General features: G+C 43.8%; 1 protein-coding gene and 2 long non-coding RNA genes across 4 annotated transcripts; all 3 read left to right on the top strand.

Annotated features, from left to right (window-relative positions):
* The first annotated feature begins 384 nt into the window (after positions 1 to 384).
* LOC112059514 (uncharacterized) lies at positions 385 to 5,300 on the top strand. Its single transcript, XR_002888833.3, has 3 exons — positions 385 to 881; positions 1,193 to 1,305; positions 1,423 to 5,300. It is a non-coding gene; the product is annotated as an uncharacterized LOC112059514 (long non-coding RNA).
* Positions 5,301 to 5,453: 153 nt separating this feature from the next.
* Positions 5,454 to 27,437, top strand: LOC135981801 (uncharacterized). Its single transcript, XR_010598960.1, has 3 exons — positions 5,454 to 5,912; positions 14,471 to 14,740; positions 25,670 to 27,437. It is a non-coding gene; the product is annotated as an uncharacterized LOC135981801 (long non-coding RNA).
* A 19,066-nt stretch (positions 27,438 to 46,503) lies between these two features.
* On the top strand, positions 46,504 to 85,017 carry RAD21 (RAD21 cohesin complex component). 2 transcript variants are annotated; one of them, XM_005287281.5, is made up of 14 exons: positions 46,504 to 47,091; positions 58,503 to 58,673; positions 69,530 to 69,659; positions 70,931 to 71,030; positions 71,710 to 71,816; positions 72,969 to 73,172; positions 73,862 to 73,987; positions 74,172 to 74,294; positions 75,197 to 75,420; positions 76,157 to 76,316; positions 76,788 to 76,939; positions 78,144 to 78,293; positions 79,918 to 80,001; positions 83,182 to 85,017. In XM_005287281.5, the coding sequence occupies exons 2-14, from the start codon at positions 58,530 to 58,532 to the stop codon at positions 83,371 to 83,373; spliced, it is 1,896 nt and encodes a 631-aa protein (XP_005287338.1). In that variant the 5' UTR covers positions 46,504 to 47,091; positions 58,503 to 58,529; the 3' UTR covers positions 83,374 to 85,017. The 2 variants fall into 2 exon arrangements, with proteins under 2 accessions (XP_005287338.1, XP_042699917.1); XM_042843983.2 differs by having other exon boundaries at positions 46,954 to 47,661.
* The last annotated feature ends 28,751 nt before the right edge of the window (positions 85,018 to 113,768 follow it).

Genomic DNA, 113,768 nt, shown 5'->3' with positions numbered 1-113,768 from the left:
GACTCCGTCCATACACAAAAATCTCTAGCGGGAGTGAAGCGGTGCTTTAAGCCGGAGCTAGCAGGCGTGGGTGGAAGCCAACGTGCTGCCCGCACCGCAGAAACTAAAGCAGCGGGGATGCAACAAGTCCCCAGCTGCTAAGCTAGTCGCTGTGTGCGGCTCCCAGGTTGGTTCACAGCGGGGGCGCTCGCACTCCAGCTAGGCTAGCTCCGGGGGCGCGCTCAGTGTTGCAGTGAAGCTAAGCCTTAGCTGCCCGAAAGTCTCTGGGTCCACCGGGGGTATCACGCCGCGAGTCTCCCCATCGGCAGGCTGCCCGCTGTGCCCGCAGTTACGCACTATGCAGTGTGCTCTGCTATTCGTGCCCCATACACAACGTGCCCACCACACAGGGGCCCCTCCGTCCTGCCGAGCAGCGCCCCGTCACACAGGGCATGTGCGTTACACGGAGCCTGCCCCCGCCCCCAGCCTCACATGCTGCAGCGCCCCGGCCCCCAGCCACACAGCGCTGCCTGGAGCTGCCCAGTTCCCTGCCACGGGCGCTCCCTCCCTGCGGGCTCTCACCAGCTCCGCGCGGAGCCAGGCCCTGGCCCTAGGGACGCCCGCGCCCCGGCGGCCCCTGCCGGCTGCGGGGCTACCAGCCCCGCGCTTCCCGCCTACTCCCCCTGCTGCCTTTGTTCCCCCCAGCCCTGGAGTTGGGACCGTGCAGGCTCCCACGTGCGGCCGGGGAACATCCCCACCACGAGCCATCTCCCCCTTCCACACCACGGAGACGCCGGCCTGGGGCTGAGGGTGTGGAAGGGCATCTCCCCTCCCGCAGCCCCTGAAGGAGACACTCGTTCGGGGGGCTCAGGCTGCTGGCATAACTCGAAGGGGCGGAGACGGTACGTGTCTCCCTGCAGCGCTCCCAGCTACCCCCCTTCCCTGCGAGAGGGCGCTGCATTCACCCCTGACTTACCATTCACCCCCGCTGGATGAATGGAGGGACACCCTCCCTCCCCCGCCGGGCGAGACTTAGAACAAGCAAGTGAAGCGGGGATGCCCCTTGAAAACTCAGCAGCCATGTGGCTGCGAAAGTTTTAAGATGTGAAGCTTGAATCCACAGGCTTCTGCTCCGAGATTTCCCTTGCGGGAAATAACGGGACAGGGCGACCGTTTTACACTGAAATCCTTCTCTTGCCTCTTCACAACGCAGGTTCACTAGGCCTGACACCGCAGTTGTGCAGATTGTAGTGCACTGAATCTCCTGCTAAACTCTTTCTCCGCCGTAGCTGAGATCAGTATAATCTAACCCCGCTCGATTCATAGGTATGTTTATAAAAGTATTGCTTTAAACGTTCTAATTGAATGAAGCAAGCCCTTTCTCACTGAAGCCAAGTGTTTTTGCTGTTCAGTAAAGACAAGCACTGTCTTTTTCTTTCCTAGAGCAAGCCGTGTATGGAATGAAAGAGAACAGAATATTGGAGAAATGGAACATATCTGGTTTGGTTTAATAACGACGGGGGGAGGGGGAAGCAGGAGAAAAAAGCCTGAAGCTTCATTCATAACATAAAGACAAAAATCATTCCCAGTTGTTTTGCCTGATCTTGAGCCGTGCTGCTGCTGGATATAAATGAGGAAACTTTCATTTGTGTAGGTTTTTAAAGGTCTGGAAAATCAGATAGAAAACTGGATTAGAACGTGTGCTGGTAGTCAGAACATGCAGTGTCTAAATTAAACATCAGCAATGTCCTGTCAAGAATGGGAGCATTCAAGGGCAGAAGATAAGAAAATTTTCAATAGTTTTTGTAATGCAGTTCATATGTAGTGATAACAGATGTGAAGGGCAGTAGCCCAGTGGTATCAGAATGTAATGATTAAATTGCAATATATTTCTTATTGAATAGGAAAAGCATCAGAGACAATAAATGTTGCAAATGCAGCAACAACAGTTTCATGTGAAGAATGTGAATATTCATGGTCTGAAGATTGGAAAAATACTGCAGTATAATGTTACACCGTTTATATTTTCATCTTGAATGTCCAATAGATTCAGAGCTCAGATGCATCATGGTACAAGAATGAAATTGCTACTGTGCTATATAGGGTGGTTTTTCTTTGTGTTTATTGTATCTATAAAGCATGACTGACAATAACTGTACAAGCTCTACCAACAGCAGAAATGCACGATGGAGATATTCTGCACTTCAACTGGCAATGTTGGACCACTGCAAACTAGTTACCTCTGCATCCCAATAGCAAATAAGGGCTTGATACTGTCCTCAAATGCATGCAGATATGTACAGGATCACAGTGTAGTCTGTAAGATAGGTACACGTGAGTGCTGAAAATTCTCTGGAACAATTTTAATATACATTGGACTTTGCAGAATAAAGAACTTGTTGGAGAGAAGAGATGCCAAATTCAGCCCATCAGCATTAGGGGTTGTGACTCTAATGCCACAGCTGAATTTGGTCAGAAGTTTTTAGCAGTGAAAGTACTGTTGTATTTATTGTATTCAAAAATACTTTCCAATTCAGCAATTTTTTAAAGAATACTTAATAGTTAGAGCAGGCAACTGGGCACCAAACATTCCTGGGCTCTATGCCCAGCTCTTGCAGGGACTTGTTGAGCAATTACTTAACTTGTTTGTGGCTCAGTTTTATTTTTAGAAAACAGGATAAGAATATTAAGTACTTCATAGGGATAGTGGAAGGTTTATTTCACTGCAGCATTGCCTAGTGGAGAGGACACTGGACCAAGACATCTTGGTTCTAATCTCACTTCTGCTGCTGATTTATTGTGTGACCTTGGGCAAGTCACATCATCTCTCTGTTTCCTCTCTCATCCTTTCATAGATTCCAAGAGTAGAAGAGGCCATTGGGATCATCTAGTCTGATCTCCTGTGAAACACAGGCCACAGAACTCTACATAATTCTTTTTGAATTAGAGCATTTTTACCAAAAAATATCCAATCTTGGTTTAAAAATTGCCAGTGATGGAGAATCCATCACGACCCTTTGTCTGCCTAGTCTATGTTGATTGTGAACTCTCCAGAACTGGACTATCTCTCATGATATATTTGTGCAGAGCCCCAGTCTCAATCCGTACCTCTAGGTGCCACTATGACATAAATAATAATAGTAAGGTACTTTGGGATCCTTGGATGGAAGATGCTACCAATGGGCCTGATTCAGTCACCATTACTCCATGAATAGTCCCACTGGTATAAGTCCAAAGCCATATAAAAACAGAAAGTATTCTTGCCCAAACATGGCTTTGTGCAGAAATTCATTTCTAAATGTAGCTTAAGCTACTAGAAACAGAACACCCCACAGTCTGTATATTTTTCTCTCAGTAATAGAGTTAACGTGCTTGTGGAATGGACAATAAAATGTTTGTCTTTATATTCTCTAACCTTGTTGCTAAGAGCTATATACTAGTAACAAACTGTTCACAGAAACTTTAACATTTTTTTCTTAGCTAAAACCACGGGGGGGGGGAGGGAGAGGGAGGGGCGAAATCTGCTGACATAGATAAAGAATTTGAAAAAGCTCCTCTGGTGTGTGCCATTTCAGTCTGCCAGTTTATAGCCTGGGAACATTATCACAGCTTCATTTCCACAACAAAAGGGCGCCATTCTTTTCTTAAAGGTTTGACAGTTCATCTTGTCCTTGGTGTTTTGCATCATAAATGCACTTCTATTGTCAGCCTTTCTATTAGCACTCATCTATCTAGGGGTGCCAAAGAAAAGGACAACTGTATGACAGGTTACTGTAGTTTCTTGTGTGCACTATCATCTGCAGACTTCAGTGGTTAAAAATGAAAGTAGCATTTGTGCATATGGTACATTTTAAAAATTGGATGAACTTTTCACATTTGAATGTTAGAAATTCACATTATTTGTGCTCCACATAAATTCTGATTATTGTTTATATTCTGAGTAGTGCCTAGAGGTCTCAGTCAGGATTGGGACCTAACTGTGCTTGGCACTGTGCAAAGGTGAATAAAAGTCAGTCCCTACATCACAGAGTTTACAGCCTAAACAGAGAAGACAGAGGGTGTCTTTTGTCCACAGGTGGAAGGGAAATGGATGTGATATACAAGCAGAATGATTAGGGTGATGGGCTGGCAACATGTCCAGTACCACTTTATTTAGCTCCCTCCCACCTTTTTTTGTTGTTGTAATTATATATAGAAGTAATTATATGTAGAAAGGTACTGATTGTCTGTCTATGGTACATATCTTTACAATACATAAGTAGAATGTGGTGTGTTAGAAATATGTTGAATGTGAGATTGTTGCAATAAAACTGGTTTAATGAAGAACTGGAGATCTCACAGCATTGCGTTTTTCAATTCTAGTTTGCCAAATAAAACCCAGAACATGGTTCACAATGAACAAAAGTTGTTACTATGTATTGACTGTTTGGTGTCTTATGGGAAATGAGTTTGGCAGTCTTAATTCTGAGTTCTAATGGACAAGTGTCTACATCACAGAAACTATCAACACAATTGGTACCCTGGTGGGCATGCTTAGCAGAGAGGCAAAGGACCGAAACTGCATTGTCTTCTGACCATTAGAGGCGTAGTTCCAGTTTAAGGATGAGATTATAGGCAAGACAATGTGGGGAAATTAGCACTATCATTGACTGTGCTGTGCATGTTCTGAGGGTAAGAGAAGGCTTCATTTTCCAAGGCTGTCAGTACTAGTACTAATTCACACAACCTTTAAAAATGGCTTTGTCTTCCTGAAAAAGTAGTAGCAGTTTAGCTAAACTGGATTAGAAAGAGATATAGTTAAATCAGTGCAACCCACTTGTGTAGACACTCTTATTTCAAGACTGATGTCCATGACAAAGAAATTGAGACAACAGAGAGTTTGTAGGTGAGTAAATGCCTCAGCATTTGATATTTGCAAAAATCATTTATTGTGAGAATGTCATTAACATTATTGCTATAAGATAAAACAAAGGAAGATTCTGCCAAACACTACATAGAAAGAACAAAGATAATACTTGTAATACTTTATTTTAGAAAAAAATATACTGGCCATATATTCTTATTACATTATTTTCAAGCTTTCAAATGGCTTCTGCAGGTGAGTGTTTCCAACACAGTCCATGTAGAGAATGGAACAAAACTAAACTTGACTTTTCCTCCTTTTTGCCACACACCTATATTGGGTCAGATAAGAGGATACCTACCAGAAGGGACCAAGAACAACTGCAGCAATATGATTTCTCCAGGGAGAATAGAGGGAAATCAGTGTTGAGCCATAGAGAAACAGATTCAGTGCAGCTATGCCTCCTCTTTCCCCTATAGGCAGGCTCCATGGAACTGAGCAAAGTCACAGCCTGGCCCTGCTCATGGAAACGGCTTGTGCAGACTGACTGGAGCCATTGCTCTGCTCGGGGGGGGGGGGGGGGGGGGGGGGGGGGGGGGGGGGGCTTTTTCGCTCCTTTGTCTAGCTTCTTTGCTCAGACCCGGCTCGGTGTAGGGTGCTCTGCCCAGGTATGCAAGACCTAAAGTGGCCACATAGCTGAGCATATGAGTCATACCTGTGACTCAGAACTTGCCCAGACATGTCCTGTGCCTACCTGCAGTTCTCCCTGCCTTCTCTCCTCCCCTGGATTAAGGGGAACCAATCAGAGTTACTGGCGGGAAACTGCCCGAGTTTGCCTTTAAAACCAGACATTTTCTGATCAGACCCCCGGAGAAGGTCCTTGCTTTGCCACCTGGTCTGATCAGCTAGGGGTCTTTGGGGGGCCCTCTCCCCGCTCTCGTTTGTTTTTGAGCGTACCCCCGTTTTTAAACTCCCCTCCCACGAACAATGAATTTGTGCCTGGAGATCTTCTGATTATTGTAAGCGAATCGAGCCCTCTCTGCATCCTCTGATGCTGAAACTGCTGTTGCTGCTGCTGCTTTGGGGATTGGTAAGGAAAAACCTCTTGCACACCCCCCTTGTTCTACCTGCTGGCTTTCTTTCCCCAGCAGGCAAACCTAAGCTAACCCCTTGAAGCTGTATCCTGGGCAGGGCCGGCTCCAGGCACCAGCCCACCAAGCTTGTGCTTGGGGCGGCACCTGGAGGGGGGCGGCGCGGTGCTCCGGCTCCGGCCACCGGGGAGAGCGGAGCCCCGGCCGGACTCTCTGCCCTCCACCCGACGCTCCGGCCGCCGGGGAGAGCAGAGCCCCGGCCGGGCACTCTGCCCTTCCCCCGGCGCTCTGGCTGCCGGGGAGAGCGGAGCCCAGGCTGGGCACTCTGCCCTCTCCCCGGCGCTCTGGCCGCCGGGGAGAGCGGAGCCCCGGCCGGGCACTCCACCCTCCCCGCAGCGCTCTGGCCGCTTGGGAGAGCGGAGCCCTGGCCGGGCTCTCCGCCCTCCTCCCGGGGCTCCGGCCGCCAGCGGAGCCGCGGCGGGCTCGCCGCCCTCCCCCCAGCGCTCCGGCCGGTCGGGGAGAGCGGCCCGCGGCCGGGCTCGGCCCCCTCCCCGCCACGCTGGAGGGGATGGGGGGCGGGGCGGCAGGACTCTTTTTTGCCTGGGGCGGCAAAAAAGCCAGAGCCGGTCCTGATCCTGGGCACACACCACTCTGCCCTCTGAAACTACCCCTAGTATAAGGTGCACCCATTAGGTTAAATTTAGCCTTTAGTCTAGATAAATTGTAATTTCATTTTGCAGAGCTGTGGTTAAGTTAGGTTTAGAAAATTGCTTGCATTGTACTCTGTAAGTTAGGCTTAAAGAATTGTTGCATTGTGTTTTGTTACTTGTTAATTTGTGTAGTCTTGGTTAAGTTAAATCATAGATAAGATTTTGCTGTGTTCTGTATAATTGTCTCTCTGCTGTTTAAACTTGGAGCCTGTCTGCTCTCTGTCTCTCTCTCTCTCTCTCTCTTAATCCCTTCCCCCACGTGCTGACCCTGCTCCTACTGCTACCAAACCTCAATTGTATTACTGAAGTCTAGCATAAAACCCCATTGGTTACCCCTTTTCTGTCTAACACACCTCACATTTTACATTTACACCACTGTGACACATTTTTACCTAAAGTTGTTGGTTATTTAACACATTTTACCCATAACTGTTAGTTGGTTATATACAGCTGTGACACACCCTTTACATAGAAACTGTTAGCTACCTGTTACATTTATACTTCAGTGTTAATTGGTTACCAACTGTATTGTACCCCACTGTAGTGTACCCCACTATTGAAAGCCCCTGTCCTGTTTACTAAAAGAAACCCCTCCCCAATTGTCTACCTTAACAAACCCCATACCCCTCACTATTGAATTTTCCCTGTTTTTGCATTTTCTTAATAAAGTTTATTTTACACCCCACCAGTGCAGTAGTTGTCCCCCAAGATCCCCTACCTGCTGGCAGGGTCAGATGGAAGAAGAAGGAGAATGTGAAGTCAAAGTTGACACCAAGGCTGCAAGACAGGGAAGGTAGTGTGGTTGTCAACTCAGAAACAGAAAGTAGGAAGTGGCGAGGGATTATGAAGAAAGATGAGAAGCTCTGTTCCAGAGAGATAGAGTTTGAGATGGCAGGGAAAATGTTGGAGAGACAGAGATGCAAGATAAGACAGGGGAAAGAGATTGTGGGTAGCTGAAATTGTATGAGAGGATGAGATAGCCTAAAAAGAGACAATAAAGGGTTGAAAGATGGAGGACTCAGGACAAAAACCTGAGGGATACCAACAGTTGGGGGCGGGGGGGAGAAGATCCACCAAAGGAGATGTTGAAAGAAACAGTTTGCAAGGTAGAAGCAAAAGCACACAGAATCACAGAAGTTTAGCATGGAGAAGATGCAGATTTGGAGAGAGATATTAGTGGTGTGGAAAGCAGCAGACAGATGAGGGAGAAAATAGGGAAGTATCTCTTTGACTTAGGTAGGAGAAGAGCATTAGAGACTTTAGTGAGGGCTGTTTCAGCAGAGACTAAAGGTCAGAAGGCAGATTGTAAAGGAAGTCTAGTCAGTGGGAGCAGAAAATGATTGTTTGAAAATCCAGTTGGGTTGTGGGAAAGATTTTAATGATGGAAAGCATAACAGGATGTTTACAGGCAAACAGAAAGGAGCCAGAGGACAGAGATGTAGAGGTTGGAAGAGGGATGAACAGCAAGTGAGAGGCAATAGGATTGTGAGGACAGATTGAGGGGCTGGAAATAGATAGTAATGGAGAAACCTCCGACCAAAAGATCAGGGTGAAAAAGGAGAGAGTAGAAGTAATTGAGGGGACAGAGCAAAGGAGTTGGGAAGGATTTAAGCACCAGCTGGATAGTGTTAGCTTGTGTAAATCTGTGTAGCTCCCAAGGACTTCAAGGGAACTCCATCATTTTACTAGCTGAGGATCTGGCCCCCCCAAAAAATCTGTTGCCTACAAGTGCAAGATACAGAAGGCTCAGTAGAAGCAGCATCATATATTAAACTGCTACAACACTTGACCTTGCTTCCAGAAAGAGAGGTAACAAATTAACATACATGGAAGGTTGCCACACACTGAAGTGTGCAATAGAACTAAGTGAAATATAATAAAATCTGTCTATGCTATGGGACAATCTGGCCATTAATACTGAAGTGAAAATATTTTGGGGGAATCATTTGGATTAATTAATGAGTTTACACTCGATGTGAGCTGCAGAGCACAAGTCTGTAGCAGATCCTACTTCTGTTCTTCCTTCCCCCCTCAGGAGAAAGTGCGGGGACCTGAGGCTGGATTAGCAGCTACAAGCTGCTCTTGTTCTGCTCCATGACATTGGGGAGGTTCCTGTACCTCCAGAGAGATCCCCTGTGCCCAACCAAATTACTTGGGCTGGGTTGGTGAGAGGACTTGGAGATAAATGATTAACTGGAGAAATCAGTAATTTGAGAAAAAAACTGTTTTTTTTCACACCTTAACAGTGAAGTGGTAATCATGTAGGGAATATTAGGGATGTGTATACCACTCCCACTGATGTCCACAAGAAGTAAACTCATGGACTGAGCACCTGTCTTGCCTATCTGGCAGTTGGACAGTGTAGAGACAAGGAAATTCAGTCTGACGATATGCTCATAAATTCTCTGGAGACAATTCTAAAGATATTATATTTTGTTTAGTAAAATCTCCCTGAAAGAGTGACCAAAAAGAAGGATAGTAATTTGAAAAAAAAATCAGGTTTCAGAGTGGTAGCCGTGTTAGTCTGTATCAGCAAAAAGAACGAGGAGTACTTGTGGCACCTTAGAGACTAACAAATTTATTTGAGCATAAGCTTTTGTGAGCTAAAGCCCACTTCATCAGATGCATGCAGTGGAAAATACAGTAGGAAAATCTATCTATCTATCTATCTATCTATCTATCTATCTACATACATACAGAGAACATGAAAAAATGGGTGTTGCCATACCAACTCTAATGAGACTAATTGATTAAGGTGGGCTATCATCAGCAGGAGAAAAAAAACTTTTGTAGTGATAATCAGGATGGCCCATTTCAAACAATTGACAGGGTGTGAGTAACAGTAGGGGGAAGATTAACATGGGGCGGGGGTGGGGGAAACAGTTTGTGGAAACAAAAGACCAACTATCTATGTCTGACTTAGCATGATTAGGAAAGTGCATTTTATAGAACAAAAAAGGCTTTTATTAGCTAATGTCCATAAACTGGTCTGTGATGGGTAGACAGCCTGTGAAATTCTCATAAGTAAAATCAAGATACAGGTGATATGAAGTTTGATCAAAAATTCAATCAGAAAGATTTCCAGAGGAAAATGTTCTCTTTTATGCTTATCTGTCACAGAGACAAATATAGTAAGTGATCTCATCATTTCCTCACTGTGGTAACCCACTTTGACACTGACAGCACTTCTGTCTTAGTTCTGAAATCTTCACTATGAGAAGTTGAAGGAAACATAACAAAGCTGAGAAAATCTGACGGGTGAGATTAGGAGAGAAATGCTTGAGAATTTAAAGCATATGTGACTGAGAAAGATAAAGAGACAAGTCATCCTTAGGTGGATCAAAGACATACAGAAAATAACTTGGGTTAAACGCAGCTACGCCCAAACCTCTCAGTGTGTTGCCAGAACTCAGAGACCAGCCATTTGAGCTGGAAGAGCACTTAGGGCACCAAAAGAAATCCAAGATAAATCCAAGCCAGATTCTAGTGACTGAAAGTCATTATCGGCTCTTAGTTATTTTGCAGAAAATAAGTTAGCGATCTCATTCCAGGTTCTAATGGGCAAGTGCCTGCATTACAAAACCATCACCATATTCAACAATCTTATGAACTGCATAGGAAGTCTCAGCAGAGAGGTAAAGAAGTGAATAGGTATGAAAGTGAACTCCCCTCTGGCCCTACTGGCAAGTCCTGCTCCAATATATCATTCATCATTGTGCCTTGTTGCTCCAAAACTGTAGCCAAGATGTAGCGCTGTCACTTATCTTGAATAGCTCTTCAGGAGTACAGGATGTTGGTAGGGGAGGGCACTGCATCAGGCAGCGTTCAAATGTTTACCTAGGCTCTCCACATTCATATTTGGGGTCATTCTTCCACTTCCATTTGATCATATTGTCACCAGCCTTTGCCACCCCATCTCTCACTTAATTTAGAGTACACTAGTGTTTTTGTCCGAGGTCAGTGCCTGGAGGAAGCTTTTCTGAAGGAACCAGATTCTCCAAGATCATTAGCATTTCCTACTATTTTGCTACTCTGTAGCCTTCTACAGTTGTATTTTGGGGTAAGGAATTTCCAGAAGAAAAGCACTTTCTGGAATTCAGCATCTTGGATGGTGGAATGTGTCCACACAGTGGGTGTCTTGGATCATGCACCTGTTTTTGTCTATTTTTATTAATTTTTACTGAAAGCATCTTGCTACTGATGGTGGTGCAATCCCTATGTAGCCGATTGGGCCATGGGTGGTCAGACTTAGTGGTTGAAACAAGAGTTCATTCTACCAGGTTGAGCCGGGTCCAGTGGGGGCAGGATCCAGGAGCGAGCCACAGGTTGGTAACAAAGGGACAGAAGTAAAATGCCAGAATCAGAGGATAAACCAAAGATGTAGGCTGGAGGCGGAGCAAAGGATCAATATAAAAGAGGAAAGCCAAATGCCAGAGTCAGAGGGTAAATCAGAGTCATAAGCCAGGGAGGCGGAGCCAATGACTGAAGCCAGAAGTCAGAAGCTGGAGAGGAACAGGAGCTGGAGTCAGAACAGGTGGAGCAGGAGCAGGTTCAGAAACAAGGCCAGAGCAGGATGGGAACCAGGCAGGAGCAGGGATTGGAAGCAGGCTGGAGCAAGGGCTGGAAGCAGGAGCAGGGCAAATGCAGCTGCAGGCATGGTATGCATTGAGCAGCCACTGATCTGCTGTGCATGCCAGGCTTATAAGCAGGTCTGCTAAATCAGCAGCCAATCAGATGTTGTGGCTACTCTGTCAGTTCCAAGGCTGTGCAGCAGGGCCCACTTGGTTGCCTAGAAGTGACGTTAGTCAGGGAGCAGGCCAGCAGCTAGTCCTAGCTGGTCTGTCCCCTGACAGCACTCTCTCCTTTTGGGGTCACTTTCCAGGAGCCGTTGGGCCTGCTTTCTTGTGTTAGGTCTGGTGGAAGGCATGCCAGGGAGGTCTGAGGCATGGACATGTTCCAAAGGTTCCCATGACAGCTGCTCCGGGCCATATCCATCCCAGTCAATCTGATATTAGAGTCTTCCCCAGACTTGGTGAGAGTCCAGAATCTGCTGGATCACATATTCCTCTTGGCCCTGCACGGTTACAACAGAGGAGGAATGTGGTGTGGGAAGCGGGTCTCGACAAAAAGTTTCAAGAGGGAGATGTGGAACACAGGGTGCATCTTAAGGGATTCTGGCAGCTGCAATCGAAAAGTTACCAGGTTAAGTTGTTCCGTGATTGCAAATGGTCCTAAATACTTGTGGTCCAGCTTCATGGATGGATAGGTGGATTGCAGGTTTTGGGTGGACAGCCAAATCTTATCCCCTACCATGAGGTTGGTGATTCACTGACAATGTTGGTTGATGTGATACTTGTATACTTTCTTAGCCTCTTCTGACTGGAGTCTGAATTCTTGAGGTACTTGGTGAATATGCATGGTGAGGTCAACAACAGTGGGCACTGGCGAATCGAGGCGCATTTCGGGGTTATACTTAGGATGGAGCCCATAATTTGCAAAGAAAGGAGTCTGATGGGTCACTGTTTGTGTGGACTTGTAGGCAAATTCGACATGGGGAATGACTGTCGGCCAATCGTCCTGGTGGTAATTTAGGAAGCTGCATAGATATTGCTCCAGGTCTTGATTGACTTGCTCTGCCTGGCTGTTGGTATCAATGTGGTAAGCCGTTGAGCTACAAGGTTCAATGTCCAGGAGGTGCAGAAATTCCTGCCAAAAGCGGGAAACAAACTGGGATCCCTGGTTAGATACTATCCTAGTGTTCAACTCATGTAGGTGAAAGATGTTGCTTTCAAGCAGATGGGCCATTTTCTATGGGGAGGCTGTGACAGTATAAAATGTGCCATGTTAGTCACAAGATCAACTACCAGTAGAATTGTGATGTACACTTGGGAAGGTGGTGGTTCCATGATGAAGTCCATCCACACAGTGGCACAAGGCTGAGGTGAAGTGGGCAAGGGCTGAAGAAGACCAAGTGACTTTGGATGCTGGATTTGGTCTGGGCACAGAGGTCACAGGACCGGACATGTGTTGCTACTGAAACATGGAGGTCCAGCCACCAAAATTCCTTGATGCAGGGCCTGGGTCTTGAATTGCCCAAAGTGGCCCACCAGAGGAACATCATAGCAGATTCATAGGACTTGCAGCTTGGGAGGGCCATTGGATACATGGATGTGCTCCTTATGATACAGAATTCCATCACAAAGGGCGAAGGTCCAGGCATTCTGGGTGCTGGCATTGTCTAAGGCTTCATGGATCAGGATTGCAAAGGGATCGTTGGGCAGTAGGGAATGTAGGGAAGGTAGCAGGTCATAGACAGTGGTACCCAAAATAAAATTTGATGGTTAGAGGATCATGGATGGAGCCTCTTGGTTCAGTTTACAATACTCCCCACTCTACAATACTCCCACGGCAGTAGATCCCCATGATGTCGAATCATATAAAGAAGAGAGACCAACGGGCCTGTTGCTGATGTAGGTGCCAGGCTATTTTCAGGAATCCAGGTTCTTTTAGTTAGTGAGGACATGTATCATAGAATCATAGAAAATTAGAGTTGGAAGAGACCTCAGGAGGTCATCTAATCCAACCCCCTGCTCAAAACTGGACGAACCCCAACTAAATCATCCCAGCCAGGGCTTTGTCAAGCCGGGCCTTAAAAACCTCTAAAGATGGAGATTCCATCACCTCCCTTGGTAACCCATTCCAGTGCTTCACCACCCTCGTAGTGAAATAGTGCTTCCTAATATCCAACCTAGACCTCCCCCACTGCAACTTGAGACCATTGCTCCTTGTTCTGTCATCTGCGACAACTGAGAACAGCCGAGTTCCATCCTCTTTGGAACCCCCCTTCAGGTAGATGAAGACTGTTATCAAATCCCCCCTCATCTTCTCTTCTGCAGACTAAATAACCCCAGTTCCCTCAGCCTCTCCTCGTAAGTCACGTGCCCCAGACCCCTGATCATTTTCGTAACCCTCCACTGGACTTTCTCCAATTTGTCCACATCCTTTCTGTAGTGGGGAGCCCAAAACTGGACGCAATACTCCAGATGTCGCCTCACCAGTGCCGAATAGAGGGGAATAATCGCTTCTCTCGATTTGCTGGCAGTGCTCCTATTCAGACTTCTTTATTGGGGCTGAGGCTTGATATTTCCTGACCGTGAAGCTGGTCTGACTTTTGCAGTGCATCTCAAGGTGAAGTGTCTGCTGCCCCCACAGAATGGACAGTGTTCTGAAGTTCAGCATCAGTGCTTCTCAGTCTCACAAGGTGTGGACAGGCCTGATTGATATGCATGGGTTCCAGAGCCTGGAGTGAGGTGTGCAATTGAAGGGTTTGAGGTTGGGGCATCGTCAGGCTCGAAGAGCTGAGCCACGGTCATGGTGCCACTTGGTAAGATTGTTGATACAGACCAGGTCATCAAGATGGAATGACAGTTTGACTCACACCAGTTCATCTTTTATATCATTCAGCCCAAATTGAAACTGGTGATGCAGCATGGCCTCATGCCACTGAGTGAAGGTGGAGAGATGATGGAATTTGGCTTGATTGCTTGCTTGTTTGTTTGAAAAGTGTGAGTTGGGAGTGCTTTGTTCCAGGTGGGCCTTGAGTGGGCCTGACTGGTATATAAGGGCAGTCAGCAGCGAACCAGCTGAGCGGCGAACAACAGAAGCTAACAGAGGGAGTTTGCCTGGGAATTCGTCTGGGGAGAGCTCACTGAGGCTTTCATTTGCAGGTTTCTCTGAGTAGTTACTGCAACAGCTGAGGAAGCTCTTAAGAGGAAGGTGATACGGAAGGTGAGCAATTAGCTGTTGTAACCTGCACAGGTTGTGCCATGTTTGTCTTTCTTCCACAGGACAGAAGCGACTTTGTCTGTACAAAGTGCAAGCTGGTCTCCATATTGGAAGAGAAGGTTTGAGGTCTGGAGAAACGAGTATCGACTCTGCGTTGCATAAGGGAAAATGAAGATTTCCTGGAGAGACGTCAGGAGATGCTTCTACGGCCACAATGTTCTGAAGATTCAGAGCAGGCGCATCAGGGACAGAAGGATGGTGAAGAAGTTTGGCAGCATGTGACCTCCAGAAGGAGAAAGAGGAGCGTCCATGCACCAGCAATGGAGATACAGGTGAGCAATCGTTTCCATGTTCTCTCTATAGGTACTAATGCGGGGAGTGGACTAGATGTCCCATCTGAGGGAAGGGAGCAGAAGGAGACTCCACCGATTGAAAGGCAAAAGATGCACTGTCCTAGGGATGAGGGTTCCACAACCACCACTCCCAAGAGGAGGAGGAGGGTGGGGGTGGTCGGGGACTCCCTCCTCAGGGGGACTGAGTCATCTATCTGCCGCCCCGACCGGGAAAACCGAGAGGTCTGCTGCTTGCCAGGAGCTAGGATACACGATGTGACGGAGAGACTGCCGAGACTCATCAAGCCCTCGGATCGCTACCCCTTCCTGCTTCTCCACGTGCGAACCAATGATACTGCCAAGAATGACCTTGAGCGGATCACTGCAGACTACGTGGCTCTGGGAAGAAGGATAAAGGAGTTTGAGGTGCAAGTGATGTTCTCAATCATCCTCCCTGTGCAAGGAAAAGGCCTGGGTAGAGACCGTCGAATTGTGGAAGTCAACGAATGGCTATGGAGGTGGTGTCGGAGAGAAAGCTTTGGATTCTTCAACCATGGGATGGTGTTCCAAGAAGGAGGAGTGCTAGGCAGAGACAGGCTCCACCTAACGAAGAGAGGGAAGAACATCTTCGCAAGCAGGCTGGCTAACCTAGTGAGGAGGGCTTTAAACTAGGTTCACTGTGGGAAGGAGACCAAAGCCCTGAGGTAAGTGTGGAAATGGGATCCTGAGAGGAAGCATGAGCAGGAGAGCGTAAGAGGGGAGGATTCCTGTCTCATACTGAGAAAGCAGGACGATCGATGAGTTATCTTAAGTGCCTATACACAAATGCAAGAAGCCTGGGAAACAAGCAGGGAGAACTGGAAGTCCTGGCACAGTCGGGGAACTATGATGCGATTGGAATAACAGAGACTTGGTGGGATAACTCACATGACTGGAGTACTGTCATGGATGGATATAAACTGTTCAGGAAAGACAGGCAGGGCAGAAAAGGTGGGGGAATTGCGTTGTATGTAAGAGAGGAGTATGACTGCTCAGAGCTCTGGTATGAAACTGCAGAGAAACCTGAGAGTCTCTGGATAAAGTTGAGAAGTGTGAGCAACAAGGGTGATGTCGTGGTTGGAGTCTGCTATAGACCACCAGACCAGGGGGATGAGGTGGACGAGGCTTTCTTCCGGCAACTAACAGAAGTTGCTAGATCGCAGGCCCTGGTTCTCATGGGAGACTTTAACCACCCTGATATCTGCTGGGAGAGCAATACAGCGGTGCACAGACAATCCAGGAAGTTTTTGGAAAGTGTAGGGGACAATTTCCTGGTTGAAGTGCTGGACGAACCAACTAGGGGCAGAGCTTTTCTTGACCTGCTGCTCACAAACAGGGAAGAATTAGTAGGGGAAGCGAAAGTGGATGGAAACCTGGGAGGCAGTGACCATGAGATGGTCGAGTTCAGGATCCTAACACAAGGAAGAAAGGAGAGCAGCAGAATATGGACCCTGGACTTCAGAAAAGCAGACTTTGACTCCCTCAGGGAACAGATGGGCAGGATCCCCTGGGAGAATAACATGAAGGGCAAAGGGGTCCAGGAGAGCTGGCTGTATTTTAAAGAATCCTTATTGCGGTTGCAGGAACAAACTATCCCGATGTGTAGAAAGAATAGTAAATATGGCAGGCGACCAGCTTGGGTTAACAGTGAAATCCTTGCTGACCTTAAACGCAAAAAAGAAGCTTACAAGAAGTGGAAGATTGGACAAATGACCAGGGAGGAGTATAAAAATATCGCTCAGGCATGCAAGGGTGAAATCAGGAAGGCCAAATCGCACTTGGAGTTGCAGCTAGCAAGAGATGTTAAGAGTAACAAGAAGGGTTTCTTCAGGTATGTTAGCAACAAGAAGAAAGTCAAGGAAAGTGTGGGCCCCTTACTGAATGAGGGAGGCCTAGTGACAGAGGATGTGGAAAAAGCTAATGTACTCAATGCTTTTTTTGCCTCTGTCTTCACAAACAAGGTCAGCTCCCAGACTGCTGGACTGGGCAACACAGTATGGAGAGAAGGTGACCAGCCCTCTGTGGAGAAAGAAGTGGTTCGGGACTATTTAGAAAAACTGGATGAGCACAAATCCATGGGGTTGGATGCGCTGCATCCGAGGGTGCTAAAGGAGTTGGCGGATGTGATTGCGGAGCCATTGGCCATCATCTTTGAAAACTCATGGCGATCGGGGGAGGTCCCGGATGACTGGGAAAAGGCTAATGTAGTGCCCATCTTTAAAAAAGGGAAGAAGGAGGATCTGGGGAACTACAGGCCAGTCAGCCTCACCTCAGTCCCTGGAAAAATCATGGAGCAGATCCTCAAGGAATCAATTATGAAACACTTAGAGGAGAGGAAAGTGATCAGGAACAGTCAGCATGGATTCACCAAGGGGAAGTCGTACCTGACTAACCTAATTGCCTTCTATGAGGAGATAACTGGCTCTGTGGATGAGGGGAAAGCAGTGGATGTGTTATTCCTTGACTTTAGCAAAGCTTTTGATACAGTCTCCCACAGTATTTTGCCACCAAGTTAAAGAAGTATGGGCTGGATGAGTGGATAGAAAGGTGGATAGAAAGCTGGCTAGATCATTGGGCTCAACGGGTAGTGATCAATGGCTCCATGTCTAGTTGGCAGCTGGTTTCAAGCGGAGTTCCCCAAGGGTCGGTCCTGGGGCCAGTTTTGTTTAATATCTTTATTAATGATCTGGAGGATCATAGAATCATAGAATCATAGATTATAGGACTGGAAGGGACCTCGAGAGGTCATCGAGTCCAGTCCCCTGCCCGCATGGCAGGACCAAATACTGTCTAGACCATCCCTGATAGACATTTATCTAACCTACTTTTAAATATCTCCAGAGACGGAGATTCCACAACCTCCCTAGGCAATTTATTCCAGTGTTTAACCACCCTGACAGTTAGGAACTTTTTCCTAATGTCCAACCTAGACCTCCCTTGCTGCAGTTTAAACCCATTGTTTCTGGTTCTATCCTTAGAGGCTAAGGTGAACAAGTTCTCTCCCTCCTCCTCATGACACCCTTTTAGATACCTGTAAACTGCTATCATGTCCCCTCTCAGTCTTCTCTTCTCCAAACTAAACAAACCCAGTTCTTTCAGCCTTCCTTCATAGGTCATGTTCTCAAGACCTTTAATCATTCTTGTTGCTCTTCTTTGGACCCTTTCCAATTTCTCCACATCTTTTTTAAAATGCGGCGCCCAGAACTGGACACAATACTCCAGCTGAGGCCTAACCAGAGCAGAGTAGAGCGGAAGAATGACTTCTCGTGTCTTGCTCACAACACACCTGTTAATGCATCCCAGAATCATGTTTGCTTTTTTTGCAACAGCATCACACTGTTGACTCATATTTAGCTTGTGGTCCACTATAACCCCTAGATCCCTTTCTGCCGTACTCCTTCCTAGACAGTCTTTTCCCATTCTGTATGTGTGAAATTGATTTTTCCTTCCTAAGTGGAGCACTTTGCATTTGTCTTTGTTAAACTTCATCCTGTTTAACTCAGACCATTTCTCCAATTTGTCCAGATCATTTTGAATTATGACCCTGTCCTCCAAAGTAGTTGCAATCCCTCCCAGTTTGGTATCATCCGCAAACTTAATAAGCGTACTTTCTATGCCAATATCTAAGTCGTTGATGAAGATATTGAACAGAGCCGGTCCCAAAACAGACCCCTGCGGAACCCCACTCGTTACGCCTTTCCAGCAGGATTGGGAACCATTAATAACAACTCTCTGAGTACGGTTATCCAGCCAGTTATGCACCCACCTTATAGTAGCCCCATCTAATTTGTATTTGCCTAGTTTATCGATAAGAATATCATGCGAGACCGTATCAAATGCCTTACTAAAGTCTAGTATACCACATCCACCGCTTCACCCTTATCCACAAGGCTCGTTATTCTATCAAAGAAAGCTATCAGATTGGTTTGACATGATTTGTTCTTCACAAATCCATGCTGGCTGTTCCCTATCACCTTACCACCTTCCAAGCGTTTGCAGATGATTTCCTTAATTACTTGCTCCATTATCTTCCCTGGCACAGAAGTTAAACTAACTGGTCTGTAGTTACCTGGGTTGTTTTTATTTCCCTTTTTATAGATGGGCACTATATTTGCCCTTTTCCAGTCTTCTGGAATCTCTCCCGTCTCCCATGACTTTCCAAAGATAATAGCTAGAGGCTCAGATACCTCCTCTATTAGCTCCTTGAGTATTCTAGGATGCATTTCATCAGGCCCGGGTGACTTGCAGGCATCTAACTTTTCTAAGTGATTTTTAACTTGTTCTTTTTTTATTTTATCCGCTAAACCTACCCCCTTCCCATTAGCATTCACTATGTTAGGCATTGCTTCAGACTTCTCGGTGAAGACCGAAACAAAGAAGTCATTAAGCATCTCTGCCATTTCCAAGTTTCCTGTTACTGTTTCTCCCTCTTCACTAAGCAGTGGGCCTACCCTGTCTTTGGTCTTCCTCTTGCTTCTAATGTATTGATAAAAAGTCTTCTTGTTTCCTTTTATTCCCGTAGCTAGTTTGAGCTCATTTTGGGCCTTTGCCTTTCTAATCTTGCCCCTGCATTCCTGTGTTGTTTGCCTATATTCCTCCTTTGTAATCTGTCCTAGTTTCCATTTTTTATATGACTCCTTTTTATTTTTTAGATCGTGCAAGATCTCATGGTTAAGCCAAGGTGGTCTTTTGCCACATTTTCTATCTTTCCTAACCAGCGGAATAGCTTGCTTTTGGGCCCTTAATAGTGTCCCTTTGAAAAACTGCCAACTCTCCTCAGTTGTTTTTCCCCTTAGTCTTGATTCCCATGGGACCTTACCTATCAGCTCCCTGAGCTTCCCAAAATCTGCCTTCCTGAAATCCATTGTCTCTATTTTGCTGTTCTCCCTTCTACCCTTCGTTAGAATTGCAAACTCTATGATTTCATGATCACTTTCACCCAGGCTGCCTTCTACTTTCACATTCTCAACGAGTTCCTCCCTATTTGTTAAAATCAAGTCTAGAACAGCTTCCCCCCTAGTAGCTTTTTCAACCTTCTGAAATAAAAAGATGGTGTGGACTGCACTCTCAGCAAGTTTGCAGATGACACTAAACTGGGAGGCGTGGTAGATACGCTGGAGGGTAGGGATCAGATACAGAGGGACCTAGACAAATTAGAGGATTGGGCCAAAAAAAACCTGATGAGGTTCAACAAGGACAAGTGCAGAGTCCTGCACTTAGGACGGAAGAATCCCATGCACTGCTACAGACTAGGGACAGAATGGCTAGGTAGCAGTTCTGCAGAAAAGGACCTAGGGGTCACAGTGGACGAGAAGCTGGATATGAGTCAACAGTGTGCTCTTGTTGCCAAGAAGGCTAACGGCATTTTGGGCTGTATAAGTAGGGGCATTGCCAGCAGATCGAGGAACGTGATCATTCCCCTTTATTCGACATTGGTGAGGCCTCATTTGGAGTACTGTGTCCAGTTTTGGGCCCCACACTACAAGAAGGATGTGGAAATATTGGAAAGAGTCCAGTGGAGGACAACAAAAATGATTAGGGGTCTGGAGCACATGATTTATGAGGAGAGGCTGAGGGATTGGGATTGTTTAGTCTCCAGAAGAGAAGAATGAGGGGGGATTTGATAGCTGCTTTCAACTACCTGAAGGGAGGTTCCAAAGAGGATGGAGCTCAGCTGTTCTCAGTGGTCGCAGATGACAGAACAAGGAGCAATGGTCTCAAGTTGCAGTGGGGGAGGTCTGGGTTGGATATTAGGAAACACTATTTCACTAGGAGGGTGGTGAAGCACTGGAATGCGTTACCTAGGGAGGTGGTGGAATCTCCTTCCTTGGAGGTTTTTAAGACCTAGCTTGACAAAGCCCTGGTTGGGATGATTTAGTTGGGAATTGGTCCTGCTTTGAGCAGGGGGTTGGACTAGATGACCTCCTGAGGTCCCTTCCAACCCTGATATTCTATGAATGTATTGGGCAGCTGATTGATGTCCTTGCTGTAGCGTTTGCAGCACGGCTCCAGCTGTTTAGGTACAGTGGAGGTTCATCAAAGATAACCAATGTGGCCTGAATTAACTGCTCCAACTGGCCCAGGAGGAAGCTGGACAGTTCCAAGTGTGGGGAGGCTCAGGCCAAGGCCTCCACACTGAGCAGACTAATAATGAGCCCTACTCAGGCCTAGTCTAGGGGGAACTATTGGGGACATAGCAAGAAGAGGAGCCAGCACTGGTTGAGGAAACCTTGGAACTGACCTCAGTAACCATTAAACTTGTCTGGACCTTTGTTCTTCTACGGCCCATTTGAATTCAATAGTCCTTCCTGATGGGCAAGAGATGATACGTCTTGTGGTGAACAAGTATTTCACATTTGATAATGCTTCTCCCCTTACTGTGGGGGATTTGCAGTCTGAGGGCAAGACTACACTAAAAAATTAAGTTGACTTACATTATGTCAACGTACAGCCACTGCAGTAATTAAATTGGTTTTGCACGTCCACACTAGCTCCTTCTGTCGGTAGTGTGGGTCCTCACCCGAAGCACTTGGGTCCTCACCCAAAGCACTTGCACCAATTTTACTATCAATGTAGAACATTTTGGGGCACTGACAGCCCAAGTCCTGCCACCCAGGACTGACAGCTGGAGCCCCGCTGCCCTTGGCTTCGGCTGTCAGTATTGGGTGGTGGGGCTCTGGCTGTCAGCCTTGGGCAGCGGGTCTCCAACTGTCAGCTGCCAGGGGCTGACAGCTGGAACAGTCCGATGTATGCAACAGTGTCTAAACTGACACTGCATCGAACTAACTACATCAACCTAAGTGCCGCACCTTTCGCAGAGGTGGAGTTATTAAGTCGGTGCAGTGGGCGACTTAGGGCTCGTCTACACTACAGTTTTGTCAACAAAAGTCAGGTTTGATCGACAAAACAGTGAAGGTGTATACACTGCAATCCTCCTCCCTCCAATTTCACTCTCCTGCTACGCCAACAAAATAAAAACACCTCAACAAAAGGGATAGAGCTTTTTGTGACAAAGTCAGATAAACACAGTGTCAGTGTAGACACTGTGCTTGTTTCTATTGCCATAACTTTCCTCCAGCAGGTGACCCACAATGCGGAATAGTGTGTTAATGTACACCAACATTTCATGGGAATCCTCCAGAGAGATCTCTATGAAACTTTCCTGGAGGTATTCACCAATCCTCTGCGGAAAGTTTCCTTGGCAGAGCTGCTTTGTTTCTTCCCCCACTATAGGAAACTTTGCCATGTTAATCAGCAATCACTGTGCAGGGACCAACACGGCACACAGACGAGAAGCATCCTTGTTTACCCTCAGGAGTGAGGTATCGGTTTCAGTTACTCCCGCCTGTGGAAAATGGTGGCAGAATTTACAATAGTGTCTCTTGTTGCTTGCAGTGATCCCCTTAAAAAAACATCCAGACTCTTGGCCCCATCTTGAACCTTTCCCTCCATCCCCCAGGCCAAACTCACCCTGTTTAGGGCACTCCCCAAGCTGTGTGCTTACAAAAGGACAGTGAGAAAGAGGTGTATTTAACTATTATGATTCAATGCTGTGAGTGCACTTACAATACTGCTTCTGTTTATTGTATATTGTGCTTCTGCAGATGTGCTCTTGAGAGCACTAGGTAGGGAGGGCGGAGTTACTACAGAGAATTATTTCCCAGTTTTCTGTCTGGTAGGTTTCACGCATCACTCAGGGTCTAACTCCTCACCATACTTGGGGTCAGGAAGAAATCTTCCCCAGGTTAGATTGGCAGAGACCCTGGCCAGGGGGGTTCGCCTTCCACTGCAATGTGGTGCACAGGTCACTTGCTGGTTTGAACTAGAGTAAATGGTGAATTCTCTGTAAATTGAAGTTTTTACATCTAGATTTGAGGACTTCACTAAACCAGCCAGAGGTCATGGGCCTATTGCAGGAGTGGGTGGGTGAGGTTCTGTGGCTTGTAGTATAGAGGAGGTCAGTCTAGATGATCATGATGGGCCCTTCTGGAATTAAAGTCTATGAGTCTATGAGATTGCTATGGGACAGCACAGTTTCCCTCCATCCTCCAGACCTTGCTTTGCCCCCCCCCCCCGACACACGCTTTTCATACTCCATTATCTCTTTCACTGCCCCCTCCCCACCCTGACTTTCCAGGATATAATATAATCACACATAATGTTCTAGATGCTGACACAACATTGCACAAACACACCCTCCATAACACTGGTCTACAATTTTTGAGAAGTCATCTGCTTCAGAGATAAAATGTGCTATATATTATGTATTTTGATGTGCTGAATTCAAATATGACAATTAAAACAACTGATTGGCTACTGTTTCTAAGATATTTAAGTTTTTACATTTTATGTCTATGTATATTGTGTAGATAGTAGAGTTTTAATCATAAATTGTAAACCTAGGTCTTTTCATGTGTTTATAGTTTCTTTACATGATGATAATATTTCACCTGTCCTGTTTATGTAACACTTTAAAAATCAGCAAAAGGGTTATTAAATAAAATGTATTATGAAACAAAAGGCAAAAAACTACTATGTACATAGTTTAGTCCTATTCAGTGTCTACACGGCGCTTCTTGGCTTGTCTTTTGTATTCATTAAATGGAGCATCTCTTGTCACTATCCAGCAATAGTCTGCAAGCATTGATGGGCTCCATTTGCCCTGATAGCATTTCTCCATTGTTGCAATGTCCTGGTGAAATCGCTCGCCGTGCTTGTCGCTCACTGCTCCGCAGTTCGGTGGAAAAAAATCTAGATGAGAGTGCAAAAAATGTATCTTTAGTGACATGTTGCAACCAAGGCTTTTGTATGCCTTGAGGAGGTTTTCCACCAACAACCTATAGTTGTCTGCCTTGTTGTTTCCGAGAAAAATTATTGCCACAAACTGGAAGGCTTTCCATGCCGTCTTTTCCTTGCCACGCAGTGCATGGTCAAATGCATCATCTCGAAGAAGTTCACGAATCTGAGGACCAACAAAGACACATTCCTTTATCTTAGCTTCACTTAACCTTGGAAATTTTCCACGGAGGTACTTGAAAGCTGCTTGTGTTTTGTCAATGGCCTTGACAAAGTTCTTCATCAGACCCCGCTTGATGTGTAAGGGTGGTAACAAAATCTTCCTTGATTCAACAAGTGGTGGATGCTGAACACTTTTCCTCCCAGGCTCCAATGACTGTCGGAGTGGCCAATCTTTCTTGATGTAGTGGGAATCTCTTGCACGACTATCCCATTCGCAGAGAAAACAGCAGTATTTTGTGTATCCAGTCTGCAGACCAAGCAAGAGAGCAACAACCTTCAAATCGCCACAAAGCTGCCACTGATGTTGGTCATAGTTTATGCACCTCAAAAGTTGTTTCATGTTGTCATAGGTTTCCTTCATATGGACTGCATGACCAACTGGAATTGATGGCAAAACATTGCCATTATGCAGTAAAACAGCTTTAAGACTCGTCTTCGATGAATCAATGAACAGTCATTCAGTTCACCTTGTGTTATGAGGTGTGGTTCAGAGGAGGAAGATGGGAGAAAATGTGGGTCCTGTGACATTGATGGTTCAGGACTAGAAGTTTCATCCTCTTCCTCTTCCTCGTCTGACTCAAGTGAGAATGATTCTGGTGCATCAGGAACCGGCAGTCCTTCTCCGTGGGGTACTGGGCGTATAGCTGATGGAATGTTTGGATAATACACAGTCCACTTTTTCTTCTTTGACACACCTTTCCCAACTGGAGGCACCATGCAGAAGTAACAATTGCTGGTATGATCTGTTGGCTCTCTCCAAATCATTGGCACTGCAAAAGGCAGAGATTTCCTTTTCCTGTTCAACCACTGGTGAAGATTTGTTGCACAAGTGTTGCAGCACATATGTGGGGCCCACCTCTTGTCCTGATCTCCAATTTTGCAGCCAAAATAAAGGTGATAGGCTTTCTTAACCATAGTGGTTATACTGCGCTTCTGTGATGCAAAAGTCACTTCACCACAAACATAGCAGAAGTTAGCTGCACTGTTCACACAAGTACGAGGCATCTCTGCTCACTTTGGCTAAACAGAAATGTGTCCCTTTGCAAAATCAAACACTGACAAATAAGAGAGCACGATACTGTATGATTTCTAGAGCTGATCTAGGGCAATTTGTTCAGCAGAGTGATGTAAGCTTCGTTATGATTGCATCATCCATGACTTCTAGGAATAACATGATGCAATTCATATCATGTATGATGCAATACCAGCTTCAGATTGCATCATTCATTGTTTTGCCTAAAAAGCAAGTACTGTCCAAACCCAGTCATAGATTTATTCATAGATCCAGTCAAAGATGTATTTTAGTCATTTCTGGTTTAAATTGAGATCCCTTCCCTTTATAACTCACTTATCCTCCGCCATTCCCAAGTCAAGGGTCGTATATACTGACCCAATAGCATATCTTGAAAACTAGAGCCAATCAACAATGTTAAGCATCATTTTCGTTCTCAGTGACCCAGAATTAGTAAAGTTTGACTACATTTATTTCAGAAGCATTTTGGCTGTAGAGCAGTGTAATTTTTCTGAAATGATGCTCCTGCTCAGATGCATCACAGAGAATGGCTGCACTGTTTTCTGAGTACCTCTATGTTTGCTGATTCAGAGAACAGCACTAACAAAGTTCCCAGGGAGATGGGTGATCCCTCAGCAGCAGAGAGTCTGCTGTGGCGAAGTCAGGCTTCTGGAATGCTGAAGCAGTCACTCTCCGCTGCTCTGATGCCACAGAGCCCCCTACTGACAAAAAGAGAAGTTTTAGAAAATTCCTTTCCATAAGCTAAGTATGTGCAAGGATTCAGATCATCTCTAATACTAAACTCTAACATTATCATAGTCTCTAATATTAAATAGTTGTCATTATATTTCATGCTACAGGGCTTCTTCCATAACTTCTTCCATCACTAGATGGTTAAATCATTCGTCTTCCCCCAGATGCAAGTCTGGCAAGTATAAGGGCAAAACAGCACCATCCTGGCCTGTTGTCCAGGAGTATGCTGGAGAGCAGGGAAGAGAGAAAGAAGAGTGGTCCATGATCCCAGTGGAATGTGATCAATCAGCATGAAGGTTTGGCCATTACACACATGCTGCCATCAGCAGCAGGCATTGTGGAGGACACTACACAGCACACTGTCCCTGAGCAACTTCTCCCTCATCAGCATCTTGTCCGGTGCAGTAAGAATGGCTCTCAGAATCTCTGCTCGGGCTGTGTTTTTCCCTCAAATTTCAAAGTTTTTCCTCTGATTTCTAGAAGAATATATTGAACAGTGAAATCCTGCAGTCTTAGGTATGGGCTTGATGAGCTAACGGTTCTTTTTCCACCTCTAAATTCTATGATAAACAGGTAAATAAATATCAAAAGCACATTTTTTTGAAAGAGAAGATCTCTTCCCCATTATTCTTGCTCACGCTGAGAGATAAGCCATTATGTATATTTAAAATAGGCTGCTGATTCAGGAAGGGTTGTTGTTGCACTCTGATGAGTGAACTGTGAGCATGAGCTGCAGGAAAAGAACAGGGTTTCTGAGAAGAGCATTTTTCACAGCTGTTACGCTTTCTATAATAGGCATGAAATCTACTCTTTGAAAAGCACATCTCCTTTGTGAAATAGTTACTGGCTTTGAAAAAGACATTTCAGTCCTACTTTATACATTGTAAAGAAGCACAAGCAGGACACAAGCCCATTTCTACAAATCCTTTGCCAGTCACCTTTAAAAGCCTGTCATTTACTGTAAGATGATTGTGTTGGCTTTTCTTTTATCTGACTCTCCTCTGTCTCACATACTCACAATGTTCTGCCTCTGTTGCCCCTGGAGGCACCACAGTTATATAACAGTACAAGTGGATGACAAAACTTATCCACAAAGTGACACATCTCCCCAGCACAAACACTCACAGGCAGGCTGAAAGAAAGTGCAAAAGAGATCCGTTTGTGTATTGCTTTGTTTTCTCCAACCAGTTCTTGTATTGATCATTTACCAGAAAAGACATATGAGCACAGGTGAGCTATTTCTTTTTGTGTTTTTTTTTTCATGTGTCTCATCTAGAATATTTATAATGGTTTTCTTCACTGTCTGATATTTCTCATTTATCTTAATTTCCTCTCTTATTGCAAAAGATTTTTAAGACTATCTCATTAAAAAACATAAAATTCAGGATCCCTGTCAAAACAAAACTAACATTTCAATCCAGTTGTGTCAGAGATATGTCACTTTGGGGAAAAGTTTTGTCATCCACTTGTACTGTTATATAACTGTGGAATCATAAAACCATAGGGTTAGAAGGGACTTTGCAAGGGTCATCTAGTCTAACCCCCTGCCGAAATGCAGGATTCGTTGTGTCTGACTATCTTTATCTGTTTGGGCGATTGTTTGTCTAATGTTTCTAGCTGTCATGGTTCCAGTGGGGAAAAAATTGAAAACATGATCGCTAATGGTTCACCGTTCACTAAATCTATCAATCGTAATTTCTCAGATTGCCTGAATAAACTTTTATCTGAGCATCTGATGTGTTGTTATTTGTAAGTTCCTTAGGACAAGGACTCTTCTATGTCTGGTACAGCACTAAGTACAGTGTTAATGCTTAATATATGATAATTAAAACATAACAAAGTAAAAAAAATTGCCTGAGATCTCAATTTTTAAGTTTTATCTAGGATTTTTTTTTCATCAGAACAAACCAGATGTTGAACATTATAGCCACAGTCTAAACCCTGTGAAAAATAATACAAGTCAATTTCTGCTCTTAGGTATGAATGCACTAATTCTACTAAAGGGAATGGAGGTTGGCTGCATGTTTCCAAGGAGAGAATTTGTCTTTAATATTGGAAATGACTAAAGATTTTTTAAAGTGGTAATTTGTTATAATTCATTTATTTTCTAGTGTCTTGGTATTGTTAAACTGTTAAAGTGCTTAAACTTCCTCGGCCTTGGACGGGGAAATTTGGCATATCTGCAAGTGCAACCCTTTTGCCAGCAGCCAATTGCAGAAAAAAAGGCTGTGTTAAAGCTGTGTAGGGGCCCTTTTTCTAAAATAAACAAAACTATGGCTTGAGCAGCCCTCCCCCTCAGAGCCATACCTCCTGGTCACCTGGGTTGTTTTTCCCTTCACTCAAGCACTCAGAGTCCTCTAAGAACATGGAACCATAAACATCTTTTTATTGGGGGAAAAAGGAAACACAACCAAAAGAACCCTGAAAACTCAATATATGCATTTACATACTGTACAAGAAAGTGAGCAACCCAAATCAATGCATCAGGAATTTGGTCAGGCCCACAGTTCCAAAATAGTAATTATCTGCCTTATTGAGGTCCAGAACTCTTAATCTCACCACAAACCCCACAACCTAAAACCCCACTTATGATTCCAGTTAGACCCAGTGGTAGTCAAGGGACAGCTCTCTTCCACCAGCCTGCTCCAATGCTGAGAGAACTACTTTGCCAGCTCACAACCCAGTATGCAACTACCTGGTCCAGTTCTGTGACACCAGCTCTACTTCCACTAAGCTTGTGGTCATCTCAGCACTGCTGCCATCTGTTGAGTTGCTGAATAGTCAGAAATGCGCCACTGATGATCTGGTCTGATCTCACTGCGAATTCAGCTCTGCTGTACCGCTGGGCTGGTCCAGTCCAGTCCTGCAGATTCAATCCACACAAGGCACAGAATCTCCAGGTGGGGAACCCAAAGCATACAGAAAGGGTCCTTATACCCTGCTTTGAGCAGGGGGTTGGACTAGATGACCTCTTGAGGTCCCTTCCAACCCTGATATTCTATGATTCTATGATTCTACCCTGGACTAGAGCTCCTAGTCTCTAGAACAGAAGCCTTTCTCCTTCATCCCCTGTTGAGCTTGGATTTCATTACCAAACCAAGTTGACTACCCATAAACTCAGGCCGACCTATTTACTCCAACGCATGTCCTGACCAAATCCTTTGGCCTTTCATGAAGACAGTAATAATTATCTATTGCCTTGTATACAATCAAAACAAATTCCAACTAAAGAAACCAGACTCAATACATTGAAATGTGTAAGTAACATTATAATTCATATAAATGAAGCTGACTAGAGCTGGCTTTCCCCCTTCTGTCCCATAGAGGGAGTAGAGTTCTATCCCTCTAAGGGAGAGTCTACACTGCAGTCAGAGGTGTGATTGAGGTAGTGAAGACATTCCTGTACTAACTTTACTCTAGCTAGCACGGTGGCATGGGCTAGGAACTTGCCGCTGCAACTTCATTTCTATTTTCAGCTGCACTAACTAGATTAAAGCTAATGTATATATGCCTACTCAAACTGCAATCACACCTCTGGTTGCGGCGTAGATATTCCATAAATCTTCTGGTTCTGTGGCTTACATATTGTTTCACACATAAATGACATCTCAGGCCTCCCTGAGTCACTACAGAAGTTATCCCCATCTTCAATTTCCCCATCTACTGTGATTTTGACACTTTTCTCCTATTTCTCTGTAACTTTTTCAATGTTAGAGAGATAATTGCGTAGGTGCACTTAACAGCTGGGAGATCTGGCAGTTGTTTCAAGAGCAAATCTAAAGCAGGGTGTGGTGGTCAGCAGCTGGGAGTTGGGGGGTTGGATTGCATGACATAGGGCTCATTGGCAAGTTCCGCGCCAGATGGATTTCTCCCTTTTTTCCCCTGACAGCAATGTGAATGTTTAGATTTTTAACCATGATTTGGGTGGGGCTTCAGTGACAGCAATATTTCCCTGAAAGTCACATTACAATCCATCTGGCAAATATTAAACATGTTTTTTTTAAATAATCTAAATAGTAACAAACTATTTATTGTACTCTTGTGAATAATGTGCTTATTCACACCTGTGCAGAGAGCCTGCACAAAGCCTATGCACCACTTAAGACTCATATAAACTCTCAAAATATGACTGCGGGTACAGATGAATTTCACCCTTAAAGTATAGGTGGGGCGGGTAGCACTGCCTATTAGTTGCCTGACACTTCCCATTAAAAGGCCCTGCTTTCAGTTCCTTGTAACTTTGCCAAGCTTTACCCCTTGACCTGACATTTTCCAGGCTGGGCGTCTGCTTCAGGCTGATTCTTATAACTTCAGCCAAAAAATTTCAGCTGTTTTTGAGAATGAAGCTAAGGGAAAATACACTGTTTAGTACATATTAAAAAATTCTGCTGACCTTTTCCTTGAGAAGTTCTAGCACCCCCATAGTTTGTAGTAGGTATTTCAAATTTGACCCAAGGTGGCCTTTGTGTCAGGGATGTGATTTTTGCCATCCCCATGAAAATCTGCCCAAATGTGACAGTTATAAGCCTTTTAAAAAATCACAGCTTGCATATACTTGGTAAACATATATTAGCACTTCAAAGCTAAATTCCTCAGGAACAGGCCTGGCTTTAGAAAGTGCGAGGCCCAATTTGAATAGTTTCGACGAGGTCCCGGCAGGGATGACTCACCCAGCGGCGCTCCAGGTCTTCGCTCCAGGTCTTCTGCGGCACTGAAGGACTCGCCGCCAAAGTGCCGCCGAAGACCCGGAGCTAGTGAAGGACCCCCCGCCGAAGTGCCGCCAAAGACCAGGAGCACCGTCAGGTGTGTAAAAATTAAAAAGGCACCTAAGTTAGGCGCTCTTCTTTAGGGCGTGGGGCCCTCTTAGGCACCCGATTTGGGGGAATCGGGGGAATCAGCCTAAAGCTGGCCCTGCTCAGGAATTCCTCAGGAATTGCACTGGTCATGCCCCAGACTGGGGTTAAGCAGGACTTTTCTGGCAGTTGCATCTCTGGACTGCTGCAAGCTGAGCCAGTGGTAAGCACCGGAAATGAGAGCGGGAGGCCTGTCTCTCTTGTGCTCTCTATGCCCCCTCTCCCCCTGCTAGGCCCTGGCAGCATGCAAGAGGAAGCTGCTTGATTTGTACACAGAGGCAACATGAGCTGGACCTGTCTGGAGCAGGAGGGGGGGAATTGATTGAGACAATTAGCCTGGGGTGGGGACACTGGGACTACACACTGGCAAGGAAGGAAGGAAACTGAGAATGGGATCTGGGGTGAGGTGGAGACTGAGACTGGCTGGGCAAGGAGATGGAGGTGGAGACTGGAACTCAGAGGTGAGGGAGACTGGAATTGGCAGGGTAAGGAGACTAGGAGCCAGGGCAAATGTGGGGGGTGGAAATGAGAACCAGTGTTGTGCTAGAGACTGAAATAGGGCGAGGATCCAGGAGAAAGACTGGTCATGGAGACTGGGAATATTCAATCTTTTGTTTTATCCACATTGAACATGTGTGTCCCTAGGCCTTATTTACTGGGTCTGAATAGTGTGCAATAAGCAAGGCATGGGATCACACACTGAACAACAAGGAGAAAACAAAATGTTGAAGAGCTGAGCAGCTCACTAAGTGAGCACCATCCATTCTTTGCCCTGAAAGACGCAGGGTCCTGTAGGAAAATAAATAGAATGAGATTCCAGATTTGAAGACTGTAGCATAAGGCATACGCACAAGGGGGTCTGAGTTAATGATTCGTAGGCAACCTTAATTCTCACATTTCCTAACTTTTGAGCACTTGACTTTGCAACCTTAATGATGTTCCTTTAATGTAGTTTTTTTGTGTGCGCTATATTATGTAACAAAATGCAGTACTTCAGTTAGTGTCCCTTTTGGGATATGCCAAAAGAGGAACTTGTCATGAGAGATGATGGAAGAAATAAAATACTTTGCAGTTAAATAGCTCATTCCAATCAAGAAGCTCAAAGAGCTTTAGTTTAGACTTACAATATCCCTGTGAGCTAGGGCTTTAGCATCAATTTTACAGGTGAGGAAACTGAGGCATCAAGAGAGCATGGGCCTGAACTTGAACCACTGATGGGAATGCGAGTTTTGCCCTTTACTTCAATGGGAGCAGAATCTGCCCTAAAAGAAGTGACTCTCTCATGATTAAATAAGTCTGTGGCAGATCCAGGAATAACACCCAGGTCCTGTGACTTTCAGCCACCTGTCTTAAATGCAAAACCAACTTTATTAGATATTTAGGGCCAAATTCACCTGTGATATAATGGGGTTGAATGAGCATCCTAGCAGAAAATTTGACCTTAGGAGCCTAATCCTGACACCTAGATGCTGACATGATATGTTCTTTAAATACAGGGGGGTTGGTTTTTTGGTTTTTTACATCTTGCATCATGTGGCATAACGGATTCTTAAGCTTCACGTACAGTTCCGTTCCAGATAACTTCTCCTCTTTGGTATGCCTTGCCCAACTTATCAAAATCAAATGGAGTACCTATACCCCTTAGAGGTAAGCAGTGTCTATCTTGCCACATATACATCAGGCCAAGAATTGTGTTTGCTGAGCCTAAATTAAAGCCTAGTTTGGCTGGCTATTTGACACTGTGCACAAAAACTAAACAGAACTAAATAATCTGAACTTGTTTAAAATGCTGTTTTACAGTGTTCAGCACACTGAGCCCCAGTGTAGATGGGGCATTTGTATCATCAACACACAATCTTGAATCCGCAGAAAGAAGGAGAGAGGAACTGTCTCATATCCTCAGCCCTAATACCTAAAGGAACATTCCACTAGGGATATTTGTAAGGTAATTCCACTAGACACCATTAGAATACTCCAGTTGATTTCTTTTGGTTTCTACTGGAGGACCAATAGCCGAATGAATCAGTAACCTCTAATGGACTTATTGTTCTGTCCCAAAAAGAGATGAAAAGGGGAACTGGGGTATGACAGGGTGTGCATACCTCCCACTGGGCAAGTTAGGGTTAACTCCACATTATGGGCGGCAGAAGTCCTGCCCCTCAGACCGTGCTGGGCATGCTCCAACTGCTACCACAGTATAAAAGGGAGCATCCCCGCTCATTCTAGGCTGATTGCTGAGGACAAAGGACGGTTGGTGGAGGCTGCAGGCCAGGAGCTGCTACAGCTGCAGACTGCAGGAGCCCGAGGACCCGGAGGCCAGACTTGTGACCTGCTATCCTCAGTGAGTGGCCAGGAGCCAGAGTTCTAGGGAGTAAACTCCTCCACGGAGCCCGGAGATCCTGAGGGCATAGTGACTGCTACCTCAGGAACCACGTTAGGAAGTGGCTCAGGGAGGCAGGGGGAGTGGTATCTACCACCTGAGCAAGGTCAGCATGTTGCGGTAGGATTCCCCACTGACGGGGTGACGACCACCCCATCGCCGACAGGGCCCTGGCCTGGGACCCGGTGGAGAGGGAGGGTCTGGGTCCACCACTGTGGCTGCCACCCAGCCCTAGGGGGCAGCCTGCTTCCCTGACTCCAGCCACTAGGCCACCCTGCGCTGACCCCAAGGGCCGTTATATTGACTCCAGCCACCAGGCCACACAGCACTGACCCCAAGGACAGTTATATTGGCACCTCCCATTAGGCCACACAACCCTGACACTAAGGACAGTCATATTGACTCTGGCCTGTAGGCCGTGCTGTTTTCAGCTGAAGGACAGTCTGATAGACTGTAACGCTGGTGGGATCGCGCCCTGCCCCAAAGGAGGACAGGGTGTGCATACCCCGTGACAGGGGGTCATAGAGAATCACAAGCCAAATATGAGTCGACAGTGCAAAACTGTTGCAAAAAAAGCTAACATCATTCTGGCATACACTAGCAGAAGTGTTGTAAGCAAGACACGAGAAGTAATTCTTCTACTCTACTCCGTGCTGATTAGGCCTCAACTGAAGTATTGTGTCCAGTTCTGGGAACCACATTTCAGGAAAGATGTGGACAAATTGGAGAAAGTCCAGAAAAGAGCAACAAAAATGATTAAAGGGCTAGAAAACATGACCTTTAAAGGAAGATTGAAAAAATTAGGTTTGTTTAGTCTGGAGAAGACTGAGAGGGGACATGATAACAGTTTTCAAGTACATAAAACATTGTGACAAGGAGGGAGAAAAATAGTTCTTGTTAACCTCTGAAGATATGAGAAGAAGCAATGGGCTTAAAATTACAGCCAGGGCGATTTAGGTTGGGCATTAGGAAAAATTTCCTAACTGTCAGGGTGGTTAAGCACAGGAATAAATTGGCCAGGCAGGTTGTGGAATCTCCATCATTGAAGATTTTTAAGAGCAGGCTAGACAAACACCTGTCAGGAATGGTCTATATAATACTTAGTCCTGCCATGAGAGCAGGGAACTGAATTAGAAGATCTCTCAAGGTCCCTTCCAGTACTACAGTTCTATGAAGTTTCACCTTATATGTACGTACCTGAATCTCCATCATTGAAGATTTTTAAGAGCAGGTTAGACAAACACCTGTCAGGAATGGTCTATATAATACTTAGTCCTGCCATGAGAGCAGGGAACTGAATTAGAAGATCTCTCAAGGTCCCTTCCAGTACTACAGTTCTATGAAGTTTCACCTTATATGTACGTACCTGAAAATTTCAAGCATGTATATAAAGATGACCAGATGGAACTGTTACAATGGTACTAGCAACACACATTTAAAAAGACATTGTAAAAAAAGATATTACACAGTCAAATTATTCCCTTAAAGACAAACTTAGAGTTCAAAAGCAGAGACTCCAGGAGATTTAAAAAATATATAAATAAACTTATCTGGTAAGTGCTGTTTCTAATTTTTTGTTAAACATAATTGCCACCTCCCTTTTTCCCCTCCCCAGCTGACATTTGGCAAGAAGCCCTCTGAAGAAGTCAAATACTCAAAAATCATATATATCTTTACCGGCACATCTCTTAAGGTTTTTTTTAATCTGTTTAAGATTTATCTGCTACATTTTAACTATGAAAATCTAGAGCTGATTCTAGGGGTAACAACAACACTTTAGTTAAGGGGAGTGAGTAGCAGTAAAAAGTGAAACTTTTCTCTTCTTCCAAAACATATGCTAAAGTTTTGGGTTGTAGGGTTCTTAGATTTGAAATTGCTCTTTGTAACTTTTTTACTATATCTATTATCATAACCATGTGTGAAAGCTTTTCCAGCAAATTAAAACTGATTACAATATTCTGATTGCAATAGTCTCAGAGAGCCAAGAACTCTTTTATCTTTTGCATCATCTCAATAGAAAGTGAGCTTGAAAGGCCTTCAGTAGTGAGATAGATGGGTTTGCAGCACCGTAGTCAAAGAAGGGAAACCTATAAAGTGAAAACAATTCATTTAACCGCATCCTATATTATTGCGCATTGTAAATTAATGTCCTGTGCTATTTTTATGCTGCTGGTTCTAATCAGACCAAAAAAGTGTATTCTGTAAAAAAAAAAACTTGTTCCTGTTCTCTGTTTCATGCATTTTATAAAATTGGCTCTTCATTCATTTCAGGAGACTCACTCAGGATATGCACAGAGCCCTACTGAAATCAACGGGTGAAGGGGAGGGAGATCCTTCCACATGGAACTAAGTTTATAGGATTGGGACTTTTGTTAAAATGTAACTTAAGGAGAGGGGAAGAAGATGCATGGATGACATGGATAAAAAAAGAAGAGTGGCATACCTGAAAGAATGAGATGCTGCTCTGGTTGGAATAATAGTAGTTGATCTATTGTTTCAAACACACACACACACACAAAAATCCAACAATATACAGTCAGTAGAAACTTATGACATGACCAGAATGAAACATGGGAGGGTCATTGGATTTGCTAGCCCTGATTCAGGCAAGCAGCACTACTCAGGAAAGCATTTAAGAGTGTGCTTCCATGCTTTTCTGAACACTGATGGACTTAAACTCATGGACTTTAAGATCAGAAGGGACCATCATGATCTAGTCTGACCTGCACATTGCAGGCCACAGAACTTCACCCACCCACTCCTGTAATAGACCCCTAACCTCTGGCTGCGTTACTGAAGTCCTCAAATCCTGGTTTAAAGAGAATTCATCATTTACACTAGTTTAAACCAGTCTGTATTGTTACTCCAAAAAATGAGTTTTGCGGCACTGCTGCACTAACCTGCCTATCACCCTCTTAATCTGTTCTTCTGGAGGTAAAAGTTCCCAGGGATGCTAAGGAAACACTCAAAGGACACGGCTATAACCTTCTGATAAAGTAATTGACACAGGCAGTGATCTTTCCAAAACAAAGTGTCTTTTTAACACCGTGTATCCTAAAAATCTTAAACAAGGCACTATAATCCCTTATTGCAAGTTAAAAGAGCACTTGAACTACAATAGCATATAGTTCAAATGATACTAAGCAAAGCAATTTGTTTGCAACAAATTGCTGATAATAGATCTTAAGTTGCTTTAAAGTTCACATACATAAAATACAATTAAAACACACACAGACATTTCAAGCATACACATATTAAATACTATAAAAACTATCCTAAACTATACTTATACTAAACTATAATTATAGAACATTAAGCTTACTCTATAAATCTGTTGCTACTTTCTTTTAAAAATAAAATCACTGGCACTGCTGTTTGGCTCTTGGTCAGTTAGTTCTGTTCCGCTCCAGCTTTCTTTTCTCTCTGCGCAGCAGTTTCTCTTTGGCGTCTCTTGCTGGCTTTCCGGCTCTTCCCGCACAGCTCTTGCCTTTTCAGATGCAGCCTTCGGACTCCAAAAATGTTTCCAGCATCTGGCCTTTTATGCTACCTTGTATCCCTGTCTTTAAATAGCTTCCTGTTCTTGGCTATAGTTATCTCACTCGCATGTGCTCAGTCTTGACCATTAACTTAGAATTCTGATTGACAGTTCTGACCTTTAAAACAAGTTGTAACCAGTATGAGTGGGTTCTGACCAGTTAGAGGCTTAACCGACTGACCTCTCTGCTACCCCTCCCTTTACTGCAAATGCTCAGTAGTACTATTCTATTGGCTGTCAGGTCTTTGCCTGGGCATGTTTTTGCACATGCTCAATAGTTGCCAATCTTGTACATGCTCACTGAGGTCCTTTACTTCAGAGTTGCGATTCTGTAGAGCCACACCCACATCTACTTGACTCTTTTCCAGGGCACCTTTTTTTTTTTTTTTTAGAAATCCCAAGTTCTTACTGAGCATGCTCCGCAGCATCCATCTCAGAGTGGAGTGATTTTTGCTTATTCAGAATAGAGATCAGAGATACGAAGATGAGACTGGAGAGTTTTCTCTGGCAATATTATCTCTAGATATTATAAGTGGCTGTTGGGGGTGAGGGGAGTTGCGGAGTTGCTTTGTGCCTGGTGGTTGGGATTGCAGCAGATTTGCATTGTGGGAAGGAGTACCGTTTTTTTTGCATTTCAAAGATGGTAACCTTACTCCACTTCCTAATCCTCCTCAAACCCTCAGACTCTGACCACCCAATTTTGACTTTTGGCCTGTATCCGGACTCCAACTTTAATACCAGCTTGTCTTGTCTTTGGACTCTGACCACACAGCTTTGACCTCTGGCCTGCACCTGGACTCTGATTCTGGTTTGGCTAGGGACTCTGATCTTGGTTTGACCCTGGCATGTCCCCAGATCTCAATTCCAGCACCACCCTTGATCCAGGCCCAACCCTATGCCTAGACTGCAACCTATGCTCCAACCACTAGGCCTGATTATCGGAGGCAGCATGTAATTATCTAAACTAGAATTTGGCTAGTACCCTGGGGCTAACACCCTTGTACTCTTATTATGAAAAGTGACATCATTATCGCAGGTGATCAGGGCCTTTATTTTTTGTTGCCATTGCAAGAGAAACTTTACTGCCTCAGAGCAGCACTTTGAGACTTCAGACAGTAGCATCTGTCAGAATTAGGAGAGAAAAATTATTATGAGAAAATGAGGATGGATACAATACAAAACACAGATGGTTTAAGTCATTTTAATGAACTCATTGCCCGTACCATGTTTCTCATGAGTTCTCTGAATTTTGGATTGGAAGTTTTGACAAGGACTACAGTGGGGGCAGGATTTCACCTGAGATTTGTGCAGTGACTGGGTCATGTTAATACCTTTGACTCTCCAGGCCCATTGGTCCATCTAAATTAACACAATTTAGAAATGTAAACTACTTAATTTTTGACATGCCAGTTCCATTCTAAATTGTCCTCTCTGATAATTAATAAACAAGATGTTTCTCACCTACACACATAGCAGATACTAAATGCAAATATGTGGTTGAGACTATAGTGAGCCTTGACGTGCTGATGAAAAGGCTGCATACCTCTGAGCCACTCAAGGAAGAGCTCTTGGAAGATACTCTGATTGTTAGGCTAGGTCTACACTACCCGCCTGAATCGGCGGGTAGAAATCGATCTCTCGGGGATCGAATTATCGCGTCTCATTGGGACGCGACAATCGATCCCTGAATCGACGCTCTTACTCCACCAGCGGAGGTGGGAGTAAGCGCCGTCGACTGGGAGCCGCGGAGGTCGATTTTGCCGCCGTCCTCACAGCAGGGTAAGTCGGCTCCGATACGTCGAATTCAGCTATGCAATTCGCGTAGCTGAATTTGCGTATCTTAAATTGACCCCCCCCGTAGTGAAGACCTGCCCTCAGTCACAATTGCTCTGCTGGTATCCCCTTGCTCTTGGAGGAAAGCAAATTGCAAAACCTCCATGCAAGGTGCAACTTTATTCCACATCCTTGCACTGGCCCCTATGGGTAGAGTGCGGGCTCTGCCTAACCAGGTACAAAAATGTGTTGTTTTCTTTTTACTTAATTGTGATTCCTAATCATATAAATGCCTTAATTGTGTGGATATTTTTAATACTTTCAGAGAAATGTATGATGAGATACAGTTAGAACCAAGCACTGTAAATGATGCATTGTAGCTTGAGAATAAGCTAACATTAAACTGTACTATTAAAGACAGACGCTTTTTATAAACAACAGCATTGCACCTCTTTCTGATTCCCTGTATGGAAAATACCATCACTCTAATAATATATTTTAGCATGGAACTATTCCCAAGACAAATATAACACCAGTACTTTATATATCAGCAGACTGGCAAGGCTCTGATGTATATAATAAAGTATTGTACCATCACTTTTATGATATATACTTTAGTACAACACTGTTCCCAACTAAAATACATTAAGGCAATAGTACTTTGAGTATACTGTACATCAGAAAGACTTGCTAGGATAAAACATAACACAAAGAATGGGCCTTTCCCACAGAATTAGTCAAGTCACAATTGGTACAATATATATATTTAAACATAGTGAAAATAGAATGTTTTGGAGAGAAAGGGAGCTTCTGATCTTAGATAACCATAGCCTCTCAACCCTTGATAATTATAATGTGGGGAGAGAGGGGATGTTCTGAAGGAGTGGGGTCTTCCTCTCCAGTGACTCATGTGTGCAGTTTAGCTGGTAGCTACGTTGTCCATAGTTTGCAGCCATAGATTCTTTACATGTTTCTGTGCAAATCAAAGCAGCTTAGACTGGAGGAAGATGGTGCAAGGAACAGTGGATCCACAGACAACCTGTATCTCAAATTTGAGTGTCCAGTGGGGAAACGTGATTACCTCAAAAACATTTATTCAAAGTGAACAGAGCTCTCAAAAAACAGCTGTCCCCCTCTCAAGAAAAAGTTGTTTAGCTGATGTAAGCTAATTTCCTCTTAAAAATTCTGGATGCACTGACTGGCTGGTGCATTTGACCAGAGGCTAGAAATGAAAATAGGCCTCAGTTTCCTTTTAAATGTCACTGAATTGGTCCTATTCCCCATATGTTGGTGAAGAGCATAAAATCAACTACCAGCTCTCTTCCTGGAGTACAGAATGGAATGCAATTAACTGAGCAGAGCCAGATGAGAAATTCAGCGAAGTACTGGGAGCAGCATTCAAATCATACGGTATGTTTCTTTTGCTGTGCAATGGCAGTTACAAGCCAACTGAGTCAGGAGGTCAATTTACATGTCGAGCATCAGGTCACTTCTACAGATCATTGTCCAAGTTGAGTGAAATAGAAAAGCTACACAAGCAACATGAGTGGTGAAAAATTAAATTAGATTTTAAAAATCCTTTGCTTTAATGCTTTAGGGCGGGGGGGGGGGGGGGTAAACTATGGCCCGGGGACCGCATCCGGCCCTTCAGACGTTTTAATCCGGCCCTCGACCTCCAGCCAGGGAGTGGGGTCGGGGGTTTGCCCCGCTCTGCGCATGCCGTGGCTCTGCACGGCTCCCGGAAGCAGCGGCATGTCCCCTGTCCGGTTCCTACATGTAGGGGCAGTCAGGGGGCTCCGCACGCTGCCCCTGCCCCAAGCGTCGCTCCCGCAGCTCCCATTGGCTGGGAACTGAGGCCAATGGGAGCTGCAGGGACAGCACCTGCGGACGGGCAGCACGCAAAGCCTCCTGGCCGTGCCTCCGTGTAGGAGCCAGATGGGGGACGTGCTGCTGCTTCCAGGAGCTTGCATCCCTCACCTCCCTCCCGTGCCCCAACCCCCTACCCCAGCCCCAGCCCTGATCCCCCTCCTGCCCTCCGAACCCCTCAGTCCCAGCCTGGAACACCCTCCTGCACCCCAACCTCTCATACCCAGCCCCACCCCAGAGCCTGCACTCCCAGCCAGAGCCCTCACCCACCCTGCACCCCAACCCTATGCCCCAGCCTGGAGCCCCTTCCCGCACCTGAACTCCTCATTTCTGGCCCCAACCCAGAGCCCTCATCCCCAGATGGAGCCCTCACCCCCTCCCGCACCCCAACCCCCAGTTTTGTGAGCATTCATAGCCCACCATACAATTTCCATACCCAGATGTAGCCCTCCGGCCAGAAAGTTTGCCCACCCCTGCTTTGCGGTATTTATGGCAACTGAAGAAAATTTGTATTAAAAATAAATCTTTTGAACATGGAAATGGCCCTTTGAAACACTCATACAATAATTTACTCTTTGGTTAAAAATGAAGACAGTTCATTGATATTCTTTAAAAATGGTTGTTTAGTGGTTGGAGCTGGAGCTTTATGCATAAGGAAACAGAACATATTGTGCTGAGCTTCTGTCTAGGAAATCTTTTTGTTTGTTGTATTACAGTTTCAGTAATCTTTAGAAGAGCTTCCCACAATTATGTGGAAGCTTAAATGATTGGCTTGATCATTGTATACCGTCATGATGTTTTAAAATCTCAATAACAGTTTAAACCAAACATGTTTACATCATGTGATTAAGCTCAGCTTCAGGCCATGCAAAGAGGCCATCTTAATTAACTGTGATGGGAGAGAAACAGTCTCATGAGATGACGATCAATCAGAAATCTCTTGGACAAACTATGTAACATTAAATTAGACTGAAATCTTCTACCGTGATGGACAAGATCAAGTTGGAGAACAAGCTTACAGAGTGAATTGATCTTGATTAGGCTGACCAGATGTCCTGATTTTATAGGGACAGTCCCGATTTTGGGGTCTTTTTCTTATATAGACTCCTATTACCCCTCACCTCCTGTCCCGATGTTTCACATTTGCTGTCTGGTCACCCTAATCTTGATAGTCATGTGCAAACAGTGGACAACAGAGTAAAGATGAAGAAATTATCATTCAGATCATTTAGATTTAAATTAGGCTACATTTAGATTGCAAGCTCTTTGGGGCTTAGGTTGTATGTCTGTACTTCTGTGAAATGCTTTGGCATACTTTGGTAGCTCAATAATAATAATAATAAATGTAGGAGGATCAGACACTAAAACGCTGAAAGAATTGCAAAAGTCTGGCTAGGCATCAAGAAAGGATCAAAACTACTCCTTAATGGCCTCATGATTCTAATTGGTCAATAGGTCTTATGGACAAGCTAATTTCAAGTATTTTAGATCTGATTTGCAAGAAAGGATTCAGGATCTGACTTGCAAGAAAGGATCCCTTCTGTAATAAGAAGTGCTAAACTACTAATATCAGAATTCAGCCCGAGTACCAGAATACCAAGAATACCCAAATTAGGTGAGACAAAGAGTACAATGATTTTTAAGTCCATGGGTGAGAAAAAGTCCATGGGTGAATGATATTCAGGAGATATGAAAGAAAAAGTCCATGGGTGAATGATATTTAGGAGATATGAAAGAATGTTTTAGAAATGCATCATACTCCTCCCTAAAGTTAAGCTTTGCTACTATTCAAGAATAATGTGGACTGTGACAGGTAGGTAAACAGCTGGCATACTACCCAGTAGTGGGGAGAAAATAATTGTTGGCCAAAGACCGTGGGACAAACCCTTCCTTTTATTAAAAGAGGCGTGTTATATTTAATATCCTATTGAGAGCAAAAGGACTTCTGATTAAAATGCATGGAACTCAATATATGTACCGCTGAAATAACAAGTCAGTCTTGCTGAGACTAAAAATCTGTGGTTCCAGAGAGTTTAAGTATTTCCAACCTGGTGCTTCAACCACTAAGTCACTGTATTGAGAAAAAAAGAAAGGGGTTAATAGTATTACAACAGGCATTTTCTGATAGAAGGCATCCTGGGAGCATTACTTTACCCAGCAAAGTTCCATGTGGGGCATAAGGAGAATCAGTGTTTGTTTTGGATAAAGATTCTAATGAGACACTATTATGGAAAATGAATACTGAATACTGCAAAATTGAGTCAGAGGAAGTGGAGTCAGGAGACTAGACTACATATTTTTACAGTATTTGTTTGATATGCTATCATTTGCTAAGATTATATTATCGTCTGATATGATAGATTTGCTCAATTACAGTAATATTGTTTAAACCCTTGGAGGGAAAGCAGAGTTTCATGGTATTTCAGTGTTCCAGCTTGTTTATGTGCTGATAGTCTATTAAATAAATGTACAATATTGTTTTATAAGAAAGTTTTCATTATGCTTATATATTTAAGGTCTCTTTGGGACAAGGATGATTTACGGCACTTTCTTTTATAGTTGATCCAATATGTTGTTTGACTTTGTGTAGCCATGGTTTCACAGACTCGCTGATGCCTCATAGAGGAGACTGAAAAACATTCTATTGAGAAAAAATTGTTTCCTGGTTTTCTGTATTTCATTTCTTCCCTCTAAAAAAAATTAGAGTCATTAGTATAAAAATAGAGTATTTGTTTACTAATCATCTACTCCTGCTGCTTATTTTCCACCTGCAGTCATAATGCTTTCTGTGAGATAATACATTTGGTTGCTAGGGAAATGCTTGCTGTTTTCAAACTTCCAAAACATGTGGTTCCGAAACCAAATTGCTTCAAGCAAGGAAAAAGGTCTGGGATGTGCAGGTGCCATGTCCAGCCATGGGCGGAAGTGGTTAATGAACATTGTTGAGGAAAGGGAGAAGAAATATCGGTAGTGCTCCAGAGGGCAGGAGTGAGCTGTGACGCTTGGAGGGAAGACCTGACAGCTGGGCCTTCAACAGGGAAGCAGGCTTTAAAAGGGGATGTTTGATTTATGGTATAGAGCCCTTTTTCCAGACTAATGAAACCTATTTGTAGAGTCCGTAGCAAAATAGCCTGAAGGCAAGGGAAGTGATTTTGCTGCCTCGTAATAACAGGACTGTTTGTTTTGCTTCCCTAGAAAGCCGAGAGCTGTGTCTGAAGGATTTATGTCTGAGATCAAGCAACTTATCAGGCCTCCAGCATGGTTGTTGGCCCCTAATAGCTCAATCTGGAGGGGAGTAGCTTGAATCTGAATTCAAATGACAAACATCATGACTGTGCGTTTGCTAGCCTAGATGAATGTTCTCTTTGCTTTACTTGTTCAGGGGGAATCTGTAATAACGACAGTTTACCTCTTGCCAAAGACAATGTCCTGATCTAATATACCTATGGTAGAAAGTAGATTAGACCCTGCTGGCACTCATGGGCACTAGTCCTTTTTCACACCCGGATTCAAATTGTGCATTGTGGAGAAAAGCAATGGTAGTCTCTTGAGTTCTGCCAACAAATGCTGCCTGTTTGAGACAACTATTCATGGACTTCTCTAGGCTCTGCTTTTCCTTGGTGGGGCGAAGATGCTAGCCTGGGATCTGGGGTCTACTCAGTTGCTCCTTAATAGGGTTCTGAGATGGTAACAGCAATAGGAACACTGAAATCTGATCTACATACAGATTTTGAACAAGAGTAGTTATGTCAGTTAGGTACTGATATACCAGTAAAACCTCTAGTGTGACAGTGTTATATTGATTCACATATAGGAATAAGCTTTACCCATATAAGCCCCTTTATAGCAATATAATTGTGTACACATACCATTTTAAGTATACCAGTACAATTAAAGTGGTACAACTTTGTGTTTGGCAAGGTCTTAGTTAACAGAGTAATTAAACTCGCAGCTTGCATGTATTGAATCAGAACTGTTTAATACTAAACAAGAGATGTTAATGATCCCAAGTGTCCAACTGCTCAGTCAGGGGCAGTACACATCACCACCCCACATGCAGTACATCAGCAGACCCGCCAGCCATTCTGCTACCTGTCATTCATCACCTGACTTGTTCAGGAAATGTCCCACCAGTTTGATTCATTTGGCCAGCAAGCAGATACACCTCAGTGTTCCCAACTCTCACAAATCTTGTGATATTTGGTGTTTCCCTTAAGACCCTCAGCTTCTGAACTCATAGGATTGCATAGGAATCTTAGCTTTCATTTTTAAAAAGTAAGTTCCTTGTCTTTGTGATTGCAGAAAAAAGCTTGAAGATGTGTCCCCAGTGTAAGCTAAAGGCTCAGAAACCAAAGGACAAATAGACTCATAGACTTAAGGTCAGAAGGGACCATCGTGATCATTTAGCCTGACCTCCTGCACGTTGCAGGCCACAAAACCTCACTCACCCACTCCTGAAATAGACCCCTAACCTCTGGCTGAGTTACTGAAGTCCTCAAATCATGGTTTAAAGACGTCAAGTTACAGAGAATTCACCATTTACACTAGCTTAAACTAGTTTAAACCTGCATTCTGCATCGGAAGGTGAAAAATCCCCAGCGTCTCTGCCAATCGGACACGGGGGGAAATTCCTTCCCAATCCCAAACATGGTTCTCAGTTAGACACTGAGTATGTGGGCAAGACCCACCACGCAGATACCTGGGAAAGAATTCTCTGTAGTAACTTAGAGCCCTCCCCATCTAGTGTCCCGTCTCCAGCCTTTGGGGATTTTTGCTACTGACAGTTGCTGACTAGGTACATTCACCTCCATAAACTTATCAAGCTCAGTCTTGAAGCCAGTTAAGTTTTTTGCCCCCACTGCTCCCTTTGGAAGGCTGTTCCGGAACGTTACTCCTCCGATGGTTAGAAATCTTCACCTAATTTTGAGCCTAAACTTGTTTATATCCATTTGTTCTTGTGTCCACATTGGTGCTTAACTTAAATAACTCCTCTCCCTCCTTGGTATTTATCTCTCCGATATATTTATAGAGAGTAATCATTTCTCCCCTGAGCCTTCTTTTGGTTAGGCTAAACAAGCCAAGCTCTTTGAGTCTCCTTTCGTAAGGTAGGTTTTCCATGCCTCGGATCATCCTAGTAGCCCTTCTCTGCACCAGTGTCAGTTTGAATTCATCTTCCTTAAAAATGGGAGACCAGAATTGCACACAGTATTCCAGATGAGGTCTCATCAGTGCCTTGTATAATGGTATTAATACTTCCCTATCTCTCCTGGAAATACCTCGCCTGATGCATCCTAGGACTGCATTAGCATTTTTCAAGGCTGCATTACATTGACAGCTCATAATCATCCTGTGATCAACCAATGCACCCAGGTTTTTCTCTTCCTCTGTCACTTCCAACTGATAACTAAAAAGACCCCAAAATGAATTATTATGTTTAAATGTAATGATCTTGGGAACAAGACTCATGACTTTTCAATGCTTCAGCAGAGTTGCCAGCTCTTGCGAATTAAGTATGAGTTACAGATTTTGGCACCCACAGAAGGCACTCCTCCATTCCTGCGATTTTCGGGGCTTGGGGCAGAGAGCTCTGTTCATTTTCCAGATCCATTTTATAGACCTCATACAGAAGGCAATATGGGGTGAGGTGGGAAAGTAGGAGGTGAGAGAGTCAAGATGATAATAGGTAGGGCCCTACCAAATTCATGGCCATGAAAAACAGATCACAGACTGTTAAAACTGGTCTCCCCCATGAAATCTGGTCTTTTGTGTACTTTTACCCTATACTATAGGGTACTATGGGGTAAAAGTATACAAAAGTACATAGCATTTCTCAAACTGGGGGTCTTGACCCAAAAGGGGGTTGCAAGTCTATTGTAGGGGGGTTGCAGTAGTCCCATTCCTTACTTCTGCACTGCCTTCAGAACTGGGTGGCCTGAGAGCAGCGCTGCTGGCTAGGCACGCAGCACTGAAGGCAGCGCTGCCAGCAGCAGCAGCACAGAAGTAAAGTTAGCAATACGGCGCCATCCCTTCAATAGCCTTGTAACTCCCCTCTTGAGTTGGGACCCCCAGTCTGAGAAATGCTGACTTAAGTGCTATACATGTGCATATTTTGCTGTTTTTAAATACATATTCCTGCTTTGTTACAACACTGTGAAATTTAATATTTAAATATTTGAAACCATGAAATTCAAGATTTTTAAAATGCTATGACTGTGACATTTACCAAAAATGGACCATGGATTTGGTAGGGCCATAGGAAATGGATGGCATTTCCCCTGTTGTGGGGAGGCGGAGAGAGCAAGGAGAGGGTAAGTGGACTGTCCATCTGAGAAACTAGGGAGAGGCATGTATTTGTGTGTGCACTAAAGGCTGAAATTATCAGGTGGGCAGAGGAGGGGGTGTACAAAGTCAAGAGACTAAAAACATGATTTGATGCGGGGCTTTTTAATCTCATGATTTTGCCGCCAATCTCACGGGGGGGGGGGGGGGAGAGGGGGCTGTCATCCGACTCAGTATTTCACAAGCCTGATGCCAGGGGCTGTAACTATACAGCTCCCTAGCCACAGACCTGCTGCTATGTACCCCAGCAACTGCGCTAGCCACTCCTGCCCTAGAGGGGGCGCTACCACCACCCTCTTCCTTTCCGGGCGAGCCGCTTCAACCACACCGGCTCAGCGACCACGCGCAAGTCCTTTTCCTTGGCTCGTTCTCCACGCTCCGGGCCCTAGCCCCGCCCCCTTTCGTTGGGCCTTGTGAATCTCAGCGGTTACGCATGCGCCTTTTCAGCACCTTTCGACGCTCCGCCCTTTTCTTCGTTCGGCTACCGGAAGGCAGGGACTGGGGCGCATGCGCATTTGGTATCTTCTTGCACTCCCGGAGCCCTGATCGTCATAGTGGCTGCAGTTCCGCGCATGCGTGTTGGTCCCTGTGCCGGGAGGGGGGCATTTTAACAGTAAACATCCTGCCGATTTGAACGGCGGGTTTGGGCGGCAGGAAGGGCTGCGGCCGCCATCTTGTTTGTTTGAGTGGCTCGGATCGGGGAGGAGGCGGAGCGGTGTAGTTCCCGAGCCCGGCCCCGTCAGCCGCTGCATTGGCCTCCCCTGCCGCCACGCAAGACTCGGGGTAAGGAGCCGGCCTCGCTGCGCCCGCCCCGGCGGAGCAGGCAGCGCGTCCCGCGGGGGGATCTGCAGCCGTCCGACGGGCGGGGGCGGCCGGGCTCAGCGCTGCGCTTCCTCCGGGACGCGGAGAGGCCTAGTCCTCGCCGCCCCATGCTGCGGCTGGGCAGCCCTGGCCCGCTGCTCCTGGGCACCCTCCAACCGAGTCCGGGAGGCGGAGAGACGTGGGGGTCGCGGGGCTTGAATGTGTCTTCTGGGGCCGCTTCCCCAGAGGCGCGCGGGGTGCTGCGGCCAGTGCCTGCGGGAGCCGGGAGGGCTGCTCTGTAGTCCGCTGTCCCCAGGAGCTTGCCCCGCTGCCGGGCGGAGACGCGCGAGGCCCGTGAGGGAGCCCTGGGCAGGCAGCGCGGAACAGTTCGACGTGAGCCAGCTGTGGGGGCTGCTGCAAAACTTCTCCGTAAGCGAAGGTGACGTGCCCCAAAGTCCCCCCTTTCTAGCCCCTCGGGTGCGGCCCTGAGCTGCTGGAGGTGAGGGGTTGCTGCCGGCATCGGAGCCGTGTCCAGTCCGGGACACCGGACAGGTGATTGGGGCAGGGGGAAAGGGGGGTCAGTGCGTGTCTGAATGCCGTGCGCTTTGAAATATAAAGCGATCCGAGGCACTCAGTAAAAATGTTTGCTTCCCTCTGTACGGGTCAACTAGTTTATATTCGTATAGACTATTATGTGGGACACTATTTTGCGAGCCTTTTGCTGAAACAGTGTAATCTCTGGGATTGGGTTTATGGGGGGTTGCTTTTGGGGTTGTGGGAAGTGAAGGTTTAGAAGGGGGGACCTGAAAGGGAAAAGTTTGAGAACCCACTTACACTAGAAAATATATTTTTGGGGGTTCGGATCAGTCCTATATTAGTAGAGATGGATAATCTAGGGCTTTTCTACTTGCAATAGTTCATGCAATAACTAGTGATTAGTTTTAAGTGGTGTATCAAAGGGATATCTGTGTTACATTTGCTAGATTTTTGGGGTTAAAAGGAGGTTTGGGGACAATAGGATTGCCTATATTTCCCTCTACATGCTTATAATATTTGTAGTTCTGTACTGTGATGACTGTAATCTAATCCTGTCTTCATGGTTTCATCTGGTCTCCTGCAGAAATCAGGAAGGAACACACGCACTCCTGATGTACAACTGTATTCTGGAGGTGGTGGGGGGGTTGGGTTCACCTTCCTCTGAAGCATCCCGCCACTACCAGTTGGGGTGGACTGGTGCTCGGAAGTGGTACAGAGAATCTTGCTCACATGCTTATAGTCTAGTCTCTAGCTGATCACTAGATTTGGTGTTTGGAAGGAATTTTCCCCAAGATCAGATTGGCAGGGACCATGGGATTTTTTTCACTTTCCTCTGCAGCATGAGAGGAAGCATGGATTGTGTGCTAGGATGTATCTCAACTAAGCGATTCTCTGCCATCACAGAGATCTTGGGATCCCTGTTGTTCTCAACTAATGGTGCACAACAGTTTAGCCTCCTGAGGACTAAAATCTTCTTTTTTAACTGAAGTCATTGGACTCAACATAGGGGTATACGGGTGAAACTTAATGATTTGTGATGTGCAGGAGGTCAGAATCTATGATTTTATGGTTCGTTCTGGCTTTTCTGAAATCTGCCCCAGAATCACCCTGCCTGCCAAAGTTCAGCTATAAGAGTCACATTTTCCTTATTTTTTTTTTTGGTTGCTGTGTCATTTAAAGTAAGCTACCTTGTTTGTTGAATTTGAATACGTTTTGGGCAAGAATATTGCAAAATTCCTACAGTAGTTTCTTTGGCCAGGATTCAGCAAACACACATGCTCTCTTTTACAAATGTGGTCTTCTTGACCTGTGTTTGTAGGATTGGGGCCTTAGTTTACTTTCTAAAGACTCATTGTAAGCATGTGGCATGCTGTGAATTTGTAAATAGTAATTAAAACAAAATGAACCCAGTATATTGACAATCAGAGAAAGTGAGTATGGTGGGAAAATTGGCAGATAAGTTATTTAAGTTAGTCAAGTATACAGAAGATTGTGAGGAACTTTAGGGACCTAACCAAGCTAGATAAATGGACAGATACTGTGGTAGACTAAGGCCAGGTCTACACTACCCCCCTAATTCGAACTAAGGTACGCAACTTCAGCTACGTGAATAACGTAGCTGAAGTTCGAAGTACCTTAGTTCGAACTTACCTTGGTCCACACTCGGCAGGCAGGCTCCCCCGTCAACTCCGCGGTACTCCTCTCGCCGAGCTGGAGTACCGCAGTCGACGGCGAGCACTTCCGGGTTCGACTTATCACGTCCAGACTAGACGCGATAAGTCGAACCCAGAAGTTCGATCGCTCGCCGCCGAACTACCGGGTAAGTGTAGCCAAGGCCTAAGTACTTTGCTTTTACCAACACTGAAATGTCCATTGATGGGGGGGAAATTTGAACTAGCCTGATAAATAACTTGACTCTGGAAAGAGGCCTGGGCCTTATTGTGGGAGTGAAGACCTACTCAGTGTGCATCTGTGGTCAAAAAAGCAAAGAAGACATTAAGATGCACAAGTAACAGGATGGAGAATAATATTAAAACTATGCTATTATGTAAATCAATTGAATACCCTCATCTGGGATATTATGTGCAGGTCACCTGACTCAAAAAAGGATATAGCAAAATGAAAGGGGCTAAGGGAAGGGCAGCAAGAATGTGGTGTATGAAAAAATTATAGTATGAGAAATGACTGAAAAGATTGGGGTTTTTAACCTTAGGAGACAAATGTGATGTAACATGATAAAAAGTATATCAAATAATGATATAGAGAAGGTAGATCAGGAACTTACTCTCCCTTTCTCGTAACTAAGAACAAAAGGAACATGGTGGCAGATTCAGACTGATAAAAGGAATTTTTCATGCAGTGTATGATTAAAATGTGGAAGAGCCCAAGATTTTAGCTAGATTCAAAGAGCTGTTGGACACTTATATGGCTAACAAGTATTTCCAGAATTACTATACTTTAATGCTAATACATTTTAGAAGGGATATAAAACCTAATGCTTTAGGTTTAATCCAGTCTCTAATGACTGGGAATTAGGATGAGACTTTCTCGGGGGCAGATTATCCCACATCAGCCCATTCTGAGGTTTCTTGCACCTTCCTCAGACACATCTGGTGCTGGCCATTGTCCAAGACAGGATGCTGGGGTAGATGAACCGTGGGTCTAATTCACTATGGCAATTCCAACATTCTTTTTTTCAGTTTTACTTTATATACACTGTGTGGTCAAATGTACAGACATAGTATAGTCAATTTTCCTGTGATTGTTTTGGGCTTTCCACACAACATAGAGACACACTTTAAACAAAATAGGAATGCTTGATTATCAAAACACAAATAGGCAGGAGGGCTCAAGGATGACTGTGGCGTTTGAAATAATTTAAGTTGATTAGACTTCAGTTTGGTGTCCCTTTTAAAAGGACATCTTTTGACAGGGTCAAAATTTGATCATAGTAGAAAGTTTACCAATCTGAGGTGAGTGAGGCTGCCCATGAGGTGCTCAATAGGATTGCAGAAGAATAGATCACTGTGCAGAACAGTGGTTCTCAACCAGGGACTTGCTAGGACCCAGGGCAGAAAAGCCAAAGCCCTACCATGCAGGACTGCAGCCTGGTGCCCCAAGCATCCCCTCCCAGAGCTAAAGCCAAAGCCTGAGCAATTTAGCTTCACAGTGCCCCCTGTGGCATGGGCCCCTGGGCAATTGTCCTGCTTGCTACCCCCTAACGTCAGCCCTGGCTTTTATATGCAGAAAAACCGTTGTTGTGGCACAGCTGGGCTGTGGAGTTTTTATAGCGCGGGGGGATGACTCAGAAAGAAAAAGATTGAGTACCCCGGTGTAGAAGGAAGTTGTAGGATCCCAGATCTGATCCATTGCTTCTCTAGTTAAAATGGCAGGTGGCTACTTGAAAGTAATTAATTACCCTTCCTGCATCTGTTGTGAGCCCTAATGTTGTTGGCTGCAGGAGCAACTCACCTGCACAGGTGTATAGTCAGGGAGTACCATGCCAACCCAAGCTTCTCTTTGCACATCTAGCAGTTAGTTCAGCGTTGGGTTGTATCAAATGTCCTATTGCTCTCCCCACCACCATCTGCCTGCACTTTTCTGGAGAGAAGAGTCAGACAAAAAAAAAGTAAAGGAGAGAAAACAAGAAAGAAACAAGGGAAAGAAAATATACTGAAAAGAGAAAGGACAGAAGCGTGAGAAAAAGGCAGCAACAGTTGCTGCCATGCTGCAAAGGATCATGCGTGGTGCCTGTGCACTAGTGCACCCCAGATGGGGAGTCCAAGAAAAAAAAGTTGGTGAGCACTTCAGTAATAATTCCACTGGAAATGTATTTTTAAAATTTGTACAAGCTGCATGTGAATGTATTCTCATTGCAGTATTGGGATAGTGCATTAGAACTTAGAAGTGATGCTGACTTGTGGTATTAGTTCAAGCAGACCGCATTGCATAAAGTAGACATTGTAAATAGAAATTAATGTTTTAATGTAAGATGTTGTAACTTATAAATGCATTTGTTAAATTATTTTTAGTGTGGTAACATCACTCTTTAAATTGTTTCCTCTGTTTATATGTATAACTTTCTGTGGCAGCATGTCCATAATATATGGAGGAAAACTGCTAATCTCTGCCAGCAGCAATTTACTTCTACTTTATTTCCTCTTTTCAAGATTTTCAATACACCTCTACCCCGATATAACACGGTCCTCGGGAACCAGAAATCCCTACTGCATTATAGGTGAAACCCTGTTATATCGGGGTAGCGGCGGCAGGGCTCCAGCGGTGATTTAAAGAACCTGGGCTCCGGCCACTGGGGGGAGCCCGGGCCCTTTAAATCGCCGGCCGAGCCCCGCTGCCGCAGCTCCGGAGTAGCGGTGGCAGGGCTCCAGCAGTGATTTAAAGGGCCCGGGGCTCCCCATAGCAGCCGGAGCCCCGGGCCTTTTAAAGCGCTGCCCGAGCCCCAGTACCAGAGCCCCGGGGTTACCGCGCTATATGCGAACCCATGTTATATCGGGTCGCGGTATATCTGGGTAGAGGTGTACTTGAAACAAGTAACTCTCATTCTTCTCTAATATTGCCCTTGAGTTTCAGGCTATCCATAACCCTTGCATAGATTTAGCAATTCTCTATGCTAGTCCTGCGAAATATCAGCATGCTGACCACTTACCATTTGGGCTTCCTATCCCCATCTTCCCCACAACAAAAGTGTAATAGGTTCCCAGTCCTGTTTGTTGTATTAATGACCTGTGTTTGTGTGAAAGATTAAACCTTTCCCTATCACATTGGGGAGCACTTCTTCCTCTCTCCCTTCTCTCCCCGCCCCTCCCCCCCCAATGCCCAGGTATATTCCCAGAATAGAAGAAATAAACAATTTGTCCTCACAAGGAACTAACTTTGTTACCCCTTAGCATTTAGTGTTTGTGTGTTCCTGTCCCCATGGGAAAGTTACTTCCTCTTGTAGCTCTAATGTGGGGAACATGCAGACCGAGTGCAGCAATATTGCTGAAAGATAGTAGTGGCAATATGTCCATGCTAGCAGCTGCTATCTGTGCTGTCAGGCAACTGGAGTGAATACAGTTGCTTCTATGTCTTATTGGTCCACATAATGCTTTTCATGTTTAATGGGAAGACTTCATTATATTTTCAGGTTTGAGTCAAGTATGATTGCTCTTTCCCTGAAGTTCAAGCTATATATTTTGAACTGATTGTGAACATGTCAAATCTAATAATTATGCCAATCCACAAAAAATCAAAGAACAGTTTTTACAACTGGAGTTGGAAGGTTGTGACAGAGATTTAATGCTGATGGCTTTAACTCCTCACTCCTTCTCCATTCTCTTATGGCTAATGTTTTTGAGAAATACACCTCTACCTCAATATAATGCTGTCCTCGGGAGCCAAAAAATCTTACCGCATTATAGGTGAAACCGCGTTATATCAAACTTGCTTTGATCCACCGGAGTGCGCAGCCCTGCCCCCCGGTGCACTGCTTTACCACGTTATATCCGAATTCATGTTATATCGAGGTAGAGGTGTATTACATTGTACAACAAACCCACCTCATAGGTTTGTTGTACAATGTGAAATACTTTTTTAAACCCATTGCACTGAGAAATACAGTTTCTGATTTATAATGTCCCCTTTCATTTGATGATCTGGGTAATTCCCATAAAATTGCTCCTTTGGCAGGTCTTTTGGAGGATCCTCCGCATCTCCCCCCCCCCCCCCTCCAGCTTTCAGTGAGGGTGCAACAGATTTCTGTCCTTGATTCCTTTCTCTTCTCCCTCTTCACGTTAACTGTGGGTAATCTCATTTGCAGATACAAATTCAACTGCAGTCACTCCTCGCTTTAACGTTGTAGTTGTGTTCCTGAAAAATGTGACTTTAAGTGAAACGATGTTAAGCGAATCCAATTTCCCCATAAGAATTAATGTAAATGGGGGGAGAGGGGGTCAGGTTCCAGGAAAAAAAATTTCACCAGACAAAAAACTAATATATATATATATATATACATACACACACAGTAAAAATTTTAAACAAACAATTTAATACTGTTCACAGCGATGATGATTGTGAAGCTTGGTTGAGGTGGTGAAGTAAGGGTGGGCTATTTTCCAGGGAATGCCTTACTGTTAAATGATGAACTAGCTTTTGGCTGAGCCTTCAAGGGTTAACCCATTGTTATTAATGTAGCCTCACAGCTACAAGGCAGCAGAATGGAGGGAGGGGAAACAGCATAGTAGACAGACACACACCCTGTGTGTGTGTGAGAGAGAGAGAGATGCGCATTGTCCTTTTAAGTAGACTGACCCCCTCTAAGTACACTGCCTTGTTAATTAATCAGCAAGCTGAGACAGCAGCTGCTCCCAGGAAGCTCCCTTGATCCTGAGCCCTGTCATGTTGTCATGACCCCCCCCCATGGAGATGGAGTAAGTGGGGTACAGAGGAAAGGGGGACACCCTGACATTAGCTCTCCTCTCTCCCCCCTTGCACTGCAAACAGGAGGCTCCCGAGAGCAGCTCCAAGGCAGAGGGCAGGAGCAGCACATGGCAATGGGGGGAGGGACAGCTGAACTGCTGGCAATTGATAGCCTGCTGGGCGGCTCTCACATAGGGAACTTAGGGGAGCGGGGAGCTGATGCAAGGCTGCCGGTCCACCCTGGTTCCAAGCCCCCACCAGCTAGCTACAACGGGCCGCTCTTCCTGCAAGCAGTGGACAATGCAGGCAGCTGCCAAATGAAGTTATAAGGGAGCATTGCACAACTTTAAATGAGCATGATATCTAATTGATCAGCAAGGTAACAACGAAACAATGTTAACCGGGACAACTTTAAGTGAGGAGTTACTGTACCACAGGGGTCCCCAACATAGTGCCTGTGGGCGCCATGGCGCCCACCGGGGCATCTAAGTGCACCCACGTACTGGCCGGTGGACGAGCAGCAGCTGAAATGCCTCTGAGAAGCAGCGTCATCCAGAGGCATCACCTCCGAAATGCCGCCAAAATGCTGCTCCTCGGTGGCATTTCGGCGGCGACGCCTATTGACGTTGCCGCTCGTCGGCGCCTGCCAGATGAAAAAGGTTGGGGACCACTGCTGTACCACAACTATTTCTGGTTTCAGAGTAGCAGCTGTGTTAGTCTGTATCCGCAAAAAGAACAGGAGTACTTGTGGCACCTTAGAGACTAACAAATTTATTAGAGCATAAGCTTTCGTGGGCTACTGCCCACTTCTTCGGATGCATATGCACAGAGAGCATGAACAGGTGGGAGTTGTCTTACCAACTCTGAGAGGCCAATTAAGTAAGAGAAAAAAACTTTTGAAGTGATAATCAAGCTAGCCCAGTACAGACAGTTTGATAAGAAGACTTACTTATCAAACTGGGCTAGCTTGATTATCACTTCAAAAGTTTTTTTCTCTTACTTAATTGGCCTCTCAGAGTTGGTAAGACAACTCCCACCTGTTCATGCTCTCTGTATGTGTGTGTATATATATCTCCTCAATATATGTTCCACTCTATATGCATCCGAAGAAGTGGGCAGTAGCCCACGAAAGCTTATGCTCTAATAAATTTGTTAGTCTCTAAGGTGCCACAAGTACTCCTGTTCTTTTTACAACTATTTCTGGTGACTCTCAGATCTTCCTCTACTCCAGGCCTATCTTTCTAGCCAAACAACAAGCTCAACATGGCTGAAAGTGAGCTCTTCACCTTCCCCTCCCCTCTCTTTTTTATCATTGTGAACAATACCACCATCTTTCCTGTCACTCAGGCCTGTAACCTGGCTGCCCTCTTCAACTCAGTCCTCTGTGAGATCTTACATTCAGGCTCTGTCTAACTCTTGCCAATTCTTTCTGCATACAATCTCCAAGATTTGGCCTTTTCTTTCATCCACGCTGCTAAAACTCTCATCCAAGCTCTCATCATCTCATTTCCCAATTAGTGCAACATCCTTTTCTCTAGCCTTGACAAATGCAAATTTGCCCCGCTCATATCCATTCAGATTGCTACTGCAAAAATCGTTCTCATAGCACATTGCTTGATTACATCACCCCCTCTCTCTGAATCCCTCACCGGCTCTCCCTTCTCTTATCACGTCAAACATAAGCTACTTGCCTTCACATTCAAGGCCCTTTGAGTCCTGTCCCCACCCTAGCTATAATCTCTCATTCACTCTTGAGGGTTGAGTCCTGCCTCTGAACAACTTGTAATGCTAACCTCCATCACCAACTTCTTAATCTTCAAAGGAGTGCTTTTTTAATGCAGTCCCTCATGCTTTGGAGGAGCTCCCTATAAACATCTGTAAAACTTAACTCATTATACTACTTTAAAACTTTTTCCATGATCCTACAAAAAAATTATCAATGGTTACGCTGCCAATGTGTTGAGACGCTACCTGTAATGCTGACCTATATTGTCACATTGTTTCCTTGTACTCCCCCATTTATCTGCCTGTATCCATCTGTCTCTTGTCTTATACCTATGCTGTAAGGTCTTTGGGGCATGAACTGCTTTGGGGTTCTTGGGGGTTTTTTTTGTTCTGTTTGTACAGTGTCTAGCACAGTGGGATCCCAGTTTGTGACTGGAGCTTGTTGGTACTATGGTAATACTATAGGGCTAATAAAACGCATATTCAGATAAATATAAACCAAATTACATGAGTGGGCATACTGAAATCTGGTTGCAGAATATTGCACAACTGTGGAGTAACTGAAAGAATGTAAGGGTATGTCTCCACTGCAGTTAAATACCTGTGGATGTTCTCAGGGGCTGTTTAATTGCAGTGTAGACTTCTGGACTCAGGCTGGAGCCTGGACTCGAGGACTTTGCATGGTGGGAGGGTCCCAGAGCTTGGGACGCAGCCTTAGCCAGGAAGTCTACACTGCAATGAAACATTCCTGCAGTTTGAGCCCAGTGAACCTGATTCAGCTGGCACAGGCCAGCTGCAGTTTAGACATTGCACTTCTGTTAACCTTTGGGACCGCAGATTTAAACCTGGCCTGGAATCACAGGAAGCCTGCGTTCTGTATGCTCCCCTGCATTTTGGAAACTTTCCAGCAGGAGACCATTGTCAGTTTTGCTAGAAATTGATACTCCTCTGCTTGATGCATCAAATTAAACTGCTTTGCTCCTAGTGTCACATGCTGTGCCTGCTGGGGAGGTGTTCTATATAGGAGCTTTAAAGGCATAGGTTTGATCCTCCATTGTAGGTACAGTGAGAGAAGGATAGAAGAGGCAAGACAGATGGTGCTTGGACTTGCCAGGAGCCGGATCCATCCTCTTAGGATGATAGCGTGCTCCCCTTACTTGCTCATTTCCGATTAGCTGCCTGTTAGTGGCTTTGGTCTTCTGCTTCCCTAATACACACACTTAACTATTGGTAAGGATGCAATTTTTGTCGGAGGTCACGGATTCCATGACTTCTTTGGCTTTCACTCCCACCACAGCAGCGGGTCAGGAGCAGCTGTCTGTGCCTGCTGCAGTAGCAGCAACCGGGGCTGGAGCAGTGGCTGGCAGTCAGCCCCCAGCAGGGCTCAGACTGTTAGTCTTGAATATTTTTGGTAAAAGTCACAGACAGGTTGTGGGCTTCTATGAAATTTTGTTTATTGCCCATGACCCTTTCATGACTTTTACTAAAAATACCTGTGACAAAATCTTACCCTTAATTATTAGGTTCATACAGGTTTCCCCATAAGCTAGTGATGGGACTGTAGTCTTATGTTTTATCTCATATTATGGTGACCAGTCCCTTATAAATACAGTATATTTCCCCTTCTCAAAGCTGCTAGGAGTGGACTCTTGCACCACCAGCAGCAAGACAGCAGGACAATAGGAAAACAATGCTACACTCAGAGGGAAAGGGCTGTAGATAATAAGAGTCCTTTAGAAAGGTTGGAATAAGCCAATGGTTTTCAAACTTTTTTATTGGTGACCCCTTTCACATAGCAAGCCTCTGAGTGCAACCCCCCCTTACAAATTAAAAACACTTGTTTATATATTTAACACCATTGTAAATGCGGGAGACAAAGTGGGGTTTGGGATGGAGACTGACAGCTCGCGACCCCCTGAGGGGTCCTGACCCCCAGTTTGAGAACCCCTGGAATAAACATATGGAAGGCTTTTAGAATGAGTAGAGCTCTTAACTTTTTGTTTTGGCATGAAAAGATACAGGAACTGTTTGAGGATGGAAAGACTATGATCTTTCTTGTGGTGAGAAAATTTGGGTCAGTAGTATTCCATATGTGCTGGAGTCTGAATAGCTGGTACTTGATAAGGCTATGTAGAAGACTGCGGTGAATGGAGATGGAAGCATGAATGAAGATTTTTACAATGGAGGAGTCCTAGTGACTAGCATTGGGAAATGAGTTCTTGGAAGAATCATAGATAGGTCTAATAAGAGACCAAAGTTCATGGTCAAGGATGATGCTAAACTTAGACCATTGCTGGCAGACGTTTGTGTAGGTATGTTTAATCCTGCCTCAATGCCGGGAGATGGACTTAAATGTCTTTTGAGTTCCCTTCCAGCCCCACATTTCTGTAGGTGTGACTTTTTTCTAGTTTACCTGCTCAAGTTTCCAACACAGTAAACTTCTACGCTTATAAACATATAGCCACCAATGGGGAAAAAATGAGCAAAACTCTCTCAATCTTGAACAAAATCCTTTCAGATTTTAAGGTATATGGAGCATTTTCTGTTCTATTGAAAATTTCTGTCCTTTTTCTTGTACAAAACCATTCTAGAATCTTGCTGGTTGAAAAGAAGACATGTTGATAGCCTCCAAGTGGCATATATATATAAATATGGTGAGATTTTTTTTTGCAGTAACCCAATTCAATATAAAACAATTATATTTTTCTTTACAGGTTTACACCTTATAGGCGGCTGGGACAATGTTCTACGCCCATTTTGTCCTGAGCAAGCGTGGGCCGCTGGCCAAAATCTGGCTAGCGGCCCATTGGGATAAGAAACTAACCAAAGCCCATGTATTCGAGTGTAATCTAGAGAGCAGCGTGGAGAGTATCATCTCACCTAAGGTATCTATTTTACAGTCATCTTGATGTTAATGTTGCTGGTTCAGCAGAGATAAATTACAACAGCACATGATCAATATACAAGAAGTAACTAATATATACTGATGCCTTAACCTGAAAAATTCTAAAATGTTAACTCTTTTAATGAAAAAAAGTGTGCTCACAATTGTTTTACATGAAGTATGAAATAATCCATGAATACCTGTATTCTAAGAAATAATCTGAGCTTTTCATTCAATTCTTAGTTTATAGTTTTGCAAGAAGTGGCCAGGTTTCAAATTTGGTCCTTTGGTTAATAGCTTTTATGCAGAGTATCTTTATCTGAATTATCTTGATGTACCATGTGTATACGTAGAAATTTTTTATGGTGGGCGAGGGAAAGGGAAAAAAACATCTTGTACCTGTCAGCAAGTAGCTTTCAAAGGACTTACGGTGACATTTGAATACGCTTGACATTGAGAGCTATTGAAATAAAGAATGATTGATTATTTAAATATTCTTGTCCTTTATTTTCAAAGGGTTGGAAAATGTAGTCAGTAGCTATACAATAACATTACTTGTTGAGTACAGTTTTCTCCAGGTTAGGCCCTAAGTTGCCTTTGGTGGTTTGTTTGGTATTGGCTACAGCCAACAGAGCAACTGTGAAAAGTGCTGAAGGACACAACCTCAGAGTTAAGGGGGAGAGAATGGAACACTTTCTTCTTACCAGATACCTACTAATCAGAGGGAAGATTCTTCAGGTCTTATGTGTTCATGGATGTTTTCGTTTTTAACTCGCCTCTAAAAAATGGACTGGTTATGTGGCACATTAGTCAAATATAAACCATTTTACTTGACAACAGACATTTGGATGCCTTGGAGAAAAGCTTTTTTATTTTTTTAAAAGACCTAAAGTTTGTTTCCTAGTATCCATAAACACTTTCTTCAGCTAAATTGATCTTCTGGCTGTCAATTCAGTGCAGCTAATATAATCTTTACAAGAGTTATAAATATACACAAATATAATAGCTGAATTCTCTATTAATCAGAGCACTGTAGATATGCATGGTGCTTTACAGAACAGGCTGATTCCCTGCCTACAAGAGTTTGTAATTGAAGGGTATGTTTACACTGGCAGAGTTACATCGCTGCTCAGAGAGCACTGAAGGGAAACCACTGTTGTGGGTTCACACTGTCAGCTACTTGCACAATAGCGTGTTCACACTTGCAGCGCTATTTGGAGCGGTGCACTCTGGCATCTCTTCCTCTTCTGCTGCTAAGAATTGTGGGAGGGTGAAGGGGGTCGCAGGGCATCCTGGGTCCTGCCCCAATGCCCCGTGATGCATTGCTTCACATTCCAGCAAATTCTGTGCTTCAGTCCGCCTTTGGCACCATCTTTCAATGGTCTGTGTACTGTGCACTCTGCCTCTTCGGTCTTCAGGAATGGATCCCGCACTGCTGACCAATATGCTGCTCGCTCTCACTAACACATCACAAGTGGCAGTGGAGTTATTCCTTAAATTACAAAGGCAAGAGGAGTTTGACATTAACCTCGCCAAGTGTAGTAGCTGCGACATGAGATTGCTGTGGCATTCACGGAGGTGCTGACCACAGTGGAACTCCGCTTTTGGGCTCGTGAAACAAGCACTGAGTGGTGGGATCACATGGTCATGCACGTCTGCGATAACGAGCTGTGGCTACAGAACTTTCGGAGAGGAAAGCCACATTCATGGGACTGTGTGAAGAGCTTGCCCCAGCCCTGCGGCGCAAGGACACGAGAATGAGAGCTGCCCTGTCTTTGGAGAAGTGCATGGCAATTGCACTGTGGAAGCTGGCTACTCCAGACTGCTACTGATCGGTCACTAACCAGTTCGGAGTGGGAAGGTCGACTGTTGGAGTCGTGTTGATGGAAGTGTGCAGGCCATTAATCACATCCTGTTCCAAAAGACCACGTTGCCCAGAGTCATGCGTGACATTGTGGATGGCTTTGCACAAATGGGCTTCCCTAATTGTCGAGGAGCGATAGATGGCCCACATATTCCAATTCTGACACCAGACCACCTAGCCACCGAGTACATTAATTGGAAGGGGTATTTCTCTATGGTTCTTCAGGCACTTGTGAATCACCGTGGGCGTTTCACGGACATTAACACAGGCTGGTCTGGAAAGGTGCATGAGACACGCAGCTTTTGGAACACTGACCTGTTCAGTAAGCTGCAAGCAGGGACTTACTTCCCAGACCAGAAGATCACTGTAGGGGAAGTCAAAATGCCCATTGTGAGCCTGGGAGACCCTGCCTACCCCTTAATGCTGTGGCTTACGAAGCCATACACGGGGAACCTTGACAGCAGCAAGGAACAGTTCAATAACAGGCTGAACAAGTGCAGAATGACTGGTGAGTGTGCTTTTGGCCATTTAAAGGCCCACTGGTGCTGTCTATATCGGAGGCTGGATATGGCTGACGACAATATTCCTATGCTTATAACCGCGGTTTGTACGCTCCATAATATTTGTAAAGGGAAGGATGAAAGCTTCACTCAGGGCTGGACTGTTGAGGCTCAGCGCCTGGAGGCTGAATGTGAACAGCCAGAGACCAGGGCTATTAGAGGGGCGTAGTGCAGGGCCATAAGGATCAGGGAGGCCTTGAGGCAGGAATTTGAACACGGTGGATTTGATTTAAATCAAATTGATTTAAATCACTAGTCAGGAAGACTCACTATTTAATCATGGTTTTCTATATAAAAGTGCATTCTTGTTGGTTGGTATAATCTTAATACATATTCTTCACAACTCGGAGATAGATGTAGGTTTCATTTTTAGAAGGTACACACTACATTTTAAAGTGATTTATTTTGAAAACTTCAGATTAACTTTACAGCTATATCAGAAAATGAATGATTGGTTATTTCATTTACCAAAGGTAATTGAAGCAGATATTTATAAAGTCATTAGGAGGAGAACTATCTCCAATTCAACAGGTTAATCATTAATATTTGAAGGATTTTCTTGCCATGCTGTATTAGGAGGAGAACATCACCAGACAAACATTTAAACTGTTTTATTTAACTAAAACAAGGACATTAAGTGTTCTGGATTTTTTCTTAAACAGCAAACACATAATATTTTAACAAAACAAGCATATGTTCCTCGCTTCTCACATTTATCTCCTGACTTCTTCTCCTTGTCCAGATCAATTCTGTCCCCAACAATCTTCTATTTGTTGAACTTTTTGAAACTTTGCACTTTTAGAGAGAGGTAAGGGATTGACTCTGTGTACACAAATTTGCAGAAGGACAATAGAGTTGAGGCCTGTTTTTTCTCACGTCTATTTATTTATTTATTTATTTATTTGGTAAAAACAATTTTGCTGTTAACAAGTATGTTACCTCTGGAGACACAAATCCACAGTTTGAGAACTGCAAAACTAGGCATCTCTGATGGTATCTTCTAGACTGAGCACTGAGTCCCATTGAGTAGATAGAAAGATTAACCTAAATAATCTATACAGAAGTCCCTGGAACCTCATAAGATTGGGTCCTTAATCCATGAACCATTGGAACTCATTTACAAAACTTTTCTTAAACATTACATGAATATATTGCCTCATACTATAGAACAGGGGTCGACAACCTTTCAGAAGTGGTGTGCCGAGTCTTCATTTATTCACTCTAATTTAAGGTTTTGCGTGCCAGTAATACAGTTTAATGTTTTTAGAAGGTCTGTTACTATAAGTCTATAATATATAACTAAACTGTTGTTGTATGTAAAGTAAATAAGGTTTTTAATGTTTAAGAAGCTTCATTTAAAATTAAATTAAAATGCAGAGCCCCCCGGACCGGTGGCCAGGACGTGGGCAGTGTGAGTGCCACTGAAAATCAGCTCGCGTGCCGCCTTAGGTTGCCTGCCCCTGCTATAGAATTATAATTTATGATCCCTATTCCATGATGAGAGATCTTTGAGCTATAATGATCTTAATTAAAACTATCTTTAGATCAGATTTTTTTGATAAAATGTTTTTTGATGGGAAAACCTATTTAAATTTTTAAAAAATCTTATTTATTTTATTTATTAAATCACTGATTTTTATCCACCCTGAATTTGAAGCTGAAAGCCACTAATATTTGTTGCTATGTTCGGGAGTGCAGTGCTTGTAGTGCTAGCAGGTGATTGTGATTGGTGCAGACGATGCACTGTGAAGGTTTAAGAAAATTGTCTGTTGCTTTTCAGGGCTCTGCTTGCTTTCAATTAACGGAATAAAGATTGCTTTCAAACCAAAACAATTATTTTATTAAAAAACAGCTGAAGTAGAGAGAAACAAAAAAACCACTTCAGCACTGTGGGGGGTGGGGTAAGGGAAGGTCCCAGGAGGAGGTGGGGTCTCGGGACTGTTGAAGATTTGTGTATGTCCAGGTATCATATGCAACCTTGTCCTTTGGAGTACAGTGCAGTGGGTACTAAACGGCAGAGGGATGGGTGTTGAGTGCAGTGGGTACTGGGAATCCGCAGGGCTGGACTGTGATGGGACAGGAGTGGAATCCAGTGGGTACAGACTGAAGCCAGGCGGTTGATAAGAATGTGGTGGTGGTGTCTGAGGGGGAGCATGGTAAAGAGTTTTGCAACAGCCACTTCAGGGGAGAGTGGGTGCAGAGGTGCTTGGTTTGCAATGCTAGTAGCATCTGGAGCATGTCCGCTTGGCACTCCATAACGTTTAAGAGCAGCTCCATGGCTTCGTTCTGGCGCACCGCGGAGTACATCATGACATCACACAGAAAGTCCTCTTTAGTTTTTTGTGGCCGCTTTCTAGTCCTGCGCAGCTGTTCAGCCGGCGATAACAAAGAGGGGAGGCTGGGCTCCCATGATCATATCTGTGAAGCCAAAATGCAACGTTTTACAGCAGCAGTATTGTTTGAAACACAGAGACCACTGATTCAGTGATGTAAAACACAGCTACTATTCACATACCTGTCACTAACTGGCTGAACCCACGGAAGCACACATGAGCCACAAGACCCCCAAAGTGATGAGTAACCACAGGGGTAGGGGAAATCAGTGTTCCAGGACCTACTGTACACTGGGCACCTGGCTCTTGGGGAGAGCCAGCACTATGGGGGCGGGAGCCTTATAATCATTACTCTCCCTGCATTTTCCACAGACTGTGTTCATTATGGAAGATATCTCGCTGCTGAGGGTGAGCAGGGAATCAAGGGAGGGTCTTCTCCAAAACTGCAGCTTCTGCCCTGGCCCTTAGACAGTTTGCCTGTGTGCAGCAATGGTCCCCAGTGACAGCAGAGTCCAATGACGGCGGAGTGGTGCGGGAAAGTTACCCTTAATGGGGCAAGAAACAAAGCAGCTCTGCCAAAGAACCTGCAGCCGCGGATTGCCCAGTATGTCCATGAGCGTTTCGTGGAGATCTGAGGCAGATTCCCGTGAAGTGAGGGAGTGAATAAACACCCTGTTCTGCCGCTCAGACTGTGCATGTGGCGGTACACACATCATACAGACACAAGCCTGCTTTCTGCTACCCTCCTGCCCCCAACAACTTGCTTCAGCGATTCCCAAAATCAAAGCCACTTACCGGGGCCTCCTCTCTTGTTTGCACTTCGCCAAGCTCCGACCGATGTGATTGGCTAGCCTCCTCTGGGGTAGAGAAGAGCTCTTGACTGCATGCATCTCTGACCTCCGAGTCGTCCTCTGCCTCTGGGCCCCCTCTACATCCTGGTCCAAGATTTCCTCCTCCTGGCTCAGTCCACTCTCTACTGGCATGCGAGTCACCGAAGTATCCACAGTGGCCTTCGCAGTGGAGGTGGGGTCACCACCGAGTATCGTGTCCAGCTCTTTGTAGAACCAGCAGCTCGTGGGCACAGCACCGGAGCGGCGGTTTCCCTCCATCGCCTTGTGGTAGGGGTTCTGCAGCTCCTTCACTTTGACCATCCACTGCAGTGTGTCCCGGTCATGGCCCCTTTCTGTCACGCATTGTGAAATCTGTCCGTAGGTATCATAATTCCTATGGCTGGAGGGCAGCAGGGACTGGACAGCTCCCTCTCCCCAAATGCTGATGAGGTCCAGCAGCTCGGCATTGCTCCAAGTAGAAGATTGCCTGATTCGTGGAGCAGGCATGGTCACCTGGAAAGATACGCTGAGACCACTGCACACATTACCGAGCAAACAGAAAGGAGACTTTCAAAATTCCCAAGGAATTTAAGGGTTGGAGCTGACAGTTGGTCACCTGTGGGCAGGGCAGTAGAGTTCAAACCGAGGACCGGAGAGGCGAGAATAGGCATTGTGGGACCTCCCCGGAGGCCAGTTGCAGTGCTGTAACACTGGTCTATAATTTTTGAGAAGTCGTCTGCTTCAGAGATAAAATGTGCTATTTATTATGTATTTTGATGTGCTGAATTCAAATATGACAATTAAAACAACTGGCTACTGTTTCTAAGATATTTAAGTTTTTACATTTTATGTCTATGTATATTGTGTAGATAGTAGAGTTTTAATCATAAATTGTAAACCTAGGTCTTCATGTTTTTATCGTTGCTTTACATGATAATATTTCACCTATCCTGTTTATGTAACACTTTACAAATCAGCAAAAGGGTTATATAAATAAAATTTATTATGAAACAAAAGGCAAAACTATTATGTACATAGTTTAGTCCTATTCAGTGTCTACTCGGCGCTTCTTGGCTTGTCTCTTGTATTCATTAAATAGAGCATCTGTTGTCACTGTCCAGCAATAGTCTGCAAGCATTGATGGGCTCCATTTGCCCTGATAGCGTTTCTCCATTGTTGAAATGTCCTGGTGAAATCGCTCGCCGTGCTCGTCGCTCACTGCTCCGCAGTTCGGTGGAAAAAAATCTAGATGAGAGTGCAAAAAATGTATCTTTAGTGACATGTTGCAACCAAGGCTTTTGTATGCCTTGAGGAGGTTTTCCACCAACAACCTGTAGTTGTCTGCCTTGTTGTTTCCAAGAAAATTTATTGCCACTAACTAGAAAGCTTTCCATGCTGTCTTCCTTGCCACGCAGTGCATGGTCAAATGCATCATCTCGAAGAAGTTGACGAATCTGAGGACCAACAAAGACACCTTCCTTTATCTTAGCTTCACTTAACCTTGGAAATTTTCCACGGAGGTACTTGAAAGCTGCTTGTGTTTTGTCAATGGCCTTGACAAAGTTCTTCATCAGACCCAGCTTGATGTGTAAGGGTGGTAACAAAATCTCCCTTGATTCAACAAGTGGTGGATGCTGAACACTTTTCCTCCCAGGCTCCAATGACTGTCGGAGTGGCCAATCTTTCTTGATGTAGTAGGAATCTCTTGCACGACTATCCCATTCGCAGAGAAAACAGCAGTATTTTGTGTATCCAGTCTGCAGACCAAGCAAGAGAGCAACAACCTTCAAATCGCCACAAAGCTGCCACTGATGTTGGTCATAGTTTATGCACCTCAAAAGTTGTTTCATGTTGTCATAGGTTTCCTTCATATGGACTGCATGACCAACTGGAATTGATGGCAAAACATTGCCATTATGCAGTAAAACAGCTTTCAGACTCGTCTTCGATGAATCAATGAACAGTCTCCACTCATCTGGATCGTGAACGATGTTGAGGGCTGCCATCACACCATCGATGTTGTTGCAGGCTACAAGATCACCTTCCATGAAGAAGAATGGGACAAGATTCTTTTGACTGTCACGGCACATGGAATCCCTAACATCACCTGCCAGGAGGTTCCACTGCTGTAGTCTGGAGCCCAACAGCTCTGCCTTACTCTTGGGTAGTTCCAAATCCCTGACAAGGTCATTCAGTTCACCTTGTGTTATGAGGTGTGGTTCAGAGGAGGAGGATGGGAGAAAATGTGGGTCCTGTGACATTGATGGTTCAGGACTAGAAGTTTCATCCTCTTCCTCTTCCTCGTCTGACTCAAGTGAGAGTGATTCTGGTGCATCAGGAACCGGCAGTCCTTCTCCGTGGGGTACTGGGCGTATAGCTGATGGAATGTTTGAATAATGCACAGTCCACTTTTTCTTCTTTTGACCCACCTTTCCCAACTGGAGGCACCATGCAGAAGTAACAATGGTTGGTATCATCTGTTGGCTCTCTCCAAATCATTGGCACTGCAAAAAGCATAGATTTCCTTTTCCTGTTCAACCACTGGTGAAGATTTGTTGCACAAGTGTTGCAGCATATGTGTGGGGCCCACCTCTTGTCCTGATCTCCAATTTTGCAACCAAAATAAAGGTGATAGGCTTTTTTTAACCATAGTGGTTATACTGCGCTTCTGTGATGCAAAAGTCACTTCACCACAAACATAGCAGAAGTTAGCTGCACTGTTCACACAAGTATGAGGCATCTCTGCTCACTTTGGCTAAACAGAAATGTGTCCCTTTGCAAAATCAAACACTGACAAATAAGAGATCACGACACTGTATGATTTCTAGAGCTGATCTAGGGCAATTTGTTCAGCAGAGTGATGTAAGCTTCGTTATGATTGCATCATCCATGACTTCTAGGAATAACATGATGCAATTCATATCATGTATGATGCAATACCAGCTTCAGATTGCATTATTCATTGTTTTGCCTAAAAAGCAAGTACTGTCCAAACCCAGTCATAGATTTATTCATAGATCCAGTCAAAGATGTATTTTAGTCATTTCTAGTTTAAAGTGAGATCCCTTCCCTTTATAACTCACTTATCCTCCGCCATTCCCAAGTCATGGGTCGTATATACTGACCCAATAGCATATCTTGAAAACTAGAGCCAATCAACAATTTTAAGCATCATTTTCATTCTCAAGTATAATTATTCGAACCTAATTAAGAATTAGTAAAGTTTGACTACATTTATTTCAGAAGCGTTTTGGCTGTAGAGCAGTGTAATTGACCAGGTGTCTATATTGGCACAGCGGCGCAGTAGCCTCAGCGCAGAAAGCTGTACGCCTCTTGTTGGGGTGGGGTTTTTTAGTGTGCAGAAACTGCGCAGTTTCTGCTGCTAAGTGGTTGGCAGTGTGTATACCTCGGGATTTACACCACAGAAAACTGATTTACTGCGCAGAAACTTGCCTGTGTAAACATGGCCTTAGTTATGACCAGAACTTCATTTGACAACCCAGGGAGGAGTCAGAGAAAGGAGAATGAGAACAAAGGCAGTGGAAATGCTCACTCACGGGGGGTTATGCATATGCCTTGAGGCTTGCAAGGATTTTTGTAAGACTTTCAGAGCTAGGCATTCTTAAAATCTGTTTTTGTTTTGGGTGGGGGGCGGGGGTTGTATGTGTTTTTATCTTATTTCTGGAGGCTTAGACGAGCTTTTATTATTGTATGTAATAAAAAGCCTGGGTATCTGTAATAATTCAGTTAAATTGAGGTTAGAAGTTTTAGGACTTATTCTTCCTGGGAAATCTTATTCCACTTATCTGTCAACACAGTTCTCAAACTTCTTCAGATTATGAACCACTGAAGATATTCTTTCCTGGCCACATCTTTTGACAACCACACTCCTTCCCTGCAGCAAATACAATACTTGGTTACATAGAAAAATAACAGTGAAACCGTTTTAGAGACTTGGCGACAAGAGGAACACACATTTGTTTTAATGTGATGGGTACAGCTGCTTCTTTGTGCCCGCCCCAAAGTTTTTAACTGTGCTGTTTTATTTCCTATTTTGGTGTGAAACTCTAGATTTACTGGTTTCAGAGTAGCAGCCGTGTTAGTCTGTATCCGCAAAAAGAACAGGAGTACTTGTGGCACCTTAGAGACTAACAAATTTATTAGAGCATAAGCTTTCGTGGACTACAGCCCACTTCTTCGGCTGTATGCATCCGAAGGAGTGGGCTGTAGTCCATGAAAGCTTATGCTCTAATAAATTTGTTAGTCTTTAAGGTGCCACAAGTACTCCTGTTCTTTTTTCTAGATTTACTATTAGTAAATCTTTCCTCATTGCCTGCAGTCACTTTTAACCTCATTTCTGGTTCAGTGTGCAGTTTAGTTCTGTTCTTTGTTTTGTATTATCATAGGGCCTGGGGCCCCTGTCGTAGACCAGGAGGACCCCATTGTCCACCTATTAAATCTTGGTGATGTCCACAAATTTGAGCAGGATTGAAGGTTAACCAAAGAAACAAAGGCATGAAGGAGCTATACAGGATGCAGTGAGATGGGTTTGGTTTTGTGTGCTGCTTGCTAATTTATTCCGAAGTGACATGTTTCAAACTTAACTTTATTAATTAAAACTGAATGTTTAGGAAATAAAGCATTTTCTGTAATCGCTAGGCATGCTGACTCAATGAATACCCCTTTGTTTGCAAACGTAACAGGCCTTCTCTTCATTTCCCCTAAGCAAAAATAACAAACTAAACCTGCATGCCACTCTATACTAATAGTGTGGTAGTCAAAATATTGGATTTAAAGCTAGGAATTCCCTGAATTCTGATCCTGGCTCTGATGCTGTCTCCCTCGATGGTGTTGGACAGTTTCCCCATGTATAGCATTGGAATACTTAGCTGCATCACACTGTGGGAACTGATTGTAAAGCTTTGAGAACAGCATATGCTATTTTAAGTATTACTTTTGTAGATATTTCTTGAAGTAGTACAAAGTACAATTAACAAATTGCTGTTCAGATTTAGTTGAAAGGATGGGGTTTGCAAACTACTTCATGTTGATTAATATTGTCTCTGGCAGTATAAAGTTACTTTGAGATGCTGTGCTTTACTGTTTAGCCTAAAATTGATGTAAAAGGAGTATATCATAAGAGAAACTCTAGCAAGACTGGCTTGCACTGAGGTTTTTTTTTTTTTTCCTCCTGTGAAAGTACTGTGTTTTTGTTTTGTTTTTTAATATAAGCAAGATATACCTGTTGCAATCAGTAAATCTATTTTTAGGTGAAGATGGCACTTCGAACCTCAGGACATCTCTTATTGGGAGTTGTTAGAATCTACCACAGGAAAGCTAAATACCTTCTTGCAGACTGTAATGAAGCCTTCATTAAGATCAAGATGGCTTTTCGTCCAGGTACTTGTCATGTATCTTAAACACTTTCCCCCACAAGTTACATTACAATATGTAGTGAGACTTAATAAGCACGTTTGCTGTTTTACATTCCTGATGCTCCTATTGGAATAAGAGAAGTTTGTGTTACTTTGCATAGGGAAATACCATCTTTCAGATGACACTCTGAAATTCTGCTTCTTCCCCAGCACTGCTTCAGTTGAGTGTTCTGGACTAAGGTTTCAGCACTCTTGTCAATAAGACCTATTCAGCAGGTGATATGGGGGTGTGCTGCTTGTTAAATAGCTGCACATGCAATTGGGAAGCACTGAGGGGAATTTGGAACCAGTGGAGTATCAAGAGGCCATGCAGGCAGGAGGTGAAAAAGGGAAATATAGAAGCAAGTTGTTCAGAGAGATGCTATCTTATAATCATATTCCTTGTGATTTTTTGTCTACAATCGGAAAAGTAATACCTATGCTACAGTAACTGAAAGGAATATTTTTTTTTCAGTATTTGTATTTTGTGTTACAGTATTTGATGTCTACTCAGTATCACTGTTTTCCTTAGGATAGTCAGTTTCTCCTATTGTGTGGATGTTTCACGCAGCAACAAAAAAAATAATTTAAGTAGGAAAACGTGATTGTAAAAGCAGAAGAATTGGCAGGGAGACTTGGAGGTGGGGAAGGAGGGAACAAATGTTCTTAATACCTGAAACGACTTTTAACCCAACTTTAAGTTGAGTAACTTAGTTGATTATCTCTGATTTTAGTGTGGGAATTGTAAAAATTTTTTTGCCAATTTGAAATTGTTCAGATTGGACTTCAGTGGCAGCTTCTGGGTGCTCAGTACTTCTGAATCCAGTCTATTTATGTGCCTAAATGTGGCCTGGGGATTTAACTTTAGGAATCCAGTTTTTTTTACAGTGGCATATTTTTGAAAACTGGCACAAAACAGCTTTAAAAAAAATGAGACTTGAAGTATGTAGCATTTTTATTTAGGTTTTTTTGGATCTCCCTTTCTGATCCAGAGTCTCAAGTATATGGCCGTGGCTTTCAGTGGACATTTCACTGCCTGCTTTATTGCATTTAACTTTCATCTGGAACAAAAACATTTGGAGTGGGATTTTTCAGAATCGTTGAGCATTGGCTTGGTGTTTTCCCACTGAAGGTAGTGAAGACAATGGGAGTCTTACCTAAGGGAGCAGAGAGGCCAACACTAAGTGTGTTTGGGAAAAAAAAATCCTATCTTTTGTGTAGATATAGAAACTTATGTCTGAGTGTTCTCCTTTTCAGGTGTTGTTGATTTGCCTGAGGAAAATCGAGAGGCTGCCTACAATGCTATCACTTTACCTGAGGAATTTCATGATTTTGACCAGCCACTGCCTGATCTAGAGTAAGCTTACTTTCTCTTACTAAAGTAGGCTTGCTTTTCTGGAGTAGCGATTTCAAATCTAAATTTATCAATTAACGCAAACAATGGCAGATAAGTACCATTTCAAATTGGATACTTAACCTTTTTAAAAAATGAAATACTTTTTTTGCCTGTGGAACTCCTAGAATGCAAATTGCTATGCCAATCTTTATTTGGTTTACAGTTAAATTTAAAATGCATTGTGTAAATTGAGAAATAAGTCAAATATGTTCCAAGTTATTTACGCTTTCCTAAACCACTTACCTTAATGCTCTTTGCTGTGCATTATATAAATTTAAACTCTTGCTGAATGTAGATAATGTAACCGCTGAATTTCATAAGTACTTTTTGGAGCTTGTTATTCCAAAATTAACCTTAGAGCCACAAGAGGCACAGTATATCTGTAGCTTTTCTTTATTCCTAGCTTTCTAGAAGCTGATCACAATTTCTATTGCCTCACTCTTATCCTAAAGTAATATTTGTTGTTTGTTACATTTTTTAGGGTTGTCTTCATGACTGTATTTATACAAGTGCACAATATATTTCTATAGACAGGCTTCATAACAAAACAATAGTCTATTAAGTAACCTGTAAATTGTTTTAAATTGATCAAATATAATCAAGGAAAGTCTTTTAAAACTGTATGTTCTTTTTATTTAAGCGATATTGATGTGGCTCAACAATTCAGTTTGAACCAGAGTAGAGTGGAAGAAATTACAATGAGAGAAGAAGTGGGCAACATCAGTATTCTTCAGGATAATGATTTTGGTAAAATGCTTTAATATTTTTAATATATGTACTAAGTTAGGTTTTGCTGGCTCTTTGAGTGAAATGAAAGTTTCACAAATCTTGTGGAAATCCTACAAAGTGGGTTAATTAGCACTGAGAATTTTACATGAAATATCACTTAGATGTATTAGTCAAATGTTTTTACAAGAGCGAATACCCTCATTATAGGATGAGTTTTCCAAAAATCTGTCATCTAATAGCCAAAAAAATTGTTGCTGCTTGTAAAGAAGCAACAATAACCATTTGTCAGGTGGATTAATGCTTAAGTGAATATATGAAATGTTCATTTTCTCTTTTAAATGTGGCAGTCTAAATTCATTAGCCAGCAGCTCTTTTCTACCGATTTTCATTGCATTCAGAAATAACTTTTTGACCCCTTATAACTTTTTCTTAGTGGCGGAGCAATTGCAATGATGAAAGTGGTATTCTGAGATTTTTTTTTTTTGTTTCACTATCTCTTGGTGTATTGTTGTACAGAGTGCTTTAGAACTGATAAAAATGTATATGAGTATCCTAAAATTGTTTTCTGTGCTCCAAGCTTGTTTAATATTATCCATAAAATAGGAATCTGTTAATCGGTTGTCTACACATGGGATTAATAGACCTCTCTGGTATTAACCTGTTTTTGGATGTGCATTAAACACAAACTTAGCGCTTAGGGAGCTTTTTCTTTTAATAGATCCAATGGACGTCTCTAGAATGAATATTTTAAATATTTTGGTGCAGTACTGAAGCCATTCTCAATAGGTATGCTTAGAATATATTTTCTACATAAGAAAGAACTTCAGGAGGAGGACAAGAGAGGAAGTTGTTTTGAACAAACCTATGAAATTAAAACAGTACTGAAGAAAGTGTCTTCAAGTGTCCACCATTAACTCTACATTTAAAAAAGTAATAGATAATTTATAAAAGGGTTGAAAACTATAGAAACATAACTGCATTTTGGTGAACAGAAATAACTCTAAAACTTAGAAATTACAGTTATAGAACAAAATTATCTAGTGGGTCGTTTTTTCATGGAATAAGTGAAGCTTCCTGGCTCTTTGAGCTGTGGTCCATGTGTAGTATCTGCTCGTTGGTTTGCTTAAACCTAAATTCTTTATCTGTTTGCCTAAAATTATATTCTTGCAGGAGATTTTGGAATGGATGATCGTGAGATGATGAGAGAAGGTAGTGCATTTGAGGATGACATGCTAGTGAGTACCAGTGCGTCCAATCTTTTACTGGAGCCTGAACAGAGCACCAGTCATCTTAATGAGAAAGCTAACCACCTGGAATATGAAGACCAATACAAGGATGACAATTTTGGAGAAGGAAATGATGGAGGAATATTGGGTATGTTTGAGAAATTAGTGTAGCAACTAGGTTTTATTAACTGTCCCTTGTCTTCTGTCTAAATTGTAAGCTCTCTGGGGCAAGGGCCATGTTTTTTTGTTGTTTTATACAGTGCCTAATAATAATAATTATCCCGGTAAACATTTCATTTTATTTTAAAATATGCAGTTTGAATTAAACCACTTTCCAAATTCAAGGCACTCCACTGTACATGTGAGGCGTGGAAGAGAAACTAGTATGTGAATCTTCTGGCTCATTGAAACCCCTCTGACTCCCTTGGGAGGGATTAAATGTATACAATGAGACTGTTAAGTGTTGGATCCTTTTTACTATGATCCATGAACTTTAAAAACCCTGTGGAATTCTTGCATGATAGACTTAAGCTTTGCATGCAACATGCAAACATTATGTATAATTGGGTAGTCAGAACATAACAGCATACTAATAACAGACACAAGTGTGATAACTAACTTGACTTAATATTGTTTGTTTGGATTTCACTATAAAAAAAACCCACATTTTTTTCCTTTGATGGAGCATGACTGCTGCAAAAAAAAATTCAGATAGTTTGTGTATCTTTAGTCCTTCAGTTTTCTGTGCTGTTATAAGTATACAACATTTTGATTACTTGGGGTTTTTTGGTTTGTTTATGCACACTACCACAACTGATTCTTCTGTTGCTATTTCAGATGACAAACTTCTTAGTAATAATGATGGAGGCATCTTTGATGACCCACCTGCTCTCTCAGAAGGTGGGGTAATGATGCCAGAACAACCTCCCCATGATGATCTGGATGATGATGATAATGTATCAAGTGAGTATTTAATCTAGGACTAAGTTTCATTTTTAAAACTATCACTAGGAATTGTTTAGTTTCATAATAAACATGTTGTGGACTGAAGTTTATAAAAGCTTGTGTTGAACCTGTTGATATATTGTGGTGTTTTCTTTGTGTTCCAACTTAGTCCAAGATGTTTAACTTTCGTTTTGTTTGTTAGTGGGTGGACCAGACAGCCCAGACTCAGTAGATCCAGTTGAACCGTTACCAACTATGACTGATCAAACAACACTGGTTCCAAATGAAGAAGAAGCTTTTGCTTTGGAGCCTATTGACATCACTGGTAAGTAAGCCATTTGAGAACACTTTAATTGAAATATTTGAGACCTTTTGATCTAGGAAAACCTTGAGTTAGTGGAGTAGAAATGAATCTCTTGGTATTATTGCTAACTCAGTTTAGTGGTGTGTTTCCCATTTTTCTTTTCAGAACATCGGATTTTGTCTTGCTTTCCCAAGAAATTCACTACCAGCTTTCTTGCTTGGAGCATATACAGTGCAGTTGCACATATTGGAATATCAACCTTGCTTAGTCCCTTGCTAAGGCAGAACCTGATTTTTTTTGTCTAGTTATCTAATGTCTGATTTAACATAACAGTTATGTTCTTACTGAAACAAATTAAAATCTGCATACTAAAATTATATTTAGGACATAGCTGTCTGCAGTCTGTAAGAAGCAACTCATGCTGACGTGAAGGAAAATAAATATCGTTAGTCTAATTTTAGTTCAGTTATTACTAAAACAAATACTTGGTTGTTTGGTCAAAATGGATAGTAGCATGGTTGAGTTGCTAGCAAAATGACTGGTATTTACTTGTTTACAGTATCAGTTTACATCTTAAAAGTACTGTACAAATATTTAGTGCTGCCACCAAATAGGTTAAGAAATTTTACTACACCTCTACCCCGATATAACGCTGTCCTCGGTAGCCAAAAAATCTTACCACGTTATAGGTGAAACCGCGTTATATCGAACTTGCTTTGATCCGCCGGAGTGCGCTCCTCGTCCCCCCGAGCATTGCTTTACCGCATTATATCCAAATTCGTGTTATATTGGGTCGCGTTATATCGGGGTAGAGGTGTATCTTAAATTTAGGGAATTCTTAGGCAGTATATTTACTTGGAGCCTGTAGGATTTTTACTGTAACATAGTATCAAATCTGTTTCCCTCTCTCTTGTCTTCAACAGTCAAGGAAACCAAAGCAAAGAGGAAGAGAAAGCTGATTGTAGACAGCGTGAAAGAGCTGGATAGCAAGACTATTAGAGCCCAATTAAGTGACTACTCTGATATTGTCACTACTTTGGACTTAGCACCTCCCACTAAGAAATTGATGATGTGGAAAGAGACGGGAGGAGTTGAAAAACTTTTCTCTCTGCCTGCTCAACCTTTGTGGAACAACAGACTATTGAAGGTAATACAGATTTCTGAAGGTTTATTTTTAAATGAATTATATTAAGAACTGATCATGTGGGTGAGGCTGAAAGCTTATATAGCCAGCAAAAATGTGCATTAGCAGCATCTGATAAATAGTACATTTTTGAAAACTTGCTTCAACTGAAAACAAACTTCTGGAGTCTGCATGTAGTTCAGTCACTGATATGTAGGCTGGGAAGGATTAGATTTTTTTTAACAGTAAATATAGATCAGTAGTGTTTTTCAGCACCCACACAAGCCAAGGAAAAAATATTTTCATCTGATTATAATTTGCAGATAGTGAAAGTAAGAAAAGTGTTGTGTGACCACTTAGTTTGATTTAAGGCTATTTACTTTGTCTGTTTTGACATATTCTGACAATTTGATTTAACTATTATGAATCTTTACCTTTTTGACTCTCAGCATTTACTTTCATTAAATAGTTATTGTCTGACCACTACATTTTTGCACGAATATGAAAAATTTAAATCGATAAAATTTTAAAAATGCTTAAAAATAAACATATGTATTAGTCTAAGCTATTAAAAAAAAATGGATTCAGGCAAGCCTGCTGATATGTAACAATTCTTAAACATTCAGGGAAAGAAGCTTTTTAAAACAAGGGGCACATAACGAGAAGTCCATCTCTGAAACAAATATAATATGAAAAATTTATGTGTTAACTACAGATCAGAGAACTACTAGTCTACAAGAGTGATTGTTTTTTCTTATAGCTTTTTACTCGCTGTCTTACACCTCTTGTACCAGAAGACCTCAGAAAGAGGAGGAAAGGTGGAGAAGCTGATAACTTGGATGAGTTCCTTAAAGACTTTGAAAACCCGGAGGTGCCCAGAGAGGAACCGCAGCAGCAGCAACAACAGCGAGATGTTATTGGTTTGTAACTCATTAAACAACATGCTCTACTTCCTTTCAAAGCTTAATTTTTATTTGGTGCTTTATATTAAATTACTAGAGGGGAAACATTTACCTAGGTTATAAAGCACAGGGCTTTGTAATTACTCGTATAACTTGCTACAGTCAGTAACTCCTTTGTTGGTAGATTTCTTTTCTAAATATAGCAGACTTACATGAGACAGCTGTGTCCAGTGAATTAAATGGGCACTGAGGGCTGGTCCGCACATACATTTCCACTGATTTAACTAAATTGACTTTTGCGTCAATTTAATTAAATCAGTACAAAAACTGTGTGAGTATGAAAATATGGACCTAATTGTTGTAAACTCTGGAGGTGCTGTGAGTTGATTGGTGTGAGTTTAAGAAGTGACATGATGATTTATAAACTACTTATATACAACAAAATCAAAATACCTATTTATAAAATGTATTGAATATCCCAAAATATAGATGAACCTATCTTGGAAGAGCCAAGCCGCCTACAGGAATCTATGATGGAAGGCAGCAGAACCAACTTGGATGAATCCGTCATGCCACCCCCACCACCTCAAACAGGCGTGAAACGCAAGGCTCAGCAAGTGGATCCAGAGCCTGTATTACCTGTGAGTAAGATTACAGTGAAGATGTGAGTTACACAGGAGTGGTGACTATATGCTCTGCAAAGAAAGCCTATAGCATCCCTTTATCTAGAAACAGATAACATTCTCTGGTGGGTAGGAAATGGTGTTAGTCTCTGCTACAAATCCTGAAAGTAATTCTCCCAACCCCCACCCCACAGAAACATATCAAAGTGGTTCTGGGACTGTGTCCTACAGAATTTGAGTAAAAATAAAACCAGCCCCAAAACAGTAAGGTCATGGTAAAAAGGTCTATAAGAGAAAAGCTGGTGCTGTGCTATGCTAAGCCCTTACATTTAAAGGAAAGAGAATGTCCCAATGCATTTAACATGTTTGGAATATTTCTTACAATGAGAGTTGCTTCTATAACCACTCAATAGATGATGTAATTTAACGCAGGTTTCGCCAAGATATAATTCAGTGCAACACACAGTTATAGTATTGCTTGTGCTCCTGTCTATCTTGGTGTAAAGAATTGCTTGTTGGCAGACTATTTTGGCAAGAAAAACCTCAGTTTTTCACCCTTCATTTATAAGGATGGGAAACAGTTAATAACTTGGGTACCTCTGCTTCAGTGCAAGCAGTGCGTTTCCAGTTCTCCACGATCTGTGGGGAATGGGGTCTTCAGTACCCTATTTGTAAGTCACTTCTGAAAATATTAGCTAGTGCCTTCATACCAATGTCCTCACTTTTGTCCCACAGAGGATGCCACCGTAGTTTTTAATGCATTGAAGAGGCATTTCCCCAATAAGTTGTCAATGGGGTTTATACAGCAATGCATCTGGCTATCTGGGGGGGGGGCGGGGCGGGGCCTTAAAGCTAGATCTCATCCAAAGTACACCATATTTCTCTGTAGTAAGATCAGTTCCCAGGGTGATGTACTAAACCAACTTCTTGGGAAACAGACTTGTGTTACTAATATTTTATTAGAATTTCTAGGTTTAATGGAATCTAAGATTAAAAAGGTACTTACGGGGAGCTAAGGAAAATAAATGTGTTGTATTTCTTTGCAAAGAACACTTGGATTATTTGTAGCAAGTGTCTGAAAATTAGAAACTTGGATGAAGTTTAATTATGTGGGATTATAAAGATGCCAAATTGTATCTTTAAGATTTTCAGTCCTAAAAGTTCTAGTAGCTGAAATCTTCATGTTAACTCCCATTTAACTTTGTCTCGTGTGTTCTCAAAGCCTCAGCCATTACAACAGTTGGAAATGCCACCTGTAGAAATGCCTCCAGAAGAGCCTCAAAATATCTGCCAACTAATACCAGAGCTGGAACTTTTGCCAGAAAAAGAGAAGGAGAAGGAAAAAGAGAAGGAAGAGGAAGAAGAGGAGGAGGTAGGCATGAGCTCTTAAGGATCAGTCTATAGATTTGACACAGGAAGTATTCGGTGGGGTTCCTGAAAATATTTTTACTGCCATCTCTTTACTTGTGACATCCCTTAAACTAAGTGTTTCAGCTAAGAAAGCATTTTCTGGTTACTTGGGGAGTGAGACAGACAAAGGGTAGAACTTTGAGATATGGAGAACACTCCTGATTGCATGCTTGACTTGATGAGCTGCTCAACTGATTGGAAGGGTATTAGCCATACTTAACATACAGTTAACAGCTATACGTGTTACATTTGGAAATTCAAGGGGTGTTATCAGATTTTAAATGTTGATCAATTTTGTAAAAACAAGCTTTACAAAAAAAGTTTAAGATCAAATGAAACGTTTTCACAAATCTAAAATTCTTATATAGAATTTTAAGCACTGTGTTGTGGCGTTTGAAACACACATGTTACATAATTATGGTCCTGAAACTGACTTAAATGATTTCCATTGCACAAGCTGAGAGAAATTTAAAAGTAAATAGAGTATAAGTGACCAATTAAATTCATTCTTAGACTGTAAATTCTTTGGAACAAAGATTGTAACTTGTGTTTGAAAAGGATCCCTGATCTTGATGTGGCCTCTTGAGTGTTAATGTATGGCCTAGGTGAAGATACTTCTTGGCAGTGTAGATTTTAAACTGACAATGTTGTGTACGTAGCACTGTGGTCATGTAAAAAGCCATGTGCATGCACTGAGGAATAATGTACATATAATTTAGTGCAGTACAATGCAAAGGATCAGACAGGCACCAAAACATAGTTTTGAAAACCCATAACTATCACATCAGAGTTCTAGAAATAAGGACGTCTCCTTCAGCTTGCAATTCCTGAGTTTGCCAATTGGCAGTGGCTTTTTATTTTTTTTTGCTTAAATACAGTGATGGTGGGACAGTAGGAAAGCCACAACTCAGCCTGTAAATTAGTTTTCATCCTGCTTTGAACAGTATTAATTGAAGCAAAAGGAAATTAAATATTTGAAGATTACTAAAGCAGATGGGATTTGGCTTGCAATCTTACCTAGCATTTTCAGTGTTTCAGAAAGTGCTTCTTTTTGGAATGTAGAACATTTCCTTTAAAAGTTGAGCTTACTCTCCATAAGGAGAGGTGGGATGCTCTTGTAGATGAAGTGCAGGAATGGGCATTGAGAGAGATAAGTTCTAGTCTCAATGGTGCCACAGATTTCCTCTGTAGCTTTGAGCAAATCACTTTTCTATGCCTGTTTAATGGGACTCCAAGAATCTGAATGTCTACATGACAATTCTGCAGCAAAAGCCCGCATCACTGGACACGGGTCAGTCTCAGGTGTTTAATTGCTATGTAAACGTACCTTTAACATACAATAAGGGCAGGCAAGTAGCCTTTTGTCAATTATTTTTAGTCCCACTGGGATATCCAGTTTCCTTGTATGTGTTGCCATTCTTCTTCATCCCTTGTAAGTCAAGCCATCGTGACCTTCCAGCTAATTTTTGATTGGCTTGAGGAGTGCTGTAAACAACTCTAGAAACATGGATTTCATTTCACAATTTGTGTGTAAATATTAACCTAAGCCTACAGGTGTTTTTAAGTGAACTTTTTGTCGGTTGCAGGAAGAAGATGGTACGGGGGGTGATCAAGATCAAGAAGAAAGAAGATGGAATAAGAGAACTCAGCAGATGCTTCATGGTCTTCAGGTACATATAGCACTTACCTTTAAAATTACTTCTTGAACCAGTTTAGCGTGTTTTGACCAATGAAGAGGTCAAGTAAAAGCTAGGCGGACAGTAGACACCACATACCTGACTGATACTTTAAAGGTTTGATTTTGAAACGAGCATAGAAAAAGTGTAGGTTGTGATTAGGTAAATCATTGAAAGCACTCTCTAAAAGTAAGCATGTGTATTCATATATTGTGCAATAGAGGGACAGTTGAGCGAGATACTTGTAGAACACTCACAGGTCCTACCTTTGGGTCTGTACTTCGGCTTGCAGCAAAGACAGGAACTCCAAAAACTCTTAATTCCTAATTGTTTTCTGAGCAACACATACCAGCTCCTGCAATGGAACCGAGGCACCTCCAGTTCTTTCAGCTGCCTGCAGACCACATTCGGAACTCCTAACCTTCATTAGCAAATATCTCAAGTTACGGAATCACTCTTGACCACTTCCACAAAGAGAAGCAATACTCAGTGAAATTGGCCAAGAACCATGTGAACACAGCTCAGCTTTGAAAAGACGGTTCACACCCAATCATATATACTAGAAACAGCTGTACTTCCTACCATTATCACATACTTCAGACACACACATGGCTGAGATCCTGACCTTCCTTCTGCTGTTGAGCAGAAGCTTGAGCGACCGTCTGAGGGAAACTTTCGAAGAACTTGTATCCCTGAAGTTGGTCTTAGTTCAGAGAGTCAAGTCACTGTATTCTATATCACTTTACAGAAAAACAAAATCATTCCTGCTGTCTCAAGAAACCCTACAAATGTGGAATAAAGCCATATCTCAAGATGTTGTTGTTACACTTAACTGACAGTGAATTTGTATGAATTCTACCTGAATCTGGAGCACATGGATCAGATTGATCTTGAGTAGGACATAAGAGTTCTGTTCCTGTCTCTGAACAACAAAATACTGGTTCCACACACAGCACCAGGAAAAGACTGCACTGGAGAGTCTCTTAAAAGCTATGGAAGAAATTCACATATGACTTTACTACTTTCTCATAGCAAAATTTCTCTGAGAAAGTTCATGAGAAGCACACATTCTCAGCCCTCCTGGTTGAAATAAATATGATTCTCAGGGTTGTTGGGGAGGTCAGTAAATAAGTTTGAACTGAACTCCCAGAATCAAATCACCTTGCTACATCTCAGTCTAGAAGCCATCTCTTTGTAGGCATAATTCTGGGGGGGTGGAAAAAATTCTCATCAGTTGTCTGAACCTTAGCTGCTTGACATGAGCACTAGTTTGCATTTGGGCATAAGATTGCACAAATTTGAGCAGAAAATTGTTGTGATCTGATACAAAAAAGGCTCCCTGCACACATTACTTGATCGCCTTGACCGGTCAGTCTGGATTCCTTTTTCCCTCAGTTTATTTGACAGCTCTTTTATCTTCAGTGTCTGTAGAAATTACCCACTTTCTCAATATTTGTTTGAGGGAGAGGGGATTGGAGCATTTATAGTACCCTATTTAAAAGCCTGCCTGTCCTGTGCAATATTAATGTGGCTTTAGCTGCTGATAAAAGCTCCTTTTGGTGTCACATTGAACCTGTGAGCTCACTTCATACATGGAAGTTTTAGTTGATATCACTGATTTCTCATTCTGCAAATTGAACGTCAGTGATCTGTCTTGACTAAATTCTTCACAGATGAAGCTGGTGTTCAGAAGCATCCTAACTTCCTTCTGAATACAATGCCAGAGTTCCACCTTAGGGCTTATCTGTTATAAATTGAATCAGTTTAACTAAAGGAATAAAATTAATTTAGTTAAACTCATGCAAACCCCTTTGTGGATACTTCTGTTTTGGTTTGACTATCCATTGTTCTTTTCCCATCCAATAGACTTTGTAAGGCAGACGGTTCTGTACGTGTACATCTACTAACTGTAATTTATGTTCTTCAGAAGCTGTCGCTTTGGTCTGTCATTACAAAAGTATTGTTGGCTAGGAGAATCTCAATTCTCCCGAACTCTAGCAATTTTGAAAAAAAGAGTGATTTGGGATGCTCTCACTGAATAGGTGTCTGATTTTTTTCAAAAGTACCCACTGTTGGAAAATCAAGCCCCTTTAAAAAAAATCTCAAATTGAGCATCCAAAAATCCAGGCACCCAAAATCTCTAGTCATTTCTGAAAATCTTGTCCTTTACTTTATTACTGTAATATGCCTCTACTTTATTACTGTAATATGCCTCTTCTCCCAAATACTTACCGAATCACAGGCAAGCATATGGCTTTAAGTGGCTTGGGATTCTACCAAGGGATTGAAGATACTTGATCTCACGTGTATTGTTATATCTGTCTCTAATTGTTCTTTCTGGCAGAACTAGTGGCGCATCTATCACAGGTGTGATCCCTGCTCAAATGGGGATTACTTTGAGAGCCAGTGTACCCTGAGTTGGGGGAGAATAATTATAATATGGAGATATACCTACCTCATAGAACTGGAAGGGACCCTGAAAGGTCATCAAGTCCAGCCCCCTGCCTTCACTAGCAGGACCAAGTATTGATTTTGCCCCAGATCCCTAAGTGGCCCCCTCAAGGATTGAACTCACAACTCTGGGTTTAGCAGGCCAATGTTCAAACCACTGAGCTATCCCGCCCCTTAAAATGAATGGCAGGCACTGTTTCCTGTGGGATCTGTTGGATTTTGCAATGTGACAGTCTCCCAGGCAGAGGAAGGAGACATTTAAAGCTGGTACATGCATTAGAATTATAGGGACCTCAGGAGGTCATCTAGTCCAACCCCCTGCTCAAAGCAGGACCCAATCCCCAGACAGATTTTTGCCCCAGATTCCTAAATGGCCCCCTCAAGGATTGAACGTACAACCCTGGGTTTAGCATGCCAAGGCTCAAACCACTGAGCTACAAGGAGAAGTAATAGTCACCTGCCCCAGCAGCTGTGGATGACATTAAGTGGAACCTCAAATCCTGAATACAGCTGCCCCTCCCTGATGATTAAAACATCCTGCACCCATTATTGATGAGTACCTTGACACCAAACCCACAGCTGCCAAAACGCTTTGAGGTTTTGCAATATATGACTTCTGTACTAATTAGTGTTGATCATGATTGGGTATGTAGAATTTTGGGGGATTTGTTTATGGTATCAACCAACTTTTGTGTGTGTTTTTTTTTTTTTTTTTTTTTCCAGAGGGCTCTTGCTAAGACTGGAGCAGAATCTATCAGTTTGCTTGAGCTGTGCAGAAATACAAACAGAAAACAAGCGGCAGCAAAATTCTACAGTTTCTTGGTACTCAAAAAGCAGCAAGCTATAGAGCTGACACAAGAAGAGCCCTACAGCGACATCATTGCAACACCTGGTCCCAGATTCCATATTATTTGAATGGTTAGATACATCATAGCTAGTGTTAATTTCACTAGTGCATATGTATTGCCCCATGTGTAGGGCCGACAAGACCATTGGAGAAAATTTAGATTTTAATTGTCTGTACAAAGTCCTTGGTTTTCTTTTGGTTTTGGTTCTTGTATTTTAAATTTACCACTTTCATTTTTAGTGACACTGCTGGGGTGGATGGCTTGAGTTCCAACTGCAAAAACAAGACAAGCAATTCAAGGACCCAGATAAAGATTGTTTTATTCAGAGCAGATGTGTGCAATATTGGTGCATGTAATGTTGAGTGACAATGAAACTGTCTTACTATAATTTGACTAGCTTAATTCAGTAATGATATTTTTAACCTACACAAGTAAACCTGAAAGGCCAACATATTGTCTGATTAAAAACTTTGCCAAACTTGTCTAATATGTTCTGTCTGCTTCTCATAGTAATGAATTTTTCCTTCCCTAGATTTCTGGGTCTATTTTCTTCCTGGGTACCATGGGTCTCTTGCAGCTGCCAATGTGAATGGTAGTGCCTGGCATGTGAACTTTGCTTTGTCATTTTTGCAGTAGGATTTTGTAGCCCTTGATGCTAAAGGAAAACAGATGTCTATGGAAAGCACTTCCTATAACTGATCCTACTTATGCAGGAGGACAGAGCATGTGTAAAACATCTTAGACAAAACATTCCTTTTCATTTATCACCTCATTGCGGTCCACTACTGATAATGGCTAGCTACTGTTAATAGGCAGCAAATAATTCTAGTATTTTCATTTAAAATTTAAAATATCAATACGCTTTAGGTTTGATCGAGCTGTACATAAACCCCAAACTTTTTTAAAGAACAGACTTCTGGATTGTATATTTTCTGACATTAAGCAGGCCTATGAAGATGAGCATAAGAGAAGTTGAACAGATTGCATATGTAAAATATTGAATTAAATCAAGACACAACCTGTACTGAAAGGACAGCAAACTAAATATATAGTACAAGCAGACATAGTTTACTTAAAGCAAATGTTGCTGTGTAAAGTGTATTAATGGCTCTTCGGATATATTTATAGTTTTAGTATTGATTTTCCAATAATGCACACTCCTCTGTTCAGAACATTTTAACAGCTTTGCAAAATAAGTCCTATTGGGTTTTACTATAAAGAATAAAAGCTTTACTGTTAGGACCAGATAGTATCAGAAATTATGTGAATATGTTGATTATGGAAACACGTCTTAACTTTTTTAGGGCAAAATTGTTCACACTGAAAGTTCTGGTTTTAATGTTGGCACTTTTGTGAAATGATTCTCTTTTGGGACTCTGAAATTTCAGTGTATACTCAAGTGTAAAATTATGTGAATGTTTTAAAGATTTGAGACTACATAATGACCGTGTTTTAATAATTGTTGAAAAAGTAAATTGTATAAAATAGTTACTGCAGCTTTATTTTCAACATAATGTGCCTGTAAAACCATGATTTTCCCCTTTGTAAAAAGACATTGTAGATAACTTGAGTGTTTAATTATAGAAAGGTCATTAGTTTCTTGTTACACATTTTGTTAGTCTGTTTTTTGTTGCTTTTCAAGGTTGATATTCTTGAAAATAGGTGATGCTGTATGTATAACTTTTCTAATAAAAATTGTTATAAGCTGTTATGTACTGGTGCTATATCCTGTTTGAATACCTTTCAGTGACATGTTGCCTATTTTGGTATTAGGAGGAGAAGTTAATTCTTTAAAAAGATTCTTAAAAACTCCCTCCAACATGTAAATACTTTTTGCCATTAGCAAGGAACACTTTAAATCAGAGGTGGGCAAACTACGGGCTGCGGGACCGTCCTGTCTGGCCCCAGAGCTCCTGGCCCTGGAGGCTAGCCCCTGGCTCCTCCCCTGCTATCCCCCCTCCCCACAGCTTCAGCTCACTGCGCTGCCGGCGCAATGCTCTAGGCGGCGGAGCACGAGCTCCTGGGGCAGCGCAGCTGCAGAGCCCAGCTTGACCTGGTGCGCTGTGCTGCGCGGCTGCCTGTCGTGCTGCAGCTGTGCCACCAGCCACCCGTGCTCCAGGCAGCGTGGTAAGGGGGCAGGGAGCGGGAGGGGTTGGATAGAGGGCAGGGGAGTTTGGGGTGGTGGTCAGGGGGCAGGGGTGTGGATAGGGGTCAGGGTGGTCAGAGGGTGGGGAACGGGGGTTGAATGGGAGCAGGGGTCCCGGGGGGGCAGTCAGGAAGGAGAGATGGGGTTGGATGGGGCGGCCAAGGAGAAGGGGTGGTTAGATAGGACAGGTTCTGGGGGGCAGTCAGGAAGGAGAAGAGGGTTGGATGGGGCGGCAGGGGCAGTTAGGGGCGGTCAGGGAGAAGGGATGGTTGGATGGGGCAGTCAGGAAGGAGGCGGGGGGTCTGGGAGCAAGAAGCAGGGGGGTGGGGGCGGATAGGGGGTGAGCCACACCTGGCTGTTTGAGGCACAGCCTCCCTAACTGGTCCTCCATACAATTTCAGAAACCCAATGCAGCCTGCAGGCCAAAAAGTTTGCCTGCCCCTGTTTAAATCGTGTTAACAATGCTGTATTTCTCTCTCATTTAAGTGCTCATGCTAAGAATGGCTGCCTGTGTATATTCCAGAATTAGGAAATTAAACAAGGAGGCTGTCTGTAAAATGCATTTTGTCTCAGTTCCCATTCTTCCCTACCCCAAAAACAAATTCATACTCCTATTTTTAGCACTGCAACTTACTTTGCTTCAAAAATTGCTTCTGAATGTGAATATTCTGGCATTATCAAGGTAGTATGAATGCCCCTGGCAGATCTGAATGCTTGGATCAGAGCCTGTAAAGAACAGTGTAGCTCCATGCATCTCATTTACTTCATTTCTGTAATTAGCTGTGCAATGGAGGGACTTCACTCTGTACCTGAACAATTTAATCTTCAAGAGCAGCATTCTTGAGTTTACAGTATAACTTACTCTTCTGCATCTTGCACTATTGCATAGCTAGAAGCCACAATTCTATCAGTGGTGATGGTCTGTACTACACAAGATGAAAATCTAGCAGGGTTTGGGAGTATTTGAGCCACCGGTTGCTGATCAGAAAGCATGGACCACTGCAGCTAGACTATTTCTGGAAGGAAGCAGAGAAGTTTCCTAGCAAACAGGAAGTGGAATCCATGCCACCTTCCCTGGTGAAATTGAATGTCCACAGCTAACAAATCATCAAATTTTCCTTCAGAGAGCCTTTCTGAAAAATGTAGTCCCCCAGAAAACCTCTAAATGCTGGCACCAGACTTCCATTATAGGCAAAATCACTGAGAAAGTAATTACCGAAATATCGGGTCCACCTAGCTGAGAGCCAATAACAGCCAGACAAGGATAAGGAAGAGTTGCTTTATTCTGCAGAAGAAAGGAGAGCTTTGCACCTTGGTACAAAAACTCTGTCTTACACACATTTTACAGATCCTTTATACACATTCAGACAAAGGTCCTTACAGTGTTAACACTTCATTGGTGGTAGTCAGACCCGTGCTTTTGCTATCTGGTCAGTGAAAACCGGCTTGGGACCAGCTCCAACTACCTTAAGGCCTTGAAGGGAAAACAGTTGAAAAGTTCAGGCTACTGTGTACTTGAAGTGTCTGCTTCCCCCTAATGGCCGCTGGTTGACATAAAGGCTGCTCTGTTAAGGGAGGGTCTCTAGTAACTTTCACATAATGACAACCGAACTTCATAATCCTCTATTAGCAACCTAGATGCTTGAAAACTTGGCTTCAGGCACAAACACAGCCTGGATAGAGTCTTAATGGCAGTAAATAGTCCCGAGGCAATGGATGGAAACCATATTCAATGTTTTGACTGTCAACCACAGGGGACAATGTCCAGCAAGTGGAATGAGCAAATGCTGCTTGTTCCAACGTCCTTCACTTTCACAGTCGGGAGATTTATCGTGTCTTTCTGCTCATTAACTACATGAGATCATCTGAGAGATGCAGAGATGTAATGGGATAGGCTGTTAACACACGCCAGCATTATTTTCACTTTCTTCTGATACAACCTATGCTATCCCCATTGCAAAGATGTTTCAGTGTAGTGCAGTTGCCAAGCTATGAATTCTCCCCTCCATTCACCTCAGTGGCATGTGAACTACTTGCCATGTGATAAATGAGGTTGCAGAACAGAGTAGAACAAATAATTGCTATTAACCATTACCAGCCTAAGAAATGAACACTTCGGTGGAGTGCAGACTGACTAAAAATAAATACTGTATGTATGTATTGGTTTTGTCTCCATCTCCTAGGTTGGGATCAGGGATCTGGAGAATTCCAAAGTGAAGAATGAATTAAACCAATTGAATGAAGGCCTTTATAAACAAAATAGATCAATAGATTTATAATAGTAATTCTTTCATCACATCTTGAGGTCACCTTTTGCTTTCCATGTTCCTCCTACTTGTCTGCTTCTGGTCAGGAGCAGGATTTTGTCTTGGAGTAGTTCTGCAGGTGTCCCTCAATGGCTGCCTTTAGGGCATGTGTTGCAATCCAGTCTATTGCATTTTGCTTATCCTTGATCATTTAGGGTCCATTGCCAATTTTTTGTGCCTTGTATTCTGTCCCTCTTAGTCTGTTTCTCAGTTGAATATGACAACTGCTTCTGAAGTTCATGCTACTGACCATGTCAGATGTGCTCTTTGGGACATCCACTAAGAAGTCAATCATCAAGTAGTGGCTTCCAGTGAAAATGAGTGGCATTGTCTGGGGCTGGATCCTATAGAATGGAACTATGATACTACTGGCTTTTGACATTTGTTGTGGAAACTTTATTCTACCACTGAAATATTTTATTTCCAAAGTCCAATGGTGGTAAGCAATATAAGACAACTGATTATCATTTACAGTATAGTGGTTAGATTCCCAAAACCAACTCTAAATTTAGCCTGCCTCATATCAATGCTTTTGCTTATTTCAAACTTAACCCTTCACTGTGGTAAGACAACTGTACAGCCCTCTTCATATGTACATGCCGCTCCCATTGACTTCAACTGAAGATGTACATGCATATCCAAAAATCAAACTTGACCTTGGTATCAATATTTTGCTCCTCCAAAGAAAACGAGATCTCTCTGAAATGACTCTTGTATAACAGATTAGATTAGCTAGCCAACCTCTACAATACATGCACACAATTCACTCAGTTACCCTGAGTGAATAAATTGTATTTGACTAAAGCAGGGATTCTCAAACTTCATTGCATGGAGACCCCTTCTGACATCAAAAATTACTACATGATCCCAAAATGGGGGGTTGGGGTGTGGAGGGTGAAGCCTAAGCCTGCTGTGGGGGTGGGGAGTCTAAGCCTGAGCCCTGCTTCCCTGGGCAGGGGGCCAGAGCTGAAGCCCAAGGGCTTCAGGCCCACTGCCCAGGGCTGAAGCCCTTGGATTTTGGCCCCAGGTGATGGGGGCTTGGGCTTCGGCCCCAAGCCCCAGCAAGTTAACGCCAGCACTGGCAACCCCATTAAAACAGGGTCATGACCCACTTTGAGGTCCCAACTCACAGTTTGAGAACCGCTGGACTAAAGCATGTCATCCAGTCTTTATTTGAAGATAGCAAGAAATGGAGAATCCACTTTGCTTGGAAACTTGTTCCAATGGTTAACCACTCACTGTTAAAAGATTGTGCCTTATTTTCTAGTTTGAATTTGTCTAGCTTCAGCTTCCAGTCACTGGTTCATTCTCAACTAAACTAAAAAGCCCTTTAATACCCTGTATTCTCTCTGTGAAGGTACTGATATACTGTAATCCAATCAGCCTACTTTTTGATAAATAAATTGAGCTTTCAGTTTCTCCAATCCTCAAATAATTTTTGTGGGGGTTTTCTGCACTCTCTCCTATTTCACTGCTGACCATTTTAGCAGAAGGGTCCAGCCAACTTACTCCACAATCTCAAACTGCTTCTCAACTCTGTGCCTTCTAAGATTCTAATTTCCAAGACACAAGCACATCTTGTGAAAGCATAACAGTCCAGAAAAAGATATGCAAAGAATGTGTGTGGGTTATGATAAATATGCAATGTTCAGATTCAAAGACAATCAAATGTATCAACACTTGCACACAGAATGCCATCGTGGCTGGTTAACTGGCTGAGAGTCACCCTGCAAATAAAAAATACAAGATTTAAATTTTTTATAAGTGACTTGAAATGTAAACGTACAGCTGGCTTATGAGAAAGCTGAGGGAGGCAGCAATGAGGTTTCTCGAAGTGTTTTCAGCTAGAAAAGTCTGGTAAGATTTGCTTCTGGTAGAAGCTATTTAATGAGATAATCTGCAGGTTTTCTTGATGGTTTATCAAGCCTGTAATAAGTGCAGAAGGTCTCAAGTGCTCTCAGTGCTAAATTATATCTCCACATCTGTCAGAAACAGTTCCAGTTTAAGTGTGACAGGCTGCTCTCTGTGGTGTGAATTGGAGCAGGGCACAGGTATTGGGAGCCTTCTCTCACTGTCTGACCACTGACATCTGTGCAATTGCACTGAGAATCTTAATGCCTTTGAAGGGGGTGTATTAAAAAAATAAAAATAATCCAACAAAAATGTGCCTGCAGGCAAATTGGCTACACACAGAATTCTCAACTTAGTCATCTTTGCAAATATTAGTCATTAAAAATGGCCAATCGGTGCTGAAGTTAGCTCATTTTTATTAATTGTTCATTGAAAGTGATAACAGTTATCAGAGCAGAGTAGATTTTACCCACTGTTTACTGATTACCAATGAGGTTCTTTCATAAAGACAAAATTGGTGTACTCTGCCTTACTCCACAGTGACGAATCATATTTTAACACACGTCATACTCTGGAGCCTGAACTTCATTGACCTGCATGGTGCACATAATGACAGTTTTCTGATTTACTCACTGGATCTCCCCATTGCAGCTCTGTTTGTAGGTATGGAGGCTGATACTTATTTTCAGATTTATATGCAAATGCAAAAATGAGCCTAAAATTGTTTATTTTTGTCCCTCCTACTCTAGACAGGCAGTTCAAGTTCTTCCAGTGACTGCACATGGCCATTCCACTCTTAGTGTATGTGTACCCCCTGCACAGTCATTGGAAATTTTTCCCTCATAGGTACCATAGGAGCGGCTCAAGTGTTTTCTGCTGCTGCGTGCCCTGCAGACCAGTATAAAGGAGCCTGAACCCCCTCAATTCCTTTTTACTGCCTATGACAGTCATTTGAATTGCTTGACTTAGCAAGTGCTCTCTCAGCATGTTTATTGTAAATTAACTGTAGATAATATATGGAGATATACCTATCTCATAGAGCTGGAAGGGACCCTGAAAGGTCATCAAGTCCAGCCCCCTGCCTTCACTAGCAGGACCAAGTACTGATTTTTGCCCCAGATCCCTAAGTGGCCCCCTCAAGGATTGAACTCACAATCCTAGGTTTAGGAGGCCAATGCTCAAACCACTGAGCTATCCCTCCCCTACTAGTGTGCTACATATGTAGTGTTAATACACTATTTACAGTATGAACTAAGTACGTTTTCCTTTTTGCTCCCCAGTTTGGGGTGTTTTTCATTACTCAGTACTGAGGGATGCCTTGATCACCAGGCTTCAAGCCCTATCTCTCTTGTGCTAGGCCAATGCCCAGGAGGGACTCACACTCAAGCTGCTTGAAATGTTTAGGGGAAGTTCAAATTCGGGATTGTTTGTCAAACCTGCAAAGACTTTAAGCCTTGGACAAAGAAAGACAGAGAAGCATCGCTTAGGAGTGCACCTCTTATGTTGCTTGATTCCCAACACAGCTCATCGTCCCCAGTACCTAAGAAGAGGCATAAGACCTCTAAGCAGACCACTGAGAGAGGAAGGGCGCTGGCACCGAAGTCTTCTAGGCCTGGAGATGAAAGTAGAGTGCAGCCGAAACATAAGCTCTCCTCTTCTCTGGCACCTTTGACTCTGGCACCGAGGCAGGTACCATCAAGGGAGCACCTTTTACATCTGCAGCGCCATGCTGGAAGTGTTTGCATCAGTGAGCGATCTGCTGAGCATCTCTGTATCTATCTCCAGCAGGCCAGGAGACCACAGTCTCAGTACCAGCGGACAGCAGCATCAGTGCAGCACTTAGTGCTCTGGCAACCTCCAGGGCCTCAAACTGCAGTAGTGTCTGTCTGATAGTAGTGTCAAAGGGGAAGCTTCCAATGCTGGCTGTGCTGTGTCCTTCTCCGACTTGACATTGGGCTCTGGCACTGTCGAGAGCAGCCCCTCCTTTGTCAGTAGAGGCAGAGTCATCCTCTTCTGAATAGGAGATTGGTTTCTGTTTCCCAGCCTCATAGCCACGCTTGCTACTCTCCAGCAAAGCACTACTACTCTGCTAGGGAACCTTCAGCAAGAGTACCATCGGGTGGGTGACCAGGGGGTCAGTGGGGCTCACCACCTCTTCCAGTGGCCTTCTTGGAACCTGCGGGATTTCCCCCCAGTTTCTAAGTCATACACATGTTCTAGTTCTGTGTCCTTGGAGAGATGTGGAACGCCTACTCACCATGCACCATCTGTTCCTGAGCCCGGTACCTGCACTGGTACTGAGCAGCAAGAAGCAGTTCAGGAAGACCCTTCTGGACAGCTAGTGGAGGAGGAAGAAGTAGCCTCAGCCTGTGCTGACCTCTTCTTCTTCCTCTCCTGATGAGGGAGTCTCCTCCAGCATTTAGCCTCCTCCAGATGACTATAAGGCCATCCTCCTTAGCAGCTCTTGGTGGCCTTTAGCTGGGGGATTCAGGTGGAGCAAGTTAAAGAATCCTCACACAGCCTTGTTGACATTTTGGCTACAGCAGGTCCTTCAAGAATGGCCTTACCTATGAATGCGGCAATTATGGACCTCATTAAGGCTCTCTGGTAGACCCCTTTGTCCCTTCCCCCTTTCTCAAGAAGGGCCAAATGTAAATATTGTGTTCCGTCCCAGGGGTTTGAATACTTATATTCTGATCACCCCTGTCCCTGGGCTCTCTGGTGGTGTCAGCAGCCAATGAAAGGGAATGACAAGGGCAACAAGGGGAGTCCCCTAAATTGAAACACGCAAACTAACCTAGAGCTATTTGGTAGAAAAGTTTATTCTAGTAGGGGGTGGAAATGCAGGATTGCCAACCAGTAAGTGATTTTGGGTCAGTATAATTTTAATGTGTGGGACTCCATTTTAAAGTTTAGAGACATGCTGCCACAGAAGGGTAGGCAGAAGTTCCCGTCATTAACTGATGAGGGAAATCTGTAGCAAGACCTTAGCTGCAGGGTGCATTGGATGCGGTAGACTTGATGGTTAAGTTCATGGCTTATGCAGAGGCCACGCACAGGAGCCCTTGACTGCAATGCTCAGGGCTTCCATAAGAGGTCTAACAAACTTTACACAATCTGCCCTTCAATGGTTCTTCACTGTTCTCAGAGAAAACTGTCTAAGCTCCATGGCTTGAAGGACTTGTGGGCAACTTTAAAGTCTTTGGAGTTGTACAGTTCAGCCCCATCCAGAAAGCACTTCCGCCCACAGCAGACCCACCTTTACTCTGCCCCTGCAGCAGAAACTGCAGAGAAAGAAGAGTAGGGGTTATAGACATAGAGCACATCCTCCTCCTGTCTCTGCATCAATGCCTGCTCCTTCTACAAAGCCAGGGGTGCTAAATGGGCATTTTGACAGGACACCCTGGAAGTGGGATATACCCTCCAATTTGATTCTACCCCTCCCTCCCCATCCCTTTTCTGGGGCCACTCTCACAAGGAGCTCCTAATCCAGGAGGTTCAGTCTCTCCTCAAGTAGGAGCCATAGAGGAAATTCTGCAGTGTCACAGAGAGAAGGGGTTCTATTCTTGTTATTTCCTAATCCCAAAAGCAAAGGGAGGTCTCAGATCAACTTTAGACCTGTGTCAGCTCAACAAATATCTCAAAAAGATAAAATTTTGCATGGTCACCCTGTCTTACATTGTTCCCTCCCTGGAGACTGGTATGCTGCCCTTGATTTAAGAGATGTCTACTTTCATGTGGCAATTTATCACAGTCACGGAAAGTTTCTCAGGTTCATAGTAAAGCACTCTCATTACCAGTTCACCAAGCTGCCTTTCGGCCTGTAGGCAACTCCTTGGGTTTTCACAGAATGTATGTCTATGGTAGCGGCTTTCCTGAGGAGACTAGGAGTACAGGTCTACTCTTACCTGGATGACTGGCTAGTCAAGGGCAGGTCCCTGGCTCAGGTTCTCTCCAGTGTTCAATTCAACCAGTCAACCTTCAAAGCTCTAGGTCTACTGATCAGCTCAGATAAGTATGCCCTTTGTTCACTTCAGCAGATAGAGTTTATAGGATCAGTGCTGGACTCTACTCAGGCCAAAGCTTTCCTTCCAGACACAAGATTCTAAACAATTCCATCTTTTGTGCCAGATCTCAAGGTTCACCCAATCACAGCAGCTCAAAATTGTACAAGGCTCCTCAGGCATATTGTCTTGTGCATGTATATAGTCCAGCATGCCAGGCTGCACCTCAGGCCTCTTCAAAGTTGGCTGGCCTCCGTTTATTTGCCAACTCATCACTGTCTGAACACGGTGCCCTCATGGGCTCTGACTTCATGAGATTGGTGGACAGAACCACTCAATTTTTGGGGTGTGTTCCCTTCGTCCATCCTCAGCCTTTCCTGACATTGGTGATGGACAAGTCTGCCATGGGATTGGTGCAGGAGGGGAGTTCAACTGGGCCCCCTCTGAACTCAAGGTTTGTGGTCCTCAAGGGATTTCTCTCTTCATATCAACATCAGGGAGCTAAGGGCTGTCCACCTCACCTGTCAGGCCTTGCTACCTCATGTCAAGGAGAAAAGCCTGTTTGTTCTCACAGACGACAGTGTGGAGATGTTTTGCCTCAGCAGGCAGGGCGGGACTCGCTCTTCTCTGCTTTTGTCAGGAAGCAATTCACCTATGGAATTTTTGTATTGCCAGTTCAATCAGTCTCAAAGCCTCTTGCCTTCCAGGAGTGCGAAATAAACTGGCGGGCTGCTTAAGCAGGTCATATACCAGTGGTCTCTCCTCCTGAATGTAGTCAGATACATTTTCCATCAGTGGGGGACTCCCCAGATAGACCTTTTGGCAACCAAGGCCAGACAGGAAATACCTATAATTTTATCTCTACAAGGCCACAGTCCCAGTTCAATCACAGACACTTTCCTGTTATCCTGACAAACAAGCTATACTATGCTTTTCCCTTAATCCCATTCCTACACAGAATGCTGCTAAAGATCAAGAGGGACCAGGCCTCAGTTATATTAATAGCACCAGTGTGACCGCAACAGCAATGGTTCTCCACTCTACTGGCTCTGTCAGTGGAGGCTCCAAGTCAAGGTGCAATGGGAGTGAAATTGATCTCCCAAGGTCATGATTGCTTCAACCGAAGCTGCGGGCCTTTCATTTAATGGCCTGGAGGTTCCATGGCTAAATCCTAGGGAGGAGTCTTGCTTGGAGCAAGTTTGCCATGTCTTGTAAAATAGTAGACAGCCCTCCACCAGAGCTGCATACATGTCAAAATGGAGGCATTTTTCCATTTGGTCTTGTCAGTCCAGTGTCTCACCAATGCAGTCCTCTTATCCAGCATATCCTGGACTATCTATTGCACCTAAAATGGCAAGGTTTAGCAATTTCTTCTATCAAGGTCCACCTGGCAGCAATATCACATTTCCTATTCTCATATGGGTTACTGTTCTATATTCTCTAGTGATATGACAATCAGATTTGTGAAGGGTCTGGAACGGTTGTACCCTCAAATAAGGAAACCTATCCAGCCCTGGGGCTTGAACCTAGTTTTGTCAAAGCTCATGGGGCCCCCGTTTGAGCCTCCAACAACATGCTCCCTAGTGGACCTATCTCTGAAGGTGGCTCTCCTGATACCTATCACTTTGGCTGGGATGGTGGCCAAACTGCATTCTCTGACCCCAAACCACTATATACAATCTTTTCTAAGGATAAAGTGTACTTGCATTCTCATCCAAGATTCCTCTCTAAAGTGGTATGTACTTTTCATATTAACAAGTCAATTAACTTAACTACATTTTACCCAACACTACAGGCCAATAGACAGGAGCAACATCTGCACATCTTAGATGTTAGAAGGACATAGGCATTCTACATAGACAGGTTTAATAGTTTTGTTTGTCAGCCCAACTATTTGTAACCATAGTAGATGGAATGAAGGGTTTCCCGGTTTCTTTGTAAATAATTTGGTCTTGAATAACTTCCTGGATTCATGTTTGTTATGATCTGAAAGACAGTTCCTGGACAAGCAGTGAGGCATATTCCATAAGATCGCAAGTGGCCTCATTGAGTTCCTCTCCAGGAGATTTGTAGAGTAACAGACTGGTCTTTAGTTCACACCTTTGCATCCCATTATGCCATTACTCAGTACTCCAGAGACAATGCTACATTTGGACAAGTTGTACTCCAGTCTATATGTACATAAACTCTGATCGCTTCTTCTGCGTTACCATTTGTGACTCACCGAGAGTGGAATTCACATATGCAATCACTCAAAGAAGAATAAAACAGTTCTTAACCTTTTGTAACCATGTTGGTCTTTGAGAGGTGTTTCACATGTCCGTTCCACAATCCGTCCTCTTACTTACATTGGAATTGTCCAGCAAGAAGGAACTGAGGGGCAAATGGGCCCTTTATACCGCACGTAGTGGTGCAAGGTAGCAGAGGGCACTCAAGCTGTCCTGACAGGTACCACTGAGGGAAGAATTTCTGACAACTGTGTGCAGGGGACACACATCAAGAATGGAATGAACATGTACAACAAATCTTGAAGAACAACAGTTACAAAGAGTTAGTAACCATTTTTTTCCACTGGAAAATCCAGGTTAACATGCTCCTGTATTTTGGCTGGCAATAACCTTCTGTGAGCTATTTGGAGCCGCCTGTGTGATTTATGAATACTGTATCTTGACCAAGTTATTGTGATGTTTTCGGTATGCATATATTGCATGAATCAATAGCAAGATTGTCAGGAAATGCACTCGGGAAGGTGGGAGATGATCTATACCTCAGCAAACCCTTGAGAGACAATGCAAGTGCCATTCACTTTGATACCTGGGCCCAGGTCTCTGCTGGGCCTGTCAGACAGGTTTCCTCAGGAATGACTCAGACCCTGTGAATCGCAGGAGGGTTTAAAGAGACACCCTCCCTCCATCACGGGGGGGACACAGGGTTTTGAGCTAAGACCCCAGATCCTGCAGTGTGTGCGTTTGGGGGAAGATAGACCTGTGGGGTCCTCATCAGGAGGATGGTGAGACCCTAGGTAAGACAGACATATGTGTAGACTTTTTGTTGTTTTAAAATCCTTTTTGGCTTATATTGTGCAATGTTCCTATGGTTAAATAAATGTAACCCTTTTGCCAGGTGGACCCAGCAGCAATCATGACCAGGTTCAATATCTAGGGGTTCCTTTCCATTGATACAACACAGAACTGGCTCTAGCCCCCACCCAGTAACCTGGGAAAATTACACACCACCCCTGGGTGCCTCTGAGAGGCAATACTTCCCCACTTGCAAGCACAGAGTCTGAGTATAGAAAAGAAATTTTTAATAAAAGGAGGGAAATAACTCAGCATTAATTTGGGAAAACACCGCAAATAGGGTTCATAAAAATAAACCATGAGCAAAAGACCCAAACCCAAGTAAGTTGGGCCATGTCCTTTTCCCCTCAGGTTCTTAAGTCCAGCAAAAGTCCCTTTCACGTGCCCGACCCTTTTCTGCACCCCACTCACAGTTACTGTCCTTGGTCAGTGCAGACCCAGAGTTCAGAGGTGTATCTGCAGAGTTCACCTCCCACCCTGGGTGGTGGGGAGAGGGTAAAGAGGCATCTTACTCACTCCACTGCTTGGGCACTCGCTCAGCGCCCCTCTCTGCCAGCTGTCCTGCTGGTTGTTGGCCGTCCCTGTCGGCCGCCTGCTCGCCGCTCCCGCCGGCCACTACCGCCGGTTACCTTCTCACCGTGCCTCTCCACCAGCCGGCCTGCTGCCCGATCACCGCGCCTCTCCGCCTCACCAGTCACTCGTTCACCAGCCAACTGTCAGTCACCTGCTGCCACCTGCCTCTCTGCTATGACTGCACATCAGTCTCTTAGTAATTTTCAGCTCTTTGCAGGCTGGGCACTAACACAGCCCCATCTCAAGTGACTTCAGCTCTCAGTGATTTTTAGCTCTTAACAGGCAGGGCAGAAACACAGTCCTACCACAACTGATTTCAGTTCTGATTGAGCATTTAAAATAACAAAGAGTCTCCTAATGAAACCTATTTAGCTCTTTCTTTGAACAGAAGCGGAAGAACAGGTTAAACCAGTCCAGGGAGGATCCTGGGGGAGGGCCCATACCTCCTGGCTGGGACACCTGTCCCTACCCCTCTTACTTTCACAGGACTCCGGCATTCGAGCCCCTGGCTTAACAAGGTTCTTTCAGCTGAGGGTGACCCCCTCCTTTGGGACAGGTTAAGCACAGTCCTGCTTCCCTGAATTCATACAATAATGCCAACATTGGTAACAGCATTTCAGTACCCCTGCATTCAGTACTAAAGTAATAATTAACCCAACACAAGCCAAAGTTGATAACAAGTGCCCCCAGCTAGCTGTCATGGAAGAATTCATTCAGTGCATTTAGACCCTTACATCAACAGTACTTTTGTTTTAAGAAGGCTGCTTAGGGTCACTGTAATCCACTGGCCAAAAGCTCCCAAACGGAAGAACATGTACCAAACCAAGTTGGATCTCTTGGGTAAGCATGATGGATACACAGGATGAGGTCTAAGAATGGGAGAATCATGGGAGTCTATCCTAGGCAAGATAAAGGCACAAGGAGAGACCAGAGGGGGGTGCACTCAGAAAGAACAAATAGAAGCGGTGAGAAGTACAGCCTGTCCCATAACTGTGACACCATCCTTCTCAGAGAAGGAGTTATCTGCAGGGATTGGGACAGAGACCAGAGTTTCCATTGCCTGCTTATAGGGCTCACATATTCAAATATGCAGACTAATGTACTCTGTCCCCTATGCCTTATGGTGGAATATGCCCTCCCTCCCCCATGTCTGTGGTCACTGGGGACCAAGTGAAGAGCAGCCAACATTGGGACAGAACAATTTCACCACGTTTTCCTTTGAGCGGCAGCTTTTCCTGCATGTGAGCAGCCGGCCCAGCCTCTGGCTGGAATTTGGTCCATTCTATCAACAAAACCAAATAGAAGCTGCACTTAGCATTCCTACACGGTGCTCGGATACTACAGTGATGACACATTATAAGAGACAGAATAGAATGATGTTAGGTTTACATTTTATTTTTGACTCAATTTTTATTTTCACTCCAGAGTCACTATTTATTATATGCATGGGTAAATCCTTCAGCCATAGTGTCATTTTTTTCCAGCCATCCAATCACACAAGCTTCCCTCCTCAGCTCCCTGTACAAAATGACACTTAACAATCACATCGGTGCCATTTTAGGAGGCAAAATAGCACATGACAATTTTCCTTGAGCTTTTGGTCGGCAAGTGACTTAGGAAAGTAACCCCATTGAGGAAGGATGAAGACCGAAAGTTTTGCTATAGAAAGGATGATGAGAGACTGATAATGATAATTTATGTGTATTGGGATGGGGCCTAGGATCCCTTGTCATGGGGCCCCCAGGACACCAATGTGGTTGATATTGTACAAACAGAATAAAAGGCCAGAAGACACCATTGTGATCATCTCGTCTGACGCCCTGTATAACACAGGCCGCAGAACTTCCCCAAAATAATTCCAAGAGCAGATCTTTTAGGACAACATTCAATCTTGATTTAAAAACTGCCAGTGATGGAGAATGGTTAATTGCCCCCACTGTTAATAATGTACACCTTATTTCCATTCTGACTTTGTCTAGCTTCAAATTCCACCCATTGGATCACAATATTCCTTTCTCTGCTAGATTGAGGAGCCCATTATCATTATTAAATATTTATTCCCAAGGTAGGCACTTATAGACTGTAATCAAGTCATGTCTTAACCTTCTCTTTGTTAAGCTAAATAGATTGAGCTCTTTGAGTATATTACTATAAGGAATAATTTCCAGTCCTTTAATCATTCTTGTGGCTTTTCTCTGAGACCTCTTCAATTTATCAACATCCTCCTTGAATTGCGGACACCACAGCTGGACAGAGTATCACAACAGTAGTCATACCAGTGCCAAATACAGAGATAAAATAACCTTCTTCACTCCTCCTTGTGTCATGACCCACAGGTCTTGAATGTGTGGCTGCACTGTTTATAGGAGCAGCCATGCTCCAATATCTATCTGGCAGTCTGCTGACACTCGCTTACCTGGAACCCATGAAGCTCAGCCCCAGTTTGAGGCTCCACCCCTGGAGTCCTACTGATGGAGTTCCAGAGCAGCTAGTTGGCCCTATGGTCCTACTTAAGCCAGCACCAGGAACAGGAAGCTGTCTGAACAAGTCTGCTCCACCCCGTTCTAGACTATGTGCTTCCTGAACCAATGTGACTTCTGGCTCATGATTCCGAACTCCAGTTTGTCTCCTGCTTCTGACCTCCTAGTAACCTGACTCGTGTCTTGTAACTGAGGACTCTGGCTCTGACTACGAGGTCTGGCTGCACACAACCCAGCTGTGACAACTTGAGATTTCCCTTGTGACGGAGGCCCTGTTTGTCAAGCCGGGCCGCCCGCATTGGCCCAGTGTGGGGTTGGTACCCTGCGTCTCCCAGTCGTCGGGATTCCCTGTTAGATCAGGTAATTGCAGCAAGGTGGGCTCCAGACCCCTGTCAGGGCCACGTAAACAAACAGTCCATAGCCTCTGAGCCTCCGGGCTGGGACCGACAACAACAATTGGAGTTCTGGCCCTCTGGGAAGGGCAGGACAATGATCTGCTTGTAGCCCCCGAGTGGAACTAGGCAAACAGTCTATGGGCCCTAAGCTACCTGACTGGTGCAGACAGTAGCAATTAACAAACAGTCTATAGCCCCTAAGCCTCCTGGCTGGGGCAGACAGTAGCAATTGGGGTTCTGGCCCTCTGGGCAAGGCAGAACAACAATCAGTCTGTCGCCCCTGCGTGGGGCAGAACAAACAAACAGTCTAAAGCCCCTAAGCTTCCTGACTGGGGCAGACAGTGGCAACTGGGGAATCGGCCCCTTGGGCAGAGAAGAACAGCAATCAGTCTGTAGCCCCTGGATGGAGCAGAACAAATAGTCTATGGTCCCTGAACCTCCGGGCTGGGACTGAGGGCAAACAGCAGCCACGCCTAATGGCTCGTGGGGTGTGGTAGAGGAACCCGGCCCCTCCCACTCCACTGGGTTCCGAACCAGGGCCCTATGAAGGACTTCCCCACTAAGGGGTTAGGCATCAGCTTCTACTACATCCCCTGGGTCACTTCCTACCACAAGCTGCGTCCCAGGCATCTCCTTGGCTGGCAGTGGCCTGGTGTCCCTGTCAGTCTCTGCTGTTGGCAAGTCGTCCGCAGAATAGTCCGGGTCCACGGGCTCTATGACTTGGAGCATCACCGGCACCGCTGGAGAAGCCTGCAGTACACATCCTTCCTCCTCCACAGCCAGCCCCGACTGAGCAGGGCTGCGTCCTTTTATCTGGCTCTTCCATCTGGAACATGCGCAGCAGGGGAAAGGGGGCATGGCCTCCTTGGACCACAGTAATTGGTCCATCCCTGTTGGCCCAGTGCAGGGTTGGTACACCCCATCACACCCCTGGTTATGTATCCAAGTATTGCATTAGCCCTTTTGGCAACAATGTTGCACTAGGAGCTCATGTTCAGCTGATTATTCACCATGACTCCCAAAGCTTTTTCAGAGTCACTGCCTCCCAGGATAGAGTCCCTTACTGTATAAGTATAGCCTACAATCTTTGTTAGCCATATTAAAACACATATTGTTTGCTTGTACCCACTTATCAAGCAATCCAAATCACTGTGTCCTCTTCACTATTTACTACTCCCCCAATTTTTGTGTCATCTGCAAACTTTATCATTGTGGATTTTATGTTTTCTTCCAGGTAATTGATAAAAATGTTAAATAGTGTAGGGCCCTGTGAGACTCCACTAGAACCACAGTCACTCAGTGATGATTCCCTATTTACAATCAGATTTTAAGACCTATCAGAAAGCCAGTTTTTAATCCATTTAATGTGTGCCATATTTTGTATCATTCTAGACTTTTAATTAAAATGTCATGTGATACCAAGTCAAATCCTTTACAGAACTCTAAGTATATTATATAAACACTATTATTTTATCAAAAAACTTGTAATTACACACACACACAGACACACACACACGTTAGTTTGCAGGATCTATTTCTGTAAACCCATGTTGACTGGCATTGATTTTATTACCCTTCTTTAATTCTTTATTAATTGAGTCCTATATCAGCCACTCCATTATGTTGCCCACCCCCGGGCGCAGGATTGATGTCAGACCAACAGGCCTATAATTTCCCAGGTCATCCCATTTACCCCTTTATAAATATTGGCACATTAACTTTTTTCCAATCTTCTAGAATGTTTGCAGTGTTCCAAGACTTATTGAACAGTCAGTTCAACAAAAATGGTCCAGTGAGCTGCTCATCCAGCTCCTTTAAAACTCTTGGATACAAGTTATCTGGACCTGCTGATTTAAAAAGGAAAACAAGCAAAAAAAAAGGAAATGACTATAACGGAACTGATTGATTAAAAAGCTTCTTTACTTGTAGTTTAATAAAGCAAGAACTTTTTAAGTGACTGAGACAAATCCACAAGCTTCCCCCAGGGATTTCATACATGAATAACTGAATGAACCATATTATGTCTCATAGCTTCTTCAGCCTTCCAGCTCTTCTCAGATTCCAGTCAACGATGGGAGACACTGGATCCTCATTAAATATCAGATTAAATCTAAGGTCTGAGTCCTTATCTTTAAAGCCTTCAGTGGGCTGAGCCTGAACTATCTCAATAACCCACCACCCCCTCTATGATTAAAATCCACCACAAAGGCTGCCATTAACTTCAGTAGAGCTGCACAGAGAATGAATAGGGGCAAAATTTGGTCCAGAGTGTGTATGTTACTCAGCAGGTATCTGGAATGGATAATTTACCAGCTCATTGAGGTACTACAGAACTAATTTTTATTGTAAATATGTAGGCGTTGTTTTGTGCATCTCATGTCAATGAGCTTCTACTCCTGTCCAATGCACCCTAAATGAACAAATCTAGCTAGACCCAATCCTGAACTTCTGTCAAAGGGCCCTGTCACCCTTTATACACACTACTACCATATAGGGGATGTGAAACTCTGGGAGAGTCTCTTTGCAGAATTTCAGCCAGATCATTCTGTGGGAAGCATGTGGTTTGTCTTCCAGCAGAATGACCAAGGGGCTTGGTCCACCAAGCCTGTAGATCCATCAAGATCCATGCAGATTTTGGAGGATCCATTGGTGCAGGGCCATCTTCACAGGGGCCTGGTGTCCCCCTCCCTACCACCCACTTCATCTAGCTCTTCTCTGGCTCCTCCCATTCCCTGCAGGAGCCTTGCTGCCTTTGCATCCCATTTTACTAGCCATCAAGGGAGGTTTTGAAGCTTTGAGAGGGACAGCAGGTAAGTTGAGTCCAACAGGGGCCAACATTAACTTACTCATGAAATGCCAAGTATTGTTATTTAATGATAAAGGTCCTATGGGACTGGGGAAGGGGAATGGGAAGCGGCAGAATGTGGCCATTCCCCTGCCCTCCCTCACCACAGCATCCCCCACCCTCAGTGCAAAACCAAAGCCCTGTGGAACAACCACAGAGGGTATTTTATGAGGCAGAGAGGAACAATGAAGTGGGGGAAGCACTCATTCTGGACCCAGAGATGTGCTGGAATATTGTCCCTTCCACCCACAGAGGTGGATGAAATGATACACTCCTTACTCAGACTAATCTCCCCCTGGACTCTAAGATTGGGCCCCCTGGGAGAAACAAAACGTGTTTCGTTTCTAATGGGGATATCAAAATGGTGAACCTAGGAAATAAAAATAAACCCAGCTTCATCTGCTTGTCAGTTATACAAACACATTAACAAGAATAACGGCTGCTCCTCTGGCTCCGTGTTCCAGCAGAGAGCAGGTGATAACTTAGCAGCAGATTTTAAGCCAGAAAAATGAAACGTGTAGTGAAAATCAAGAGCAACACGTAGGCGAGGGGAGAATGATGGCACTTAAAATCATTGTAATTAATGCCATTCAAGATCAATCCATTAAGAACACAAAGTACCGTAATTATTTACAAACACCTAACTGAAAGGTATTTACCAAGTTTGACCTACGCACAAATAATTGGTTTTGGATTTGGAGTAATGGTAGCTTGACCTTGTGCTGGAGAGCCTGGGGCTAGGCCACCCCAGCTTACGTGGTGAACTCACCTGAGGGTAAGCAAGTGCTCCTAGATTAAAGGCAGCTGTGTGACTGGGCAACAAAATGGCAGATTAAATTCAATGTTGATAAATGCAAAGTAATGCACATTGGAAAACATCATCCCAACTATACATAGAAAATGGTGGGGTCTAAATTAGCTGTTACTACTCAAGAAAGAGATCTTGGAGTCCTTGTGGATAATTCTCTGAAAACATCCACTCAATGTGCGGCGGCAGTCAAAAAAGCTAACAGAATGTTGGGAATCATTAAGAAAGGGATAGATACTAAGACAGAAAATATCATATTGCCTTTATATAAATCCATGGTATGCCACAACTTGAATACTGTGTGCAGATGTGGTCGCCCCATCTCAAAAAAGATATATTGGAATTGGAAAAGGTTCAGAAAAGGGCAACAAAAATTATTAGGTGTATGTAACAGCTTCCATTTGAGGAGAGATTAATAAGACTGGGACTTTTCAGCTTTCAGAAAAGAGATGACTAAGGGGGATATGATAAAGGTCTATAAAAATCATGACTGGTGTGGAGAAAGTAAATAAGGAAGTGTTATTTACTCCTTCTCATAACACCAGAAATAGGGGTCACCAAATCAAATGAATGGGCAGAAGGTTTAAAACAAACAAAAGGAAGTATTTCTTCACACAACGCACAGTCAACCTGTGGAACTCTTTGACAGGATTTTGTGACGGTCAAGACTATAACAGGGTTAAAAAAAGAACTAGATAAATTCATGGAGGATAGGTCCATCAATGGCTGTTAGGCAGGGATAGTGTCCCTAGCCTCTGTTTGCCAGAAGCTGGGAGTGAGGGTGACAGGGGATGGATCACTTGATGATTACCTGTTATGTTCATTCCCTCTGGGGCACCTGGCATTGGCCACTGTCGGAAGACAGGATACTGGGCTAGATGGACCTTTGGCCTGACTCAATATGGCCATTCTTATGTTCTCAAGTGGCTGGGGGGTGAGAAAGTAATTGAGACTTCAAGAAGCAGGCGAGAGCTGTCCAGGTAGCGAGGCCTGGAATGGGCCTTGCCCAAGAAGCCGGGGAGAGACTGACAGTAGACCCTCAGGGAAGAGGGTGCTGTGCCCAGCTAAAATGGGGGAGAAGAATGCATTAGTCTTTGTTTTGTTTTGTTTTGAAAGCCTTTATGTTGGACTACTGGGAGAAGCACACTGAGCTTGGGGCCTGGAGAGCCAGTATGCACCAGAGGGTTCAATAAATGTGATCCTTTCTGGTGATTTTTTTTTAAGTACTCTGTGAACGGTGACTTTTTAAAGGGTTCTTTAAGTGAAAGGATGGCCACAGAGGTCGGGTGCTGTAGAGTGACCTCTGTCCACAAAAGGTGCTCGAGTGGCAATAAGTGGCCACACCGCTACATTTGGTAAATCACCATTTATGTAGTCTGCACATGCTTAAAACAGACCTTCAACTCAGTGGCTTCTAGACTGCCATTGTGTTTAACTAGAGAAGCTTGTGTTTAAAATAATGTTTTATGAATGGGGGGAGGGATAGCTCAGTGGTTTGAGCATTGGCCTGCTAAACCCAGGCTTGTGAGTTCAGTCTTTGAGGGGGCCGTTTAGGGAACTGGGGTAAAAAGAAAAAACTGTTTGGGGATTTGACCTGCTTTGAGAAGTGGGTTGGACTAGATGTTCTCCCAAGATCCCTTCCAACCTGATATTCTATGAATCATAACTGCCACATTTTCCCTTTCCAATCAGCTACATTTGATCTTCTGTTTCAGGTTGTAGCTTCATAGAATATAAGGGTTGGAAGGGACCTCAGGAGGTCATCTAGTCCAACCCCCTGCTCAAAGCAGGACCAATCCCCAACCAAATCATCCCAGCCAGGGCTTTGTCAAGCCTGACCTTAAAACCTCTAAGGAAGGAGATTCTAGCACCTCCCTAGGCAATCCATTCACCACCCTCCTAGTGAAAAAGTTTTTCCTAATATCCAACCTAAATCTCCCCCACTGCAACTTGAGACCATTGCTACTTGTTCTGTCATCTGCCACCACTGAGAACAGGCGAGCTCCATCCTCTTTGGAACCCCCTTTCAGGTAGTTGAAGGCTGCTATCAAATCCCCCCTCATCTTCTCTTCTGAAGACTAAACAATTCCAGTTCCCTCAGCCTCTCCTCATAAGTCATGTGCTCCAGACCCCTAATCATTATTGTTGCCCTCTGCTGGACTCTTTCCAATTTTTCCACATCCTTCTTGTAGTGTGGGACACAGTACTCCAGATGAGGCCTCACCAATGCCGAATAGAGGGGAATGATCACATCCCTCGATCTGCTGGCAATGCCCCTACTTACACAGCCCAAAATGCTGTTAGCCTTCTTGGCAACATGGGCACACTGTTGACTCATATCCAGCTTCTCATCCACTGTAATCCCTAGGTCCTTTTCTGCAGAACTGCTGCCTAGCCACTCGGTCCCCACACTGTAGCAGTGCATGGGATTCTTCCATCCTATGTGCAGGACTCTGCACTTGTCCTCGTTGAACCTCATCAGATTTCTTTTGGCCCAATCCTCTAATTTGTCCTTCTGTAATAGGTCCCTCTGTATCCTATCCCTACCATCCAGCGTATCTACCACTCCTCCCAGTTTACTGTCATCTGCAAACTTGCTGAGGGTGCAATCCACACCATCCTCCACAGCATTAATGAAGATATTGAACAAAACCGGCCCCAGGACCGACCCTTGGGGCACTCCGCTTCATACCGGCTGCTAACTAGACATGGAGCCATTGATCACTACCCATTGAGCCCGACGATCTAGCCAGCTTTCTATCCACCTTACAGTCCATTCATCCAGCCCATACTTTAACTTGCTGGCAAGAATACTGTGGGAGACTGTATCAAAAGCTTTGCTAAAGTCAAGGAATAACACGTTCACTGCTTTCCCCTCATCCACAGAGCCAGTTATCTCATCATAGAAGGCAATTAGGTTAGTCAGGCATGACTTGCCCTTGGTGAATCCATGCTGACTGTTCCTGATCATTTTCCTCTCCTTTAAGTGCTTCACAATTGATTCCTTGGGGACCTGCTCCATGATTTTTCCAGAGACTGAGGTGGGACTGACTGGCCTGTAGTTCCCCGGATCCTCTTTCTTCCCTTTTTTAAAGATGGGCACTACATTAGCCTTTTTCCAGTCATCCAGGACCTCCCCCGATTGCCATGAGTTTTCAAAGATAATGGTCAATGGATCTGCAATCACATCCGCCAACTCCTTTAGCACCCTCGGATGCAGCGCATCCGGTGCCATGCACTGTGCTCATCCAGCTTTTCTAAATAGTCCTGAACCACTTCTTTCTCCACAGAGAGCTGGTCACCTCCTCCCCATGCTGTGCTGCCCAGTGCAATAGTCTGGGAGCTGACCTTGTTCATGAAGACAGAGGCAAAAAAAGCAATGAGTACATCAGCTTTTTCCACATCCTCTGTCACTAGCTTGCCTCCCTCATTCAGTAAGTGGCCCACACTTTCCTTGACCTTCTTCTTGTTGCTAACATACCTGAAGAAACCCTTAACGTCCCTTGCTAGCTGAAACTCCAAGTGTGATTTACCTTCCTGATTTCACTCCTGCATGCCGGAGCAATATTTTTATACTCCTCCCTGTACATTTGTCCAATCTTCCACTTCTTGTAAGCTTCTTTTTTGAGTTTAAGATCAGCAAGGATTTCACTGTTAAGCCAAGCTGGTCACCTGTCATATTTGTTCCTGCAACCTTAATAAGGATTCTTTAAAATACAGCCAGCTCTCCTGGACTCCTTTCCCCTTCATGTTATTCTCCCAGGGGATCCTGCCCATCAGTTCCCTGAGGGAGTCAAAGTCTGCTTTTCTGAAGTCCAGGGTCCATATTCTGCTGCTCTCCTTTCTTCCTTGGGTCAGGATCCTGAATTCGACCATCTCATGGTCACTTCCTCCCAGGTTTCCATTCACTTTTGCTTCCCCTACTAATTCTTCCCTATTTGTGAGCAGCAGATCAAGAAGAGCTCTGCCCCTAGTTGGTTCCTCCAACACTTGCACCAGGAAATTGTCCCCTACACTTTCCAAAATCTTCCTGGATTGTCTGTGCACTGCTGTATTGCTCTCCCAGCAGATATTGGGGTCTATTGAAGTCCCCCATGAGAACCAGGGCCTGTGATCTAGGAACTTCTGTTAGTTGCCAGAAGAAAGCCTCATCCACCTCATCCCCCTGGTCTGGTGGTCTATAGCAGACTACCACCACGACATCACCCTTGTTGCTCATACTTCTAAACTTCAGATGCACAATAAGTTGGCTAGACAGGAATCCCTGATGAAGACCATCTTATAGTGGGCAAAATGCCAAGAAACAAAGATTTAAAGGAGTGTAGTTTCTAGCTGCTGAAGGAAATTTGCTAGGTCACATTTATTTATTTTTCCTTTGTGGGGAGGGGAGAAATGCCCTATCTTTCTGATGCTTTTGTGTTGATGTTTTAATTTTCGAGAATACCCGAATGAATGACAGAACTGTGGATTTTAGTGATACAGGAAAGGATCTTAAAAGTCCTTGAAATATTTTAAGTCATGTGAGCTGGAGACAGTTCAAAGAAATATCCTCAGCTACGTGCTGGTGCTCTGCCTGTCTATTAAAATCCCCGCTGCAGATACATCCAGCTGACACATGGTAACTTCATGCTTGGAATGATATCACTGAGAACAGACACCTCTCTCTGAAGTACTGTTTTCAGGGAATTACAGCTCTCAATGTATTTTTCATGAGTTTCCCTGTCTCTCTGCTCTTACTTTTCCCCAGCATTAGCAATTTTTTTTTATCAAATGTCAACCTGTTTTGCTTAATTGTAGGGTCGCCCAAAGGTCTGCACTAATGAGCTGCTGCATTATACAGTCTGCTTTCACTGCTATATAGAAGTTTAGTTGCTGATAGAAGATTGACAGAATTCAGATGTCTTTCTATTCCCACACGCTAGCTGAAGACATGTGCCTAGAGAATCAGAGGCAGAAAAGACCTGTTGAGTGTTCCAGGCCATCCTTTTGCTAGTGTAAAGCTACTCAATGAAACAGGCCAATCCTAAGGTCATCCCTCTGTTTTTACTGACACTGCTCTGTGAGACTCTGTACTTAATATGAAGTCTGCATATGCTTAAAACATAGCCTAGTCTCAGTGGTTTTTATACTCCAGTTAAATACAATGGAAGAACATTGAATTTAGACATTGAATTTAGACATTCAATTCCAATGCAATGTTTAGATGTGCAATTCTAACATGGTCATCAGGGCAAAATAAAGGCAACCATTCCATAGGTAAGGTTACCTCCTGCCTGATTCTGAGCCAGGGTACATGTCCTTATTATCTAGTCTCCCACTGTCCAAGATCATCTGTACTTTTTTTAAAGTAGTGGCAGCTACTTTACTAGAAGCATCCAAGCTGTCATGAAACAGTTAAACCTCTGAGTGGAGTCAGTGGAGTAAAGAAGGCTGGCAGAAACTGCTGGAGCAGCAGATTGGAAGGGATGTGAATTAGCAGAAAGGGGCTATGGGCAAGATGGAACAAAACCCAATGGGAGCTTTCAAGGCTTTTGGAAGGAACCAAGCAGCTGGGAGAAAGAAGAGAGTAGGGCACAGGCCTCCCAGCCCAGGAGAGGGCAGCATCTAGGCCAACTGCCCAGGAGATGGCCATAGCCAGCCAAGAGCAGAACCAAACTACTGAGCTAAGCAAAACAACGTTTAAGAGTATGTATCTTGTGCAGGGAATATAAAAATCCTAGGAAAGATTGTCCTGTCAGGAAATGGTCCTGCAAGGAATGTTCTTTTCAGGAAAGTTCTTGGAGGAATGTTTTCTTATCCTGGATGGCAAACCCTTTTTCACTGACCATTCGGATGCCCACCACAGGGGATCTCTGACACTGTCCTGCTTCCAGCACTGATTCTCAACTCAGATAAGCAACACAGAACCAGCTTCAGTGGCATAATACAGCTCCCTTTTTGCAGTCCTCTGATGAACCACTTTGTTTCTTATCCTTCCTTTTAGCTGTGATGAAAGCAGAATTTAACTGGAATTCCAACATTACACTGAACTTGCAACATAAATACTCTTCCGGAAAGGTTGCAATGTGATACTACTTTACTACTTAGAATTCAGAATTCTAACACACAACAATCCAAACCAAAGAGAGGCAAAGCAGACTGCCCCCTAAAGCAGAGACGCACAGCTCCAGATTGGTTCTTTTGCATGCAGACTGACTGCTTAAGGCCCAGATCACACACTTCCCTACAGAACCCCTTAGACCACAGATAGGAGCAGGAAACCTTTATATCTTTAAGTGATGGTTTATAATTTTAACACCATTTTCAATACCAGAAACAACAGTACTAAGTACCTGCTGCCTTTAAAATACTGGGCTACCAAACCCCTAGAAACAGCTGGTGTGGTTAAAGAATGTAATGTAAGGACGGGTGGGAGGGGGTCTCTTGCTAAGCTTTGTTAGTTGAATGAGTTGGAATAGAACAGGGGTAGGCAGCCTATGGCACGCATGCCAAAGGCGGCACGCAAACTGATTTTCAGTGGCACTCACACTGCTGGGTCCTGGCCAATGGTCCATGGGGCTCTGCATTTTAATTTAATTTTAAATGAAGCTTCTTAAACATTTAAAAAACCTTATTTACTTTACATACATCAATAATTTAGTTATATATTATAGACTTATAGAAAGAGACCTTCTAAAAATGTTAAAATGTATGACTGGCACGTGAAACCTTAAATTAGAGTGAATAAATGAAGATTCGGCACACCCCTTCTGAAAGGTTGCCGACCCCTGGAAATAGAATGATTGTATCCGGCAGTGTTTAAAAGATTCATGGGTGAATTGGCTGTAGATCTCAGATACCAACTCAGTCCTTGCACGAGGAAAGGGAATTAGATACTGAAGTATTGGTTGGGTTAATATTTCAGTTCTCTAGCAATCACGTATCTGTTCTTTTGGGCTTGTTAGTTTTTTTCTTGTCTATTTCAGCTATTCTCTCCTAATTGTTTCCATTTTCAGATATAATCTTCAAGGCAATCTGCTACCAAGGTGTTTGATTTGGCTGATCAAGGAACAGAGGAAGGCAAAAGAAGCTTGTCTGTGATTCTGTCTCTGCCTGCTTTGATTTACAGCCAAAGAACTCTTTTCATTCCTAGAACTGGTGTCTTCAAAAAACACCTGGAGGAAATGGGCCCAGCCACTTTGGCCTAGGGTTGGGAATTTTGGTTGGACATATTCCTGGAGGGTTCGTCACATGACATAATTACAGATTAATCTTTAATTCCTGGTGACTCCGGGACAATCCTGGAGGGCTGGCAACCCTACTTTGGCCTTGTCTAAAGGTGAGACTTTGGGGATGTTAACCCCTGTGTGGACCCCCTGAGCATGCCTTTAAAACATCACTCATTCTTACACAAACTGCAGTTTACCTTGAGCTTTTTCTGAAAATCTCCCACCCTAAAGTAGCAGTGCAGCTAGCAGTGGTGGGAGCTCTCCACTGATGGCTGGTGCTTTTACTACTGTTATGAGCTGAGTGAATCCTTGTTATGGTGTAGCGGGTCAGTCTGATAGCCAGCTGGTCTAGTGGTCAGGCACTGGCTCCACACTTCTTTCTAGTCTGGTTGATCTAGAGAGAGCCCCAGCCAGGTTGTATGGGGCAGGCCTCAATCCCTCCTACTCCCTTTAGGATTCTGTCACAAGAGGTGCAGGGGAGCAAGGGAGGGGCCCCAGGCCCAGGCAGCGTGTGGAGGGGCCTTACAGTGTGTGGACCACTCATAGGTCTATGCCAAGTTATACCCCACCCCCAAGTCGCTTTGTACGAGGCTGGAGCTTCTCCATTTGGGGAGTAGTCACAGGCTTAAGAGTTTCCACTGAGTCTGCCAGTTGGACAGAACAATGTCCCATTCTTCATAGCCTCTTGTGAGTTTCCAACTCCCAAAGTGTGGGGAGGGGAGAATCTGGACCACTGCTTCCAGAGTAGCCTGAACAGTGCTGAAGCCACTCTTCTCACAGCTACAGGTGATACCAGTCAGCTCTGTGTTCTTGGGGAACCACAGTGCAGTATCCAGCCCGTCTGACTCATGAAGGACACCCCCTGCCGGCCTCTGCTTGAAGCAAAACCGATCACAGAAAAGACTTGCAGAGAGCAGTGAAGGGCGGTGGGAGACACACCTAGACCCCTCCTGACAAGGGTGATAGGATTAAGGCAACTCCCCTAGCCTCATCTGCATCAAAGATGGGACAGGGAGGCATCTCCATTAGCATACAGAATGGAGAACAGAGATTCCAAGGCAAGAACCGCACTGAACTCTGGGACCAGAAAAGCAGGGAAGCACTGCATCATGGGGGATCTCTGCTCCAGATGTTAATGAACCTAGGCCTGCACATACACAGTTCAGTAGTTATCAGACCAATTCTAGTAATGAATCCTTGATTGATATCCAAAATACTGAAGCAGCCAAATTGCATTGTGAGCTCCCCGGAAGGAACACCACCCATAGCTAGGAGTGATTGGCTCTGTGACACACCCAGACCAGTGGGGTACAGGAGTCTGGTAGAGGGTAAATGTACTGGTCACTGGATGAGTAGTTTTCTGTTCCCTGAGTGACCAGAGCAGAGGCTGCACTAGAGTAATCAGGAACCAGATAGAATCAGTTAAGGCAGGCAGGCTAATTAGGACACCCGGAGCCAATTAAGAAGAAGCTGCTAGAATCAATTAAGGCAGGATAATTAGGGCACCTGGGTTTTAAAAAGGAGCTCACTTCAGTTTGTGGTGTGAGTGTGAGGAGCTGGGAGCAAGAGGTGCAAGGAGCTGAGAGGGAGAGGCTACGCTGCGGGAGGACTGAGAAGCACAAGCGTTAACAGACCCCAGGAGGAAGGTCCTGTGGTGAGAATAAGGAAGGTATTTGGAGGAGGCCATGGGGAAGTAGCCCACGGAATTGTAGCTGTCATGCGGCAGTTACAGGAGGCACTATAGACAGCTGCAGTCCACAGGGCCCTGGGCTGGAACCTGGAATAGAGTGCGGGCCTGGGTTCCCCCCAAACCTCCCAATTGACCTGGACTGTGGGTTCTTCCAGAGGGGGAAGGTCCCTGGGCTGTTCCCCAACCCACATGGTGAATCTCTGAGGCAAGAAAATCTGCCAATAAGCACAGGACCCACCAAGATAGAGGAGGAACTTTGTCACAGCTCCTATTATCTAGCCTAAAAGAAACCCTTGAGTCATCAGTTTACCCATAAACAAATCTAGTGTTCTCCCTTGAACCACTGTTTTCCCTACAAAAAATCCTACCCATGCTCAAATCAGTGTTCTTATGCATGGATCCAAACTCTGCATCAGTTCCACTGGGATTTCCTCTTCTCCTGATTGATTGTGCTGGGGGCTCTGCCTGTCTCCAGATCTCAGGACCCTGAGCTACCACCATCACTTGGGAACCCCGACCAGTTCAAGCTTCATGGAGTGGTGAGATTCCAGCTCTCTCTATGTATCTGTTTTCTTTTCTACCTCAGGTATAACTTTCTAACCCTGACTTGTTTGATCAGGTATAGTTTTCTATATATGACTTCTGTAACCTTATTAATGTAACTGTTATGTTTGTTTAGGCTCTCCTTGTGTGGTTATCACTATTATTCAATTTATGGTTAAGCTGGCTGCTTCCCTCCCTCTCTCTCTCTGAACTTTACTCTTTTGTGTTTTTTTGGCTTCCCCCATTTACTCTGCAGCAACGCTTCTTTTACCTAAGCTAAAGATCTCTGTAGCGCCTAAAAACACTGTGGGGTTTGCTCATCAAGTGGGTTACTACCAGTACAATTGTAATGTGAAAATAGGAATAGGGATATGCTGAACCTGGGACATATGAGGGTGGCAGCTTGGAAGTGCTGCTTGGCCCAGCCTATTGATCCCAGGGGCATGTAAGGGGGTCAGCTTGAGAGTGCTGATTGGCCCGGTCCACTCAGACTTGCTCTGTTAGTTTGTGTGTGTGAGAGAGAGAGATTCTGG

The sequence above is a fragment of the Chrysemys picta genome, chromosome 2 (genome assembly GCF_011386835.1).
Source record: "Chrysemys picta bellii isolate R12L10 chromosome 2, ASM1138683v2, whole genome shotgun sequence".
Lineage (NCBI taxonomy): Eukaryota > Metazoa > Chordata > Testudines > Emydidae > Chrysemys > Chrysemys picta.
The sequence above is the reverse complement of the archived record's forward strand: the minus strand, read 5'-3'. Positions and strand labels throughout refer to the sequence as shown.

Excerpts from the sequence above, each read along its gene's own strand:
- RAD21 (XM_005287281.5), top strand. The coding sequence starts at position 58,530 with ATGTTCTACGCCCATTTTGTCCTGAGCAAGCGTGGGCCGCTGGCCAAA. Across the intron at positions 71,031-71,709 it reads CAGCCACTGCCTGATCTAGA|CGATATTGATGTGGCTCAAC; the intron begins GTAAGCTTACTT and ends TTTTTATTTAAG. Across the intron at positions 75,421-76,156 it reads GGAACAACAGACTATTGAAG|CTTTTTACTCGCTGTCTTAC; the intron begins GTAATACAGATT and ends TTTTTCTTATAG.